This window comes from Acartia tonsa, chromosome 6 (genome assembly GCF_053477335.1).
Source record: "Acartia tonsa isolate MP-2025a chromosome 6, ASM5347733v1, whole genome shotgun sequence".
Lineage (NCBI taxonomy): Eukaryota > Metazoa > Arthropoda > Copepoda > Calanoida > Acartiidae > Acartia > Acartia tonsa.
Window position 1 is genome coordinate 1,001,050 of NC_137265.1, and position 107,500 is coordinate 1,108,549.

Sequence of the window (107,500 nt, forward strand, 5' to 3'; positions counted from 1 at the left end):
GTGAACTCTTTAGCGGGCCAAAATAATGATCTTCCAATCCCCTCCCCTCCGACCAATAAAAGTGAGGGGATATTGCAACAAAAATTGACGCCAATCTTTCTCCTGTCATAATATCCATGTATATTCTACATCCTTTGTTTAAGTAATGCATTCTTTATCAAATTTAAATCTGGTTTTTAGTTTATAAAATTGATGTATATCACAATACAATTATAAGCTCACACAACTGTGACACTACTATCACACAAGTCTTTAGTAACTACTTTAGCTCTGTTGCAGAGATAGAGGAGACAATGAGCTGTTTATATCACTAGTCCCCAAAGTTTTATAATTTTTAGTTTTCTCATTCGTTGGCTTTACAACATTGGGGTGAATTTTGATTGGTTCTTTATTCAAGTTGTTCAAACGTTTCAACCACCAATCTTAATCTACAGAAGGGTAAATTTTGTGTATCATTATTGGGGATGTACAATAATACATCAATTTATCGGCCATTGTCTTATTCCTTTAGATCCCTGTACTCTGTGTCTCATGGTGTTTTCACATTGTCGCACCACCCTCAATTTTAATTCATTGTCATTTTAATAGTCCCCCCTCTTCCCAAATTAATTTTTTGTTGCTTAAAAAAAGGGGTTGATTTCACAATCTCCCCCCCCCCCTTAATCCTTACCCTCTTTCATGACCTACAAACACACACACAAACAGTCAACTTACTACTTTACAGAATAGGATTGTTTGTATATAACCTAGTTTAATTGTTTTCTTTCCCAAAAGTTTGATAAGTAGGATTCCTCAATCGCCGGCTTGCTACTTTTATTGAATCTTGATAAATATTTCAAACTCGTAGTGTCCAAACTTTTAATGACATAAGAGACACTCTAATTTAAGTAGATACACATAGATTTATTGTCAATAGATGTAAAGATCTGTATCTATGTCATAAAAAATAATAGAATATCAAAACAAAACTTTTTTTACGGTTTTATTGAATATATAATAAATGCTTATCACACTGTTATTAGTCCTTATCATTTTGTCATACAGAAAGGTTACACATTAAAGTTGCAAGGTATACATAAACTTTTTGATTAAATATTATTTCAATTTTATTTAAAATTTTGGTAATAGTCCCTTTCGTGCCGACGCCCCTTAAGGGCCGATTCTTTGTACTTTCAAAATTGCTTTTGATTTTAATCTTCACAGAACAAGGGATGGAATAATAGATAAAAAAAGATTGCAACAAATCTGTTTTAGAATTCTCTCTTTGGTAGTCTATAATTATAGGGATAAACAAGGATAACAACATCCATAAAAGCAAAGCACTGAAACGGTAGGACAAACGGACATTAACGCTTGTATAGTGTCTGAACTGAATAATCAGAATATAGAAGTATAAGAGTCGAAGGAAAATTATAAGTAAATTTGTTGAAAAACTGCTTGATACAGGATAATGATTATGGACATACTTACATTTTTAGGACTTGATTATAGAGTTGCTTCGCTTATAATATTGTCCTTTGTTGTTCCAGGAATAAATATACAAAAAATCAGATCAAACAGATAATTAGATCACATAAAAATTTGTTGTTAAAAAAGTAGAAAAATCAACATGTTTAAAATGGACGTACGGACATTCTGGTAATGATTATAGAGTTGCTACGCTTTCTAAATCGTACTTAACTACTACAGGAATCATCATGCAAAGTTTGAAATTGATAGGACAATTCTAACACGCCTAAATTAACGAATATCTCGGATGGACAGACGGACAGACGTACGGACGGACGGACGGACGGATGGACCGACCCTAATTGTAGAAAATCTTCGCTTTTAAAAAGAACCTGTAGAATCATTTAATTGTCATTGGCATATCCCCTCCCTGATATACATAAAACTGTGATGGAGACAGCGTAAAAAGGCGTCAAAAAGCTGACGTCAAACGATAAAATAACCAATGAGAGGCCAGTATAAATTTTACCATTGGTCAATTACAGTGTTAACTGACCTCTCATTGGTCAACTTTATTGTATGACATCTATTTTTTTGGTGCCACCTTACGCTGTCTCACTGTGAGATATATGTAAAATTGAAATTCAATGTTTGATTCTTTTCAGGAAAGTTTGTACTAGATAGTACAGCCAGCTTATACCGACAGCAAAATTTAATTTGGAAAAAAATCACGAAACCTATTCGTTGCTGGGGGGGCAACACAAAGTAAACTTGACGACCTTTACATCTGCCCCCCACAAACATTTTTATATTTATTTCGCTTCTTGGCTATTCTTGGGATACAATACAACAGGTAAACAAGTTCTACAAGTTTTTAAAAAATGTTTGGATAGCAATATAATAAAACTTTGGATACCAATATCATAAAACTGTGGGTACCAATGCAACAAAAAGTATCCTATAATCTTATAACTATTTAGTTTATGTATATTTTATTCTTTTCAGGGAAGATTGACATACCCTCAACTATGCATAGGCCACACACATAGAATATACGCCAACAACAGGTAAAAAGAGTCTTTAAAAGCGAAGCTTTTCTACAATTAGGGTCGTCTGTACGACAATTCACATGATGATTCCTGTTAGGTATGATTAAGAAAGCGGAGCAACACTATATTTGTTACCAGAAAGTTTTTTTAAACAATGATTCCTAGGACAATAAGAAACAATATTCTTAATAGAATAAAACATACAACCAAATTACTTTGTGCCTTATCTTCCTAAGACAAACTATAAAAATATAAACATGAAAGTAAGATAAAATTTAAAGTTTCTGTTAATGATGCTACTCCTTTTGAATTGTATCTAATCATTATAGGAATTACTATTCAAAGTTTGAAATCAATAGGATGATTCTTAAATGACTAAATTAAGAGATGTATGGGACAGACAGGCGAACTGTTCCTTATTGCAGAAAAAAAACATCGCTTTCAGAAATAATTTAATTGAAAACTAAATTTTATTATTATTATTTCTATTATATATTTATTTAAGTGATTGGCAGCTACCAATCAGCTACCAGAGAGGATCTCACCACACCTCTCCCAAAAGAAGAATTTAAATCACCATTTCCCCCCCCCCCCTCCTCCCAGCCGTTCCTGTGCATGCCCCTCACACCAACATCCAAAATAATTTAATTATTGTGATTTTAAATATTTGTAATATTTGATAAATATTAATTGTTGATACCTCGTTGTAATTGAAGCTCTGTTACTCTACTATGTGTAGATTGGTCTGTCTTTTCGTTTGTGGGTCTGTAATGTTTTTTTTCTACATTTTTGCTGATTCTTTTTGAGGATTGGTAATATCTTTATGAAGACAAAGAAAGACGTTCAATGTTTTTATAATATAGATATTTTTGGGGGGGGAGGGGGTTACATATATCGCACGAAAATTTTAGTCCTGAGGTAATGTTCAAATGGGGGAATATCCCCACGAAACGTTTTTTTTAGGAGGGGGGGGATAATTAACCCCACATTTTGTTAAATAAATTCATCTGATTTGTTAAAACTAAGGGCTATAGACAATTTTTTTGTCGGGTTTTAAAAGAATTTTTAGGATGGTAGTTATTACCCCTATCTAATTTCTAAGGATGATATTAGCATAGAGAGATGGGTTTAATTATAATGCACTAGCGGTTGTCCCCCTAGCATATATGGGGCTCTTTATTTAAAGGATTATGCAGGGGCAGAAAAAAGGTCTAAAACCATAGACGGGTTAAATCTAAAATTAAAATAGCCTAAAACCTTCCCTTGACATATAAGAAGCTTCAAGGTTTAGTGGCTTGCTAGATCCTTCGCTACAGACAAAAAAAAAACTTTTGTAGTGATATCAACTTCCTCCTCCCGCCCCCCCCTTCCTTTTGAATTTCCTTGCACTAACTGAAGCATATATTTTGGGACTATAAACTTTAGGGTCCACATAATTTTTTATATTCTTGCATTTTTACATGCATAGCATACAGAGAGAGATGGGACAATGTGCTGTTTATTACATTAGTCCTAAAAATTTTATAATAAAGTTTTTTATTCGTTGGCTTAACAACTATGGGGACTTTAGTCAATTTTGATTGGTTGATTGATTTAAGTGTTCAAGCGTTACAATTACTAATTTTAATCTACAGAGGGGGTAATCATTTTGTGTATCATCATTTTGAATGTACATCAATTTATCGGCGATTGTCTTATCCCTGTAGATCCCTACATTAGAGTTTTATAATAGTATATAGTAGGAAGGGACAGAACAATGGACTGTAAATTCCATAGTACCAAACTTTTGATAAATTCGTTTTTCATTTGTTTGCTTAAAAACTTTGAGTACTTTTTTTCGTCTTTGATTGGTTAATTGCCTTATCCCTTGAGATCCCAGGCTATACTACACTAGATCTTTGTAGATCACAATAATTAAAATGCGTCTTTAGTTCCAAATTAAAATCATCTCTCTCTCTTTCTTTCTCTCTATCTCCCTATCTATCTATCTCTATATTTCAAAAGTTCATGTCTACTATATGGCTTTATTAAAAAGTGGTTGCGGCTGACATAATTACCCAGTGGTAAAAGGATTAGACAATGGTCGATAATTTGATACACATCACCAATGATGATACACAAAATTACCCCTACTGTAGATTACAATTTGTAGTTGAATCGTTTATACACTCATATCAAAATCGCATAAAAGTCTCCAAAGTTGCTAAGTCAACAAATAAGAAAAGGTTAATATAAAACTTTGGGGACTAATATACAGCGCTACTATATGGCTTAATGAAAAAGTGGTTGCGGCTGAACGTTTTTCTCATTTTCTTGTATTACTTTGTTATTGTTTTAATAATTTCTTTTAAATCTAAAAGTCCCATTTAGATTTATTTTAGTCAATCAATATATGTTTGTGACATTTTAAACAGGGATCTAAAGGGATAAGACAATGGCCGATAATTATATGTATATCCCCAATCATGATACACAAAATTACCCCTATTGTAGATTACAATTAGTTGTAGAAACGTTCAGAAACTTAACTAAATGAATCAACCAATCAAACTTCATAAAAAGTCCCTAAGGTTGTTAAGCTAAAGATTAGGAAAACGTTATTTTAGGGTTGGGGACTAGTGTAATAAACAGTCCAATGTCCCCTCCCTCCCTGCATTTTAAAGCTAATGCTTGCATTTGTAGTTATTTATTATATCGTATTATAGACAATTGTCTGCGGATATTAAGTTATAAGATTAAAACCAGTATTGTTAACCCCAAGGGGACAAAGGCACAGGCTAACAAAACTGGTATTAATATTACGATTAGGAAACTGGCTATAGTACTATACGATAAATGGTTTTTCAGTATGGCCTAGAAGTGGTCTAAATCCAGCAGATATTAATCGGTTTGGTAGCCAAAAAAGCCTTAATATCATTTAAGTTTATACCAGCAGCTACGCCACTATAGGCCTCTTGGGGCAATTGAGAATAGGGGGGTGGGGTGAATACGATATCTCAATTTTTTTATTTTAGATTTGAAAAGAAAAATAAATATAAAAAATGGAATGGGTTATTTATTTCTAGGGGCGATTTTCTTTGGAGGGTGATACCCTCCCCCTTAAGTAGTTATAAATCTTTCCAGGACCTATGGGAAGCTACCCTGTAAATGAGATCCTTCAGTAAAAACAAACAGACAGTCAAACATCCTGTTAATTTAATATAAGGATTAGATTGACTTTGAGTATGGGGTGTATTCAGACAAACAGACATACTGATGGATGGACAGACAGACAGACTGATGTATGGACAGACAAAGTAAAAATACTTTATTATTGACTAGCGGCTGCGCCTCCAGTTACTAGGGCCTCTATATTTGAAAGGTTATGTATTGGGAAAGGCAGAAAAATTGTCTAAAAACATCCAAAGACTTTAATCTAAAATTAAATAGCCTGAAACCATTCCAGAACCTATTTGAAGTTTCCTTAAAATTGAGAACTCAATCAGTTCAAAATCCTTTAAAATTTTAAACTGCAGTAATAAAATAAGAATATATTTTTTAATAGGATGTTTGTTTGAGAATTAAAATGACCTTAAAATATACACTTTTAGTTCTGTTATCTTTTTATTATAAGTAAACATTTTAACAGAATACTTTTTCTTAGGAAATTTCCATTCCAATTTCAATTCATGTTTAATTAGATATATAATATACATGGATATATTGAGAGGGGTAAATTTCGCGTCAATTTAGCTTGCTGGTATGGATTTCATTCATTAGTCAGCTCGCTCATCCAGTAGGGGCAGGGGATGTGGTAGAGGAGGGTCGATGGGGTGTATCATTATTTTAGCCAGCTGAGAGCATTGCTTTTTCAGAGTACATGGAAATCTGGTGCAATATCCATATAATAATATATCGATTCATGTTTTAGACATGTAGCATTTTTTGTTATCTTATATACAATATACATACACTGGGATTTCTAACTACGTTTCATAACTTAAATTTTTTTTATAATATTATGTATTACAAACTAGCGGCTACGCCCCTAGTAGAAATTAAGGTGAGAGGAGGGGAAAAGAAAATAGCATAAAACCATCACAGGACCAGTAGGTGTATTCTCTGAAGAGTAGAGCCCAATCGTTTTAGTGGTTACTCAGATCTTAAGATTCAGACAGACAGACAGACAGACATACAGATGGACAAAACGAGAGAAGGACTGACGGACAAGCAGATAAACAGAAGGACAGACAGACAACGTTCTACTTTGTATTTTAGATAAACGTGGACACATTAAAGTTCAAGTTTTAGACACATAGCATTTTTTTTGTTATCTTTGCATAACCTTGCTTATTCATCAGAATTTCTAATTACGTTTTATAACTAAACTAGCGGCTTCGCCCCTATCCTCTTGGGGCTATGCCCCAAGAGGTTTAATCAACCTATTTGGGGGGGGGGGGGATTTTTAATTTTTTGGGGTTGGGGTTGTCCCAATCCCCAATAAAATAGCTTAAAACCATCCAAGGACCAGAAGGTATATTCCCTGATGAGTAGAGCCCAATCGGTTCAGTGGTTACTGAGATCTTAAGCTTCAGACAGACAGACAGACAGACAGACAGATTGACAGACAGACAGACATCATTCTACTTTGTATTATAGATACACGTGGTCACATTAAAGTTCAAGCATTTCTATTTTGTTATCTTTGCTTAACCTTGCTTTTTAATTGGAATTTTTAATTACGTTTTATAACTAAATTAGCGGCTACGCCCCTAAAGGACTTTAGGGGAACTTAAAGTGGGAGTGGGGGTCGACATCCCCTCATTTTTAATTATATTTTTTTAAGCAAAAAAATTATGGGAGGTTATTTTTTTCTTGGGAGGGTAGTGGTACCCTCCCCCAAAATAGTTATGAAAAGCTACATTGGGAAGGAGTACCATTATCGGTTCAGCGGTTAGAGAGATCCTTTGCTTCAGACAAAAAAGCTTACTACTTTATTTAATAGGACTAGCGGCTCTTCTCCCCCTGCCTCTTTTTTTTCTAAATACTAAATTTCTAATGAGTAGAACCTAATCGGTTCAGCGGTTTTAAAGATCATAAGCTTCAGACAGACAGACAAACATTGTTCTGCTTTGTATTAAAAATATTCATTGTAATAATGTGGCCTTTTTCACACAATTAATTTGTTGGAGATGGGCAAATTCAGAGTCCGTTTTTGTACAGTTTCATTAAAATGTACAAAACACAGAGATTTTGATATCCAAATATTGATTTAACTTTAGAGTGTTTGTCCAGTAAAGTCTTGTAAACTGCTGGAACGATCAATCCATGGTGTTTATGGAAATGTGGGTATGGTCATTAGATGGTTTTAGGCTTTTTGGTGTGTGACTGACGGGTGGAGGTTACGTTGATGTTTTTTATAAAAGTATTAATGTAACTTTTTGTTTATCTGCATTAAAAACTTCTATTCTGATATTGCTTTGTTTTACAGTGAAGCTTCCTATAGATCCCAGGATGGTTTTTAACTATGTTTGGACAGGATACCATCGATTTCATGAGAGTGATATGAGAAAATAACCCCCCCCCCCCCTAAAAAATTATATACTTGAAAGCAAAGAAATCAATATTAACATTAGAATAAAAGGGTTAAATAACATTTCCCTACTGCAATGACCTTGTGCCGACTTGCATTGGTTGATCTCAAATGTTTCTTAAAATCAACCAATGCAATGGTAACGAGAATATCAACACAGTCAAGAAGCAGAATATGCTAGCAGACAAAAAAGGTCATTGAAAAAAGGGAGGGAAGTAGTTATCTGTACACACACCTATACTATAGATTTGTTATCTCAACTTATCCACCCCCCCTCCTCATACCCTCTTTAAAGTGTTCCTAGAGGCCTATATGGGCGAAGCCACTAGGTAAATTTGTCGTCAATTTAGCTTGCTAATATGGACCTCATTTATTGGTCAGTTCGTTTTTTCTAGTAGGAGGAGAGGGTATGGGGTAAAGGGGTTAATGGTGGGTAATATTATTTTAACCAGCTGCAAGATGAGCATTTCTTTATCAGAGTATATGAAAATCTGGTGCGACATCCATATAATAAAATATCAATTAATGTTTAAAACATTTCTTGTTATCTTTACATAACCTGGCTTATTCATTTTTAACTACGTTTTATAATTAATTAATATTATTTATTACAAATAACTGGTCACGTTAAAGTTCAAGTTTTATGCATGCAGCATATTGGACTTTTTTACACAAATAATTTATTGATGATAGGTAAATTCAGAGTCCGTTTTTGTACAGTTTCTTTAAAATATACAAAACACAGAGATTTTGACATTATAATATTAATTGAACTTTTAGAGTGTATGTCCAGTAAAGTCTTGTAAACTGCTGGATCAATGACTCCATCCTGTTTAGGGAATTGTGGGTATTGTCATTAGCAGGTTTTTAGGCTGTTTGGTGTGTTACTGAGGGATCGGGGTTACGTTGATATCTTTATAAAAGTATTAGGATGACTAATAAAATTACCACCGTCCTGAAAAAAAATATCTACTTGAAAGCAAGGGAATCAATATTGACATTAGAGTAAAACACTAGAGAGAGAGAGGGTTAAATAACTGTATTTCCCTATCGCAATGACCTTGTGCAGTCTAACAATGGGGTCTTTGAAAATGAACCAATGGTAATGGGAATACCAACACAGCCAAGAAGCAGAAAAGAATTTGCTAGCAAACGAAAAAGGTCATTAAAAGGGGGGAGGTAGTATATACATCTATGCTATAGATCTTTCATCTCAACTTACCCATCCCCCCCCCCATCCCCCTCCCCATACCTTTTTGAAAGTGTTCCTAGAGGCCTATGCATGCGAAGGCTCTAGTGTGAGAAGAAAAACAAAACATTGATAAAAATTATGCATCCGTCAATAAAACGTGAACTTTATCATATATTCAATTGAAATTTTGAGAGTAAAATTGTTTAAAATGCTTAGTTACAAAACACAAAGATAAGAAACAAAAAATTGAACATTCTAACAGGCAGGGAAGGACATTTAATTTTAAAACAAGGATGATAATTGCCATGAAAGAATAGCCTTAAAATCTGAAGGTCAAACAAATATTAACTCTTGTAGAATGTTTAAACTTAACAAGCAAAACATTAATTTGTAGGTCTATAAAACTTGTACATTAGTTTGTTGCAAAAAGGTGCGTAAATACAGAATATAGTAAAAGGAAATAATTACATTTTTTAAGGATTTGATTATAGAGATGACGCGCTTAGTATATTGTACCTCACAGTCATAGAAATCATTATTACACAAAGTCAGATGAATAGGATAATCATGTCATATATAGAATTGTAGTAAAAAAAGTTAAAAATCAGCACATTTAAATTGAGTTTCTAGTAACGGTTATAGAGTTGCTAATTTGTAGCTAATTGGTTTAGGAATCATAATGTAAAGTTTGAATTCGATAAAACAATTATAACTAGGGTTGGGCCGGATATTTTTTTGGCCGGATACCGGATACCGGATATCCGGCTGATTTCAAATGCCGGATATCTGGTATCCGGCCGGATATCCGGCCAACGCCGGATATCCGGCAAATATCCGGTTATCCGGCCAAATTACCGGATATCCGGCCGGATAACCGGCCAAAATACTAAATATTAAAGTATCAAAAAAGGATATAGTCCCTTTCGTGGCAATGTACCTTAAGGGGCGATTCGTTGTATTTTTAAAATTGCTTTTAATAGGTTATTTTAGGTTAGGTTAGGTTATATTTGGTTAGGTGGTTGCCCTGCAGGGTTAGGCAATTGGCCCCGCAAGGTTAGAGTTCCCCATGAGGGGCTAGAAATAGGAGGAAAGCTACTGTGAAAATACGAATAATCGCTCCTTAAGGGGCGTTGCCACGAAAGGGACTATACCAGAAAAAAAAATTTCTTTATAAACTGGTGTTTTATATTATACTGCGGCTGCGTCCCAGTATCTAGGGATATTTGAAGGGACATGAAAGTGCAAAATAATTTAAAACCTTACAACGACTTTTTTTTATAAAAATTAAACAGCCTAAAGGAGAACCATATCGGTTCAGAGGTTAGCGAGATCCTTCGCTACATACAAAAAAAGCCTACTACTTTATATAATAGGATAAAATTAAGGTTAAAACTTAAAAATTAAGTAACTATTAAATGATCTTTTTTCTTAGCAAATAAATCTAATTAACTATTACTAACCTCAATCTGTAATATCAACCCCTAACGGTTGGAGGATGGGCGGGGAGGTGGCGTTGAATGCCTGCCCCCCCCCCACCCCCTCCTCTGTTTTTTTTCTATCCCATTTTCTGTGTATAAAAAGTAGATGGCTATAACTGAGTGACTTTCGAAATATGGGTATGACACATAACTGAGATTTGAAATTTTTTTAATACCTCCATCCTGGCGGGCACAGGATGCCAGCAAATCTGGTAAGGTCATTCAGGTAAAATGTAAAAATATTTTTTTACTTAAACAAAGCATTTTATGTTATCTAATATCAAAATATCCTATAGTCGTACATCCTCATATGTAATATAGGTGTTCAAGTCGATTTCAGGTTCCAGGTATAATCCTGCAAGTCCTTAACCTCCAGGTCTCCAGAAATCTTTAAACGGTTCCTGTGACCGCAAATTTTTACTTGAAGATTTCAAATTTTAAACTTAGGCTTTTTTATATCTTTATGACATATTACAATTTCATAAAATCCGTTGCCGTTTACCTGCCAACCGTCGGTTTGCGGCTGGCAGCTGCCGAGTACTGCTGCCACCGCCAAAATTTATGTTTTGAGATTTCTAATATAAAATTTACATAAAGATAAACATATTCAGAAAAAATTGTTCTTTAATAATAAGAAAATTAATGCCATTTAAGATTTTTAAAAAAAGATTTTTGTTGTAAAAAATAAAAGATTATATTGCCGGATATCCGGCCGGATAGTTTCAATATCCGGTATCCAGCCGGATATTGAAAATGGCCGGATAGCCGGCCGGATATCCGGCCACACCGGATATCCGGCCCAACCCTAATTATAACATGTCTTGATTAACAAAAAGACAGACTGAGCCTAATTATAGAAAAACTTCACTTTTAATTGGGACAGTTTGAATTTATTCCATAGAAGCATAGTAAAACATTATATTAAACCGTACAGTCGGGGTTAAATACTACTTAAATTTGACATAAAAAATCTGTTTATGTGTTTGGCTTTCAGAACTTACAGACAAATGTTATCAGGAAAGGGCATAGATGAGTTGGTATTGCTGTAGCTTTATCCTTTAAATAAATTGGATATAGAAAGTAAAAGTTTTTCCTTAGCCTTACCCATGCAGGGGACTTTAACCATATGAGGCCTAATCTTGCAGTACCTTTACCCTGCGGGGCTACCCAGTACCCAAATAAATAAACAAATAACCCCGGCTAATTTATTTAAAAACAAAATATGGGGGTGGAAATTTGAATGCTTAATAGACCAGGGATCTAAAGAGATAAGTAAATGGCCGATAAATTGATGTACATCACAAATGTTAATACACGAATTTACCCTTTCTGTAGAATAATATTTGTGGTTGAAACGTTTGGATACTCAATCAATAAAAATTCATTAAAAATTGTAAAAGTCGAATAGTTGTAAAGCCAGCGAATAAAAAAAACCTTTTTAAAAACTTTAGGGACTAGTGTAAGAAACAGTCCATTGTTCCCTCTCTCTCTCTCTCTCTCTGACAATAGGCACGCCTCCCTCTTTATGGGGGGATGTTATCATCCTTGTTTAAAAATAAAGCTTCTCGTCATTAATTCTGTAATTGATTGTTTATTTAGATTTGTTAGAAGCTCAACATGTCACATCGAGGCTACTATAATAGCCCTATTTAAACCTATTTGTAAAACATATTGGTAAAATTACCACTTACTTACAATCTGAAAAAAAAACGTGGCAACTACACAAAAATCCTTATTAGAATGCCAAAATAGTTATTGTATAAATAATTGGGTTTTTTTTTCAGTCAGAATTTGGTACAAATTTTTTTTTAACATGATTTTTATATAGTTTCTACTAAATGTTAATGATTGTTTATCCCATTGAATTGTTTTTTAATATATTTAGCTTCGCTTCTGTGGTTGCTTTTATTCTTTATTTTACTAAATGTACATATTCAAAAGATAGAAAAACGTGAGGCCTAAAGTCTCTTTTTTCTGTTATCTCTATCTCTCTCCTTCTTTATGGCGCTCTCTCTCCCTGTCATTTCCTGTATCTCACTCTCTCTCCCTGTCATTTTCTGTATCTCACTCTCTCTCTCTCTCTCTCTCTCTCTCTCTCTCTCCTCTCTCTCTCTCTCTCTCTCTCTCTCTCTTTCTTTCTCTCTCTCTCTCTCTATCGCGCTCTCTCTCCCTGTCGCTTTCTTAATCTCTATCATTCTCTCACTCACTCTCTCTCTCTCTCTTTCTTCTATCGTGCTCTCTCTCCCTGTCACTTTCTGTATCTCTATCACTCACTCGCTCTCTCTCTCTCTCTGGCACTTTTTAGCTCTCCTTCTCTCTTTTTCTCTTTATTCTATTATATATAATTCAATAATTATTAAATTCTTCTTTTTAGGAAGCTTTCCATAGGTCTCTAGAAGACTTTGCTATAGCTTTCTCTTGCTAACTATAAACGGCTGTAATATTGGCAGCTGTCATTGATTGCATATTCGTCTACCAAAAACTAATCCTAAAGTTGAAAGATAGAGATACAACATCTGAATAAAAACTATTTTGCATTTATTATATTCTGACTTACTGAATAGTAAAGAACAGTAATAACATTGTCCATGACAATTACAGCTTGCGAATATATCGATGGATGCAAAAAAATATGTATTTTCCTCCTAACAATAATCTTTTATCATTTTAATAGGCACAAATTTTGACTAATAAAAAAAGGGATTACATCAATTTTTAAAAAATCACTTTCAGGCCCCTAGTTGTAATTAAAATCATAAAATTAATCTCTTTTTAATCATTTTCTTATCTACGGCCAACTGTCTATGTAACCATGAAACAGATAAATATATTATTGCATTTTTAAAAATATTATTAATATTAATTATCGAACAATTTGCTCTTTTACTTTGTTTGCCTTATTTTGATTTATCTTACTACCTCTGTAGGATTTTTAAGTATTGAAACTACACTGTGTGTAATTCATTTGTATGAAATTTTAATATAGACAGATTTCCTAACCTTTAAATCTTTACTGGAACAAAGAAAAACTACCCTACAAATTGTAAAAATAATTGTGTCAGCTGTTTTGAGATATCAATGGCTAAATTAAGAGATATAGATATAAGTCGACTCACATTTCCAATTGTATTAAAAAGAAACTTTTGGAGGGTTTGTGGGGCCCTCTCCCCAAATTAGTTTTAAACCTTACCAAGACTTATGAAAAGCTACACTGTAAAGGAGAATCATATCTGTTTAGAGATCCTTTTGTACAGAGAGACACAAAAACATACAGAAAGACACAGATCCTTTTATTTTTATATCCTGATAATAAAGTAACAGGATCTGTGTGTGTGTACAAAAGTATCTTAAAAAACCGCTGAACCGTAATGTTCTTCTTCAAATCTAGCTTCACATTGGTCCTGGGAAGATTTATGACTATTTTTGGAGAGGGTTACACCCCTAGAAAAGAATTATTCCCCTTAAAAATATTGTAATTTTACTTTTACTTTTTAAAATTGAAATAAAAAATTGGATAGGTCATTTCAATCCCCCCCCCCCCTCAAGTTACATTATAAGCCTCTAGGGGCGCTGCCGCAAGTAAGAATAAACAGGACTTAGCTTGACATGATGACGTCACTGGAAAATTCTAGAATGTAATGATAAGAAATATGTAATTGTTTACTTATTAAAAATTATAAAACTGAAAGTGTACATTCATTTTATATGATAAAAAGGAAAATATTTAGCAGCTGAGCTACTCTACAAGTTTTGGGAATTTGTTTTGTTTCTTCATTTAACTTTCAGTTTTCCGTTTCAGCACTTTCCCACAAAGTGTCTTGTTAAACAGTGAACCCATTAAATTAAATTTAAAAAATTGAAAATAAGAGGGTGGGGTAGTTTTTGTTTGTTTGTTTATTATTTAAGGTTTGGTTAGGTTATATTAGTTTCTAGGTATCCCTGCAGGCTATTTTATATTTAATTTATTGATTACTATTGTATGTCATTGTCCTTGTTATCTTTCATATTTAGCGTGGAGGAAAAAACATTCTAATTACTGTGTATGTATATATATGAAAACAAGGATGACAACATCCATAAAAGCAAAGCACTGAAACGGTAGGACAAACGGACATTAACACTTGTATAGTGTCTGAACTGAATAATCAGAATATAAAAGTATAAGTGTTGAAGCAAAAGTGTAAGTAAATTTTTTGCTAAACTGCTTGATACAGGATAATGTTTATGGACATACTTACATTTTTAGGACTTGATTATAGAGTTGCTTCGCTTATAAAATTGTTCTTTGTTGTCCCAGGAATCAATATACCAAAAATCAGATCAAACGGATAATTAGATCACATAAAAATTTGTTGTTAAAAAAGTAAAAAAATCAACATGTCTAAAATGGACGTACGGACATTCTGGTAATGATTATTAGTTGCTATGCTTTTAAAATCGAACCCAACAATGTTTGAAATTGATAGGACAATTCTAACATGCCTAAATTAACAAATAAAGCTATCCAACGAACGGACGGACCAACCCTGATTATAGAAAAGCTTCCCTCTTAAAAAATTATCTAAACAAGTATGACAATATACAAACCAAGCATAGCTTATCCTCACATAAGATTAAAAGCAGATAAGTGCAGATTGGGGGTGGATATAACCTCTAGATGTTCACCTCCTAACCTCTAACCCCCCCCCCCCCCCCTCCTGACAAACCATTGATAAAATCCTTATAAACATAAAAAAAAGCTAATGGACACTAAATTTCAATGGTTCCCAAAATTTTATAAACTTGCTCTCACATTTGTTGGTTTGGAAACTTTAGTGAGCTCATTTGAATCTTGATTGTTTGGTTCAAACTATCCAGAAGTGTGTAAATCCCTATTTATGAAGTAGCTGCGCTACAATATACATGAAAATATGAAAAATACTCTGATAAATTTTATGAAGATAATTTATAACTCTAGTTTCCAAGAATTTTCTTATCTTATGCTTACGTTAATTTAACCTATTCTACCTGGCTATGAAGCTACTCTATTACATAAATATCTGTATGTCTAAGTGTATCAAAAATAAGAATAAGATTTTCTTGGCTGCTATTTATGATAGTTGGCTAGAATTATTATTAATGCTAATAATCTGTTTTACAAAATAACCAGTTTTTATTTTAAGTTTTTCAAAAACATATTTATAGGCTTTCAGATTACAGGGCCCTACCATACAAAATAACCATCAAAAATAGATTTATTTATATGTTGCTTGTGATATACATGCAATTTTAGAGAATTCAATTTTTATGGAGTTTTACTTGGCTGCTTTGGAAGATAGGTGTTTTAACTTATATCCTCTGACCAAAAACTTTCTTTTTATTTTGTCCCTTTGTCTGTAATTTTTGGAATTAAACTTATGGAAAGATGTTGTTGAATGATTTGTTTAAACAATGATTATTCTTAAGAGCAAAGCTTTATTTACATTTAAGATCTGTCCCAACTTCTCCAACATCATCTTAATGTTTTAGATGTTCCTTTTCTTTTTGATAAAGTTTATTTTATCTTTTTTGTTACTAATTTTTAATATTAATAATCTATTATTGTCCTATTTCTTTAAAATACTAAATGGTTCATCTTTATGTTTATGTTTAAAGTGACTAAGCTAGATTTGCTTCACTAAGAAAGGCCATTGATAATGAAGATTTTTCTTTGGAATATATTTTATTATGAAGCAACAGTAGTTACTAATTTTAAATATTATGGTTGAGATTTATAACTGTTAAAATTTACTTTTAAGATTATTAGTGTTTACATAAGTGCTTTAACATAATTTATCGTCCTTGATAAGTTATAAAATTATTATAACAAACAGCATGCACAAGAGATAAAAAAAATATTTAAGAAAATTCTAGTTAGTAGTTATTTAGCCATTCAAGATGGTTTTCCTACTATTCCTGTTAATTAGTTTTGTAACAGGTAAAAGTCTTAACCTTTATTAGCCCAAGGGCTTTGGTTTGACTAGGGGGGGGGGGGGGGGGAATGGCAACACCTCTACTACCAACTTTTAAATATTTTTAGTTATGAAAAAAATCAGATAAAATTTTTCATGTTTTATGAAATGTTTCTTTCTCTAATTTTTAAAGATTTTTTCATAGAGTGTTTTATAAAATATTATTTTCAATTAGTGTTTATTCCATTGTCATAATTGGAAACTATTTTATATTTGCAAAAAAAAGATCAGAATAGAAAATAAGATTATCTAGGTCTATTGTTTGTGTTGCAGAATAATAATTTTCAGTCAGCATAATTCCATAATATGATAAATTTCACATAAAAAAAAACATCATAAAGTTCAGAGAGTAAATTTTAAATGAATAGTTTGATTGATCAATAATTAAATTTTTGTTATATGAAAAAGTATCTACTTTTAGTTTGACCATTTCTTAAATCAATTTACCAGCTTTTTTTTATTTTCCATTGCATATGAGAAGTAAATTTACATAAACAACGGGCTTTGTAAAACAATATGGGGGGTGGTGGTTAAACTCAGCATATATAAAAAAAAATATCTGAATTGTTAAAAACTAAATGCTGTGAACTATTTGTTTTAGAGGTTTTTTAGGGGGGCAAGAATAGCAATCCTCTTTTCTTAATTGGAAGTTCTTGCAGAAAGATATTTAAATCAATTACAGATACAATTATGCTCTTTAGAATATAAACTCTTTAAATCTTCATGGTTTTTACAATTTAGGTTCAGAGTACTGTAATGAGCCAAGTGATGCTTATTGCCAAGATGTTGAAGACAATGGAGTTTATACAATCTACAACAGATGGCCATGTAAGAGATATAAATTAATTTTAAAAGTTATAAACTAATTTTCTTAGATTTATTGAAAAATATATATCATTATATAACAGAGACAGAAGGTCTTGATCTTAGTTTGTGTGTGTGACTGCTTGTCTTCCTTATTATACCTTAAATACCTTATTAATCACAGACTAATATTGCCTACTTACAGTAAAGCTTCTTTTAGATCAATGAAACACTTTTTACATCTATTTTTGATTATTAAACATTACTTTCATAAAAAAATGTATTCATGAGAATAAAAACCTATAAAAGACTTGTCTTGTACACACTGTATAAGCACAGGGTTTTAAATAAAATTGCATTTTCCGTTTTTCTGACACAATCAGAAGGAATACTGAAAAACAATGATAAGTCCTATGCCCAGTTCATAAACAACTTTTAGAGGTCCACCGATTTATTCTGTAGGTCAACCTAAATAAGTACAACTGGCAAATGCCTTTATAAAATTGGTCAACCTAAAGCTTCTTTAGGTCGACCCAAAATTTTCAGAGGTTGACCTATGTCTTTTGTGAACTAGGCTCTAGTTATCTGTAAAGTACAACATGTATATTAAAGGTATTTTTTATTATCTCTAAAAAAGTAGCCACTATGATATCATATAGGTATATAGTATCAAAACATGCTCCATGTGGTCCAAGAAAATTTAAAATGATTTGTATAAGAAAAACTTAACAATTTTTAAATAACAGAAAATGCAGTTTATTCTTAAACACCCTGTATAACATTTCTTTTGGCATCCCACTAGAGGCCTCTATGAGCACTTAAGGGAAAATTAGGGGGAATATTAGAATATATGATTATTAAACTTTTAATGACTAATACAAAGCTTTATTGTAAAGGAGAACCATAATGGTCCCGCAGTAGGAAAGATCTAACAATACAAACAGGATATACTCAGGATGTGCCCTGTCAAATTAAGATTCATTTTTTGTTAAGATGCAAATTCAATAAATTTAATTAAAATGGTAAAATGGCCATGGCTAACATATTAGTGACAAGTTATTTTTCCAATTCCATTGTTTACTATATTAATTTTATAAAATTCAACAGTGGTCATGGCTGACATTTTATCAACCTAACAATATTCTTCTAATATCTTCCAGGGAGGTCCACATAGTTTTGTAAAAATGCTTTCTTATTCATTTGTTCAAATAATCTTTTGTACTTTTAATTCAATTTTGATTGGTTGGTTTATTTTAATCATAGGGGTTTAATTTATATTATTTGTCCTATTCCTCAATATCCCTGAATAATTACTGAAATTACTCAAAATTTTGACAAGGTCTTAATCATTCATGATCTTTAAATTTTAACTATTAAATAATTCATAATTTGTATTTAAAAGGTGATTGTCAGAAACTCTGGTGGTGTGAGGATGGAAAACTTCAGACTGACATCTGCACAACAAATAGTGCTGGAACAGAAAGATGTAACAATACTTTATTTAAACAAGTTTTAAGTAGAAATGTGTTTTTGTTAATATTTATCTATAAAACAAAGTAGAATGATGTCTGATTGAACATCTGTTTGTTTGTCTTAAGCTTAAGATCTTGGTAACTGCTCAACTAATTGGGTTCTACTCTTATAGAATTGAACTTACTGTTCCTGGGGTGGTTTTGAAATATTTTCTGTGAGGATGGGATACCCTCAGCCTCACCCCCAAACAAAAAATGTCCCCCAATTTTTTTAATTAAAAACAAATAAGGGTGGTTAATGTTCCCCTAAAACACCATTTGATAGCATTTTACTTGGGATAATTGTGTCAGAGAGTAACTTTATTTAGAGGATTTTTTGATAATATTTTTGTCTTATGAAACGCTTCTATATAATATACTATACCCTTCCCTCCTTCTACTGTAATAGATTAAAATAGGGAGTCTAAATCTATAATAAGGGTTTCTAAATCAGGATATGGCAGGGGAGGGGGAGTAAGGTAATTTTCTTTCTGGTGGGGAGGGAAGGGGTAATTGACTTCTCAACTGGAAGGTTCTCATGTAAACTTTTATTTTCACTTAAATTAATATTTATAAAATCTGGCAACATCAGTTAGTATGAGTAAAAGTTAATTAATGACTAACAGATTAAGCATTAAAGTAAAAGAATAGAGGGGACATAAGATATATAAAACACTGTCCCGATTTTGTATTTGGACTTTGTAATCAGTTTACAGCTTCGGAAATATAAACACAGCAGGGTCCCTACAATAGTTCAACAAAAAATTTGCTTGCAGATGAAAGGGTCTCTGTTATTTTGGACAGGTAGCTGTCTTGATTATTCATCTAATCTTATAATCCTGACATAATTTGTTGATTATACAATAGATAGATAGAGAGATGTGATAAAATGTACTATTTTATACCTAGTGAAGAGTGTGAGAGAGGGGGACTTAGATAGATAGTATATATGGGGGAAGGGCGGAGATTATTTGTTGAATGTGTCCTTATAATACAATTAATATTGTAATTATATTTAAACTCTTTGGAATAGTTCCTTTTGTGGCAACGCCCCTTAAGGGGCGATTCGTAATATTTTTAAAATGGCTTTTAATAGGTTATTTTAGGTTAGGTTATATTGTGTTTGGTGATTTCCTCGCTGGGTTAGGCAATTGGCCCCGCATTGTTAGAGCCCCCTGTAGGAGCTAGAAATAGGAGAAAAGCTACTGTGAAAATACAAAGAATTGCCCCTTAAGGGGCGTTGCCACAACAGGAACTATACCCAAACTCTTAAATAAGTGAAACTTTTGTAGATTTGTTTCATGTAATGGGCTTAATTTATCTTCATTAAATCCTATTTTTCATTATTTTTATATACTTTATCTACAACTTATTTAACCCCCTTATGAAGCATTTAATGAGGGTGAAACAGCTAATATTCTGTAACCCTAAGCCTGTTTGTATAGTCCTATTGATTTCAAACATTGCATAATAAGTTCTGTATAAATAATCTACACTCTATAAAAATACCCAAAAAGTATGTACATAATTTTAAATATAATGATTTTTTTACTGTTCTTACAAAATATTTAAAGTGGCTGTGAATTTGCAAATAACGTTATATATATAGGTAGATAACGGACAATTGAAGATAAATCTTTAAAAATATTGCCTTAAAAAAATCACAAATATCTAATTAGATGAAAAAGAATTTTCAAATTTTGTGAACAGTTCAATATCGTTCGTATCATTTTTATCAAAACTGAATAATAAATGCATTAAATACGAACAATGGCAGTGTTTTATAGAGAATTGCATTCATAATAGGTAAAGCATTGTGTGTTTTTTTAAAATGTCATTTAAAAGTAACATACATGACAATAATTTTAATGATAAAAAATGAAAAAAATAAAAATAGCCAATGGTTCGAAATTTAAAATCTATTTTACTGTCACGGGATTTCCTCTCTCTCTCTCTCTCTCTCTCTCTTGATTGCTCTCTCCATAACTTTACCTACCTTGGTAGCTCAGTGAGTGTGTCGTGTGTGTGTGTAATTTACGTAGTGTGTGTGTGAGTATAAGGGGAGGTATATAACAAAACTATCTATCTATCTATCTATCTCTCCATCTCTCCATCTCTCCTCTCTCTCTATCTCTCTCTCTCTATCTCTATCTCTATTGCTCTCTCCCTAACTCTACCTACCTTGGTAGTTTAGTGAGTGTGTGTGTGTGAGTGATGTACATAGTGTGTGTGTGCGTATAATGTGAGATATTTAACAAAACTCGACATATTTGAGAAGATTTGTAAAGAAATAAAAATGAATATTTTTATGTATATATTATAGACAGCTAAATTTTTTGCTGGTTATGTCCAGCAAATATTATTTGTTTATTCTATTTAAACAATTCAATTCTTAAATATCATTCTTTCTAGGGATTTAAACCATTTTTCTATTGTCTTTATACCAACTGAAACATACCGAAATTTGGTTAATGATTTTATAATATAAACCAAACTTTTTCATTACATTTTAAAGAAAGTCAAATATTAATAGAGGTTTATTACAAAATTATTTCCTAAGTATTGATTTTTTTGTTTTTATCTGCAAGCGAAGAAATGGCTTATTTTCTTATAGTTTAATTTTTGCTCAAATTTTAACGTTAACTTCGTGTTGAATTGAACTTTGCATTTTAATCAAATTTTTTTCTAACTTCTTGGAGCTTTTAAGAAATTATTCTACGAAAATTACTTAAAATATAAGGAAAGGTAAATAAAAATGAATTCTGAAAAAACTAATTTGTGATCTCTTTAAATTATATATTTATCCTATTATCTTAAATAATAAATATTGATAATGAGAACTATATCGTTATAGACCTGAGAACAGACTTACTTAAATAAAATAATAAAGGAAAGCTTTGCTTTAAAATAAATAAGTATCTTATTGAAATGTAACCTTTATCTTTCACTAACACAAATATCAAACTCTCCCTACATATTTGTTACAGGTTACTATACAATTAGAGCATGTCCATTCATCTATAATTTGAAAGATGTTTGAAAAAGCACACTGTGCCTTTGTCTGAATTAATTCTCAAGTTTATTTATATTTCAGTACATTTAAGCCAAATCTTCATTGAAAAATACTAACAGAAGACAATAATAAATATAAACCATTTTTAATGCTTTATATGTCCCAGTTATTATTTACATTTGAAACATCAAATATTTTATATAATTTTTTCATTATTAGATGTAAGGCTAGAAGGAAGTTGTGTGAATTTAGCTGACATTCCCTGGGATATCTGTAGAACAGGTAAAATATTTGCTTTCACCAGGGAAGGATGGGACATTGGACCCTAAATTTATTTAAACATATTTTCTTATTAGAAATTTTGTAATTGATTATAATTAGGGGTGTATATTAATTTTTCATTAAATGTCTTATCAAGGTCCCTGAAATTTAATCTTTTAATTCTTATTTGGCATCAATTTGCATTATGTTAGATAAAATTCAAAGTGGGTAGTGTATAAAATGTTAGATTGTACTTTGTACTTATTCTTTCAAAAGTAAAACAAATTTCAATAGAATTGTTACCTTGCATTTTGTATTCATATGGCACAGCATGAACTTAAGAATAATATTATTATTCGGTAAATATGCACAACATGAACTAGTATTCTAACCTAACCTATCCAGTTCTATAGAAAGTAAACAAAGTTTTTTTAATACTATTATTCTGTTTTTCTTGTTTAAAATGCTAAATTTTTACCTCCTTCCTAAAAGTTTGTTAGACAGTACATACAATTGATTACACTAAAAAAATCGCTAGAAAATTAGGCTGCAATTTGCAAGTACAATAAAAAGATCTAAAATTAACTTGTTACCTTTGTAACGCAAAATGACTGAGGTAAAAAATTGGAGGACAAATTAAGTTTTTTTTTTAATTTCAGTAGGCAAACCATTGTTAAAATGTATTTCAAGGAAAGTTTTTCTATAATTAGGGTCAGTGGGTCTGTACATCCGTCTGTCCAGCTCTTTTTGTTGATTTACCCATATTAGAATTTACTTTTTATTAGAATTTTAAACTGTGCATGATATTAAAGTTATGTACAAGTATGGAATATTAGCAACTCTATAATCACTACCAGAAAGTCCATTTAAAATATTATGCTTTTTAACAGTTTTAGAAATAGTTTTTTTTATGTTATATATTATCCTATTCATATAATTACAATATTTTAAGCAAAGCATATCTTTAATCTAGTTCTAAAATGTAAGTATGTCCTTAAACAATATCCCACATTTACACAGTGTTGCAACTAATTTATTTGATATATTGTTTAGATTTATACATTTTCTATACATTTTCTACTTTTTTAATTCTTACACTCTACAAGTGTTAGTGTTTGTTTGTTTGCTCTTCAGAGCTTTGCATTTATGAATGTTTTCATCCTTGTTTTTTATTATTTATAAGTATTTGAATGCTGCACATATTTATCATCACACCATCATAACATATATTTAATGATAATGATGTTTAATATTGTAATATACCATTTTTTAAAGCAAAACCATTCTACAGGGTATAATCAGGGTCTGTCCGGCCATCTGTCTGTCAATATTTGGCAGCTCATATTGTTGATTTTGGAATTTTCGAATTGTGCTATACATTTTATGATGATTCCTTTTAAAGATTATGATAAAGAAAGCGAAGTAACTCTATAATTGTTACCATAAAGTCTGTGTGTCCAATTAAAACTTGATAATTTTTAACTTTGTCATTGCTATAAAATGTTTTAAAATTTTCTTAAATAGGTATATAAATTATCATCTAAATCACCAATTTTAGAAATTTTAGTATTTTATAACTAGCATTCATTGAGAGTCAAATTTTTATAGAGCTCAATATTTAATCACTAATTAAATATTAATTTTAAAGCTTTTCTATAATTAGGGTTGTTCCATCTATAACTTTTAGCACTTTTCATAAATTTAGGCATGTTAGAATTTTCCTATCAATTTCAAACTTGACAATGATTCCTATAACAGTTAGTTACAAATTAGAAAGCATAGCAACACTACAATTGTTACCAGAAAGTTGGTGAATCATGCTGATTTTAACCTTTTTTTGACAACATTTTTTGTATGGTTAACAATATGGTTATCAAAATAAACATGTTAGGATTATTTTGACTATATTTCTGTATGCTATAATTATTGAAATAAACATGTTAGAATTATCCTATTCATTAAAACTTTGCAAGATGATTCTTATGACAGTTACAATTCAGAAAGTGTGGTAACTCTTTTTTGATTTTTTTTGACAACATTATCAAATTTTGCAAGATGATTTCTATGACCATTAGGTACAAATTTGATACAAAATTGTTTGATTTTCAGATTTTTTGTGCTTAGCTTTTAGATATATTATCATCATTGCTTATTTATAAAATGAATTGGGATATCATTATCTATATTCTATTTTTTGAATTATTCTTAATTCAGGAAGTAGATACAGTCAAATTATATATTCATGTGTTTAGATGGAAATTGTGAATTACCCACGAATTCAAACTGCACAATATTTGCAGATGGAGTGTCTGATTACTTTCCCCTTCCATGTGAGTTTATTTAGTTTCATTAGTTTAAACTTTAACTTTCTGGGTTTTTTTCATGTTGTTAGGCAGCATCTTAAAATATAAAGTAGTATTTGTATAGAGCTTAAGATCTCAGGAATTGCCCTAAAATAATGCTTTATTAATGTCTTCGTATAGTAATAAGTTGCATTATTTCCCCTCCAACACATTTTTATAGTGGCTAAGGGCTAAACAACTTTTATAAAAATAAAGAAAACATTATTCGTCTTTTTTAGATGATAAGCTACTCTATAATTTTTGTCTAAAGCAAAAGATCACCCTAACATGTTCTTTATTTTGCTTGTGCTGTATAGAAATTTTTCGATGTGTAAATGTATATTTCCTAAAGGATGTGAGCAAAGCTTTTATTTTATGTTTTTCTGTATTTGTATCCAGCAAAGAATAGCATAAATATCTGTTAATGATCTATGCTTTTAACTCATGTATGTATATCTTAGGGTGGATTTATGCAATTTTCTTGCATATTGTTGAGTCTGGGGGCACATCTGTCTATAATACAAAGAAGAAGTATGTAGTCTGAACTTTAAAGGGGGTAAAACCCAATCAAAAAAATTCTCCATGTTTTAAAAGAAGAGTAAGAGTAACTGAAACACAATGCTTAACCCTTAACGGTCAGGGGGGGGGGGCGGTTTTTTCTATCTCATTTTCTGTGTGTGAAAGATAAAGAGCCCAAACTGCGTGACTTTTTAAGTATGGGTATCACACATAACTGAGAGTTGGAATTTTTTGAATATCTCCATCCTGGCGGGCACAGGTCATCCAGGTAAAAATATTTTTTTGACTAAAACAAAGCATTTTATCATACCAAAATACTAAAATATCCTCTAGTAGTACATCCTTAAATAAAATACAGATGTTCAAGTCACTTTCAGGTTCCAGGTATGATCCTGCAGGTCCTGATCCTCCAGGTCTCCAGAAATCTTTAAAAGGCTCCTGTGGCCGCAATTTTTGACTTAGAGACTTCAAATTTTAAACTTAAGCTTTTCTTACAAGTCTACATAATGTATTAAAATTTCAGAAAGATCCGCCACCGTTTTCCTGCCGACCGACGACTGCGCGGGTTGGCAGCTGCCAAGTACAGCTGCGGCCGCTGAAATTTATATTTTGATATTTCTAATGTAAAATTTACATAAAGATAAACATTTTCTGAGAAAAAATTGTTCTTCTAGCTTCAAAAATAAGAAAATTACAGCAGTTTGAAATTTTTAGTTAAAAAAAGACCTAAAAACATTGGTTGTTAAATAAAAGGGTGAAGGAAGTGAAAATTGACTTAGACTTATAAAAGGTCGGAAATTCATTATCAAACAGGGGACTTGCACAAAAAAAAATTTAGCCCTCTAGCTCTAAAAGGAACTGAGATAATAGGGGGAGGGCGTTGAACGCCCCCCCCCCCACCCCCGACCGATTAAGGTGCGGCAAGGGGCCTAACTGTAAAGGGTTAAGTATTGTATGTATGTTCCAAGGTGCGTGGAGAGAGGTCTAGTACCCAAGTGACACCTAGCCCTTTAATGTCTTAACTCTTTAACTTAAACACAATCCTATCCCACACCTTCCCCTATAGATGCAGTGTCTAGGGCAAATTTACTAGTATATCATAAAGTAAAATACATTGTTCTATGGTTTGTAATAAGTTAAAATGTGTTATAAATGCTTTTATTTGTCTGAATATCCATCTCTTAATTTGCCAATACAAAGCCTTCTAAAATATCAATACACTTTTTTCAAATTAAATTTCTGGCTAAAACTTAAACAAAACAATAGATTAATAAAACATTACAATTTAAAGTTCATTTTTTGCTAGTAAAATAACCAATAATACAGACATGTCTCTTTTATATGAAACTATTGGCTGCGCACCAAGTATCTAGGGTGCTCTCTGTATCCAAGTGCAGGAAAAGGGAGCTTGAAACCATTACAAGACTAAATTATTAATATAGATTTGCATAAACCTTCTCAGGACCTTGTTTACCTTCCCTAAAAACGAGAACTCTATTGGTTCAGACAATGATTTTAGAAGAGAAAGAAACAAAAAACCTTATTACTTTCTTTAATAGGATTCTGCAAAATATTGATGAAAATTTATTCTATGTTCCAATGCTAAGAACCTGCTATTCATATTTAGGTAATTGTCGTGGTTGGTGGTATTGTAATGCTGGTAGAGTCACAATATGTAAGTTATTGTTTTTAAATCTAATCATTTCCACTTTGTACAATTCTTATTACATCACTTCCTACTAGATTGAACAAAATCAAATTATTATTTTACTTACATAAATTATATAATGTTAATTATCTTCATACATTAGTAGCACAGCAACAATATGAAAAAAAGAACAGTAAAATGTAACGAAGAAAAGATATAAGTTTATGTTTCATTTAGACTAGTACTATAAGCCCTGCTTAAGAGTATTTGTCTGTGTGTGAATTTACGCATTTAACAAACTATAGTGTCAAAGAGTGTGTGTATGTGTTAGTGCATGCATATGTGTGTGTTAGTGCGTGTGTGTATGGTTGTGCATATGTGTGTGGTTGTGCATGTAAGTGGAGCATCAATTTTTCTTTCGTCTATAACAGGTGAAAGTAAATATTAAAATAGTATCAAACATTATAATATATTTCTCACAATTTCCAGTAACATGCCAGATACATAAATATGAAATCAATGTATTTAAATTGTTTATGGTAATGCTTGACCAAAGATTGTTATCTGTCTGCTTTTCTTAGTTTTAGTCATATTATTCTACTATTTTAGGTAGACGTTTTAGAGTAGCTTTAGTATTTATACTTATACAATAAATGAATTGTTACATTAAATGCTTTAAAAGAATAAATTTGAATATTGCATACCTAATTATGAATATCATTAGGGGAGAATGTGTGTGAAGGAGAAGGTAACATTTCATATTCTATTTAGATTATATAATACTTTTAACCCTTACAGATCGGGGGGAGAGGCTCAAAGTTTTTTCAATCTCATTTTTTTTAACACAGTAATAGTGTCTGACTTATTATGACGTAACAAAAAAAAAATAGCCAATGAGAGGTTGTTATTGACCAATGGTAAAATTTATGGTGGCCTCTCATTGGCTAATTTTTTTTGTTACGTCATAATCAGTCAGACACTATTACTGTGTTCCATTTTTTTTGTAGGTAAGATGGGGAGCTGTAACTTCATGACTTTTTAAGTTTAGTAATTATACGTCGGCAAGAGTTGTTTTTATTAGGATATCTAGTCTGTGTCGGTCGTGGTGTCCGGTCAAAGTCGGTTGGGTAGCAAAAAAAATTTGAAAAATTCTAAATAAATCTTAATTTCTACATTATGACTTTTGTGTATAAGGTAGAAACCTAAAATTTTTTTGGTGAATACTTAGATATCAATGACCATCTGAGAAAAGTGGTGTTATGACCGTTTGACCGCTCCCTGACCGGCTAGAGACCTGTAATTTTTTTTGGTAAATCCTTGAGCGGTTTCCGTTATTTGCCATTTTTCGGCGATGATCAGAAAAAGTAATTTTTTTGTTATGAAAAATAAAAGTTCATCCTAAAATTTGGTCATCCTTGCTGCAAAATTGGCCGCTCTACAGCTGTTTTAAAATTTAGCGGCTGGCCGCTAAAAAGTGACTAAGGAGTGGTCTGACTGCTATGACTAGAAAAAGTAATTTTCTCTAAAAATACACATGAAAATTTTACGTCTTTATCTGTACCAGGAGCCGAGATAGAGGGGGGGGCTCTTTGAGCCCCCCCCCCCCCCAATCTATTAAGGTGGGAATTGGGGCCCGATCTGTAAGGGTTAAGCTAAATAGTGAATGTAAACAATCATAAAAGCAAAGCTCACAAAATTAATTAAAATATATTATGGCATATATTTTTAGAATCTTTTATTGAAAAACCTTATCTATACATCATACCCAATTTCTATTATCAATGTAGTCAAATGACATATTAGTCAAAGAATGATCTATACAATGATCAACACCAAGCATCCTATTATATAAAGTAATAAGCTTTTTTGTCTGTATTAAAGGATCTCTCTAACCATTAAACTGATATGGTCCTCCTTTACAGTTAAGCTTCATATAGGTTCTGGGATGGTTTTAGGCTATTTTTTATAAAAGCTTGGGTATGGTTTTAAAATATCTATCTGCCATTTCCCTTTGAATATATAGCCCCTAGATGCTAGGGGCGCAGTAGATAGTCCAATAATAAGTAAATAAAATCAGATGGAACAAAATGAGGTATTCTAAAAATGTCCTTGCCAATAACTGACTTATATCCCCATGTGCTTGCCTTTGACCATAGATACATTAATAAAACTAAAAAGCCTTTAGTGGTTATCACAACCCTATCCTCTCAATTATTATCTAAATAAATTATTGAAAAAGCAGGTGTAAATTTAAAAAGAAACTCAATTAGACATAAAAAGTAATACCCTTTCCCATTTTTTCCAATCTATTTCGTTATAAGAAGGGGATGTGGGTTACTGTAAAGCAGTAGCGGTTTAGCTTGCCATAATGAGCCTGAGGATTGGATTAATGAATATTATGATGATATGTGTATACAGTTAAATTTCTCTAGATAAGATTGTATACAGCACACATAAATCAGATTCAGACAGTTAGGAGGTTGAAACAGTTTTTATAAAGGCAGAACTGTTATTAATAATTTGACCTTTAACATTTCATCTTTATATATAAAGATATCTTTTTGGTCAATTTTTGCAATCTCCTGTGAGTTCAATAGAGTGAACAGGAATAATTTCAGCTACCTAACTGTCATAGCTGTCATGAACAAAACTTTTAATGTGTTCATGAATTCTTTCAACTTGTGTTTAATTTTGCACTATTAGTTATTTTTGTTTAGCCTGGGTACCAAACGCTTATTGGGGGTGTAAAAGTACCATGGATTCTTCTTATTGCAAGGTAAAAATAATAGAAATAGAAATAAATCTCCAAAAAGAATGGACAATTTCTATTGGTAAAAGGATGAAAATTAACAAGAAAAGGCCAAAAACAGAAAACCCATTTGTTGTAAATCTTGGCTGAACAATTTATAGAGAAGCAGACATTCCTTATAATAAATTAACAGGATGTTTTTCTGTCTCTTTTTGAAAAAGTTCTCCAGTGTCATAGCATAATGAATAAAAAACAGCTGATCCTAAAATAGACAAATTATTTCTCAAATTAGATATTTAAAATAAAAATAAAAAATTTTTAGAGGCTTTTAGGGCATAGTTGATAATTTCCCTTAACCCTTACAGATTGGGCCCCAATTCCCACCTTATCAGATTGGATTGGGGGGGACGGGGGGGGGCTCAAAGATGATCAGATAAAGTATATTTTTTGTTATGAAAAATAAAAGTTTGTCCTAAAATTTGGTTATCCAGCAAAATTGGCCACTCAACGCTTCAAAGTTGATTGTGGGCACTTCTCATGCCCTAGTAGAGATATGGCCTTCAAATTTTAATATGTTCTTGTACTTATCCCCAATAGCTCTATATCTCATTTTAAAGGGTTTTGAAGCCATTCTTGAAAAGGATAGAAGATTTGAACATAAGGAAAATGCGATAATGAGCTAAAACCATTTCTAGATGTTGACACTTAATTTTGGAATTTTTATTTTACTGTTCTTTTAAATGAAAATTTAAATATTTCTTTGTTGTTCTATTAATGGTCTTATAAAACAAAGAAAATAAGCCATTAATCATTAAATTCTGATAACTAAGAGTAAGGTTAAATTGCTTTCAAAAAGTTCTCATAAAAAAACACACTGTAGTTTGATAACTTGATATCATGATGCAACTAAGCCTAACCCTGGGACATAAGACTTAGGTAATAAAAAATTATTGATTCTTAATGATATCTTTCTATTATTCAGAAACAATTAGAAACTACCACTACTACAACAACTACTACAACTCTATCATCAACAACTACCACTACTACTACAACAACTACTACAACAACTACCACCACTACTACAACAACAACAACTACTACAACTCTATCAACAACAACTACCACCACTACTACAACAACTACTACAACTCTATCAACATCAACTACCACCACTACTACAACAACAACAAACCTATCAACAACAACTACCACTACTACTGCAACAACTACCACCACTACAACAACAACAACAACTACCACTACTACTACAGCACCTACTACAACTCTATCAACAACAACTACAACTACTTCTTCAACAACTACTACAACAACAACAACTACCACCACTACTACAACAACAGTTAGAGAATGTACCAAAATAGGTAATAAAATAAATCTAAATTTACAATTGATATATTTTTTGCAAAATGTTTTCTTCCTTTTTTCTCATGCCATAAATACATCCAACACTGGCATTTACACATCCCTACTTTTTCAATTATATGTCATAAATACATCCAACATTGGCAAATATACATCTAGTTTAATTATATTAATATTTATTTACAATTAAAGGGACTGTAAACAAGAAAATATCTCATCAGATTATGAAACATTAACATCATATCATTCATATAATCTCAAAGATATTGCAAAATACTCTCTTGTTTCCTTAAAAAACGGCTTTTCCGCTGATTTTTACTATATCCAAGATTGGAGAAAACGTTTCCAGAGTATGTAAATGTGCAGTTAATTGTCTTTTTTCCTTCTATAGCTAAAACAAAACTTTTTGACATAGTTCTCTATTTTTCCGAACGGTTAAACTGACTTTTAACATAATCATTGGTTTAAATTATTTTTTATTAATAGGACGTTTTTGGTTGATCAGTGTAGTGAAAGGTGCTTAGAAAATTTTAAGATTTGATAATAAAATGAGAAATTTTTACGTTCACACTCCCTTTAATTAGATTTTGTACAGTATGTTTAGGTTTTAAACTTTTTACCCTATTATAGTAACTCCCCCCTATTTACTTCCTTTTTCTTTAGATGCTCTGTACAAAACATTAATACATTTGCACAGTGGTCAAATTATTGCTATATAATAGTATAATTTAAATATTTATTGTTAGTTCATTGTTTTATTATGGCAGTACCAGAGGCTATTTTTTGTGACAACTAAACAACTGGGAAAAAAACCCACAAATTTCTAGTGGCTGATTATGTCACAGAGCTGTCAAACGTAGAAGCTCCATTACTTGATACTCAAATTTCATGTTTTGACTTAAATGAAAATTTGGATGTGGAAATAACTTATTCCCAAATACAAGATGAAGTTTTTTCTGGAAAGAAGTATTAGGAATATGATACTAGACCACAGTACAGGGATTCAAGGGACAGGACCTCCAAGACCCCACAATCAATATGGAAGTGAGGATATGTCTTATTGTCTTATGACTTATTGGTTGATGATTTTGGTTGTCCAATACAAGGTGTTTCAAAAAAAACTGCGTTTTCCAGTTTTGGGAATCAACCAGAAGGAGCATGAAAAAGATAATTATATGTCCATATTCTCTGTAAAAATGTAAATAACATTTACTTAAGGTGTTTTTCGATATCTCTAAAAATGCAGCTGTACTGTAAGGTATATGTAGGGTAAAAATGCCTGATGCTAAAACTGTGATATCAATTATAATCAAATAACTCAATTACTGTGCAACATATAGGTTGAAAAGTGCAATATTGAAGTAACAAAGGGTTAAATCAATGTAACCATTTAAGATTTTTTACATTTTTTTCTTTTTTTGCTACATGCAAAGAGCTTTTTAGGTTCTTCAGAATTTACTTTTTTCTATTTCTCTATTTCAACATCATTTTTAGTAAGGAATCTCTTATAATACTGTGCGCATTGAAGAATAAAACAAGTAACTTTTTATTTCATTTCAATATCTTTAAAAATAAGCAAGTTATCTTGGTTCAAATTACAGCAAAAAAGACTTTTTCTTTGATAACTTGATATTTGAGTAATATGCCATGTATCAATCAAAAGGGATTATGAGATTAAAGAGGGGGGGGGGGGGAGTGAGGAACAAACATGAAGATTTTTAATACTATCAAATTAAATTATAATTAAAGCAAGAATAAAGTTAATCATTTGTTATGTAGAAATATGCATATTTAAGTTAAATTTAAAACGTGATCATTAGAATATTTAGTTGGGCATGATATAATGTTGTTTTCAAGTAAAAAGAAGACTTTAGTTGAACATTATAGCCCTAAATTCCACAAGAATAAAGCAACATACATACATTTTGAATTAATAAAGCTCTAAAAAGCGCTATTGTTTAAAGAGATATTAAAAAGCACCTTTTATAAAGTTTATCCATATTTTTATAGAGAATTAGAATATATAATTATTTTTTTCATACTCCTACTGGTTGTTTCCCAAAACCGGAAAACGCAGTTTTTTTTTAAACACCTTATATATAGAATTGTGACAAGGTCAAGATTGTCACAACATTCCATCACATAATGCTTTTTATTTTAACCTGATAAATATATTTTAATTAAAATCTTTTTAATGCTTTTTATTTTAACCTGACAAAAATATTATAACTCAAATAATATACAAATGTGTTGTTTTCTTATTATTTTGTGTTAAATTTCTATGGATGTATAAATGCCAGTGTTGAATGTATTTACAATATATAAATGAAAAAGTATTTATGTGTAAATGCCAGTGTCAGATGTATTTTTGACATATGTATAAAAAATATTGGATTTATTTTTGCCAGTGTTGGATGCATTTATGGCATAAAAATCGATTTTACTGTCATTTACACAGTAAAAAAACAGTTATGTCATAAATACATCCAATCCACTGGCGAAAACACAAATTTACTGTAAATTTGCTGGATGTGTAAATGGCAGTCCCCCAAATAAATCAATAGACAGAGCATACATTGAATTCTTGTCTTTTAAAATAGATAAGACTATTCTGAATCCTACATAAAGATGTTTTGGGAATAAATCAAAATTTAAGTTAGAATTTCCACAGAAAAGTAGTAAACAAAAGGCCCAATAAGCATTACATAAAGTTTGATAGTTACATCTGATTATTATTGCATTTGTAGTATAGAGTTAATATATTATTTACAGATAAGCGTGGTCTGGAATGGGTGGCATTATTTAATGAACTAGCAATACAAAACTGTTCTGAAACTTCCAATTCAACAGGTGCAGTAAACAGTCAATTTCAATGTTTAAAGGTTTAGATTAAATATATTAGAAAAATACATGGTTTATTTTATGATTTAGTTATTCTTTCAAACCTGAAATTGTAAATGTAAGTTTGAGTCTGTTTCCAATTTATCTAAAATTGATACTTTACCTAAAATATATAAAAGACAGTTGTCTGAATAATATTAAGGTTAACCAAAATAAGGTTTTTTGGTATATAAATGCTACAGGGTACTGAAAAGTATTTTAAGAAAAGCAAAGAAATGTTTTCTTATGTAACTAAACCTTAAATGTACATTGATATATAAGTATTGAGGTACTATATAAATATTACAGAAGGATATGCATATTGGTTTTGTGATGGAATTATAGGAGACTTCAACAGTTCAGAGCCTGATAGGTAAGTTATTATTCAAATCAACAAAAATAGATTACCTAAAATGAAAGGAGTGAAATGTTCCTAGAGGATCTTAAACAAATGGCCTCAACAATTGTGGGATAGGTTGAAAACCAAAATTATCTTTAGGAGCCAATGTTTTGAATCCTGGGTAGAGGACATAGACAACATGATAAATGAAGGTGAACATATTTTGAACTGTTATGTTACCAAACAGTGATTAAAGACTACAAGTTAAAAATTATGATTATTTTAAATAATAAGATTATCATTGTGTTGATACAAATAAGAATACTTAATAAGAAAGTACACTTTTTATAATATCTCTGAATGGTTGATAGTTTCCCAAAGAAGTAAGAAAAACAACTGAATAAAAATGATAAGATTTGTAATTCTTGAACTTTACAGTTGAATAATCTTATACAATACTCTCAAATCATGTTTTTAAAGGTTCCAATACAGACAATGAGATTGTTGTTTTCATCAACGAAGAGTTGAGCCAGGATAACAAGGTATTGACTTTTTTCTCTTCTCTAACATAGAAAATCTAAAGTAATTATCATTATAAGTTATTTATTTTCTCATATTGATTAGAAGCAATTTGGAGGAACTATAATCAGATTAACAGAGGCATTAGACAAACTTGTGTTTGATGGACAATATGAGTCCAGGTAAAGTTTGCATGAATTATTATGTTAAACAAAGGGTTTTTCAGGTAGCCTTAATTTTTTCATTCTTTCCTGTTGTTCTTGTTTAAAATACTGCTTTTCTACATTTAGCAACAGATAATAGGTAAATCTAAAACATGATAGCACTGAATGTTGATTTAGATTAGTCCTAAACTTGACATTGGGATTAGTACAATTTATAAATTGCAGAAACCTTCTCTTTATTTACAAAGGTTCATTCATAGTCTCTATATTATCAAGTTCTTTTCTAGGATATTTACTGTTCAGTTTTCATTTGATTTTATATCCCTTTAAAAATCTGTCACTCTCCTGATTTTGAGTATATTTTTTATGAAAAATGTAATTTGAATTTAAACTTTTTTTGCTTTTGGCAACATTTGTTGCAAGAACATATTACAGATAATGTAACATGTAGTAGGTCATATAATGTATAATTTACTTTTTTGTTTAGATTAATGTAAATTTTTTTTTAGTTTGGGTAAATATGATCCTGATATTTCATTTCATGTGGCCTCTGTAGAATTTTTTCTACATATTTATAAAAAGCTTTGATGCAGTTAAAGTGCCTGTCAAGCACTGGAACCCTCCACCCCATCTTAAAATGAATTGAAAATAATGAGGGCTTATAAGTCTAATATTTTTTTTTATGTACTATAGTGAAGATGGCTATGATACCAATTTTGTCAACACATACCTGAATGTGACAGATCAGATTTTTAGGTATAAAAGTATTCTATAAATGATTTATTTTATGTTGAAAAATGTCAAATTTTTTTATTGTGGTAGGGGTAGGGTATGAAATTTCTAAATGAAGGTTAATTTTACCTTTTACATTTTTTTTTTAAAGTGAATGTAACCTAATTTAAGTAATTTAGGGGAGGGCAAAATATATCAGAACAATGGAATTGAAAGTCATATTATATCACCTAAGGATATGGTATTATGATTATGCCAAAGCTATATTTTTTTCATATCCAAAATCAATTATTCATCAAAAATTAGTCACTACATACAGCATGACCCTCGAAAAAGTATTTTTAAGCATCTGCAGCCCTTATTTCTCAATGAATTATTAAAAAATGCATATGTCCTTGTTCTCTATAGTATTCCACGTAAGTAGATATAAAAATATTTTTTTTTACCTCCATTAACACCGGAGATTTTTAGTGCTAAAGTTTTGAAAAAGTGACTGAGGAAAAAGTAACTTTTAACATGATACGACTTTTTTAGCAAAATTAAGCTAGAAATCCTTTTATTTTTGTTACTAGCAGAAACTTTATACAAAAATGAAATAAAAAATTTAGTTTTTGAGTAAAAAGCATTTTTTTACACATATTTTTTGAGTCTTTTTAGTTTAATGATATTTTGAAAAACTTACTTATTAGGCAAAATTGTTTAAGATTAAAAAACCAAATAAATCTCTATGAATATAGCAGGAAAATTGTTTTTGTTTCACAATCCTAACTTTAATAACAAAAAAGTTATAAAGAAAATAAAAATGAAACATAATGATTTTTTAGTCTAAAAAGCTTAATTTACCCCTTATTAAATAATTGAGATGTCAGAAAAGTAGGCGGAGCAACTGTCATAATTAATCCTTTTCTATAAATAAGGGTTAATAAATAACCTAAAATTTGCAAATAATCAATTCATTCAGTAGTATTTTTTGCCATTAAAAATTTATATTTTTTGGTGGAATAAAAAAGAAATATTTAGTTAACTTGTTTTTCTTTGTGTCTCATTATTCAATTGCCAGAAAAACATAATATGACCATCCAAAAAATAAGAGAAACAAAAAAAATTCTTTTTCTCAGTCACTTTTTCAAAACTTTAGCTCTAAAAATCTCCGGTGTTAATGGAGGTAAAAAAAATATTTTTATATCTACTTACGTGGAATACTATGGAGAACAAGGACATATGCATTTTTAAATAATTCATTGAGAAATAAGGGCTGCAGATGCTTAAAAATACTTTTTCGAGGGTCATGCTGTATGTTGTCAAATACACCATGGAAAATCTAATTGATAACATATCTAGGTCTTATCTTGGCTGGGAGGAAATTACTGATATGGAAACCAAAATGAAAACTGTAGTTAAAAATCTAGGTATGAATATATAATAGTAATTTTTATCCACTTGCATTTAATTTAAATCTTTTTCATTATCTTTAAAATTTATTTTAGAAACAATTGATCAAGTGGGATACAAGCTGGGAAAAGCATTAGCCAATACTAAATCTAGGTAATCTCATTTTATTCTATTAATCCAATCTAAACTTTGAGAAAATTCTTTCATAGTATTAGAGATAATTGAAAGAAGATTATATAAAACTATAATTACAAAAAAGATTTAACTTATATTTTCATTAAGAATGTGTAAAGCTGTTGGGTTAAAATTGTTTCAATATTATTGTTGAAAATAAGGGAAATCTTGGCAGAGAAAGAAATAAAAGAAAACACAAAATGAAAATAGTAAAGTTTTTATACCTAAATTTTGTTAAAGTAAACTTAAGTTTTGAAACTGTTTTTCAGAAGAGAAGTCTCAGTTACTGAACAATTTGCAGCAATAGAGCTTCAAGTTAAAAATTTGGTCCAAAATCAAGATTCAAATGAATACTGTTTTCAACTTAACCAGGTAATTATATATCAAGATATTTTAGATAAATAAAACTCAAATTTTCAAAACTTAAAGAGATAATCAAAGAAGAAGAAAGTAGATTTGTAGCTTGATATTCAGGGAACAATATGTGTTGAGTTGGAATTGGATAATAAAGATGATAATATTTTTGTCCTGACATCCATCAAGTCAAAAAATAATATCAATGACAAGAACTCTCCTATCTTTGCAGAGTAAGTATTATTATTAAGTTATAATTATCAAATATGCAATATACAACCAGGATAAAGTTGATATGAAAACAATTTTACTACATCTATTTCTTTCATTTCCCTAAATTTTTAGTTTGTTATAATTATTCAAAAGTTTGAATGGCTCAAATACTTTTTTTTATATTAAATATAAAAAATACTTTTTCTTTTCACCAATGAAAAAAATGATTAATGTTACTTAATTTGTATTATAAACGTTTTTGACTCTAACTATCCTAAAAAATTAGACATTCAAAATGAAGCAATTCAAAATTAAGAGTCAGTTAGCTTTTTAAATTTTCTAGTTTTAACAATTAGGCAGTTTTTTATCAGTCTATTTTAAAATATTTCAAACATTGTTTTTTTTATAAGTTTGCCAATGGATTCACTGAACCATGGAGGTATGCTTGGTGATAGTCTCCTAGGTAAATTAAGATAATATTAAAAGGGATGTATACTTTTGTAATGTCAGCAGAAATAGGATGAGGTGGGAAAGGAAATTTTGAATCAGAATATCTTTTGTTGCTAAATTCAGACTCAAGATTTCAAACTTCTGACTTTTAATATGTATAGCAACTACTAAGATTCTCCCTCCCCGACCCTCCCCCTCACAAACCACCAAAATATTTATTCCATATCCATATTTTTATAAATAAACATGAATTTCACATTCATATTATTAAGTCTTTATTAGTAAATAGAAAAAAATTTAAAATTTGATAGGAATGACCATTAACAATGGAAGTTACAGCAAGGACAACCTGATCTCAACTATAACTTTTATATGGGAAGACTTATATAAGGTAAGTTTGAAGATATATAAAAAATATTTCAATATGTTTACCACATTTCTTGTAGAATATTCCTGGATGCCAATTTATCCCTGAACATCCAGAATGTATATACTTGGATACAGAAGAAAAAAAGTGGTCTACCAAAGGATGTAAGGTAAGAATTATGTATTATTGAGTTTGGAGATTGAAACCAACTTCATAGAAATATAATTTATGAATTTTTTGTATAGTTTTAATATCCTATTTTGAAATCAATAAAAAAAAAGAGGAATAGTTTTCTATGTGTAAGGCATTTGGTCAGGTTAGGTTTTTTAGATTTTATTCAGTTTTTGTTCCTAAACTGTTTTTAAAGTAGATTTTTCTAAATCTAAATTTTCTAGAATACTATGAATCAATGAAATTCTATAATACAATTAATCTGACATTATTTTATCAAACATGGATGTCTCTAAATAATTAAGGATAGTTTGTGTGCATATGCTCATTTCAACTAACCGGATATATCTTTCTAAACATTTATTGATATACTTTTAAAATTTATTTCCTCTGCAATAACTGTGGGTCCTGATTGGTTGCATTGCAGCATTACAAGCCTAAATGACTATTTTCATCACACCAACAAAATACGGCATATATTAGAAAATTACACATGTTCAGTAATAATAATTCTTATAGCATTCTTAGGAATATTAATCACAACAGATGAACATATGGTTTGACAAAGGTTTTTTTCCTGCTATTTTGTAACAGAATCTTTAGCTTTGTTTGTACACCAAACTCTGTCACATGATAATGACAAAATTAGAATAAATTGTAGCTGGTAAAACTGTACTGAAAATGCTTAAAAGAATCATATGGTATCCTTTTTTTTCTTCTGAAAAGTACAGTACACAATTAAATTTAGAATCATTTTCACCTGACATGGCTACAAAATTTTTTTTGGTTTCAGCTATCTGTAAAAATCTTAGACTATTGTTAGTTCTTGTTGGCAATAACATCACTCATATTTTTCCTTTATGATGTATTAAGAATATGTTCTGAGTACATGTTACTTCAATAAGTAGAACTTAAAATGGCTTTCAGTACTGGTTTGCACTTGTTTTTGGTGTTGTGCCATGTTAGTTGAAGATTGTAATCTTTTGCAGTAAAGTTACATGTAAAATAGTTAGCACAGGTATTTTGTTGTTTCTCTGTATTTTCTCTTCTCTGTTCAGTTTTCCTCTTTGCTTTTCCTAAATCTAAAGCCCGGTTCATAAAAGCTTTTTAAAGGTCGACCGAATTTTTCAGTAGGTCAACCAATTTTAGTACAACTGAAATATAACCTAACCTAAATATATTCTTATTTTTTGCTGCAATTACACAGTTTTTGTACATAAAAATGATTAGAGATTGTTATAATAATCCCATTTTTCTTATTTACAAGTATAGTTATATTGTTCGATGAAAAAAAAGTTACTGTATACTGGGTCTCATTTTACATATATATTTTAAATCATTGGTTTATCACTCTATCCCTGATCGTAGTCAAGGGTTAATTGAAGTTTATTTAAAAATTATACAAAAGCTGTCTTTTATAAACTTTTAATAACATTTCTCTTTACTTTTACCTTAAAGTAAAAAAAATTTAATTTATTGTTTTATTTTTTTGAGGCCTATACCAAAAAATTATATTGAGCTAGCTTCTCATTACTTTGTATTTTTTTTATCTAGATTTATAATGGTCAGCTGATATGATTGTAGACGTATGTAAACAACAGTTTAAAGATATAATTTGAATTATGGGAAGAATTAATTTTACAGGGAGTTATTTATTTGCAAGTCAAATATGTGATTATATTGATTTTTTTTTTAGCAATTATCAAGACTAATAATTTGCTTTATTTACCTTTTAATCGTGTATTTTTTAATGTTAACCTTTAATGACAGAAGTCCACTATTGTTATTCCATTGTATCTTAGTTAAATAAGTGTGATCAATTAGAATGATAAGTATTAATCCGTGTTAAATTTCAGACATTAAAAAATGATTTGAGCAGCTTACTTCTCTCTGTTATTTATAAAAGGTGACATTTTTATAACCCACAGCTGTTGCGTAATACGCAGCACACCCGCATGATAGGTTCGAATCTCAGCCCCACAATGCATTCTACTTAAAGACATTAAAAATGGTTCTATTTCTCTGTGTCAGGTGTGTGACTTAAATAGTTAGACTAGACGGGAAGGCCCTGACCCAAAACAGGTGCAACTCATTACCATGCTTAATTAGGATTACAGACAAATATATAGTGGCGTCCACAGTTTTGTGCCAGGAAGGTGCGCAATAGAGGGGATAGTCAACTTCCTCCCTCTTTATTTTTAATTTTTGTTTTTAAAAGAAAAAAAATTGGGGGGGGGGGGGTAAATTTTTTTTTGGAGGGTGGAGAAATCTTTATTCAAAATAGTAAAAACCTTCCCTGGATTTATTAGGAATCTTTACATTAAAAGAGAACCATACAGGTTCAATGATAAGTACTACGGACAGAACAAGCTTTCTTCTTTATCTCCTATCCTCCACCTCCTATTATATTAAGTAATACAATTTTTTTGTGAACCGAAAGGGTTCTCTATTTTGTGTAAGCTTCACATAGGTCCTGTGAAGGTTTTAGGCTGTTAATATCCGATTTTACTTTTGGAATGGGTTTAATCTATTTTTCTAGACCATTTCTGCCTTTTCGAATACAGAGCCTCTAGATGCCAATAGTCACAATAGTCACAATGTGAAATGGAGAGACGGACAGACATTTTAAATTATAGAGTACCTTTGCAACTTAAAAGTGTTTACTATTTCAGATTGTCTGTTTTACATGGGAGTAAATCAAGATAAAACTCAATGTTATACAATACAGCACACAAGAAAAATAATCTAATGTTGACGTGTAGTAACAAATATAAGAAGAATGTGGCTTGAACTTCTTTCCCTCAAGTCTATACTTAACCAATGAACGTATTTTGATAACAACATGATATTTTTCTAATGATTATTAATGCCGTATACATGTGATATTTAAAAGAAAGTTATTTAATACTTTTTAGTAGATAAGCTACACCAAATTGAAATGTCCTTCTATCTTTGTTTTGCTTTTATTTTTTGATCAGATTTTAAAATTGTTTATAATATACATTATCAATATTAAATTTCCCTTTTTCTACAAGACCTTTGTTCAAAGATGAAAGGACAAGTATTGTTACTTTTTATGTTTTGTATAAGAATTTCTGGTTGCTCTGAAGTTTGTTTTATCCTTATAATAAAGTAACAGGATGTTAGTCTGCCTTTATGTTTATCTTTAACAAAGGATCTCGCTAACCATTGAATTGTTAAGGATCTTCTTAACAGGGTAGATTCTCATAGGTTTTAGGAAGGTTTATTACTATTTCAGGGGAGGGTTTTGTTTTTCTGTTTGTTTTCTAGTCAACTTTTGATGTTTTTGTGCTTCAATACTAATGAATGTTGTCATCCTTGTTTTATTATTAATACATTTTTTTGTAAATCAACTTTCACATTCAAAGGCTTCATATTTGCAATCTAAATCAACATCTTGGTACCTGTCATATAACTATACCTAATGATAATTTAGTTAATTCAAGTTTTAAGCAACAAAATCTCATGTAAGAAAAAAAAACTGTCTTCAATGTTTCTACGATAACTGTTACATAGTTTACTTAATCTCATCTTCAAATTATGATTTTATAATGAAATTCAAATCTATAATAAAATATAATCATTCCTTCTATCAATCCTTTTGATTTTTTAATATCGTGGCTACGTTATAACTAGGTAGAGTTTTTACATCTGTTATTTACTTAAATAATTTCATTAAAAGGTGTATCATTCCGTGATCTTACAAAGGGGGAAATTTTTTTTGCTGGTTTGCCGTGGATGTATTTGTTTTAAGACTTTAAAAACGTAGTAGAACACTGAAATTTGGCATGTAGTTGCTCCAATGAGATACAGTATTTTACTGGAGAAACCGCCAATCCTGCAGATTTATCTTTTTCTTGCTAAATTAGACAAAGGGGTAGGTAGGTTGTGCTAAAATTCTGTAAAGGTATGAGTTTTATGGGATGAAAACAGTAAGTAGAAGAATGATAAAATTTATGTTAACTTTATTTTTAAAATTTTTGTCTAGTTCTTTTCAATAAGGATTACACATATTTAGTGATTATTATTGTTCTACTAATATTTTTTTAAGCCTTAAAACTCATTTATGGAATTTTAGCACAACCTACCTTCCCCTTTGAATCATTTCAGATAAACTTACATTGTGTAATAAAGTTGACTTTTATTACCTCTAAGCACTCCAAATGTTTTAAAATTGTCTAATTTGGCGAGAAAAAGTAAAAAAAAATTCGTTGGTATTTCACAAATCATTGTTGTATCCCCCTTAAGCAACTGGCGTATAAATTTTAGCATTCTACTCCTGTTTGAAAGTCAACACATACATTTAAGGCAAACCAGCAAAAAAAATGTCCCTCTTATTTCAATTTTAAAGAGAAACCTTTCTCTTATTTTAAGTTGGCTAGAAAAATAAAGCTCGACATGGTGTCCTATGAATTTTAAACTTTGTATTGTCTGTTACTGAAACATATACTATTTTTCAAGAAAATGAACTCAGGGTTTGTCTACCTAATATTGATAATATAGGCATGGTAGAATTGTTCTATCAATTTCAAACTTAGCATGAGATTCCTTGAAATTATGTAAAAGGGGACTATCCAGGAACGAGCAAGTGATTCTAAGCACCTTCCAGCAGTGATTCTAAATGATTTTTTTAATGAATATACTAGGGCTCTGTGTAATATTATTATATCGATTAAAAAAATCAAGTTTCAACATGGTTTTATGTGAAAAAATGTTCAAATGTTTGATAAAATAACAGGCCAAAACATAATCAAATGCTGTAAATTACAAAAGTACACTAATAAAACTGTTTATGACATTACAAGTTACAATCCCTTTTTCTACATTAACAATTTTTATTGAAAAAGTTTACTTTTTTGTCATAGCAGTTTGAACTCAACAAAACATTTGATGATGTTGTAACGGATCGGACGTCCTTGTTGACTTTTTAAAAACCAAGATAGCCCGCCTCGAGCGGTGGTGACGGAGCTACTCGTTGAGTTGGTAACGTTGGCTGAGAGAATACAAGAATGAAGCGACTCATTCCCTTTGTTCGACGTCTCCGATACGCAAATAACACAACTATTCACGAGTACCCACAGGGGATTTGTAAGTTTCTGGATAATTAATGGCAGCTAGTAATAGCTGCATAAAAATTAGGATTAGATCCTCCAATAAAGACTAATTCTGCGGAACTGATATATTTTCAACAGACAAACATATTTTACACAAATTAATGAATACATATAAATACATATAGGAAAATTACAGAGTATTGGAGGGCGTTTTCTGATCATACAGGGATGGCTAGGGATACACATAGGTCTGCACATGACATTTAAGCAGGCCGGAGTGTATTGTTGAGTTTCCCGAATAGTCACGTTCAGTTGTGCTGGGGAAATCTCCGTGATGCATTGAGGATGCCGTCCCTGGATATCTGGGGCCTTTCTAATAAAGAGTACAAAATTAGATATCTCTTAAAACCTACACGCGTAGACTTAAAAGGTCAAATATACATATTTATACTGCGCATAAATATGTATTTTGATTTCTTGGAAAATTTCCAGAGCTCACATGATAAAATCACACAATTTTATAGAATATTAAAAGTACTAATGTTTTATAATTAATTACGAGATCCGTCATTTGTGGGCTTAAAAATGCAAATAAAAGTAAAATTAATAGAGAAAATTAAATGCTTTAAAATGCTACTAATTTCATAAATATCTGTCCACTCGTTTAGAATATTGTAATGTCATTCTGCTATATTTTATAAGTGTCTCAAGTAAGCCCCACTACATTTTCTCCCCTTTTTATCTGGCTTGACAGACATGCCAGATAACATAACGCTCAAATTGGCAAAGACTATAGACTAGACGGCCAATTATACCTATTATTCTGTCATGGTATTAAAGTTGATATCTTAGGTGGCCTAGTCGCAGTGCTGTATGATGGCAGGGATGCAGGATCCAAGAGGGTAGGCTGTATCTCTGTCATCTGTATCTTCGGTGTTGATGTCGTTGGTAATAGCGACGTCGTCTCTGCTGCTGTAGTAGGTTCTTGCCTCTCAGTTCTGGTATCGGCCTTCTTTTTCCTCATAAGCTTCTGGTAGGAATGCTTGTTGTAGAGGTATAGGTGGGCAACTAGGGCGATGGCGGCTCCAGGGCCTACGCGTAGAAAGGTCAGGGTGATGCATATCAGATCTGTAATAAATATTAGCCCTAGGATGACCAGGCATGCGAATGCCATTAGATCGCCGTATTCATGGAGCCAGCTCTTGACGCTGCTCCATAAGTCAATTTCACGCTCTAAATCTGGCACTAAATTATCAAGGGTGTACAGGGGTAAATTGCTGGTAGAAAGTTGGTTACAGTTTTCATCTCCAACGCAGAGTCCATAGGTGATTTCCTTCAGGCTTGCATCAGTGTAGGAGGGGAAGGTTAAGGTGTGTAACCATTCAGCTCTCTCTCTTTCTGTGTAGATTCCTCCATGACTGTAATCCGTCCAGTTAACCAGAGGGGTGTCGATGGTCATCTCCATGGGGGCCTGAGTCTTGATGATGGCAGGGGTCAGCTGCACCCAGCCTTCCTTAGACTTGACGGTTAATGGGAAAGTGGCAGAACATGTTACCCTTGTGGAATGCAACTTATAATGTTTGGTTGCGGCGTCGGCGTAGCCATCAGGGTCCAAAGGTATATCTTGATAGCAGTTGACGTCATCCTTGATTTTCTGGGTCCTCTTGGTGCATTGGAAGGTCATCAAAATATCTCCTTTCAAGAGTCCATAGGTCTGCTTGTGCAGCAGGACCGGTTGGTCTGCCTCTCCGTGGTAATGGGTTTCGCATATGGTCTTCCGTAGTGTAACATCCAATTGACTGAAGGTTTGGCGCATGCTATAAGCTAAATAATTTAAATTTACTGCAGCTTGAAGGTTGACATCGATCTGTCCGGGGTCGATGGTGGCAAGTCTGCTGAGTTCGCTGGTCTTGCCCAGGTAGATTCCATCGTGGTCCGTGGTCAGGACATTAAAGGGGCAATACATTAACTTCATTGCGCCTGTGGTGTTGAGTAAAACTTGCTGCTGGTGGTCCACTAGGTAGGTGTCCATGGTGGTGAGGGGATTGATGGTGTTGACCATCTGTAGAGTGCAAGAACTGTCGTTGATGTTCCACACAAAGGTTGCGGCGCCAGTGATGCACTCCCCTTTATGATATGGACATGGTAGAGATAAATGGTCGGTTTCGCTCTCTACCTTATTGTTGCTAACCAAGAATGTCTTCTCCTTAACTAAAATCTGGTACTCGGCTAGTTTCAGGGTGTTGTAGTGGATAGTGTCGCCCATGCGGATGGTCTGCCCAATGCAGGTGATCTTGTCATCTTCCATCTTCAGTGATCCGGCTAGGGTTGCCGAAACATAGGTGGGTCGGTTAAGCTTTACCTTGATAGGGTCACCGTAGCCAGAAATTTGATATTCCTGGACTAGTGACATACGGCGGCAATTTTCTGCAGTAATCTCCTCGTGCCTCATCGTTTGGGGTACCTGTTGCAATTTTAGGTGACCCCAAACTCCGCACTTAAAGTGGTATAGGGATACCCTCACTTGGCAAGAGTATCCATATACCTTAGTCAGAGTTGGTTGTTGCAAAATAGTATAGCGCTCCTTCACTGGAACTTCTTCTGTAGGTTCCTTTGCTCTGCATATTGTTTCTTTGTTAAATTTCTTGATGGTGGATGGATTTGTGCAATCAATGATGTCCAGTGAGTAAGCCTCACTAGTTGGTGCTACCGAAGCCGTTAGCACCGCGATCAGTGGTAGGAAGATTATTGACATGATAAAATTCCACCTCGCGAGTCTCCAGGATCACCGCTTGACAAACTCATTGTCCTTTGTTAAATTCCACTGCTTCGGTACTAAGATTCCAAAAGACTGCGTGTATCTCGCCGGTGTAGTCGCTGTCCACTAATCCTGCTAGTAGAATTACTCCTTCCCGTTCTTTGCTTGAACGGCCAAATAATTTGAGAAAGTATCCGGGGGGCACACGTGTCTGTAGCATGAGGGGGATGCAAGTTTGCTTTCCAGGGGGAAGGATTGTGTGGGCAGGGCAGTATATGTCATGGCCCGCACTCTCTTTTGTACCCTTGTGTGGCAGCTTTGCTCCGCGTTTGACGGGGATTCTGATTGTCGGCGCAAGTGTCGCCACTGCTGGCGGGTCCGGCGGGTCCATTTCCTTGTCCGTGCTGTCCAACACCTCCTTGCTCTCTTCAACTTGCTGTTGCCAAAGTGTCCCACTCCTCTGTTTCTTGCCTCCAGATTTAGCCCTCTCCCCTTTTTTGGGTGAGTCCGTGTACGGCTCCTCATTGTCGCTCAGAGCGCGCTTCTCTACCCGGGGTGTGTATGTGTGTGTGGCTCGCTCGCGCTCTCAATCACGGCGCGGTGTTTGTGGGGGCGAGCCTCTTCTCAGGCTTCTCTCTCTATCGGTGGTTCGCTTAGCATCTTTCCGCTGGATGCCGGAACCTGACGGTTCGCAAGATCGATCTCTTTCCCTCCCTCTCCTCGCACTTTGCTCTCTGCGCGGTGTGCGCTGCATCGTTGGTGATCTGGGTGGAGGTGTATCTGGTAGGGGAAGGTTGAGGGGGTCAATGTTGGGCGGTGGCGGTGGTGCTCCTCCCGGTGCGTTGGGTGGTCCTCCCTCTTCATCGCTGTCGTCCCCATTTGAGAAATCAACTCTTGGATTAGGCTGCATCGCCTGTCTTCTTGAATTCAAGGGAATTTGCTCCCCTGCTTCATCTCCGTCTTCTTCAAATGGTCCTGGGGGAGAAGTTGGGTCTCCATCTTTCATTGCTGGGGGGTAATATGGTTTTAACCGGCCAACATGGACAACCAAATCTTCTTTCTCTCCCGCTGGTATTGTCTGGATTTTGTATAAAACGTCGGCACACTTCTCGGTAATCAAGTATGGTCCACTCCAATGTTTGGTCATCTTCTTCTTTGCTTTACCGGGGTTGGGTGCCAAATAAAAAACTTTATCGCCTACTCTAAATTCGCGATCGTTGTGATACTGCAAAGCATTTCTTCGAATGGTGCTTTCTTGACTCTTTGCCATGGCTTCATACATGGTCGTGTATCTATCCAACAAATTTCTCACTGCTGTGGGGATATCCTTGTCATCTTCAGGGTTCGGTAACCACAAAATTAAATCCGCGGGTAGAGTAGCTTCTCTACCCTGGAAGGCGAGAAAGGGGGTCACGCCGGTGGTGCTGTGGATCCTCGTGTTGTATGCCAGGACAACTCCAGGTAGATATTTTGGCCATTCGGTCTCCTGTCCTTGAATCACGGTTCTCAGCGTCTCTTCCATAGTCAGGTGCCACCTTTTGATGAGGTTGCTCTGGGGGTTTGCCACGGGGCCTAGCTCGTGCTTGACACCGAGCTTCTGCAGGAGCATCTTCATGATGCTGTTGCAGAATTCTTTCCCCTGGTCGCTATGGAATGCCTGCGGGCATCCAAAAGTGCAGATAAATTTATCCATTATCGTCGTAGCTACCTTGTCAGCGGTCTTCTGTTTCAAGGGGTACGCCTGAACAAAGCGCGACCATCCGTCCTGCAGCGTCAGGATAAAATTGTATCCTTCTGGCGTTGTGTCGAACTTGCCTACCACATCCATGTAGATTGTCTGTAGCGGATACCCGTTCTGGATGGGTACGTGCGCGCCTATCTTGATGTTGGCCTTGATGTTCTTTTGGACGCAGTCGTGACAGACGGCGATCCTCAGACGGATGTCTGCTTGATGTCCCACATAGTAGAAATTCCTCAAGAACTTTGATATCGTGGAGTGCATGCCAAAGTGCGCTCCGGTGGTCGTTCTGTGGGAGTGATTGAACACCTCTTCTCTCAGGGAAAAAGGAACCATTATCCTACATCGTTTCCCAGTAAAGGTCTGTATCTCCTGCTCTAGAACTCCATCTTCTGCAATTCTCAAAGTGTCAAAAATCTCGGCCAGCCGGTGCACGTCCCTACTCTCTCCACGTAAGGTTGCCTTGTCCGGTGCACGCCAGTCGTGTCCAATCCATCTACTAACCTTTTCCAAAATCGGGTCGTCTAACTGATGCCGGTATACTCTGTCTCTATACCGCTCGGTGCCGTGGGGAAGGTCGTCCTCACTCTCGTCAGCCACAGCTCTGATGTACTCATCTTTCTCAGCCTCTTCCTCGGCTGTCGGCTCTGGCATATCAGCGTCGGTATGCCGGCTTAACGCGTCGGTGTTGGTGTTGAGTCTCCCCGGCCGATGAACCACACGGAACTTGTAGCCAGCCAACTCCTCGGTCCAACGGGCCATCATCCCGGTGTTCTTCTTCAGTGACTTCAACTGCTTGAGGGCGCTGTTATCTGTGTTTATTTGAAACGGCTTGAAGCTCAGGATCGTCCGAAACTTTCTGATGCCATAAATCACGGCGGAAGCTTCCCCCTTCCACGAGGGATATCTCTGCTCCGCTCCGGTCGTCTTGCGTCTTGCGCCGAAAGGTTGATCGCCGCCATCTTGGACTTGACTCAATACTGCACTAATGGCTCTTCCTGAATAGTCCTTCGTCAGTTGAAACGGAGTCTCAGCCTCAAAATCTGGCACAGCTTGGATGGGTGCACTCTCGAACTTGTCCTTCAACTGTTGGAACTGCTGGTCCATCCCTGGGGTCCACTCTAGCTTCGTGGCCTTCTTCTGTGCATTCATCTCACATGTCAAGTCGGCGTACTCAGGTATAAAGGACCTGTAGTACCCGTAGAAGCCGAGAACGCTATTCAATTCAGCTACTGTCTTCGGCGGCGGCCAATTTCTGATGCGCTCCACATAGTCAGGCACCATCCTGATACCTTCCTTACTCAGCATGTGGCCCAAATATTGTATCCTCTTCTGGAACAACTTGCTCTTCTTGGCCTTCAGCTTGATTCCAGCCTTGTGCATTACGAAGCGGTCCCTTGACATTACGAGTCCAAACATTTTTGCGCTCAAAATCTACTTTTGCTTTGTGCTTAAAAGAAAGTTGCGCAACATAAGACTCGATGGAATCTGGTTTAAGTTCTAAAAAATCTCGTGAATAATGCACATTACCATTAGCAAAATTATCTTCAGCTTTACATAATTCTTTAACAGTGGGTTTACAAACATTTAAGGCACTACTATAGCTACTTATTTCTGCGTTCAACTCCTCGAAGGCTCGTAAAGAAACATTTAGCTGAGGGTTAGGGGGCGAGTGCTCCCCCGGCGGTTTTCCAGACCGCTCTTTGTCTTCTGAGGCACTTGCAGCCTCGGAGTCGATGGACTGTACAAGCGGGACTCTCTTCTCCTTCACGACCAATGTCGCCTGCACAGGTGATGAATAATCCAGGATCCCGCGTATCTCCTCAACCCACTTGCACCCAAGGTTGATGGGGGTGCGAAGCTCAGGTATGACCAGGGCTTCCTTGATGTAGCTAGGACAGTCATATCTCCGATGACGTCCATATCTCCGCCATTCGCGGCTGTTCCTACTGTTAAATCGCAAGGAACGATCGGCAGCTGTAACTTCCGGGCTAACTCCTCATTTACGGTGACTACTTCATGCAATTTATTACCGGTATCGATGAGACCGTAGGTCTGCACCGTCGGTCCTTTTGCACGCAGGCTGATCTTAACCATGGCCCGGGCGCCTCGTCGTCCTTGCATCTGGTTGAGGGTGGTAGGGTCTACAGCTGCTGAGGAACTCCGCCCTACCAACGGGAGCCCTCTCTACCATTTTTTGAATTCTGGCTTCGGTGGCCAACTGCTTCCAGACAGTTGACGTCTCCATAATATTGCGCTTGGTCGCCATCATCTACGCCACTGTCGTTGTCTCCAGGATCGTTGGCTTGCATCTCTCGCACAGCGTTGCGAATGCGATCCTGCTGCTGACGTCCGCGTCCATTGCCGCTGGCGTTCTTCTCCTGGTTCCTCTTACGCAAGTTCGCCAGCCTGTCCTCAGGGATAGTACACGTCTTCTGCCAATGGCCAGGCGTGCCACACCGCTGACAGTTACCTTTCGGCTTGTCTTTGGTGGCACCGCCAGTACCTTTACTTGCTTGCTGCTTCTTCTTGGGACAATTACTCGAGTAATGGCCATTCTGGTTACAATTGTAGCACTTGACGCTACTATACCCATCTCCGACGGCGTTGACCTCCATATCCTCCGTGCCGTCATTGCGATAGACAACACGGTTGGACGTGGCGAGGCCATCCATGGAGGTGTCCTCGGCATCTCCATGGTGAATGAGCTGACGCTGGGTGGCAATTTCATTCATGATGGTGGCGCGTAAAACAGCCATGCTGGTGATTCCAGGTAACTGGCAAAAAACTCTTTTCCGTACCTCACGATGGCATAGACCAAGGGTTACCTCTTTACGGAACTGCTGAGGGTCGCGGTTGTCCGGGGAATAGGCTTTCAACCACATCTGCTCTTTCTTAGCAAGGTAAGTCTGGGGAATCTTGTTCTTGCCTTGCGACAATTGCTTATACGCATCCTTGTTGATATCTGAATCCGAGGGTGCTAAAAAGATGGCGTCCAGCCTCTCCATGACTTGGTCGTAGCTGAGCGCATCTTGGTTGTTGGCGACTTCTCTGGCCATCTGGAACGCTTCTCCCTCAAGACTCTGGATGTATTGGCCTTTCCTGCCCTCCTGGTCCGATGCATGATGGCGAGCAATTTTAAACGCATTCTCCATTCTCGTCTTGTGGCCGTCCCAGTCCTCTCCTGCACGGTTACAAAAACGAGGGAAATTCTGTTTATTAAGCTTCCTGCGCTGGTTTTCCAACCATGTGTTGCCTAACTGAATGAGCTGAGCCTGCTCATTCGGCGCTCCTTCTATCTGAGCCTGTTGAATCGCACGATTCAAATTCAACTGCTCTAGGTCTGCAGCTTGCGCCATGGTTGAAACTTAACAAAAGTTCTTCAAAATTTGAACAAAACTTTACCAAATTGGTGCTCCAAGCGTCAGAATGGTCCCACACTGGTCTCCAAACACAGTATTTCTCGTCATTTCTGGCCTCAGTTCTCATACAAACTGTCTGGTTGCACACAATTGTCCGAAATTACCGTAGTTCCTCGGGGTAATTTCCATGTAAATCTCCTGTTGAGCACTTAGTTGATCCAAACACAGCTGTCACCAGTTTCGCTGTAACGGATCGGACGTCCTTGTTGACTTTTTAAAAACCAAGATAGCCCGCCTCGAGCGGTGGTGACGGAGCTACTCGTTGAGTTGGTAACATTGGCTGAGAGAATACAAGAGTGAAGCGACTCGTTCCCTTTGTTCGACGTCTCCGATACGCAAATAACACAACTATTCACGAGTACCCACAGGGGATTTGTAAGTTTCTGGATAATTAATGGCAGCTAGTAATAGCTGCATAAAAATTAGGATTAGATCCTCCAATAAAGACTAATTCTGCGGAACTGATATATTTTCAATAGACAAACATAGTTTACACAAATTAATGAATACATATACATATAGGAAAATTACAGAGTATTGGAGGGCGTTTTCTGATCATACAGGGATGGCTAGGGATACACGTAGGTCTGCACATGACATTTAAGCAGGCCGGAGTGTATTGTTGAGTTTCCCGAATTTGTCACGTTCAGTTGTGCCGGGGAAATCTCCGTGATGCATTGAGGATGCCGTCCCTGGATATCTGGGGCCTTTCTAATAAAGAGTACAAAATTAGATATCTCTTAAAACCTACACGCGTAGACTTAAAAGGTCAAATATACATATTTATATTGCGCATAAATATGTATTTTGATTTCTTGGAAAATTTCCAGAGCTCACATGATAAAATCACACAATTTTACAGAATATTAAAAGTACTAATGTTTTATAATTAATTACGAGATCCATCATTTGTGGGCTTAAAAATGCAAATAAAAGTAAAATTAATAGAGAAAATTAAATGCTTTAAAATGCTACTAATTTCATAAAAATCCGTCCACTCGTTAAGAAAATCGTAATGTCATTCTGCTATATTTTATAAGTGTCTCAAGTAAGCCCCACTACAGATGTATAGTTAATAAATGCCTAACATTTCAAAATTTTTTTCATATGAAACCATGTTGAAACTTGATTCTTTAAATCGACATAATGATATTACACAGAACATCATCAAAAAAACATTTAGAATTTCTGTTGGAAGTTGCTTAAAATCACTTGCTCTCATTCGTGGATAGTCCCCTTTATAAATTGTAGCATCTCTATAATAGTTACCAGAAAGTCCTGTTTAAAAGTGAAGCTTTTCTATAATTAGGGTCAGTCTTTCAAGTCGTAACAGTTAGCTCTTTTGGTTAATTAAACAAGTTAGAGTTGTCCTATCAATTTCAAACTTTGCATGATGATTCCTATAACATTTAAAGATGACCTAGAGATCGCAGCAACTCTTTAATCGTTACCAGAAAGTCTCAAAAGTCCAATCAAATATTGACAACTAATTTATGTATGTTAAATTATACATTTCATCTGATTTTTGGTATACTGATTCCTATAACAACAAGGTACAATGTTATAAGCGAAGCATCTCTATAATAAAGTCCTAAAAATGTCAGTATGTGCTTAAACAGCATCATGTATTTAAGCAGTTTTGAAACAAAGTTACTTACAATTATGTTAAGACTTATGCATTTAGTCTGACACTCTACAAGTGTTAATGTTCATTTGTCCCTCCATTTCAGAGCTTCGCTTTTATGAATATTTCAAAATTAAAGGCGAGAAAGAGCATAAAAATCGGTAAGAGATGGCTGTTTTAGATGGCCGCAGCGGTCCAGTCGCTAAATCTTTACAGTTGCACACTGTACCTAATTTAGCACAAGTACCATGCATAATTTTAGCTTTTTAACCTCCTCTAATAGTCTCATAATCTTGCTGGCAAAATAGCCTTTTTAACTTTGTTAATAAATAATAATCATATTCGTCAGATTTTTGTAATAATGATTCATAGAATGATTAGACACTTAAGCTATAAAATGTAAGAATGTCCGTTTAAAGCTCAATCAATACAGAAGTTCTTAGGCATTTTTGAATGTATATAAACTGTACATCTCGGGAACCTGAACTTAAAGGCACAGGGAGGGGTGGGAGGGTTTGAATTCGATCCCCCTCTTTTTTGTATTGTTTCAAAAAGAAAATTTTGGTAGAGTGGAAGGTAGAAGTATCCTCCTAAAAATAGCTAAAAACCTTCCACAACCAAAGAGAAGCTATACTGTAAAGGAGTATCGTATCGGTTAGAGATCCATAGGAACAGACAGGCAGATATCCATTTACTTTTCAATAAGGATTAAAAGTTTGATATTTTAAACTTTACTACACCTAAAGGGTAGTTCCACGAAATGATACAAACAACAACTTAAAAATTATCTTAATTAAAAAAAAATTGTGTGGAAACTCTTTCAAAAATACCCGTTTAGCACATTTATGTTTTAACTCAAAACTCCCACATTATTTTTAATTTATAAAATAAACAACATATTTGAAACCACTGTTTATTACTCGAAGGGCCCTGTTCCTAGGGGATACTACCCTTGCATGGATCTTCTAACCCTTTGCCAAACCTTTTCATAAATAAGCATAAAAAGTTTTCAAAAATAGAAGTTATAGTCCATATGCGATCTGAGGGAACCCATAACAATTAAAGATGTGTATTGATTTCAAAAGTTGTTTTCTGAAGGTCTAGTTTGTATGGTAACAAGTACGTTATCATTAACAAGCAGCAAAGCAAAAAAATAAATATAAATTCAGGGATAGGTGAAAATGGGCTGTTTATTACACTAGCAGTAGTCCCTAAAGTTTTAAAATAGTGTTCTTATGCGTTGGCTTAACAACTTTGGGGTCTTTTACTTAAGTTTGACTGATTGGTTTATTAAGTTGGGTGTTTAAACGTTTCAACAACTAATTTTAATCTAAGGAAGGGGTAATTTTTATGTTATTATTGGGTATATAAAATTTGTCAACCATTGTCTTATCCCTTTATATCCCCGATATAAATCTGTGTGTATGTTTAGAAAGTACATTTGAATTAGAGTAGCTTTACACTTTACATAATTGAACTAAAACAATATATGAAGTATCTTATTTTATTTTGTAACAAATCATTTATAATTTTATTATCTTAAAATCTTAATATTTAAATGATTTTTGTCTTGCATGCAGCTAAAAATACAACGTCACTGTTTCCTGAAAAAAAAAACAATACTTAATTCAAGAGTAGATTCTAACAATTTCTTTTAGTAGCTTAGGCACTGTATAAATCTTTTTAAAAGCGAAGCTTTTCTATAATTAGGTTCGTTCTGTCTGTACGAGCTTTTATTCGTTAATTTAGACATGTTAGAATTGTCCTATCGATTTCAAACTTTGCATGAGGATTCTTATAATAGTTAGGTACGATTTAGAAAGCGTAGCAACTCTATAATCATTACCAGAATGTCCGTACGTCCATTTTAAACATGTTGATTTTTCTACTTTTTTAACAACTAATTTTTAAGTGATCTTTATATCTGTTTGATCTGATTTTTGGTTTATCGATTCCTGGGACAACAAAGAACAATATTATAAGCAAAGCAACTCTATAATCAAGTCCTAAAAATGTAAGTATGTCCATAAAAATATTCCTGTATCAAGTAATTTTTCAACAAATTTACTTAAAATTTTGATCCAACTATTATACTTTTAAATTCTGATTATTCAGTTCAGACGCTATACAAATGTTAATGTACGTTTGTTATACCGTTTCAGTGCTTCGCTTTTATGGATGTTGTCATCCTTGTTTGTCTGTCGTTTATGGGGGAAATATTTTCTCATTTGGTTATTAACATACATAATACATATGGCCCCTACTTTAAAAAAAAAATATCGGCTTTGCTTATAAAAGCCACACTTTAACCCTTACAGATCGGGGGGGGGGGGGGGCTCCAAGAGCCCCCCCCCCTCTAGTTTTTTCCATCTCATTTTATTTGTAGGTAAGATGGAGTGCTGTGACTTCATGACTTTTTAAGTTTAGTAATTATACGTCAGCAAGAGTTGATTTTATTAGGATATCTGGTCTGTGTCGGTCGTGGTGTCCGGTCAAAGTCGGTTGGGTAGCACCAAAATTAGAAAAAGATTCTAAATAAATCTTAATTTCTACTTTATGACTTTTGTGTATAAGGAGAAACCTAAAATTTTTTGGTGAATACTTAGATATCAATGACCTTCTGAGAAAAAATGTGTTATGACCGTTTGACCGCTCCCTGACCGACTTTATGACCGATTATTGTCCGGCTTTTACTACAGACATATATCATGAATATCGTGGCTTCTATTACAGCTAGAGTCATATAAATTTTTTTGGTAAATCCTTGAGCAACGTCAAACAGATAAAAATATTAATCGGCGCCGCCAACCGCCGTTTTACCGCCGTAACCGCCGAAAATGGCGGTTTCCGTTATTTGCCGTTTTTTGGCGATGATCAGAAAAAGTAATTTTTTTGTTATGAAAAATAAAAGTTCGTCCTAAAATTTGGTCATCCTAGCTGCAAAATTGGCCGCTCTACAGCTGTTTTAAAATTTAGCGGCTGGCCGCTAAAAAGCGGCTAAGGAGCGGCCTGGCTGCTATGACTAAAAAAAGTAATTTTCTCTAAAAATACACATGAACCACCAGAAAAAATTTTTACGTCTTTATCTGTAACAGTAGCCGAGATAGAGGGGGGGGCTCTTGGAGCCCCCCCCCCCCCCGTTCTATTAAGGTGGGAATTGGGGCCCGAGCTGTAAGGGTTAAGAAAGGAGGGGACATTTACAGTAATTAAATACAAAGTTTTTCTTACTTCATGGCTTTCACCCTTATGATAGTTTTTAAGATAATCAATTTCTGTATGTAGTTATTTTGCAGATCTTAACTATAACCTCATTCTGACTTAAATAACTAAAACTGTAAAGAGACTATAATATTTACGACCTTAAAATGAAAAAAAGCTGCGTATGTTCACCTGAATACATATGAGATGTAGTGTGTAGAGAAATTCTTCATTGTTTTTATTTTGTTGGTGTTGTTGTATAGGCGTGCTTTAAGTCAGTCTGCTTTCCATTAACCTAAATTTTAAAAAATTCATAAACAACACTAACATTGGTATTAATTCTTACAACAGTAACAGGATGTCTGTCAGTCTTCGTGTACTGAAAGAATCTGATATTTCCAGGTAAGGTTTAGTTCATAGGTAGTTAAAGATCGTAAAAATTGGTGCTCTAAATTAGTTTTACTTTTCATGGAAGCTGCATATCATATAGTTGAAGCAAATAAATAAAGATTTTTGTGTCTAAAGCTAAAGAAAATACCGATCCTAATAAATTTACTTTACAGGGAAGCTTTATAAATGTCTTGGGTACGTTTTAGACTATTATTCTTGCCTCGCCTAGAGGCTAAGGGCGAAGCAACTATTAAAATTATACACCCCCCTTTTGATAAATATAACATTGTATTAATATCTTGTGGCATGGGGACTGTAAAACCTGTAAGGGATGAATAAGGGCGAAACCAGCTTTAAGAGGAGTAAAACGGAGGGGGGGGGGTGGGGGCGGTTAAACTTAACTTTTGCATTCGGCGAACTATACATATATATAACAGAAACCTAATATATTCAACAACAGAAAAGCTTGAAATTACTTCATGCTGGTAGCTGTATCACTAATCCATATATTTTATCACCTTTTTAAAAGCAAAGCTTTTCTATGATTAGGGTCGGTCCGTCCGTCCGTCCGTAACGGATAGCTTTTTTTGTTAATTTAGGCATGTTAGAATTGTCCTAGTGATTTTAAATTTTGCATGGTGATTCCTTTAGCAGTTAGGTATGATTTAGAAAGCGTAGCAACTCTATAATCATTACCAAAATGTCCGTATGTCCATTTTAAACATGATGATTTTTTTACTTTTTTAACATCAAATTTTTATGTGATTTAATTATCCGATTGATCTGATTTTTGGTATATTGATTCCTGGGACAACAAAGTATAATGTAATAAATGAAGCAACTCTATAATCAAGTCCTAAAAATGTCCAGTTTCAAACAAACCTTTGTACAGTAAACAATAATAGAAGGTTGACAAGGATTAGATGTGATTTAATCGAAATATATTCCTACAAATTGAGCTGTGTGTTTTTCCTTGGATAGTCTCTTTTCAACATCGCTGCCGTGTATTATTCCTAAAAATGTAAGTATGTCCATAAACATTATCCTGTATCAAGCAGTTTTTTAACAATTAAATTTACTCACAATTTTGCTTTGACTCTTATAAATTTATATTAGGATTATTCAGTTCTGAAACTATACAAGTGTTAACGTCCGTTTGTCCTACTGTTTCAGTGCTTCGCTTTTATGGATGTTGTCATCCTTGTTACTTTATAAATTTGTTTACTAGCTCCAGCTTTAATTGTTAGAAAATAATTTTAGTGTGTGGGTTGTATTGTACATTAAATGAAAATAATGTAAAACCTGTTAGTAGAACAACGTAGAAAACAAATCTGACGTAACTCAATAAAAATTGCAGCTCATCTTTAGTAAATCTGAAAAGATTCAAACCTATTAAGTATATAGAAACAAAACAGGGATATAAAACCCAAAGTTAAATTATTTTGCCTTGTCCATTACACCATACAGGTATTATATCTTTAACGTTAATAATTAGTAATCGCAATTATGGGTCACTTTATTTTAAAAGAAGACAATTATGCTTAAAAACACACACACACACAAATACGTAATCTGCTAATACATCCTAAAACAACATATTGTCCCTGACTCGCTTAATATTTAATAACCTTAAGCAAACGTTTATATAGTAATTAATGAAAAAATCAAAACTAAATTAATTTAATATAATAATGCATTAATCGTGCATGAGTATTGTAACAAATTAACTTTTAAATATTATTTCAATAAAGTACTTGTTTTGGTCCGCCATTTTTATTATTTTTATGAAGTTAGTCGAACTTTTATCAATCAGCTGATTTAGCTTGGTTTACAGCTGTAGGTTAATCAAAAATTATTTTATAAATGATAGACGTTTCTTCAACATTGCAAAAATCTTATAATAAATTTAGCACCAAAAATATTTAATTTTAATTTCAATAACTAATTCCATTTAAAGTATTTTAAGATTGCAGATATCATTTCTTGATTTTCAAGAAAAATAAAATATTATTGAAAATATTTTTTTGGGAACATGAGGACGTCCGTCTAAATGTTTAAAAAGCCAACTGAACAGCTGTTTTTTCAGGGAAAAAGGAACATTAAATATTTTTTTTTCTAGGTATATTTTCAAAAGTACGACTGAAAGGTTAACCTCAAGAAAGGTTGACCTCTAATTTCTCTCGGTCGACCATTTATCTTTTGTGAACTGGGCTTAAGTGTTTCATTCTAATGTTGATTCTCTTCTTCCACTCCTTTCTCTGTCTGGTCATTTGTCCAACCCTGGTGTAGTCCATACCAGCCTCCTTTACTAATTTTTGTAGTATAATATTGTCTTTCGTTTCTTTCCTAGAACTTTCTAAGCTGACTCAAGACTCTCCTTCCATTCAATGTACCTACTTTCACAATTCTATTGTCCTCCATCCTCATGATATGTCCAATCCTCTCTAAACATCTCTTTTCAATCTATCATCTGATGGATTTAATCTCCAGATTCGTCCTTATATCTTGCATATTTTTCCCATCCTCTGCATTTGCATCTGGATTAGTGAAGGTTTGGTTTTGTTGCTCCAAATGTATCTGTACATTCTGTCCATAAACTCTGGAGTTTCTTAATCTCTCCATTCTGCCAGGTTTTTACTTCAAATAAGACACATTCTTGAGTTACTCTGAAACCTAAAATACTAAGAAACTTTGCTAAAAAAGGTGGTGGTACAATATAAAAATGAAATTTTGCATCAGAGTTGCTTTGAACCCTTAATAATGACGACTCCCCCTGTATACTCTTCTAGTTGCTTCGCCCCCAAACATTAGAAATTGGTGAAGGAAGTCAGAAAAATAGCTTAAAACCATACAAAGATATTTATGAAGCTTACCTGATAAGTAAAACCAATTTAGACCATCAATTGCCTTAATCTTTAACTTTAGTCAAAAAAACCTTACTTATTCATATTAACCTCTAGGGGCTTTGCCCAAAGAGGTGATCAAAAAAAAATTAAGGCAAAATTCGTATAAGGACCAAGGAAATATTCAGCAAAAAAAAAAGGACCAAGGAAATCTTCAACAACAAAAAAATAGATTATACTTTACTAGCGGCTGTGCCCCTAGAGGCCACTAAGAGCCCATAGAGTTGGGGGGGGGATCAATCCTAATTGTTGTTTTAAGATGAAAAAGTTTTAAAATTGTCTTTTTTTCTAGGGTTGTTTTCTCTTGGGAAGGTAGTGGTACCTTCCCCCAAACATAATTATAAACCCTCCCAGGACATATTAAAAGCTATATTGTAAAGGATAACCATATTAGTTCATTGGTTAGCGAAATTCTTTGGTACACAGATAGAGATCCCTTTACTTTTTATTATTCTTAGCAAAAAAAAAATTTGTTATAATTCCATCCCCCTTCATCCCCTAAAAATAAAACAAGACAAACTGCCCATAAAGAGCAAAGATACAGAAAGACATTCAAGATGCTGCTAATACTGAACAGATAGGCCGCAATAACAGATACACGGACATACAGACATAGCCTATTTGTAGAGTCTATTTGCTACTATTCATGGTACCATGACACCTAGGCTACAATGATAGACATTTAGACGTACACCAATTGTAAAGAAGTTGCGCTACTTGTATAATTTGTTTAAATTTTGGATATATTGTATTATATAGACAGGAATACATACCAGTGAAGAAGGTAACATTAGGCTCTTTATTACACTAGTCCCAAAAGTTTTATGATAATGTTTTCTTATTTGTTGGCTCACAAATCTAATGTATTTTGATATTTTAATTTATTAAGTTATTTGTCCAAATGTTTCAACCGCTAATTGTAATCTACAGAAGTGTAATTTGGTGTAATAACCTTAGTGATAAACGTTAATTTGTAATCCATTGTTTTATCCATTTAGATCCCTGTGTACATAAATTCTTTAGTTTTACAGTAACTTTTAACCCATTAGTATCCACCCCACGATTTAATTAAAAATTTAAACTTTTTTTGAAATACCCTACTTACTATGGATGATTTGAATACAAATCAAAAGAATTTTTTTTGTTATGACCACTATGACAGAAAATATGACCACGTTTATAAATTGACGTTTGGCCACTCCCTACCCCATTATCAGATGATAGGAAATAACTGACATTAGGTACTAAAATTGCTAGAAAACTAAATTTGTTTTTCTTAATTCAAAAAAAAAGTTATTTTTCTTAAATTATATATATAACAAAATATGAAAATGGTTTTAAATACCATTTCTTATAAAATTACTAGCGATTTCGCCCCTAGCATCTAGGACTCTGTCTCTAACAGGATAGGAAGATGGTAGAAAAGTAGCCAAAAACCACCCAAAGCTAAAATATAAAGAGTTAAAGAGTGTAAAACCATGACTTATGAGAAGCTTCCCTAAAATGTAGAAGTCAATCGGTTTAGTAGTTATAGAAATCTTAGGCTACAGACATAAGAGGATATAGCTTAGAGACAAATGTAAGCTAGATAAATTGTATTCAGGAATTAGGGAAAAAATGCATTATTTAAAAAGTATTTTTTTGTTTTATCTTTATGTCTTATAAAACTATCAAAAAAATATTCTGATCAATACCTTTAGTTCCTGCTAAAACATATACAAATTAGTAAGGCTTATTAATTACTTCTCTTATACCCTATTCCATTTATAAAATCGCATTACTAAATCCTTTCCTATCACACAGTTTCACAAATGCGCGAGGATTTTACCAGAACATATGACAATGATTTCAACCAATCAGAAATAGGCTTGTCTGATGTCCCACCCTAAATTTTCACCTAGAGTATTCAAGATGTCAAATAACGCCCAACTATGCATTTCCGGTCCATTTGTTTTATCAGCTTATATATGACACCTCCCATTATATTCTTGACCATAAAATTAATCCTTTTATGGAAAAAAAACCGCCCCCCCCCCCCCACACACCATTATACATCCAATTAATTTATCACATCTTTGTAAAACTATATCTTGACTTGACCAATCCTATTTCCTGTTTATCTAGGGATAAAAAGATATGTTTTTGAGAAAAATTATTTATCCGGAAAATCACTGACATAGAGCTCAGTATAGTATGAAAAAATCTATAAATCTAAATGTTTTATACACATAAAAATGGTTTGGAGTGTAGTAATTTTTTTTGTAAAAAACAATTTTAACTTTTAAGTATCAGGTATATAAAGGAAAGTTGTTTTCTAACTTCATAGAAATATATTATTTATATTCTTTATATTAGTCTTATTATGTTCTTAAAAAATTTATTTCAAGAGGCTAGGTCATTTAACTATCCCTTTTTCCAACTTATCACTATGTCTGTCCTTCCTGTTTTTATTACTAGCGTAGCAAAGCTACTCTATAATTATTTATGTCCGTTCCTCTATCATTAAGAAACTGTAATTCTCAAAGTTTCCATCATCTTTCTATCTTTTTTTTTTAAATTTTCTCCTTCTCTTTCATGTTTTTATGAATACTGAACATGATAAAATTTACAAATTGTCTGTTTGTCACTGTATGATTTGTTTGTCTTCGCTGCCTATGAATATTGTCATCATTGTTCTTCACTTTGACCCTCTTCTTAACTATTTTTCAATTGAAGGTTCGATTTTTAAATCAAACTTATTCTTTTGATGGTGAAGTATAATAAAAACAAAATTGTAAAAATTATATATCTATATTTTTATTTTTATGTATTTGCATTAAAGAATATTTTTTAGATGAAATTATTTTGAAAAGATTAGTTACCAATTTAAAAATGATAAATATTTAAGAACTGACCAAACACCCTAAACATGAATTTAGGGCATAATTTCTAGGGGATTTATATATTCACTATGCAAATTACTACTACTATTAAGCCATGCAAAATAATACTTACGTAACTTTTTTAAACACTTTTTTCTCCATGAAATTTTAAGAATCCCTTACAATTTTTTTCAAAAGCTAAAAGTTTTGATTATTGATAAATGGAATATTTAAGAAAATTTGTAAAAACACCATATCCTTTGGTTGATTTATGGCTATAAAAATTATTACCCTCTCAATTTTCAATTTTTGATTAAGCCCTCCATTAAAACATTAAAATTTTAATTAGTTTTTTATTGTTTTAATATTTTTACTTTTTAAAATGAAAGTGATAGCAATAATCTTTCAACATCTATTCTTATTTTTTAGATTTATCATCCCTGTCAGTTTTTAGAGCCATCTAAACAGAGGCTATTGACGTGTGGATACGAATGGGTTAATTTCTAAAAGCGAAGCTTTTTTAGAATTAGGGTTGGTTCATGCGTCTGTCCGTACGTCCGTCACAGTTGGATAGCTTTTTTTGTTAATTTAGGCATGTTAGAATTGTCCTATTGATTTCAAACTTTGCATGGTGATTCCTTGAGTAGTTAGGTACGATTTGGAAAGCGTAGAAACTCTATAATTACTATCAGAATGTCCGTACGTCCATTTTAAACATGCTGATTTTTTTACTTTTTGAACAACAAATTTTTATGTGATCTAATCATTAGATTGATCTGATTTTTGCTAATTGATTCCTGGGACAACCTAGTATAATGTTATAAGCAAAGCAACTCTATTATCAAGTCCTAAAAATGTAAGTATGTCCATAAAAATTATCCTACATCAAGCAGTTTTACCAAAAATTGACTTACTATTTTGCTTCATATCTTATACATTTATATTCTGACACTATACTGTTTCAGTGCTTAGCTTTTTATGATGTTGTCATCCTTGTTTGAATGTAATTATTGATATACAGACGGATGGACATACAGACAGACACTAATGTAGCCCATGTATTCCTGCACTGCTAGTCAATGCAATTACAGATTAAAGGCGCATGTTTGAATGCTGAAATTTTGAAAATATAGACAGACAGACACACATACATGGTGATTCAGAAAAAACTGCATTTTCTTTTTTCTGACTCAATTAGAAATAATACAAAAAATGATTACATGTAATTGTTCTCTGTAAAAAAGTACATCAAAATTGTATTTTATATTATCTCTAAAAATGCGGCCTCTATAATAGGTATATAGTTTCAAAAAATGCTTTATGGGAAAAATGTTGTGCAAGAAAAATTAAGAAAAACTTACTTATCAGGCAAAATTGTTTTTTCAGAAATACGTTATACATGCAATATTAGAATTGCATGCAACAAAATTTCTTAAATTCTAAATGATGGTTACTCAAGCTTATATATAATTCAGAGAGAAGCGGTATATGGAGAAAATGACAAGACAGTTGTGAAATGTGTGTGTGATCATCTCACTAGTTTTGGAATCATGATGGATTTTAACAATGAAGTTAAAGCTGATGATCCTGGTAAGTTTATTTTTCAATAGTAAACAAAAAAACCAAGACTTGCTCTACTATACAGATTATTTATTTAACATTCAGTCCTAGACAATTTTTTATTTAGAGCTATTTTTAAATGCTTCATTGCAAAACAAAGCTTTCATAAAATTACAACTTTCTACATAATGATGACAATGACTTCTGCAGCCATCAAAGATTAATTCGTTTTTATGGCTATCTTTAACCTACTTCTAAAAAGCTCTACTAGAAACATTATGAACAGTATTTTTTTCAGTACTGAAGCTTCTCTCCATCATATGTGGTGGCTCCTCCATCTTGGCTATTCTTGTAACTGAAATGTTACTTTATTTTGGAAGGTAATTTTAAAAACTGTTTAACCCTTAATGCCCTCCCCCCCCTTCGGTTTTTTCTTTCTCATTTTATGTGTGTAAAAGATAAAGAGCCCAAACTGCGTGACTTTTTAAGTTTGGGTATGACACATAACTGAGTGTTGGAATTTTTTGAATATCTTCATCCTGGCGGGCACAGGATTCCAGCAAAACTGGCAGGGTCATCCAGGTAAAGAGAAAAAATGTTTTTTTGACTTAAACAAAGCATTTTGTCTTAAAAAAATACTAAAATATCCTCTAGTAGTACATTCTCATATGAAATACAGGTTTTCAAGTCGATTTCAGGTTCCAGGTATGATCCTGCAGGTCCTGATCCTCCAGGTCTCCAGAAATCTTTAAAAGGCTCCTGCGGCTGCAATTTTTGACTCAAATTTTAAACTTAAGCTTTTCTTACATGTCTAAATAATGTATTTAAATTTCATAAAGATCCGCTGCCGTTTTCCCGGCGACTGTGACTGTGGCGGCTGGCAGCTGCCAAGAAATTTATATTACGATATATTTAATATAAAATTTACATAAATATAACATTTTTTGCAAAAATTTGTTCTTCTAGCTTCAAAAATAAGAAAATTACAGCCGTTTGAAATATTTAAGTAAAAAAGGATCTAAAAACAAAGGTTGTTAAATAAAAGGGTGAAGGAAGCGAAAATTGACCTTGTCTTACTTAAAGTTGGAAATTCATTATTAATCAGGGACTAATAGCTCTAGCTCTAATAGGAACTGAGATAATAGGGTGGGGGGGGGGGTTCCACGCCCCCCCCCTGACCAATTAAGGTGTGGCAAGGGGCCTGACTGTTAAGGGTTAATAATATGAAATAGATATTTCTCTCAATATTTCTTCAATTTTTTTTTTCATTAAATTGAATCTGAATTTTTCAATATAGAATGTTTTTTTTTGTTAGGGACAAAGATGATGATGAAGTGAACATGAAGAGGTCTGCCGAGAGAAATCTCAACTTGTGCATGTCATTTGCACAACTTGGGTTTCTAATCTTTGTAGGTAAATAATTAATAATAATAGAAGCTGTAAATAAGGGAGAGACAATAATTGGTATTATCCTCTTAGCCTACCTAGCCGTGGGCGCTCGGCCCCCTAGCCATATAACCTAACCTAACCTTACCTAACCCAGTCTTTTAGTTGAGGGGGAGAGGGGGTATAAAATTGAAAAAAAATTAAGAAAAAAATTCCGAAGAGGATAACGCCCAATAATCATTTTTTTATAAATCATATATTCTCAAATAAGTCAAACAATTTTGTAGTAATTGGACACTATGCAGATATTCAATAGTATTTTAATGGCAAGATAAAAATACTATTTTATATCAAAATATAAAACAAAAATTAGTCATTCCATTCCTTTTTTTGTTTTACAATAAGCTAGTGTCATATCCATCAACTTTATAAGCTATTTTTTAAATTCTTTTCTATAATGCTTGATCTCTATATATCTCATCTCCTCTCCATCTCTTAAAGTAAATGTATAATAAAATTGAACTGCTATACTTCAATAATATGTAATCATTTAACACACAGCCCAATCTCCATCTTTTTCAAAATTAATTAACATAAATATTTTTACTGATAAAAACCATATATGGTTTGAAATTATTCTGTAATATGAATGAACAGATTCTGTTTTGCTGTGTGTCATGAATATTCATTAATTCCTAGGTAGAACTGATATTTTACCCTGTGCTGTTTGTGAGAGTTTTGGAGCTGCAACCCATTTTGGGTTTGTGGCCTGCTATGCATGGATAGGTAATAATTTTATTTTTTTTATATTTCTAACCCAATGTAGTTGTTGATTTTAATAACAGAATTAAAAGAACAAGTTTCATAATTTACAAATAAAAAAATGAATGTTATATAATCACCTTATTAAAAATTACGCAAACAGGAAACATTTTATTTTGAATTATTTCTTAATGCTCCAGGAATCCTTATGTAAGAATTTAAATGTATACAATGACCTTAACATTTTAAAATTTAAAATAAGATACATCTGAATGATGAATTAAGATTGTTTTTGTGAATTTCTTGTTTGAGAAACAAGAGTTTCCTTCCAAATTTCTATCAAGCATATAATTTTATGCTTAAAATTAGTTTAGGTAGAGTTACATTGGGTACGTACTATCATATTAACCCATTAATATCCACCCCAAGAATTACTTAAAAATAAAAACTTTTTCTGACATACTCTACTTACTATTACTATGGATGATTTGCATACAAATCAAAAGAATTTTTTTTGTTATGACCACTATGACAGAAAATATGACCACGTCAATAAATTGACGTTTGGCCACTCCCTACCCCATTATCAGATGATAGGAAATAACTGACATTAGGTACTAAAATTGCTAGAAAACTTTTTTGTTTTTCTTAATTCAAAAGAAAAGTTATTTTACTTAAATTATATATATTAAAAAATATGAAAATGGTTTTAAATACCATTTTTTTAAAACTTACTAGCAATTTCGCCCCTAGCATCTAGGACTCTGTCTCCAAGGGGATAGGAAGGGGTAGAAAAAGAAGCCCAAAACTACCCAAAGCTTAAATATAAAAAGGGAAATAGTCTAAAACCATCCTGGACTTATGAGAAGCTTCCCTAAAATGGAGAAGTCAATCGGTTTAGTAGTTTCAGAAATCTTAAGCTACAGACATAAGAACCTTTTAATATATGAAAGGATATAGCTTAGAGACAAATGTAAGCTAAAAAAATTGTATAAAATCATCAGAAATTAGGGAACAATTACATTTTTTCTTTTAAAGTATTTCTTTGTTGCTGTTTGTTTTTTATCTTTTTGTATAATAAAACTATAAAAAAAATATTCTGATTAATACCTTTATTTCCTGCTAAAATATATACAAATTAGTAAGGCTTATTAAATTACTTGTCCTATACCCTATTCCATTTATAAAATATAGAACACATTAATAAATCCTTTCCTATCACACGGTTTAACAAATGCGCGAGAGTTTTACCATATAACATATAACAATGATTTCAGCCAATCAGAAATAAGCTTGTTTGAAGTCCCACCCTAAATTTTACACCCAGGGTATCCCAGATGTCAAATAACGCCCAACTATGCATTTCCGGTCAGTTTGTTTTCTCAGCTTATATATGACCCCTCCCATTATATTCTTGACCATAAAATTAATCCTTTTATGGAAAAAAACCGCCCCGCCCCCCACACCATTATACATCCAATTAATTTATCACATCTTGTAAAACTATATTTTGACTTGACCAATCCTATTTCCTGTTTATCTAGGGATAAAGAGATATGTTTTTTTGAGAAAAATTATTTATCCGAAAAATCATTGACTTAGAGCTTTAATATAATTTAATAATATTTAGCTGTATCTTTAAATCTAAAAGTTGTACACATAAAAAATGGTTTGGAGTTTAAGAATCTTTTTTGGTAAAATACCATAATAACTTTTAAGTATCAGGTATATGAAGGATATTTGTTTTCTAACTTCATAGATATATTTTATATACATTCTTTATATTAGTCTAATTATGTTTTTTAAAAAAGAATTTAATTCCAAGAGACTAGGTCATTTGACTATCCCTTTTTCCAACTTATCACTATGTCTGTCCTTCCTGTTTTTATTACAAGCAAAGCAAAGCTACTATATAAATAGTGGTGCAGCTACTCTATAATTATATATGTCCGTTCATCTATCGTTAAGAAACTGTAATTCTCAAAGTATCCATCATCTTTCTATCTGTTTTTTTTAATTTTCTCATTCTCTTTTTATGTTTATATGAATACTGAACATGATAAAATTTCTCACATTGTCTGTTTGTCACTGTATGATTTGTTTGTCTTCGCTGCTTATGAATATTGTCATCATTGTTCTTCACTTTGACACTCTTCCTAACTATTTTACAAATGAAGGTTCGATTTTTAAATCAAACTTATTTTTTTGATGGTTAGTATTATAAAAAACAAAATAGTAAAAATTAATTATCTACATTTTTAAAAATGTATTTGCATTAAAGAATATTTTTTAGATAAAACTATTTTAAAAAGATGAGTTACCATTTTAAAAATGATAAATATTTAAGAACTGACCAAACACCCTAAACATGATTTTAGGGCATAATTTCTGGGGGATTTATATATTTACTATGCATATTACTACTACTATTAAGCCATGCGAAATAATACTTAGGTAACTTTTTCAAACACTTTTTTCTCCGTGAAATTTTAAGAATCCCTTACAATTTTTTTTAAAAGCTAAAAGTTTTCATTATTGATAAATGGAATATTTAAGAAAATTTGTAAAAAACACCATATCTTTTGGTTGATTTATGGCTATGAAAATTATTACCCTCTCAATTTTCAATTTTTGATTAAGCCCTCCATTAAAACATAAAAAATTTAATTAGTTTTTTATTGTTTTAATATTTTTACTTTTTAAAATGAAAGTGATAGCAATAATCTTTCAATATCTATTTTCATTTTTTAAATATATCATCCCTGTCATTTTTTAGAGCCATCTAAACAGAGGCTACTTTAACGTAGTTTTATTGATGTGTGGGTACGAATGGGTTAAGATACTAAACCTTAACAATCTTGTTATATTTTTAGTAATAGATTGTTCACAAGTGTACTACAAATTCTACAACAAGAGGGCACCACAAACAAATCTTCTCTACCTTTCCATTGCTTCATATGGTTTAGCATTTGCAATAGGTGAAGCATATTCATTAGAATCTTTTATTATATATTGAATTTATTATAGATTTCAATTTCAATGAAATTTTAGTATTATTTGATCAAAAATAATTTATTATTAATATTTCTTATTAGCTGGAGGAGTGCTCATCACTAGTCTAACAAATGAAGCCAATTTCTACCTGAGGAGGTAAACAATAAATACATATAATTACAAAAAAAATACAATTATGTCTCTTTGTCTGTCCATTAAGATCTGAAGAAATGCTAAATTAACTTGCATTTTTAAAAATCAAACAAACACAATACTTGTTATCAAATATGAATGTACATACATTAAAATACAGATACAGAAAAAAAACAAATAGAAAATTATTTTATTTATGTTTCTCTGGTCAATATTTTGAAATGCATGCAGCAAAATGATTTTCTTCTAAGAGGAAATAATTTAGAGTTATGAATAGAAATGTTTGAATTTTAAAGATTGTAACTGTAATATGTATTTTCAGAAGCGTGGAAGGCCATGTGGACAGTTGCTGGTTGAATGACTGGGCTGAATATGCAATCATCATTCCCATAGGTTTATTTTTTTAAAGTATTTAAAAGCAAATCTTTTCTGTAAATCTGAATGAATTGATAGCTGTTCTTGTTTAATTAAACATGTTAGAATTCTCATAGATATTTTAAACTTGTAATAATTTAACAATAACAAGTTACAATATTTTAAGCAAATCATCTCTTAAATAAAGTCCTTAAATTGTAAATATGTAAGTTGTAACCAATTTATAGATAATCTTGTTGAGACCAATTATTTGAGATATTGCTTATAATTTGTAAATTATCTGTTTGATGAACCCAATAATTTGGACATTGCAACAAAAAAGCTTATTGTTTTCATAAAACTTTCAAACTTAAGAAAGCATCAGCATTAGTATGCTACAAAATCATTATCATTCGTTTAGAAAACTATGAAAATCTTAACTATTATTGTTTTCAAATAGACAAAATGGTACAAAATATTTTTCCAACACCCCCTCCTCCTGAATTCCCTATCCCCTTAAAAGATTTAATGTAAATTTTAAGGAGTTGCTTTGCTTCTTTGCTTAGTTAGAATGGTCTTGACATATGTTTGGGTAAAGAAAAACTCAAGGTAAATATTTTATTTTTCACTTGAAAATTTAGATTGCTAATGCTAATTCTATATTTTAATTGGATAATAATTTAACTTATTTAGTGACACAACATGTGAAATAATCTTGGATCTTCTGGTATCCTTCAGAAGTACACTGGTCCTAACCTTTGTGATGACTCTTAACATTGTCTTTGGTAATTTTATACACTTTATAAACTTTAAATATTTTTCTTAAACTTGAAGTTGAAAATAAAAAAAAATTTATATTAGGGTTTATATTATTCACATAATGATGAACTGACTTTATGAAAGTAAAGATAAATGGAAATACTTAATTGATAGTTGGCCTTTAAAAAAGTCTAAAGATGGATGTGACCTAAATGTAGTCACCCCAAGATCTTGGTTAAAAGATGTTTGGAGTAATATAGAATCTACTCTAATGTGGATATATGTACATAGATGTATCTTTTTAGCCTTTGTTGCTGACTCCCAAATCTATGGCTACATAATTGTTCTTCTCAATTTTTTTTCTGGATTCTTCATCTTGTTGAACAGTACTGTTTACAACTCTGAGGTAACACATGGTTATATTTAAATTCTATTGATGCTTTTGTTGTATATTGTTAAAATAGTGACTTTAGGGACTCTATATTCAAATGGATATTGAGGGTCAGAAAAATAGCATAAAACCATACCAAGACTTGCTCATAAAAATTATAAAGCCTAAAACCATATCTGGACCTATAAGATGCTTCACTGTAAAAATGAACCATATTGGTTGAATGGTAAGTGAGATCTTCACTATAGCCAAAAAAAGCTTACTACTTTATATTATAAAATAGAGTGATCAATACAGTTCTATTAAACATGTTATTTTTATTTGATAAGTCCAATACACAGTGTTTCATTGTTAAAAATAAATCTTAAGTTTGTTTATAAATAAAAAGACATGATGCTTTCATGAGTAGAAATTATATACTACTGTTTATTAAATCAAAAGATGAATTGTTTCTGCAGTGGAGGTAAAAAAGTAGTAGGGAAGGGGGGTTGATTTTGCTTAATAAAAAGGGAAAGGTAATGAGGCATTAAATTTAGGTTTTTAAAAAGAATATAGGATAATACAAATTGTTAATTTATACAAAACTGTTCATGTCTTTTTGCTAATGTGAGAAACTTTGAAATAACAAAAAGTCAAAACACTTCTCCTGTTCTATTTTATATTGTGCAATGAACGCCTATCATATGAATAGCAATTATTTTATTTTCAGGTAGACATCTTTGGAAATCTGAAGAAGAACTTCAGAAGAAAGAATGCCTAAGGAATATAAATTTGATTTGATTTGATATTCAAATGTCTAAGAAGTAAAATAAACTTTTATTTCTAATAAATTGATGAAACATTTTTTTTAAATTTCATGATAATCATACATGGTCATTCAAGAGAAATGATTTTTAAAAAAACTTAATTATGCATTAAAATAAAATTATGTATAATCCTTTATATTTTTGGAAAACCTTTTATGAGACATTTATGTTTCAAATATTTTAAAATGATTATTTCAACAAATTATGCCCTAAAACAGGTTTTTCCAAAAGCCTTTTTTTTCCAAAAATTTATTGATTTAAAGGTTGTAAAAAAATGTGCACATTCAAATTGCGCAACTTGTGTTAATAGTACAGAAATATTGTGTATATTGTTAGAATCGTCTTAAACTATAGTTTCTAAATATATAAAAACCATTCCTGTGCTACGTATAGTGTAGGAGCTACATGGTAAAATGTTCCAATTACTTAAAACCTTTAAACCTTTTTCTCACTTTTCTCAACATAGCTCCTTAACTATAAATAGCACAAAAACGGTACTTATATTTTCAAGAACTAGAGCTTATGACGATTCTAACGGTATGCGCAACATTTTTCTACTATAAACACAAGCTGTGCAATTTGAATTTTAAAAATATGTGTATTTTTGCACACCCTTTAAGTCTTTAAAACTTTGAAAAAATGGCCTTTGCAAAAATATAATCTTATAATAGGTTTTCCAAATATATAAAGAATTTTACATAATTGTTTTATTTACTATGCATAATTAAGTTTTTTTAAAATCATTTTTCTTGAATGACCCTGTAGATTAAAAGATAGATTTGAATATTATTACCAACATATAATTTGATTTTTTGTACAAAGCAAGCCTGTAGGACATTCCGATATTTCAATCATAAAACAATTTTTCCTTTAAATTTTTTATAAAGTTTTTCACTCATTAAAAAAAATAGGTATTGTTGGTTTTGTGACATCACCTCCTAAGGGGTGTTTCATCATATTTTAATAATTAATTTAATGAATTTAACTAAATTTTGAATAGAAAAAAAACCTGGATATTACCTCAGGCATGCTTTACCGACCAGGAATTGATTGATATAATGAATTAAAGAATTATGGTTTGGCCACAATTAGTAATTTAGGAATTATTAATTGTTCTATGTATTTTTTATATTTTTTTGAATACAGTTGTTTGCATTAAAAAATTGTTTTTTTTTCCATATTCTCATTTTCAAAGCCAAGCTTTTCTATAAGTAAGTTTGGTCCGTCCCCCCGTCCATCAGTCTGTAACAGTCAGCTCTTTTTGCTTAGGCATGTTAGAATTGTCCTATTGTTAAACATTATCCTGCATTTTAGCAGTTTTTTAACAAATTTACTAACAATTTTGTTTAGACTTTTATTCATGTATAATCTGATTATTCAGTTCTGACACTCTACAAGTTTTAATGTTCTTTTGTCTTACTGCTTCAGAGCTTGACTTTATGGATATTTTCTTCTTTGTTAATAAGAATTGTAAGAATTAAAACATAAAGATGTATCTTTAATTTATATATTTTTAAAGGGTTTTTTTGAAGCTTTTGCATGTGTAGACTTATTGGAATTTATGAGGATGAGACTACAACTTTAACTTAATTATTACTAAGTAGATGCTTTACTTTGCTATTAATGTTATAATCGTCCTACATATTTTAAACCTTGCATAAAGAATACTGTAGCAATACTGTGTTATCTTAACAGTGTAGCAACTCTATAATAACTACTGTAGAGTCAGAGCATCCATCAAATTTTTAGGACTAGGAGATTTTATAAACTTGATTTTTTTAAATTATAAAACAAAAATATTGTACATAATGTTTTACTTGTAGATTATCTATAATTTTGAAGGAAGTAAGTATGTCCATCTACAATGGTAAAGAAAATCTTAAGGCAGTTTACTTCAAAGTGTTTGAAAGAGTACAGAACCCTCTCCCTCTTATATTGGAAAAAAGGTATTTTTGTGCGTGTTTATTTTTAAAAGCCAAGCTTTTCTATTGATTGATTGATTAGCCATAGTCTCTTAGGTTTTGGACCTAAGTAGTATTGGAGTAGGCTGAGACACTTTTGTACAGCCACTAGGGCTATCAAGCTCCACGTTCATGCACATTATGACTTGACCCGCTATCTCTTGAGAGCTACTCATTATTACCTCACCCTCGCCAAGTATGGCAGGGGTCCCAAATTAAGTCACTGTAATGAATGACGCTCACTGCGGAGGAGCTTGGGATAAGGGTAGTACTGATATTATGCACGTGACTATTAAGTTTCCAAACTTACTCAATAATCCCCTTCTTACACAACCAGGGGAATTTGGGTGAATGTATTCAACTGAGAAACTTGAGTTGCCACATGGGGAATAGAACTCGCACTCTCATCACCGTAACTCAGTGCGTTACCACTGAGCTACGATGCCCCTAAGCTTTTCTATAATTAGGTCGGTCCGTCTGTACATCTGTCAATACCAGCACTTTTCGTTAATTTAAACAGGTTAGAATTGCACTATTGACTTCAAACTTTTTATGATGATTCCTATAACAGTTAGGTACAACTTAGAAAGCGCAGCAATTCTATAATTGTTACCAGAAAGACCGTAAGTCCATTTAGAACATGCTGATTTTTACATCTAATTTTTGTATATTAAAATTATCTGATTTATTTGATTTTTGGAATACTGAATTCTATCACAACAGGGTACAATATTATTGGCATGCAAAGTATCTCTATAATCAAGTCCTAAATATGTACGTATGTCTTTAAACATTATTAGATTATTCTATACTAGTGGCTATGCCCCTAGAGGCCTCTATTACACAAAAAATTGTTTTTTTGCAATCTATTTTAAAATCAGTTAATTACCAAAAATATTTTTTCACCGATAGATGGTGTTAGTTATGTTTTTAGCTAATTGCAAAAAAATTCCGCAGGGCGTCGTTTTATATTTTTGTCGATTTCTCTAGTGAGGGTGGTGTTACCCTCTTCCAAAATAGTTATTATCCTTCATGGGACCTATGTGAAGACAACCTGTTAAAGAGAACCCGAGTTCCTTGGGTACTAACATACACACAGACAAACAGACATCATGTAACTTTATTATAAGGATTGAAAAAAAAAGTTTAGGTTTAAGCATAGCGAAAAAAAACTCTAAAGGGATAAGAGAATGGACTATAAATTGATGATTCACAGGGTTAAAACATATGAACACTCAACTTAATGAGCAAATCCCATGAAGGGAGGGGACATTGGGTCCCCAAAGTTTTATAATAACGTTTTCTGATTTGTTGGCTTATCAACTTTGGGGACTTTTAATAGATTTTAATTAATTTGATAATAAGTTGAGTGGCCAAACGTTTCAACCACTAATTTTTATCTACAGAAGGGGTAAATTTGTATATCATCATTGGGTAAGTAAATTTATTAACCATGGTCTTATCCCTTTAGATCCCTGGAACGAACCAATCATAATTCATTAAAAGCCCCCAAAGTTGCTGTGCCAATGAATAAGAAAACATTATTAAAAATTTTTGAGATTAGTTAGTAGAATAAACTACCCAATGTCTCCTCCCTCCCCGAAAAAAAACCTACTTTTAAGGCAATTTCATTAATTTGTTTCCTAAACATTTGGAGCACTTTCAAGCTCTTTATAATGGCAATAAAAAGGGGATAAATTAAAAAACTTTTGGCCAAAGTATCCCGAATGACGTCATATTAGATAAATAGATTATTCTAATGCTACGCTATTTAGGATATTTTTGGTAAGGGTTTTAAAATTTGTCCCAATTTCTTATAGGCACTATAAAGAGCTTTGAGCAAGAAACAATTAATTTTATTTTCACGCTCATTTGTTCAGCTTCGAAGCTTATTATAGTGCTTATAAAAAAGAGACATAATACTGGCCTACCATTGGACATTTTGTCTGTGTTTCAGCCAATCATTGGACATTTGTATTGTATTACGTCATATTTTTATAGGCACATGGATTTAAAAGGATAAGACAATGGCCAATAAATTGAAGTACATTCCCACCAATGATTGCACACAAAATTATCCAATACGTAGATTATATTTAGTGGTTGAAATGTTTGGAAACTCAATTAAATGAATCAACTGATTAACTGTTAAGCAAAAAATATAAACATGATATTTTAAAACTTTGGGGACTAGTGTAATAAACAGCCTAATGTTCCCTCCCTCTCTGCTATAAACAACATCTTTAGCTTCGCCTATTTGTGGTTAGTATCATTGAATATGATGTGCCTATTATAGTATAGCAGAGCCCTAACCCTGCAGGGACTATACCTACGGGGCTACTATGTAGCTAATATCATTAAATATGGTGTGCCTATTATAGTATAGCAGAGCCCTAACCCTGCAGGAACTATACCTACGGGGCTACTATGTAGCTAATATGATTAAATATGATGTGCCTATTATAGTATAGCAGAGCCCTAACCCTGCAGGGACTATACCTACGGGGCTACTATGTAGCTAATATGATTAAATATGATGTGCCTATTATAGTATAGCTAAGCTCTAACCCTGCAGGGACTATACCTATGGGGCTACTACGTAGCTAATATCACTGAATATGATGTGCCTATTATAGTATAGCAGAGCCCTAAACCTGCAGGGACTATACCTATGGGGCTAACTATGTAGCTAATATCACTGAATATGATGTGTCTATTATAGTATAGCAGAGCTCTAACCCTGCGGGACTATGGGACTACTATGTAGCTAATATCATTGAATATGATGTGCCTATTATAGTATAGCAGAGCCCTAACCCTGCAGGGACTATACCTATGGGGCTACTATGTATCTAATATCAAAGTAATTAACAAACAAAATTAATTTTATATTAGGAAAGGGGGATTTCTGTATTTTAAAATAATATTTTCTTAACCGCTCTGGCTTAACAACTTTGGGGACTTGAATAGTTGGTTTACTAAATAGAGTATCCATACGTTTCATCCACTGATTTAAATCTACAGAAGAGATAGTTTTGTATATTAACATCGGTGATTGACAACAATTAATTGGCCTTTGTCTTATCCCTTTAGAACCCTGATAAAAAATTGTGAATAATAGGGAAACTAAAACCGTTGGCCTTTTTTTACAAATTCAATATAAACAGGGAGCGAGGGGACATTTGACTCTAAATTACAATTATTCTACGTAATTATGTTTTCCTATTCGTTGGCTCAAAAACTTTGGGTACTTGAAAGCCACCCACAGCTTACAAAATCCTAAAAAATCAGTGGCGCTTTCTTCTAGCAATAGCTTTAAGCCCCAGCCACAACCTACCTAAGCAGTTTTATATAAGCTGTAGCATAAGATATAAATGGAAATATTGACAGAGTAAATTTTTATCAATTTACTATTTTGCTTGCTAATATGAAACTCATTTATTGGTCAATTCGATCAACCACTAGGAGGAGAGGGAAAAGAATTAAGGGGGTGAATGAGAAGTATTGTTATTTTGTCAGCTTCGATTATTTCTTTATCAAAGTACAAGAAAATGTGTTGCAACATCCACTTACTAATATATCAATTGCCGTATTCAGCCCTACAGCTTAAATTTTTCCAGTAAATCCTTTATTTTATCTTAAAATCTCTCCTCTCCTATATTCTGTAATAGCGGCTACACCCCTAGTGGCCTCTAGGATGGTAAGATAGGAGGGTGGTTTGAGTCGACCCACTCCCATTTTCAATTGTAGTTTTAAAAAGAAATTTAATTGAGGTATTTTTTTCTAGGGGCGATTTCTCTTGGGATGGTGGTGGTAACCTCTCCAAAAACAGTAAAAAACTTCCCAGGACCTTTTAATTTGGTCGCAATCGTTTTCATTATAGTTAAAATATGCATTTTTATTTTGCCTTAAAATTTAAGTTTTTTGTGTTAAATTTTTCTTCTTATCTCTAAATGTAAACATTCAGGCAGCTAAAGGGATAAGACAATGGTTGATAAATTGAATGATGATATCCAAATTACCCCTTATGTTGATAAATATTAGCGGTTGAAACGTTTTAGCACTCAACCTAATCAACCAACCAATAAAAATTTGATAAAGGTCCCCAATGTTGTTAAGTCAACTAATAAGAAAAATTATTATAAAAGTTTGTGTACCAGTATATTGAACAGCCCAATGTCCCATCCCTCCCTGGTAAAGATTACAATTCCAGGGACATACAGACAGGGAAATTAAAAATTAAAAAATAAACAATTCAAATATTTTGGGACAAAACAACATATACATTTAATATCAACATTTATAAATGATAATTACATTGCATTAAAAAATTATTAATAAACTATTTTTAGTAAACAATGAATACTAAATTTTATATTAAAGTATCCATGGACTGAAAAACTTCTAGTGGCTTCAATAAAAAAGCAGCTTATAGTGCCTAATTAAAAAACGATGTCATGCAATACAAATGACCATTGATAGGCCAGTATACATTATAATTGACCACTGGTAAAATGTATAGTTATACTGGCTTAATATTGGCCATTTGTATTGTACATATGACGTTAATTTTTTTATTAGGCATGATAAACTGCTTCATTAAAAATACAGGGGTGTCCCATAGAGTAGTGGTTAGCGCACTACGCTTTGGTTGGTAAAATCTGAGTTCAAGTCTCCTCATAGATAATGCACTTGGATGATTGAGTAGCTTCCATGAGAATTGAGGGTCAGCTTGTAATGTAACATAGAATCTTAACTTCAGAGAATCAAGGCTGCATACATACATTAAAAAAATACATCCTTATATTCATTAAAAATTACATCCTAATAAAAAAGTATCTCTGTGTGTGTGTGTAGCAAATTATCTCGCTTATATACTGCTTTTCTAATACTGTTTTTCTTTTTAGTAAAACTTTTCGTATGTCCAGAAAGGTTTATATCTACATCCTCCTAGAACAAATCGCCCATAAAAAATGACACCCCCAATTTTACGTTTCTCTTAAAACTACATTTAAAAATGGAGGAATGATCACCCTTCCTACTTACTTAAATGCCCCTAAAGGCCTTTAGGTGCCAAGCCACTTGTAGTACAAATGTTATGATTATAGCTTTGAAATTATTGGAATGGAGATAAAATTATCTTTCATTGGCCATTCCTTCATCCCTGAACAGTTTATAGCAGGGAGGGAGGGGACATTGGGATAATTATTACACTAGTCCCCGGAGTTCTATAATAATGCTTTCTTATTTTTTGGCTCAATATTTTTTGAGATTGTTTTATTGTGTTTGATTGGTTGGTTCATTAAGTTTCATCAATTATTTATAATATATAGAAGGGTAATTTAGTGTATCATCATTGGGCATATAGATCCCTGAATAGTTTATAACTTCAATATCACACAAGTATCACATAATTAAGTCAATAGAACAGGATAATCCTTATATAAAAGCAACAGTCTTGTATACTAATCTCGCTAACCTCTGGACTGATATGGTTCTCATTTACAAATGTAGATCCTGTAAAGATTGATAACTATTTTGGTGGAGGGTAGATTTACCCTTCTAAGAAAAAATAAACACTAAAAAAGAATGAAACCCCTAAAATTTCACTTTATAAAAGGACTAGCGCCTACGCCCTCTAGAGGCCTCTATAGTGGGGAGGAAAAAGTTGCCCTCACCCCTTATTATATTTCTTTTTAAGTTTGTTTCTTCAGTCAAACCGACACACACATACACTCTCACATACACACATACACTCTCACATACATACACACACACAAACACACACACAAGAGACATCCTGATACTTTTACATAAGGGTAACTGTTTTAAATGTTGTAGTATGAAAAAATAATAACTTAACTTAAATAACTCCGGGTGAGATTATATTATAGCAAGGATGACATCATCTATTAATTTATGTTGCGAAACATATAAATGAAAGACTATATATTATATGGGCCATTTGTGGTCAACAAAACTGGCATTTAAAATTTTGTATAATATATACCTGCAATACATAATCATTTAAATCGGTTTTGAAGCCATACTGAAATAGTTATATTCGCAACGTATTATAGACAGCTTTCCGCAGATATTAAAAGTAAAAATAAAAAAATTAAAACCAGTTTTGTTTGCCCCCGAGAGGTTAAAGGCCTAATAAGACCGTTATCAATATTATGACTTTTATCTTAATATTTGTGGAAAATTGTATATATTTTAATATGATTTTTTAATACACAGAACCTGTTCTAATCTTGCGGATATGAATTGGTTTTGAAGCTATAATGGAAAGTCTATCCATAATAAGTGCTAAGAAAATTCTTCACTTTATGGACGTTCTATGTTTAATAGACAGACCAACGTACCAAGTGATTTCTACAGAAGATGATTTATTTTCATAATCTAGCCGTCTATCTATAATAGCAGCTTGGTAAATAAATAGAGTAGCTTCACTACTAAAAATAACAATATTACAATTACCTATTACTTGGATGTTAGACCAGATTTTCATGTACTCTAATAAAGCTATACTCGCAGGTGGCTAATACAATAATTACCCCAATCAACCCCCTTAAACCCATAACTGTATGAACGAATCCATTAAATCCATATTAGCAATCAAAATAGTAAATTGACGACAATTTTTTCCAATTTTATATCTTCACATAATAGTCCAAATGTCCATTAACAATTTTGAATATCTAGAATTTAAGAAGATTGTTTTTTGGATGTTGTTTTTGGATTTTGTTTATTTTCAAGCAAAAACACTAAATTAAAAAATGTAAACCAAATTTGACGAGCTTTACAGCATTATACAACAGTCAAACCTACACACTCACACACACATACACACACGCAAACACACACACTTACACTCACACACACACACACACACACAGACCTACAGACCAAGTGAGTTACAAAGAAGATTTGTCAGTTCCATATTTGCCATTCAAAGTTTTATAAGCAGAGCTTTTCTATAATTAGGGTCGGTCCGTCTGTCCGGAACAGATTTTCGATAATTTAGGCATGTTAGAAATGTCCTATTGATTTCATATATATAACTTTGCATTGTGATTCCTGTAATAGTTAGGTACAATTTAGAAAGTATAATCATTACAAGAAGGTGCGTACGTCCATTTTAAACATGTTGATTTTTTAATTTTTTAACAACAAATTTTTATGTGATTTATTTAACTGATTGATCTGATTTTTGAGATACTGATTCATAGGACAACAAAGTACAACATTATAAACAAAGAATCCCCCTCCCAAATAAAAACTTTTGCTTAAGGTCAATATCAAAATTACAGGTTGGACAACCGCATTATCTATACTGCCTCTAGGGGCGAAGCTGTTTTTTAAAAATGAAATATCATTTAATTGTTTAACAGCTTATATGTGAATTTAAAATTTATTCCTTTTTGAAAAAAAAAAAATCTCGCTGATACTTAAATATTGGCTTCTTTTAGTAGTGAAGCAACCTTATAGATCAATCTATTTGTCTGTCCGTCAGTCCATTTGCGAAGCTACTGATTATTTTCCCCCATTATATATATATATATATTCTTGGTTTTAGAAAATACTCTTTAAATTACCTTGTCCCTTTTCCTATCCAAGATTATTTTTATGCTTCGCTACTTATGGATGTTAAAATCCTTATTCTTTTATGGATGTTTGACTATATTCCTTTATCCCCTTTTTCGACAAATTCATAAACAAACTAAAACTCTTCTTTTGGCAATAAGATTTACCAAGAGTTGCTACATTTCGTAAATCGTACATAATTGTTATAGGAATCAGTATGCAAAGTTTGAAATTGATAGTACAATGCTAACCTGCTTAAATCAACAAAAAAAGCTAACTGTATGTGCGTGACAAATGGACAGACCCTACTTATAGGAAAACTTTGCTTTTGAAAAAGAAAATGATGTCTATCCAAAGCCCAAAATCTTGGAGAAATTTGTCTGTAATACAATATGATACATGTTTTTTAGTATGGATCATAACCGGTTCTAATCCAGCGGAAATTCAGAGTTAAGTATGGACATAATTGTCCTTAGTAAAATAAAACATGCATTTTGTATTTTTTGCTTATAATTATAATTTGAGTTTTTTGTGTTAGAAATTTTTGTCTTATCTTTAAAGTAAACATTAGAAGCAGTAACGTGTAGAAGGGGCAAGTAGTCAGATGACATATCCACCCTCCTAGCAATTCTAGGGGGTTAGGTTACAATAATTTAAACCTTCCAGGGAGGGAGGGGACATTAGGTTGATTATTACACTAGTCCCCAACGTTTTATAATAACATTTTCTTATTAGATGGCTTAACAGTTTTGGGACTTTTATTGAATTCTAATTGGTTGGTTAAATCAGTTGAGTGTCCAAACGTTTCAACCACTATTAGGAGGGGTGATATTGTGTACCATAATTGGGAATATTACACAATTTATCTGCCATTGTTATTTACTTATTGTTTATTGTCTTACCCTTTTTTTGTCCCTACAAACATGCCGTAAAATTAAGGAGGTTGTCACACAAAACGGCTTGTATGTCAAACAAAGATTCTTTCATTTTCATGAAAATTTCCAGTTGTTTTACATTCCATTAAGTTACTGTATTACTCCCCCCTCATTTTTTTGTTCAAAGGCAGTCTCAATATGAACGCACCCCCTCTCCCCTAAAAAAAAACCAGTGAACACCAGTGATTAGAAGTTAGCAATATATCCTGGAATATAGGGTATGATTAACCAAATAAAAAAATCATATCCTCATAGAAAAAAATAACTGTGTTATAAAAATGAATATTTTTTAAAAATTAGAGTTGGTCTGTCAATAACATTTCGTTAATTTACACATGTTAGATTGTCAATTAAAACTTGCATTCTGTTTATAATGATTCAAGTCAGAATGTCCATATGTCTATTTATAACATGTCGATTTTTTACTTTTCTCTTATAATTTATGTAGTATATAATTATCCTTTTCATCTGATTTTTAATCCTATTACAACAAAGTACAATGTTATAATCGAAGCATCTCTGTAATCAAGTCCTAATAATGTAAGTACGTCCTTAAACATTATCCTGTATTAAAACAGCTTAACAACATATTTTCTGACAATTTAGTTTCGATTGATGTCATTCTTGTTTGCTCTAGTAAAATTTATTTTTTGTTGTCACCTACCTTGCTTCATTTCAATGTTTGTTTTAAAAGATAAAAAAAATAAATTCATTCAACAGTCAATAAGAGTCAGAAAATATTTTTTTATATATTTTTAACAAGAATGACAAATATGATAGGAGGGAAACAAAAAGTAAACACCTCTGTAGTTTAAAGATAAATAAGGAAGGAAGGAGGGGTAGAGTTTTGAGCTAAGGATTATGGGATTTACTACATCTTTGTAACAAGTAAAATTTACCAGGGAGGGAGGGGCAATGGGCTGTTTATTAAACTAGTCCCCAAAGTTTTGTAATAACGTTGGTATAATAACTTTGGGGACTTTTAATGAATTTTGATTGGTTTGAAGTGGAGTGTCAAAACATTTTAACCATTAAAGGAAGCCTGCAAGAAATACCACGCTTTAACTGCTGAAAGACTGCCACAAGTAGACCCAATATCCCAAATTTGAAGCCTTCAGCTTCTATAACAAAAAAGTTCCAGGCATTTTAAAATGACATTTTATGTACAATGAAAATTTTGAAAGAATTGCAGTGCTAATGTTAGAAATTTTGAAATTAAACTACTTGGCCTAGAAACAAAATTATAAGCTTATTTTTGCCATAAATTTAGGCAACCAGTAACTAATTATATTTTTACAATAAAAATACCCATTTTATAGTTAAAATTGTTAAAAAAAATTAAGTTTAACTTGCGTTGTACCGAGTGTACTGTAGCCAATCAGAAGGCTGAATCAGCTAAACAACCAATCACAGCTAAGTTTGTCTTAGTTTCCCCCTTTGTTTCCGTTTGATTTTCGTTTGAAAATGCAATTTAAATCGAATTTTTTTTCATGGATTTTGACTATGAGATGTGGTGTTTATATTTTAAAAATGTAATCAGTTATCGGCAATCTAAGTTTCTGACAAAGATAAAGTCATAATTTTGTGTCTAGGCGACGTAATTTAATATTGTTTTTTTCTTTTATAAGCATTGTAAATCTTTCAAAATTTTCATTGTACATAAAATGCTATTTTGAAATGCCTAGAACTTTTTTGTTATTGAAGCTGAAGGCTTTAAATTTGGGGTATTGGGTCTACTTGTGGCAGTCTTTCAGCAGTTAAAGCGTGGTATTTCTTGCAGGCGTCCTTTAATTGTATTCTACAGATTGGGTAATTTTGAATTTCATCATTTGTGATGTACATTAATTTATCGACCATTGTCTTATCAAAGTTTATAGGCCAATGAATAATGAAACGTTATTTTAAACTTTGTGTACCATTGTAATTAACATCCCAATGTCTCTTCAATCCCTGAATGTATCCACCCATTGCAGTTGGTAAAATTAAGAAGGGGAGTTTTTTATTTCGTAACCTAAAATCTATGGGATGATCTAACCCTACAGGGCCGATGCCCTATAACTGTGTTGTTCTAACCCTGGCTGTGAGGCTTCCCAGTACTCAACATAACCAAACCTAACCTAATATAAAGTATTAAATAAACAAATGAAAAAATACTCACCCCCCAGATATATTTAATTTTTTCAAAATAAAGGAGGGTAGGGTGATAGTGTCAGAATGTCTCAAACATATATCCTATTATATAAAGCAGTAAGGGTTTTTTTGTCTGTAGAATGAAGGATCTTGCTAACCACTGGACTGATATGGTTCTCCTTTACAATGTAGCCTCATTAATCAAGTGAAGGTTTATAATCATTTTGGAGGAGGGTACCACAAACACCATGAAAAATAGTAGAATAATTAGGGAGAAAGTTTGGAAACTGCTACTTTGTACCAACCAATTAAGTACCCAAAGTAAAAAATGAGATGTGTCTATATAACTTTGGGTACCAGTTTAAATTACAATCCAATGTCTCCTCCCTACACAGATATGACAACAGATGATAGATTTATATTAACTCTTCCAATTATTATCAACAAAATTACCCCTTTAGTAGAATAATAATTAGGGCAAAGCTTTGGTAAACATTGTTAGTTTGTATGCACCAATCTAATAAAAGTACCCAAAGTCTGATTTCATCTTGTGCATCGTTTGTTTATAATATACTAGTGGCTGCGCCCCTAGTGACCTCTACTAGGGCCACTTGAGGAGGGGGTAATTGCATATGATAACCCAATCTTTTATCTTGGATTGAAAAAGAATTTTTTTTTTTTTAAATTGAGGGGAGCGATTTTTTTCCAGGGGCGATTTATCTTTGGAGAATGGTGGTACCCTCCCCCCTAAACAGTTATAAACCTTCCCCGGATCTATGAGAAAATACCCTGTAAAGGAGAACCTAATGGGTTCAGCGGTTAGCGAGATCCTTCACTACAAACAAACAGACAGCCATCGTTCTACTTTGTATTATAGATATAAATAAATATATTAATCTGACATTTTAGAAAGGTTTGGTGATTAAAATAATTTAAAAATATTTCATACTAAACAGGGATCTTAAGGGATAAGAAAATGGCTGATAAATTGATGTACATTACCTATGATGATACACAAAATCACCCCCTTTTTTAGATTACTATTAGTGGTTGAAACTTATGGACACTCAACTAAATGAATAAACATTCACCAAGTCCCCAAAGTTGTTAAGCCAACAAATAAGAAAACGTGAAGATAAAACTTTGGGGACTAGTGTAATGAACAGTCTCTCTAACTGCATTACAGACAGACTGACGGACTGACGGTCATTCATATATTTATAATATATCTATCTATCTTTCTATCTATCTATCTATCTTTCTATCTATCTATCTATTTATCTATCTTTCTATCCATTTATACATCTATCCATAAAAGTACCCAAAGTTTTAAAGATAACAAATTAGAAATTTTTTTTATAAAACTTTGGGTGCCAGTTTAAAGAACTAAAAGTACCCAAATTTTGTTTAAAATCTGTTTAACTTTCTAACTATCTATTAAAACATAATTTTAAATATATATAATATATTTATCTAGTTAAAGCTTAAGGGCTCATTTGTATCTATCTATCTTTCTATCTATCTATTTGTTAATATATCTATCTATCCATCTATTTAATTATCTATCTATCTATCTATTTATTTATCCAACTATCTATCTATCTAATATAAATCCTAAAATTTTAGAAAGGTTTAGTGATTAAAATATATTTTTAAATCTATAATACAAAGTAGAATGATGTCTGTCTGTCCGTCTGACTCCTAAGATCTTGGTAACCACTGAACCAATCGGGTTCTACTCTTTAGGGAATATACTGGTTCTGTGGTGGTTTTAGGCTATTCCCCCCCCCCCCTCACAAAAAAAAATATCCCCACCAATTTTTTGTTATTATTTGAAATAGTGGTGGAGTGTAATTATACCACTTGGGTAAGAAAGTCCCTAGAGGCTATGGGCGAAGCCACTTGTGTATATAATACTGTAATATATATCTAACTAAAGCTTAAGAGCTCGTTTGTCCAATGTCCCCCCCCCCCACCTTCTCCCTACAGGGATATGATAATCTATCTATCTGTCTATATATCTATCTGAACTAAACATCTATCTACCTATCTAACTATCCATTCATCTATCTACCTATCTAATATTAATCCTAAAATTTTAGAAAGGTTTAGTGATTAAAATATATTTATCAAGCTAAAACTTATCTATCTATTTAACTATCTTTCTTTCTATCTTTCTAACTATCTATCTATCTATCCAACTATCTATCTTTTATATTATTCCGAAAATTTGAGAAAGGTTTAGTGATTAAAATATGTTTTGCTAATATTATATAGATACATTTAAGTAACTGAAGCTTAAGAGGCCGCTTGTATCTATCTATTCAAAATCATAGAAAGTTTACAAAGGTTTGGTGATTAAAACATTTGACAATAGTGCAGTTATAGATATTAGTTTTAGTAGTGGAGCTTCTCTATAATTCATGCTGTATGTCTGACATTGAACATCAGCTATTGAAAAGCAAATTTTTTTTTCATTTTTATTTGAATCATATATCCCATTTTTAAAAGCGAAGCTTTTCTATAATTAGGGTCGGTCCATCCGTCCAAGATAGAAAACTTCTATTCGTTAATTTAGGCATGTTAGAATTGTCCTATCGATTTCAAACTTTGCATGATGATTCCTGTAGTAGTTTTTACGATTTAGAAAGCGTAGCAACTATATAATCATTACCAAAATGTCGGTAAGTTTATTTTAAACATGTTGATTTTTTTACTTTTTTAACAACAAATTTTTATGTGATCTAATTATCCGTTTGATCTGATTTTTGGTATATTGATTCCTGGGACAACAAAGAACAATATCATAAGCAAAGCAACTCTATAATCAAGTCCTTAATGTAAGTATGTTCATAAACAAGCAGTTTTTCAACAAATTTACTTACAATTTTGTTTCGACTCTTATACTTTTATATTCTGATTATTCAGTTCTGACACTAAACAAGTGTTAATGTCCGTTTGTCCTACCATTTCAGTGCTTCGCTTTTATGGATGTTGTCATCCTTGTTAAATACCTATTTATTTTAATTAGATATTATTTTTATAAAATTCTAGGATGAAAATGTATATTTTATCAGTAATCTAAATGGATAAGACAATGGCCCTTAAATTCATGTACATTCCCGCAATGATGATAGACAAAATTACCCCTTCTGTAGATTGCAATTAGTGGTTGAAATGTTTTGACACTGAAGTTAATGAACCAACCAATAAACCTTAATATAAGTTGTTATTATTATCCGATTGATTCGATTTTTTAAATACTGATTCCTATTACAACAAAGTTCAATGTTATTAGAGAAGCATCTCTATAATCAAGTCATAAAAATGTAAATATGTCCTTAAACATCCTGTATTTACGCAGTTTTTCAACAAATATACGAACAATTTTGTTTCGATTTTTATACAATTGAATATTCTGACAATTGTCTTATCCCTTTAGATCCCTAGCAAGAGTAAATATGATGGCAACAGTCGGAAAATATTAAGAAACTAAATCCCCTCAGGGGTCTAAAGGGATAAGACAATGGTAGATAAATTGAGGTACATCCCCAACGATGATACACAAAAGGTTATACCTCTCCTGTAGATTACAAATAGTGGTTGAAATATTAAGACACACAACCAATTAAAACCCAATAAAATTCACCAAAGTTGTTAAGACAACAAATAAGAAAATATTGGTATAAAACTTTGGGGACTAGTGTAATAAACAGCCCAATGTCCCCCGCCCCCCACCCTGATTTAAAAATCCTGCAGTCATTTTTGGCCAGTTTTCAATAATTGAAAATAATTTTAAAGAACAACAAAGATATGGGGATTTATGTCAAAAATATAAAAGCAGCCAAAAAAAATACTTGCTCGACCACCATGGATTTTTTTATTATAATATTGATTAATGATTGGTATGTTGACAAGAAGTTTCAGCCGTCTATCTTGAATAGGAGCCGAAAAAAATACGATTTCCCCAAAATTTGTCTTACAGACAGACGGGCGGACATTTTGAATTATAGAGTAGCTTAGTTACTAATAATGGATAGATAGATGGCAGAGAGAGAGAGGGGACAATGGGCTGTTTATTACACTAGTCTCCGAAGTTTTACAATAACGTTTTATTATTCGTTGGCTTAACAACTTGTGGATTTTGATTGGTTGATTAATTCAGTTGATTGTTTAAACGTTTCAACCACTAATTTTAATCTACAGAAGGGGTACATCAATTTTCAATTTATCCCAATTCAAATATGAAACATAGGTAGGACGACATTTCATTTTCATTCCTTATATTAATATTCTTATCCTTTTTTTGTCTGTAGCGAAGGATCTCGCTAACCACTGAATTGATACGATTCTTTTTTTCTGTGAGGCTCCTTATTGATCCTGAGATATGGTTTTAGGCTGTTGCATTTTTAAAAATAAGTCTGGGTATGGTTTTAGGCTATTTTTCTGCACTTCCATAGTACGCTATTATAAAATTTTGGGGACTAGTGTAACCTTCCAATGTCCCCTCTTTCTCTCTCTGGTCTCTTTTGTAATATTGTCCATCTAGTGTGTTACATCTATTATATCAACACTAGCGGCTACGCCTCTAGAGGCCTCTAGGGGCACTTGAAGAGGGGATTGTCGAATTTAATTGTTATAAGAAAAAGTAATACATTTTTTTTGGGCGATTTCACTTGGGAGGGTGGTGGTACCCTCCCCCAAAATAGTTATAAACCTTCCCGGGACCTAAAATAAGCTACCCTGTTAAGGAGAGCCCGATCAGTTCAACAGTTAGCTAGATCATTCATTACAAACAAAGAGACAAACAAACATCCTGTTACTTTATTATAAGGATTGCAGACGAATCTTTAAAAGAAGACATTCTTTAAATATACCTATTTGCCCAAGACATCCGCATCTCTATTATATGTTAGGTTAGGTTACATTAACGCAATCACATAATCTCGTAACCTCTTCATTATAGATATACCAGCGGCGTCGCCCCTAGTCTCTAGAAGCTTTGCCCCAAGGCCACATAGCATGTATATATCAGGTCATGATAATATATGTTTGTGCTTTCCACCCACTCTTAATAATCAAGATTTAGCCAGACTTTGACCCAAGTTATATTTCAGCTTAACAGAGAAAGCTGCCAGCCCAGGGAAGGCATCAAGCATCACGAGAGAATCTTCAGGCACAACTGGAAGTGACTTGAATATGGAGACTTTACTGCACCCAATGTGGTTTCAATGTATTCACCACATGAGGTGCATCCCTTGTCATCCCTGAGAGGCAACACCCAGATATAGTTTTTTTTCCATTAACTAATGAATATATCTATCTACCATGTTATGTATATGTAATCAATATTTGTCCATGAAATAATCTTTAGTTCAATACAAGTATTCTTAATAAACAGTCATTGTTTATTTATCAGGAACACATAGTTCCAAATTATACTAGTGGATTTCACACGAAGACCCCTGTGGGCACCCGGACCGTCTTCTCTTGTGATTAGTGCACTGCAAACAGGGAATCAACCTTACTAACCTTCAAAGCTAAGGCTGCGGACGCTACTGGTTGTTATAGGGACTTTGTCACCCGCTCGGACAAAGTCCAGGTTCACCATTTTAAAAAGGACCTAACCCGCAGAGATACACTACATTATATATATATGTTTAGGTGACCCACAGTGGACCTGTAGTAATGCATAATTGTACAGAAACAGATTATATATATATATATATGTTTAGGTGACCCACAGTGGACCTGTAGTAATGCATAATTGTACAGAGACAGAGTATATATATATATATATGTTTAGGTGACCCACAGTGAACCTGTAGTAATGCATAATTGTACAGAGACAGAGTATATATATATATATATGTTTAGGTGACCCATAGTGGACCTGTAGTAATGCATAATTGTACAGAAACAGATTATATATATATATATATATATATATATATATATGTTTAGGTGACCCACAGTGGACCTGTAGTAATGCATAATTGTACAGAGACAGAGTATATATATATATATATGTTTAGGTGACCCACAGTGAACCTGTAGTAATGCATAATTGTACAGAGACAGAGTATATATATATATATATGTTTAGGTGACCCACAGTGGACCTGTAGTAATGCATAATTGTACAGAGACAGATTATATATATATATATATATGTTTAGGTGACCCATAGTGGACCTGTAGTGATGTATAATTGTACAGAAACAGATTATATACAGGGTGGGGCAAATAAGACCGGACAAATTCTAACTTCTAAACAAATGAACATAAAATCGTCAATTTTAAAGATTTTTTTGAATTTTAAAAACTGGCAAGCAAAATAGGTATAGGACTATTAGATTATTCAATAAAATCGCCGCCAGCCTTAATCACCGCCTTTACCCGCCTCCTCAACCGCCGGCAGGTCCAGGTCAAAATGTACCTGTCCAAGCTGGCGTAGTTCTCCTTGATAGTGGCAATGAGGGAGGTCTTTTTGGTATGGGCACGTCTATTGGTGCATGCTTCAAAGTAGCCCAAGGCCCAAAATTCCATTGAATTAAGATCGGGCTGCTGGGAGGCCCCATTTCCTTAGGAACGTGAGTAACCGCAGGATCCAAATTCGCCCTACTTTCAAGCTATCCTTATACACGGAGGCTCTTATTTGGACCACAGATGAGCTAGAACGACGTTCTTTACCTTTTTTGGAATTGGCATGAAGTTATCAGTGCAACCCATAGTCTAAAATTAATTTTAAAGTTCAATATAGGTCCCTGAAGTCAAGAACCGAGAAATTTTCACGCATTTTCATGGTTTTTGACGTTTTGTTACATCTCAAAATCTGCCCCGTTCCACTTTGCTGGAGTACTACGGCTAAGCCATTTCAGATAGAGAGCTCTAGTCTTTTCTAGTGTCTTACTTATTTATCTAACAGTATCCCCAGCAAGTTGCATAACTCTACCTCACCTACAGATGGGCTGAGGTTAGTTTTAGTGGGCCCTAGTCGAGAATCAAGATTAAACCACTGGCGCATTTGGAATCTGCCTTGTTGAACATATGCGCGGCCAGCTCGTTGTACACGTCCATCTTCGTCCAAAGATTTTTTTGTGCTAAAAGGTCATTACCTAAGCTTTTTATAGTGTGGTCAAACGTCCTGATTGGTCAAGTAGTTTTGGCGCTATAGCCGTTTAAAGTTTGTCCGGTCTTATTTGCCCCACCCTGTATATATATATATGTTTAGGTGACCCACAGTGGACCTGTAGGTAAACCTTAATTAATTTTCTTTATTGTTAGGTTTTTAATGTTGTTGTTGTAGCCTTGATTCTCTGAAGTTGGAATGCAGATGCACACTGAGACTGGAAGTGAGAATATCTGGTATCCAACCCCCAAATGTATTAATTTTAGGTGCACAAAGAGATAAGATCTATAATACAAAGTATCTTGATGTAGTAGATATTTTTCTTCCATTATCTGGGATACAGGATATCCGGCTGATTTCTCTGTACGGATATCCGGTTCTCCGGCAGGATATCCGGTAATTTATCAGATATTGGATGATTTTCATTTTCCCTCTGATTGGTGTCGCTTCAGGTTCTAGACCTTTACATGTACCTTAAAACATATTCCAACTTACAAGTCTTATGATTGCAGTGTAAATTGTCCATTTGCCCAGCAGACAACCAACCCTTTGATTGCACGACCTTTGTCTGAGAAGTCCTAACTGTGCATGGTAATGAGTTGCACCTTTTTGGGCTAGGGCATTCCCCCTGCTCTCACTAATTATATCACACACCTGACATAGTAGCAATAAAAAACATTTAAACGTCTTAAGTTATGACACGGTGTTGGGTTGAGATTTGAACCTAACACATTCCGGACAACTTTGTGTTAAACTCTCTATATGTATCTATCTCTGATCTTTCTAATGATGTTTTGGGTATAGTCCCTTTTGTGGCAACGCCTCTTAAGGGGCATTTTGTTGTATTTTTACATTAGTTTTCATAGGTTAATTTAGGTTAAGTTGAGTTTGGTGATTGCCCCACAGGGTTAGACTATTGGCCCCGCAGGGTTTGTAGCTCCCCACAGGGCCTAGAAATAAGGCAAAAGCTACTTTGAAAATACGGCAAAACGCCCTTAATAGACATTGCCTTAAAAGGGACTTTAAAGTGGACTGTGACCTCTGTTAGTATTCTACACCCAAGAGATATTATCTATCTATCTATCTATCTATCTATCTATCTATATATCTATCTATCTATCTATCTATCTATCTATCTATCTATCTATCTATCTATCTATCTATCTATCTATCTATCTATCTATCTATCTATCTATCTATCTATCTATATATCTATCTATCTATCTATCTATCTATCCTTCTATCTATCTAATGATGTTTCTATCCAGGATTTCAAAGTGGACTGTGACCTCTGTGAGTATTCTACACCTAAGAGATATTATCTATCTATCTATCTATCTATCTATCTATCTATCTATCTATCTATCTATCTATCTATCTATCTATCTATCTATCTATCTATCTATCTATCTATCTATCTATCTATCTATCTATATATCTATCTATCTATCTATCTATCTATCTATCTATCTATCTATCTATCTATCCTTCTATCTATCTAATGATGTTTCTATAATGGATTTCAAAGTGGACTGTGACCTCTGTGAGTATTCTACACCCAAGAGATATTATCTATCTATCTATATATCTATCTATCTTTCTATCTATCTATCTAATGATGTTTCTATCCAGGATTTCAAAGTGGACTGTGACCTCTGTGAGTACTCTACACCCAAGAGATATTACCTCAAAGAGCACATGATTAAAACTCACGGAATACAACTCAAAAAAGAGGCCACAGATGAACAATTGTAGAATATTATTTTGTTTATCATTATTAGAGATGTACAATGCACAATGTAGGGTGTCCCAAAAAAGAATTTTTGGATCATGGAAAGGAAACAAAGTCATTCCTTAATTAGGACAGAAGTCACCTTCTTATGAAGGATATATATTATTAAGTAGCCTTCCTTAAGTAAGAATTTGTTAAATGAAGGGCATAACTTGCCTCACTTAACAAAGATTTTGTAAGATGAAGGACATAAGTTGCCTCCTCTCACCTCACAAAACCTTGCTTTTCTGTCCTATGGCAAAATCTTGCAAAATCTAGCTTTTCTTTCATAATGCAAAATCTTGCAAAATCTATCTTTTCTGTCCAAATTGCCAAAATCTTGCTAAATCTGGCTGTTCTGTCCTATTGCAAAAATCTTGCTAAATATTGCTTTTCTGTCCTTCACATTGCAAAGTCTTGCAAAATATAGCATATCTGCCCTTTTAATTTATCTGTGTAAAGTACAGTTGAATCTTTCTGCCCTTCTATACTGTCATGGAATACAGAAATGGCCAAAAAAATTATGTAAAAAAATAATTACATAAAAAATTCAAGAGACTCCTTTTATAGAGATTCTACATTTCTAAATTTTCAGTTGATAATTTTGGCTCTCAATATTTCTACCTGGCCACTCCAAGCTGTGATTACATACATAGACACACACACATAAACAACATTGTTACTCCATTTATGTGTTCTGTAAAGTACTTATGTCTGTAGCTTAAGATCTCTTAAATTGAAAGGACAGAAAAGCTATATTTATCTAGATTTTGCTTTGTGAAGGACAGAAGAGCTATATTTTGCAAGATTTTGCTATGTGAAGGACAGAAAAGCTAATTTTTGTTAGATGAAGGATAAAAATAGCCTTCTTTAGACCATTTTCCTAACTAGGAATGACTTTGTTTTATTTCCATGATCCGAATCTTTTAGCACACTATTGTAAACCATGTCATAACTCACTATAAGACCACTGGTGATACCATTAAAAATGTTCTAGTTCAACTTAATATAAAGGGGTAGTTTCACGAAATGCATTTGAACTTAATTTAGTGAACCGCATATTTTTTGCTAGGTAATGGGTTAAACTATATTTATATGGCATATATTTGAAAGAATTTCAATTTTGTAACACGTAGTTTTTAAAATATTAAGACTTGAAAATCGTCTTTTTGTGATATATGCAACTTAAAAAGACGATTTTCAAGTCTTGATATTTTAAAAAGTTCAAATGCATTTCGTTTTTTTACTTTTCCCTTATGGAGGTCAAAATTTATTGAGGAATAGAATCAGGAACCAAAGTCTGTTTAAGAATATCTGGCTACTACAAATAATTGAGAAACTACCATTTTAGGTTTTTTGAGGGGAATTTGCCAATTTTTTGAGGTTTTTTAATATTTTCTCGGACTAGGAGCGAGATTTTTGCATTGGCCCTGAAAATAAACAACAAATGGCTAACGGCTGACACGTCTGCCGTTAGCCATTACTTTTCCAACTTTTTGTTTGATTTAGGGACAAATTGACCTACCAAGGATTAAAACCTTTTTTATACCCAAGTTTCATAACGAAATTTGGATTCTAAGTGCCATTTGCACACTGATTATTACGAGATAATTGCATTAAAAAAAATTATTTAATATTTCTGTATTTTTTTACTATATTTTTATACATTATATGTATTCCTTTTAATACTTATAAAAATTTTAAATAAACAATTGTATTTTGATTATAAGCAAAGCTTTTCTATAATTAGGGTTGGCCCGTCTGTACGTCAATTCGTTATATAAGACATGTTAGAACTGTCCTATAAATTTCAAACTTTGTATGAAGACCTTTGCATGAGGATTGCAAATCTACTGAAAAAGTTCTTCTGGTTCTGGTTGTGTTCTGGTTGTATAGCTTTAAAAGGTCCTACGACAAACGCAGGAGTCCTAAACGTCGGAGTGGACACCTAACCTAACCTATTTTAGACCATCTTATAGGGTTTTTAAATTCCTAACCCCTGCGGGAGGCTTATTTATACATTCATATCTTAACCTAACCTAATCTGCATAGAAATACTTAATAAAATTAATATTTTAATACTCCTGCGGTTGTCCACTCCGACGTTTGAGACTCCTGCCTTTGTCCTTGAACCCTTTGAAATAAATCAAATTTTCTCAGGAGAAGAACAAGGATGACAACATTCCTAAAGCGAAGTTCTGAAGTTCAGACAAACATTAACTCTTGTAGAGTGTCAGAACTGAATAATCATAATAAAAATGTATAAAAGTAGAAACCAAATTGCAACTAAATTTGTTGAAAAACTACGTAAATACAGGTTATTGTTTAAGGACATACTTACATTTTGAGGGCTTGATTATAGAGATGCTTTGCTTATAACATTGTACTTTGTTGTCCTAGGATTCAGTATTCCAAAAATCAGATCAATTGGATAATTTTATCACATAATTATTTGTTATTAAAAAGTTAAAAATCAACATGTTTAGAATGGACGTACGGACATTCTGGTGGCGATAATAGAGTTGCTTCGCTTTCTAAATTGTACCTAAATACTACAGGAATCACCATGCAAAGTTTGGATTCGATAGGTCAATTCTAACCTATTTAAATTAATGAAAAGACGGACCAACCCTTAATTATAGAAAAGCTTGGCTTTGAATAAATGAACCCTTACTTCTTATCAAGAGTAGTTTTCGTCATTTCTCGCATCATATTATAAACAGCTTTCCGGGAAGGCACTGCACTGGAAAAAAATAATTGGTTTTAATCTTATGATTGTACATTTTTATATTTGTAGAAAGCTGGATATAATAAGATGCTAGACATAGTTTTTTCGTATGGGTGAGAACCGGTTCCTATCCACCGTATTTGAATGAATACAAGATTAGTTACTTCTCGCATCGTATTATAAACAGCTTTCCGCAGATATAGAATGTAAAATTCAAAGATTATACCAGTTTTTTTAGCCCTGAGATGCCGAAGGCACCGGCCAAAAAACTGGTTTTAATCTTATGATTGTACATTTTTATATTCGTAGAAAGCTGGATATAATACGATGCTAGACATAGTTTTTTCGTATGGATGAGATCCGGTTCCTATCCACCGTGTTCGAATGAATACGAGAAAATCAATTCACCAAATTCCTGAAAACTATCCAATTATGTGATGTATGTATGACGTCAGGGATCTAAAGGGATAAGACATTGGCCTTGAAATTGATGTACATATATCCCCTTTGATGATGATAAAAAAAATTTCCCCTTCTGTAGATTACAATCAGCTTGTAGAAACATTTGAACACTTAACTTAATGAATGAACCAATCAAAAGTGATTTAAGTCCCCAAAGTTGTTAAGCCAATAAATAAGAAAATGTTATTTTAAAAACTTTGGGGACTAGTGTAATAAACAGCCCATTGACCCCTCCCTCCCTAGATGAGGATTTTTTGTTGGACTTATTTGATGTTTAAGTTGTGGGCATTACTTTTATAAAAATTACATTTTTATCAATTCCTGGAATTAATTTGATTAATAATTTATGTATAAACTAGCGTTTATTTAGGCATGATAGAATTGTCCTATCGAATTTAAACTTTGTATGATGATTCATGTATTAGTTAGGTACGGTTTAGAAAGAGTAGCAACTCTATAATCGTTACCATAATGTCCGTAAGTCTTCTTTAAACATGTTAATTTTAAACTTTTTTAAAAACTATTTTTTATGTGATATAATCATCCGATTAATCAGATTTTTTAGTACTGATTTCTATTTCAATAAGGTATAATATTATAAGCGAAGCATCTCTATAATCAAGTCCTAAAAAGTTAGTAAATCCTGTATTTTGTATTTAAAAGTTTTGCAATAAAATTTACATATAATTTTGTCAAAATTTTTATTCTGATTATTCAGTTCTGATACTCTACAAGGTTAATGTTTGTCTGTCATACCGTTTTAGAGCTTCACTTTTTTATGGATGTTGTCATCCTTGTTTCACCTAAAAATGTTATCCTATTATATAAAGTAGTAAGCATTTTTTTGTCTGTCCCGAAGGATTTTGCTAACCGCTGAACTGATGTTGTTCTCCTTTACAGTGAAGCTTCGTTTATGTCCTGGAAAGGTTTTAAACTATTTTCTTAACCCTCTCTTCCCCCCCCAAATTTTTTTTTACTCATTTGAAACTCAAAATTAAAATGGGATGAGGTCGAATTTTCCTCTTCTACCTTAAGTGCCCCTAGAGGGGGCGTATCCGCTAGTGGCATATATAAAGGGAATAGTAGCTTTTGCAATATTCCGTAAAATTGTGAGAAATCTTCCAGTCAAATGCGCTTATTAAGTCTAACTGTTCTTAATGCTGACCAAACACAAATTTAAAACATTTTGACCTAATAAGCGCATTTGACTGGAATCTTACTCACAACTTTACGGGATTTTGCAAAAGCAACTATTCCCTTTAATACTATTTTACGTTCTTAACATCTAATAACTGGGGCCTCAAAACATAATATAACCTAACCTTACCTAGCCTAGGGTAAAATCCAAATAAATATCTATTATTTTCAATCTACTATTAAGAGGGTTGGTCTGTCTGTACGTCAGTCAGTCGGGAACAGATAGCTTTTTTCGTTAATTTATGGATGTTAGAATTATCCTATCGATTTTAAACTTTGCCTGGTGATTCATAACTAGTTAGATACAATTTAGAAAGCGTAGCAACTCTATATTCGTTACCAGAATATCCGTACATCCATTTTAGACAGGTTGATTTTTAACTTTTTTAACAACAAATGTTAATGTTTTGTAATTATCAAATTGATCCGACTCTTTTGAAATCAAAGTACAATGTATTTAAGCAGTTTTCAACAAATTTATTTATAATTTTTTATTCAACTACAAATTATACATTTTTATTCTGATTAGTTTTTATGGATGTTGTCATCCTTGTTTAAAGATAAAGGGGGGGGGGGGGGACTTTGGGGTGTTTTTTTATGAATTCAGTTTTTATGTCTTGCAAAGATAAATTTTAATATATACCTGAAATGAAGATAAAAGTTTTCTCATTTTCATTCAAAACCGATTAATATCCGGTGGATTAGTACCAGTTCTCATCATTACAAAAAAAATATGGAACACAGTAATAGTGTCTGACTGATTATGACGTAACAAAAAAAATTAGCCAATGAGAGGCCGTTATTAACCAATGGTAAAATTTTGAGCTATCTATCTATCTATCTATCTATCTATCTATCTATCTATCTATCTATCTATCTATCTATCTATCTATCTATCTATCTATCTATCTATCTATCTATCTATATATCTATCTATCTATCTATCTATCTATCTATCTATCTATCTATCTATCTATCTATCTATCTATCTATCTATCTATCTATCTATCTATCTATCTATCTATCTATCTATCTATCTATCTATCTATATATCTATCTATCTATCTATCTATCTATCTATCTATCTATCTATCTATCTATCTATCTATCTATCTATTTATCTATCTATCTATCTATCTATCTATCTATCTATCTATCTATATATCTATCTATCTATCTATCTATCTATCTATCTATCTATCTATCTATATATATATCTATCTATCTATCTGTCTATCTAACAATTGAAATCCATCTTGAAAAACGGTTAGCTGCACAAAAAATTTGACTTAATATGAAATTTAGAAAATAAAATTTCCTAAATAAAAGTATTTCAGAGTGATCTTGATAAATCAACGTCTTCTTACCAAAAATGCGCATTAAATCCTCGGGAACGGCAAAAATCGTAAAAATTCCACCTTTGGCGGTGAATAACTGTGGCTGTACTGTCACAGCTGGCAGTCGACAGCTTAAGAGCAGCTGATTTTATGAAGAATTTTTTTTTTGCTTCTTTCAATATCCAGTTATTCGGCCTTAAAAATCAGCCGGATATCCGGTATTTGGCCCAACCCTTATAATGGCTAAGCTGCAATTAAAAACCTAAAATAATTCAAGAGTACTTTTAAACCATGTTAATTAAATTTTGTGCGTAATAAATGTTAGCTTTTAATGTTTATATTTCTTATTGATTTTCTAAAAAGCAAAGCTTTTCTATAATTAGGGTCGGTCCGTCTGTACGTCTGGATGGATTAGCTTTTTATGTTAATTTAGGCATGTTAGTGATGTCTTATTGGTTTTAAACTTTGCATGATGATTCCTATAACAATTAGATACAATCTAGAAAGTGTAGCTAATCTCTAATCGTTACCAGAATGCCTGTACGTCCATTTTAAAAATGATGATTTTTTATTTTTTTGCATCAAATTGTTGTATGTTAGAATTATCCGATTCATCTGATTTTTTGAATACTGATTCCTATTACAACAAGGTACACTGTTATAACAATATTCTGACACTCTACAAGTGTTAATGTTCGTTTGTTCTACCATTTCAGAGCTTTACTTTCATGGTTGTTGTCATCCTTCTTTTAGGTTAGAATTGTTGACTTTACTCTGAATATAATTTAATTTAATATATTGCTGAGTACTTTTAAACTTATATTAATTTTTTTATATAAACTTTTGTAATTAAGTTTAAGTAATTTACTTAATAAGTTTAACATTTCTAAAACAAGAATGACAAAATCCATTTTTATTTAAGAATGATAATTTTATCAAGTTTTACAACAAACCCAACTTTTATGCTTTGCCCACACCCTCTATAGGCTTTGCCCAATGAAGTGAGTAAAAAAAAAAATTCATGTACATAAAATGCTATTTTGAAATGCCTAGAACTTTTTTGTTATTGAAGCTGAAGGCTTCAAATTAGGGGTATTGGGACTACTTGTGGCAGTCTTTCAGCAATTAATGCGTGGTATTTATTGCAGGCTTCCTTAAATTAAAGTTTAATGTAAGTTGTTAGAGTATACAACAACCTAAAATAAATAAAAGTATTTACCTACTCAATATTTCCACTCTGTTTCTATCCAGGATTTCAAAGTGGACTGTGACCTCTGTGAGTGTTCTACACCCAAGAGATATTATCTATCTATCTATATATCTATCTATCTTTCTATCTATCTATCTAATGATGTTTCTATCCAGGATTTCAAAGTGGACTGTGACCTCTGTGAGTACTCTACACCCAAGAGATATTACCTCAAAGAGCACATGATTAAAACTCACAGAATACAACTCAAAAAAGAGGCCACAGATGAACAATTGTAGAATATTATATTGTTTATCATCATTAGAGATGTACAATGCACAATGTAGGGTGTCCCAAAAAAGAATTTTAGGATCGTGGGGAGGTAACAAAGTCATTCCTCAATTAGGACAGAAGTCACCTTCTTATGAAGGACATAAGTAGCCTTCTTTAAGTAAGAATTTGTGAGATGAAGAGCATAACTTGCCTCCCTTAACAAAGATTTTGCAAGATGAAAGACAGAAAAGCTATTTTTTGTTAGACGAAGGATAAAAATAGCCTTCCATAGACCATTTTCCAGTAACTTCTGTCTTAATTAGGAATGACTTTTCTTTCCATGATCTGTATTTTCAACTTAATATAAAGGGGTAGTTCCACAAAGTGCATTTAATGATTTAAGGTACTTGGAGTAGTGAACTTTTATATGTCTTAGTAGAATATATTAGGCATTGGATAGATATGTTTATATGTAAAAGAATTTTTAACTTTGACATAACCGAACTTTTTTTATTTGACAATGTCTAAAAAAGTTAAAGTGATTTGCCACATAAATTACATTTGAATGGTCTATTTTTTTCTAAATATGTTTACCTGCAAGTAATACCATGCTTTAACTGCTGAAAGACTACCACATTAAAATGTCATTTTAAAATGCCTAGAACTTTTTTGTTATTGAAGCTGAAGGCTTCAAATTAGGGGTATTGGGTCTACTTGTGGCAGTCTTTCAGCAGTTAAAGCGTGGTATTTCTTGCAGGCTTCCTTTAAGGAGGTCAAAATTTCAATAAATGGTCTTGAGGAGTAGAATCAGGAACCAAAGTCTGTCTACTAGCCTGACAAATAATTAAGAAATTGCCATTTTTAGGTTTTTTGAGGGGAATTTGCCAATTTTTAGAGGTTATATAAGATTTTCTTGGACTACGAACGAAATATATTTTGGATTTGCCCGAAAAATAAACAAAAAATGGCTAACGGCTGACACGCCAGCCGTTAGCCATTACTTTTCCAACTTTTTGTTTGATTTAGGGACAAATTGACCTACCAAGGATTAACACCCTTTAATACCCAAGTTTCATAACGAAATTTGGATTCTAAGTGCCATTTGCACACTGATCATTACGAGATGGTTGCATTAAAAAAAAATATTTAATATTTCTGTATTATTTTACTTATTTTTATATATTATATGTATTAGTTTTAACTACCTATAAAAATTAAAAACTTTACAATTGTATTTAATTTAAAAGCAAAGCTTTTCTGTAATTAAGGGGTGGCCCGTCCGTACGTTATATGAGACATGTTAGAATTGTCCTATCAATTTCAAACTTTGTATGAAGATCTTTGCATGAAGATTGCAAATCTACTAAAAAGGTTCTTCTGGTTCTGGTTGTGTTCTGAGCTGGATCTTTAAATCATTTTAGTGGTGAGCCAGATCGGGGTGAGCCGAATTTTAGCCAATCATAGTGCGGCATTTCATAAAATGCTGTGCTCTCATTGGTGGAAAGTTGGCTCACCCCGATCTGGCTCACCACTAAAATGATTTAAAGATCCAGCTCTGGTTGTATTGCTTTTAAATAAATAAAATTTTCACAGGAAAAAAACAAGGATGACAACATTCATAAAAGCGTAGTTCTGAAATGGTATGACAGACAAGCATTAACTCTTGTAGAGTGTCAGAACTGAATAATCAGAATATAAATGTATAAAAGTAGAAACTAAATTTGTTGAAAAACTTCGTAAATATAGGTTATTGTTTAAGGACATACTAACATTTTGAGGGCTTGATTATAGAGCTTCTTTGCTTATAATATTATACTTTGTTGTCCTAGGAATCATATAACATTATACTTTGTTGTCCTAGGAATCAGTATTCCAAAAATCAGATCAATCTGATAGTTTTATCCCATAATTATTTGTTATAAAAAGATAAAAATCAACATGTTTAAACAGGACGTACAGACATTCTGGTAGCGATAATAGAGTTGCTACGCTTTCTAAATCGTACCTAAATACTACAGGAATCACCATGCAAAGTTTGGAATCGATAGGACAATTCTAATCTAATCAAATTAACGAAAAGAGCTATCTGTCTGTGACGTACGGACGGTCCAATCCTTAATTATAGAAAGCTTCGCTTTTAATAAATGAACCCTTACTTCTTATTTTTAGTTATTTCTTGCATCGTATTAACAGCTTTCCGCGGATAAAGAATGTACAATTACAAGATTAAACCAGTTTTAAACTGGTTTTAATGTTATGATTGTACATTTTTATATTCGTAGAAAGCTGGATATAATAAGATGCTAGACATAGTTTTTTTGTATGGATGAGAACCGGTTCCTATCCACCGTATTCGAATGAATACGAGAAAATCAATTTACCAAATTCCTGAAAACTATCCAATTATGTGATGTAAAGGGTGAGCAAAAAAAAATGCGTAGATTTTTAAAATTCAAATTGCGCAGCTTGTGTTAAAGGTAGAAAAATGTTACGCATACCGTCAGACTTGCAGTGAACTATATTTTTTGGAAATATAAGAACGGTTCCTGTGCTACAAATAATCTAGGAGCTAGGTGGTAAAATGTCCCAAAATTTACTTGCATTTTAACATGTAGCTCCCTAACTATACGTACCAGAGGAATCGTTAATATATATTCCCAAAAAAGAGACTTCTTGTCGGTTCTAATGGTATGCGTAACATTTTTCTACTATTTCACAAGCCGCGCAATTTGAATTTTAAAAATCTAGGCATTTTTTTTGCTCACCCTTTATGTATGACGACAGGGATCTAAAGGGATAAGACAATGGCCTTGAAATTGATGTACATTTATCCCATTTAATGATAAAAAAATAACCCTTCTGTAGATTACAATCAGGTGGTAGAAACGTTTGAACACTCAACTTAATGAATGAACTAATCAAAAGTGATTAAAGTCCCCAAAGTTGTTAAGCCAATAAATAAGAAAATGTTATTAAAAAAATTTGGGGACTAGTGTAATAAAACAGCCAATTGACCCCTCCCTCCCTAGTTCGAGGATTTGTTGTTGGACTTATTTGATGTTTAAGTTGTGGGCGTTACTTTTATAAAAATTACATTTTTTATCAATTCCTGGAATTAATTTGATTAATAATTTATGTATAAACTAGCGGCTACGCCCCTAGAGGCCTCTAGTGGCACTTAAATGTTTTTTTTATTAATATGATACCTATCTATGTTGCATTCAATACGTAAAAAAAATTTTTTGGGATTTCTTTTGGGAGGGTGGTACCCTCCCCCAAAACCTTCCCGGGACCTATGAGAAGCTACCCTGTTAAGGAGAACCCAATCGGTTCAGCGGTTAGCGAGATCCTTAGGTAAAAACATACAAACAAACAAACATACTGTTACTTTAGTATAAGGATTTTTAAAGGCGAAGCTTTTCTATAATTAGGGTCAGTTCGTCCGTCTGGAACGGGTAGCTTTTTTCGTTCATTTAATGATTTAGGCATGATAGAATTGTCCTATCGATTTAAAACTTTGTATGATTATTCCTGTAGTAGTTAGGTACGATTTAAAAAGAGTAGCAACTCTATAATCGTTACCATAATGTCCGTAAGTCCTCTTTAAACATGTTAATTTTAAACTTTTAAAAAACAATTTTTTATGTAATATAATCATCCGATTGATCTGATTTATGGAGTACTGATTTCTATTTCAATAAGGTATAATATTATAAGCGAAGCATCTCTATAATCAAGTCCTAAAAACGTTAGTATGTCCTGTATTTAGTATTTAAGAAGTTTTGCAAAAAAAAATTAATTTATTTTTGTCAAAATTTATATATTTATATTCTGACACTCTGCAAGGGTTAATGTTTGTCTGTCATACCGTTTCAGAGCTTCGCTTTTTTATGGATGTTGTCATCCTTGTTTTGCCTAAAATTGTTATACTTTATTCAAAGAACTTATTTATACAATAATGTTCGTAAGTTTTTGAAAGTGTGGTGCTTTCCATCAAAATTCTTAGCAAGCACAGAACACGGGTCTCCACCTTGTTTATAGCATAAAGAGAATAGTAGCTTTCACAATATTCAGTAAAATTATGAGAAATCTTCCAGTCAAATGCGCTTATTAAGTCTAACTGTTTTTAATGCTTTATTAAAATGGTTGGTACGTCTGTCCATCGGGAACAGATAGCTTTTTATGTTAATTTATGCATGTTAGAATTATCCTATTGATTTCAAACTTTGTATGATGACTTCTGTAGTGGTTAGGTACGATTTAGAAAGAGTAGCAACTTATAATCGTTACCAGAACGTCCGTACGTCATTATAAAAAGTTTTTTTTAAAACTTTTTTTATGTGATAAAATAAATGATCTAATTTTTTTAAACAACAAAGTACAATGTTATTAGCAAAGCATCTCTATATTCAAGTACAAAACTTGTAAGTATGTCCTTAATAATGTATTTTTTATGAATTCAGTTTTTATGTCTTGCAAAGATAAATTTTAATATATACCTGAAATGAAGATAAAATTTTTTTTTATTTTCATTCAAAACCGATTAATATCCGGTGGATTAGTACCAGTTCTCATCCATATGGAAAAATTATGTCTAGCATCGTATTATAGCCAGTTTTCTACAAATATAAAAGTGTACAATCATAAAATTGAAACCAGTTTTTTATCCGCGGAAAGCTGTCTATAATACGTTGCAAGACATACTATTATTGTATAGTTGTTGCAAATTTAAATTTTATAATTATAATAAACTAACAGGATGTGTGTTTGTCTGTTTGTTTGTCTGTCTGTGTGTCTGTACCGACGGATCTCGCTAACCACTGAACCCATCGGGTTCTCCTTAACAGGGTAGCTTCTCAAAGGTCATGGGAAGGTTTATATCTATTTTGGGGGAGGCCCTCCAAAGAGAAATTACAAAAAAAATCAAATTATTTTTACCTACAGACTTGAAAGCAACATAGTTAGGTAAAATAGAGACTTGAAGGCAACATAGAAGAATTATATAATATTTAAAAAAAAAAACATTTAAAGTCCCACTAAAGGCCTCTAGGGGCGTAGCCGCTAGTATTATAATAAAGTAACAGGATGTGTGTTTGTCTGTCTGTGTGTCTGTACCGAGGGATATCGCTAACCACTGAACCCATCGGGTTCTCCTTAACAGGGTAGTTTCTCATAGGTCATGGGAAGGTTTATATCTATTTTGGGGGAGGGTAACACTACCCTCCAAAGAGAAATAACAAAAAATCGAAAACAGTAAAAGTGTCTGACTATGACGTCAGAAAAAATTAACAATTAACCAATGAGAAGCCAGTATTCACAATGGTAAAATATATAGCGGCCTCTCATTGGTTAATATAACTTGATACATAGAGACTTAAACGCAACATAGAAGAGTTACATATTATTTTTAAAAAAAACATTTAAAGTGCAACTAGAGGCCTCTAGGGGCGTAGCCGCTACTTATAGATATAAAGTACCAGGATATCTGTCTGTGTGTGAGTTTCTGTTTGTACCTCTGAAATATGGTTCTCCTTTTCTCATAGGTCCTGTGATGGTTTATAACTATTTTAGGGGAGGGTACCACCACCCTTATAAATTGCCCTTATGACCCCTCCCAAAAAATTGAGAATAGTTATTTCTTGCATCGTATTATAAACAGCTTTCCACGAATATAAAGTGTACAACCATAAGATTAAAACCATTTTTTTTGCCCCAAGATGCCGAAAGCACGTGCTAAAAAACTGGTTTTTATCTTATGATTGTAAATTTTTATATTCGTAGAAAACAATGCTAGACATAATCTTTTAATGACTAAAATAAATGAAAATCTAATGAAGTATTTAAGTTTGTTAATGTATATCTATTATTGTACAAATTTTTACTGCGTAAATGAAAAATGCGTAAGGGAGGGTACCACCACCCTTATAAATTGCCCTTATGACCCCTCCCAAAAAATTGAGAATAGTTTTTTCTCACATCGTATTATACACCTATTATTGTACAAATTTTTACTGCGTAAATGAAAATTTAATTAAGCATAATGGTTTGTTAATGCATGTCTATTATTGTACAAAGGGGGAGGTAGATTGTGCTAAAATTCCGTATAGGTGTGAGTTTTAAGGAGGCTTAAAAACAGTAGTAGAACGATAATATTCACTAAATATGTGTATTCCTTATTGAAAAGAACTATAGACAACAAATTTTATTTAAAGCTAACATAAATTTTATCGTTCTACCACTGTTTAAAACTTAAAACTCACACACCTTTACGGAATTTTAGTACAACCTACCTCCCCCTGTTTTCTGCGTAAATGAAAATTTAATTAAGCATAATGGTTTGTTAATGCATCTAATACTGATTTGACAAACATAGTATAAAGTTTACCCATACATTCAAGGCCTTTTCATGATTTTCCTCATATGGCCTATGGAGCAAAAAAAAACTACCAACCCAAATCATTTCTATATAGATTCAAAAATCAAATGTATTAAATATAACCTAACCTAAAATAATAATCAAGAAACAAACAGAAATTCCCCCCCCCCTCCACCCTTTAAATAGATTAAATAGATCTATATCTATCTATCTATCTATCTATCTATCTATCTATCTGTCTGTATGTATGTATGTCTGTCTTTTTGTCTGTCTGTCTATGTGTCTATCTATCTATCCATCTATCTATCTATTAATCCTAAAAAATAATTGCCCCTTACCCACCTCATTTATTTTCAGAGTTTGCAATTTAGGGAGGGGGGAGGTTTTATGTACCTGGCTACTAGTATAATTTCTGTCTATCTGTCTATCAATCTATCTGTGTGTCTGTCAATCTATCTATATGTCTGTCCGTATGTCTGTCTATCTATATATCTATCTATATGTCTATCTAACTATCTGTCTATCTGTCTATCTGTCTATCTATCTATCTGTCTATCTATATATCT

General features: G+C 32.5%; 1 protein-coding gene and 2 long non-coding RNA genes across 3 annotated transcripts; 2 read left to right on the top strand and 1 right to left on the bottom strand.

Annotated features, from left to right (window-relative positions):
• Window positions 1-1,020: 1,020 nt before the first annotated feature.
• On the top strand, window positions 1,021-3,195 carry LOC145323215 (uncharacterized). The gene is made up of 4 exons (XR_013880880.1): window positions 1,021-1,069; window positions 2,115-2,302; window positions 2,455-2,516; window positions 3,004-3,195. It is a non-coding gene; the product is annotated as an uncharacterized LOC145323215 (long non-coding RNA).
• Window positions 3,196-16,651: 13,456 nt separating this feature from the next.
• On the top strand, window positions 16,652-73,002 carry LOC145321539 (adhesion G protein-coupled receptor L2-like). Its single transcript, XM_080162948.1, has 33 exons — window positions 16,652-16,696; window positions 17,472-17,558; window positions 18,937-19,020; window positions 22,278-22,340; window positions 24,572-24,649; window positions 26,808-26,855; window positions 27,553-27,576; window positions 29,546-29,604; window positions 30,560-30,962; window positions 33,736-33,813; window positions 34,153-34,216; window positions 34,343-34,395; window positions 34,664-34,725; window positions 34,808-34,884; window positions 35,560-35,622; window positions 36,940-37,007; window positions 37,086-37,143; window positions 37,434-37,536; window positions 37,639-37,751; window positions 38,142-38,194; window positions 38,493-38,572; window positions 38,628-38,717; window positions 64,164-64,278; window positions 64,547-64,628; window positions 65,564-65,661; window positions 66,334-66,420; window positions 69,270-69,374; window positions 69,492-69,546; window positions 69,866-69,936; window positions 70,440-70,506; window positions 70,591-70,682; window positions 70,962-71,062; window positions 71,757-73,002. The coding sequence occupies exons 1-33, from the start codon at window positions 16,657-16,659 to the stop codon at window positions 71,805-71,807; spliced, it is 2,772 nt and encodes a 923-aa protein (XP_080019074.1). The 5' UTR covers window positions 16,652-16,656; the 3' UTR covers window positions 71,808-73,002.
• LOC145321540 (uncharacterized) lies at window positions 54,827-58,299 on the bottom strand. The gene is made up of 3 exons (XR_013880275.1): window positions 58,227-58,299; window positions 56,727-56,829; window positions 54,827-54,940 (listed from the first exon to the last, which is right to left on the bottom strand). It is a non-coding gene; the product is annotated as an uncharacterized LOC145321540 (long non-coding RNA).
• Window positions 73,003-107,500: the final 34,498 nt, after the last annotated feature.

Bases quoted from the DNA above. Each gene is read 5' to 3' on its own strand.
- LOC145321539 (XM_080162948.1), top strand. From the start codon at position 16,657: ATGGTTTTCCTACTATTCCTGTTAATTAGTTTTGTAACAG. The intron at 17,559-18,936 runs GTAAGAGATATA...TGTATTTAAAAG, and splicing joins AATCTACAACAGATGGCCAT to GTGATTGTCAGAAACTCTGG. The intron at 34,726-34,807 runs GTATTGACTTTT...CATATTGATTAG, and splicing joins AGTTGAGCCAGGATAACAAG to AAGCAATTTGGAGGAACTAT.